Source organism: Squalius cephalus (assembly GCF_949319135.1).
Source record: "Squalius cephalus genome assembly, chromosome: 17".
Taxonomy (NCBI): Eukaryota; Metazoa; Chordata; class Actinopteri; order Cypriniformes; family Leuciscidae; genus Squalius; species Squalius cephalus.
In genome coordinates, this window is record NC_137138.1 from 25,160,228 (window position 1) to 25,304,406 (window position 144,179).

Below are 144,179 nucleotides of genomic sequence, written 5' to 3' on the forward strand. Positions count from 1 at the left end.
CCACGTCTGACTGCTGAAGTATGCTTTGGAGAAAACTCAATCCAAGATTCACCCTTAGAGGGGAATGGTGCTGCAAGCAAGACACAGAGCCAGCCTTCCCGCACATTACCTGTTTGTACCCAGTGCACAGGAAGAAACCGGCTCCACCCAAAGATTGTAGAATATGGCGAAGGTAAAAGGTGTCGCCCAGCCCGCAGCTCTGCAAATGTCTGCCAAAGAGGCCAATGCACAGGAGGAGGCAACACTCCAAGAAGAATGAGCCCTCACTCCGAGGGGGCACTGCTCGCTTTCAGATTGTTACTCCAAGGCGATGGCATCCACTATCCAGTGGGCCACCCTCTGCTTGGAGACAGCCTTTCCCTTTCTGCTGACCTCAAAAGCAGACAAAGAGCTGATCAGAGCTTCTAAAGCTCTGCATGTGGTCCATGCAAACACTCAGGGCGTGAACAGGACACAGCATTAGCTGACCGAAAATGCCCGCAGGTCCCCCACCCTCTTGATGGAAGTGAGCGCGGTCAGGAGCGCTGTCTTTAGAGACAGGATCTGAAGCTCAACCGCTGGTGGTAGACCACTTCATTCCTCCACGTCTCACCCAGAAGCCATGCGTTGAGGTTCCAGAAGTCCGGATGTGGGTCCTATATGGTGCCCCGTCCCTGAGAAAGAAGGTCCTTCTTCAGGGGAATCCACCAGGGAGGGGCTGTCGAAAGGAGCATCAGGTCTGAAAACCAGGTCCGGGTGGGCCAGTAAGGCGCAACTTCACGACCTGCTCCTCGTAGGCTCACTGGGGGAAACGCCTATTTGCGTAGGCCCAGGGCCAACTGTGTGGAAAAAAGCTTCTGTGCCGAGGGGGGCCTCAGTCAGGGAGTAAAAGAGCTGGCAGTGGAAGGCAAACAGGTCTACCTGTGCTTCCCCGAATCAACTCCAGATCAGCTGGACCACCTGGGGATGGAGTCTCCATTCTTCCGGGATCATGAGCTGTCGTGAGAGCATGTCGGCTGCACGATTGACCTCACCCGGAATGTAAATGGCGCAGAGCGACCTGATCAGCTGCTGACTCCAGAAGAGATGGCAGAGAAGTTAAGACATTTGACGTGAGTTTTCAGCACCTTGGCGGTTGATATACACAACTGTCACAGTGTTGTCCATCCGGACCAACACACACTCACCCTGATACAACAGTTGAAGCCAGCACAGGCCGAGCAGCAGTGTCATCAACTGTAGGGAATTTATATGCCACAGTTGAGGTCCCGTCCAGGAGCCCGAAGCTGCGTGCCCATTGCATACAGTGCCCCAACCTGTTCTGGAGGCATCTGTTTTCACAACAACATGCCTAGACACTTGTTCTAAGGGCACTCTGGCCCATAGAAAGGCAAGGTCTGACCAAGGGCTGAAAGTTCAATGTGCCACGGAACCATACCCATCCCGGGGCTCAGCTGTGAGGGGGAGAGGACCTTGTACTGGTACACTCGACCCTCGAAGACTAACTGAAGAAATGGTCTGTGTTGAGGCACAATCAAGACATGGAAGTACATATACTTCAGGTCGATTGCTTCAATCTTGGGGAAGAACGCACGTGAGAATGCGTTTCTGTGTTAAGATTTTAAACGAGAGTTTGTGAAGGGCCCGGTTCAAAACTTGCAGGTCCAAGATCGGCCGTAACCCACCACCTTTCTTGGGGTAACATCACAGGGGGCTCTAGCCTTCACGATGAAGTACAGTCGTGACCACAGTGTCAACATAATTATGCCCTCGCAGTAAGGGCATGAACCATACATGAACGCCGTTTTAGCATATTTTGTTTATTTACTAGTGTGTTCTAATATGTAACTATGCCATGTTTGGTCTCATCTGACAGCTTATAAACTGAAATGAATGGTGGTGAATAATGGTGGTGGTTCTGTTGCCTTAAATTATACGTTTATCTCTGTAAAGCTGCTTTGAAACAATCTACATTGTTAAAAGCGCTATATAAATGAAGATGACTTGACTTGACTTGACTTGAACTTAATAGAGATATTAAAGTATCCTAATGTGCAATCTAGGTACTATTGGTTAAACATGCATTGAAGAGAATGTTCTGTTAATGTTCTTCTCCCCCTCTTGATCACTACCCATTTGCCTCATCTTTTGATTTCCTGTCGGTCGGTTTCGGTGTTGGTATTCCACTCATGTTTAACAATGCTTTGCTCAGGGTATAAGAAGGAAAGGTAACTGTTGATTTGGGAGAAAGGCTTTAACCCCACCACTCCTGCACACCGGTGCGTAACCTCATACTACAAGAAAGGCTTTTACGGCCTCTTCTGCAATACAGTGCATTATTTGTTACAACTAATTTTTCAATACAGTATGTTGTTCCATTCTACTGTCTGTATATTTAAACATGTAACTTAATAAATATCTTTGCCTGCTTTAAAGGCTTTGAGAATCTTTATCACTGATTATGTTGAAAGCTAAAGTGATTATAACTTTCGTTATCTAAACGTTCAGGTTAAATCCTACGTTTTCCTATCATTTCTAAGAAAGACCTTTAAAGAATAAGAGGTTAAAGAATAACAACAACTTTAATGGAGTCTGATTAATTATATTGAGTCAGATAAATATTTGAATTATACACGTCATCCTTCAACTGCCTTTTGTTCCGATTATTGGTTCAAAATAGCAGTGTAAGTTTCCAGCCTTACAAAATTAATACTTTTATTCTGCAATGATGCATGTAATGGATCAGAAGTGACAGTAAAACCATTTATAATGTTACAACAGACTTATATTTCAAACAAATGTTGTTCTTTTGAACTTTCTATTCATCAAGGAAATTCATGTTGCCATCACAGGAAAAAAAATCATTTTAAAATATATATTAAATATAGAAAGCAGTTATTTCCACAGAAGACTGGCCAAACAGTCTTCTCAGTATAGGCCTCAAATTATTGGAACTGCCTCCCTACTGAACTCAGAGAGAGCACCAGCTATTTATCATTTAAATTTACACTTAAGAAATGGATTAAAAACACTCAAAACTGCAATCATTAATAGTTGGTTCATCTTATCTTAGGTACTGCCCTTCTTTGTATTGTACTTATTATTATGTATCTATTTTCTTAAATTGTTTTCTGTTTTACAAGTATTCTTTTTGTATTATGATGCTGTGTCGACCTGCCAAGGGACTACAGATGAAAATTAGCTCTCTAGCTAACTCTGGCGCATTTAAAATGTTAATTAATGTGCATTGTCCCTTTTAAATAAAAAAAATAAATAAAATTGAATTGTAGTAATATTTCTCAATATTGATTTATTTTGATCAAGCATTAAGAGACTTTAAGAGACCCGAACTTTTGCTTTTGCACAATTTGGCCACTTTTTCCATTATCACTGGTATGATATCTTTATTTAGGCCTACATACACTGAAAAAATAGATAAACCATGAAAAAAAAAATCTTTGTTTCTCAGCTTAGATGATGTCAGAAAACTGTGTCAGACATTGTCACCTTTGTAAATTATAGACCACCATAACTATGCATCTACTAATGGACAATGTTGAAGTTCTTTACAATCATTAACATTCATTAACAAAGTTTCACTCAACAAGTTAATAATGGGCTTGTTCCTAGGATAATGAAGCCACTAAAACATTTTGTCTCCCAAGAAATCAAGGTTAAGACAGCAGTCTAAATATTTACTAGTGTGAAGAAGACACTATTCCTGTAATATATTATGCTTACTTTTCATTCTGATCTCAAGACTACGCTAATGCAAAAATTCTGTGGATATTGCCAAAGCTTAGAGAGAAAAACGCAAACAGACCTCTGTGACGACAATGTTTTTGTGTATTTTGTGACAAAGTATTACTCATCGGACAATGACTCTCATTGTCTCAAGTGTTTGAGTCAATGTGTCACTGATTGTATCTGTATTGCTAGGCAGGCCAGATTGTGTCACACTCGTAGTCTGCTGGCATGTGATCCGTCATACAGAGCGTCTGTGGGTCAATTCCTGTCATTGAGGGCACACCACAGAGGCAGAAGGAGGTCAGCCAATCACAAAAAGAGTGACCTTTTGCCTCCATCGAGATCACTGTGTCATTTTTTCCTGAGTCATTTACCCCATTCAGAATGAATGACATTGCCTTTCTTCTGAGGGATAATGCAGGAAATTGGCTTGGACCTGGCTGAAAGCCTTGGTGAGTAAATAATATGTGGCAAATGGTTCCTCTCCCAAGAAGACAGTATAAAATGGTTTTCCATTAAGCTTTTTTATGTTAAAATATGTAATATGCAAATTAAGTCATTCCTGAATAGGTATGTATTCAACCATATAGAGTACAATATACGAATTAGAACCCTGTTACATGACAAGGAAAACACGAGTTTTCCGCGTACAGACGACACCATTTTCAAAACGATCCCCATTCACACGGATCCACGTAAACGACTAAAAACGTTTTCTGCTGCCAGATTAGATGGCGATGAAACACTATGTATTGAACACGTAATACGCATGTACGTGACGTCATCGTGTTTACATGGAGACTTTTTTTTAAAAGTTTGCATTTTCAGGCACCGTTGTCGTGTAAATGAATGGCCAAAACATAAAAAGTTTTCCGTTTTTAAGTTAAAGTGGTATTGTTTAAACAGACCCTTAATGTTGGGCTACGTTTACACGTGGCCGGCTATTTTCATAAACGGACATGTCACCCTCTCCGTTTTCAAAAATAACATTGTGCACATCTGTCAGTTTTCAGAAAAGTTCGTTTACACGAACCTGTGTATTTATACCGTCAAGAGCATGCCAAATCTGTAGGTGGCAGTGTAACGAGAAGCTCAAGCCCACATTAGCCAATCAGAATCCTGAAAATAGCAACAACAGCATTCATTCGTCTCTGCCAAGGGGGTAATCTTTCAGAAAAAACTGAAGCTTCCCCGGGCGCCACCATTGATTAGCAGACCATCACCTGCTGTTAGCATTCCATTGACTCCCATTCATTTTGGCGTCACTTTGACAGCGAATAACTTTACATCTGAGGCATTTAAAGACTCAATTTGTCCATTATTTTGTTTCTAAAGAAACACGAAAATGTATAAAAGGCTCCATTACCTTGTATCTTACGTTATGGCCCCGTAGAAGAAGTTTTTGTAAAAATAGGCTAACGATTGCGTCATAACCACGCGACTCTCTGTCACACAGTAGAGAGATTACCATATAGACTGGAGGAGAAGCTTGCGGGCAATCGGGGGGACATGGAGGCAAAATGACAAAATAATTAATCAGAATACTTAGCAAAAGTTGCTCCTGCTCCTAGCTCATGGACACCTCCTACTCACGCTCTCCGTCTCTGCAAGTTTCGGAAGGGAATGATTCAGATTTCTCTTGGCACAGCTACTAGAAGACAGACAGGTTTCTCACGTCACTTGTACGTCGTCAAGCTCAGTTTGAGTCTGCGCAGTACGCTCAGCCATCAGGAAGTGAGTGCTTCTAATTGACTTCACTTTTCTCTGTTGAATCCAATGCGGTCGCTGTGTCCATTTCTTTTACTGTCTATGGTCTCTGCTCCTCGACATAATAGAGTTTTTAGAAAGAATCGTTTTCAGAGGCGAATTCTCCGTTTGCGTGTAAGGGAAATGTCTCCGTTTTTCAAAATAACCATGTATGTGTAAACGGGGCCTAAGAGTGACCAGACAACAAACAAAGGAAAAGGAGTACTGACTCATAATGACGTGACCATGGTAATAAAGGAGTGGCGGGAAAATCAAACAAAGGAAGACATGTGACTAATGAAAACAAACTGAATGTCTATTAAAACTAAAACAAACTGAACATAACTATGACACTGAAGAGACGATGAAGAACCAATTTTAATTTAGTTTAAACATTACCGTTTATTGATACATAATAGTTTGTCAATACATAGAGTGCATCAAATATGGTAAATTAGACCTCAAATGTGCTTTCTTGATGCATGACAATAATCCTCATTGGTTCTCATGCATCAAACATGCATGTTTGAGCTTCCATTAACCGTATTTAATGCACTCAATTGGTATGGAATATTTTTAACTTTGAAAGTGTTTAGTGTTGCTACCTTATATAGTAAAAGAAAAATGATAGGAATTCTAGAAATCTGAAATCTAAAATATACATTTTTGGTTTGAAACTGGTGTGTTACAAGTTTTAGTTTTGGTAGATTTTTTTAGTGTAGACCAGGCAGTCTGCCAAGATCAAATACATTAACACTGTCATATTAATTTACATGGCAAAACTGCTGAGAGTTGTCATAATTGAAAAAAGGGATAATGTCTATTGCAATGTTTAATATGAAAATAAACACATTTGGTTATTTTGGATGTGTCTTTTATCTTTTATTTACTGGTAATCATGACTGTTGCACTATGACTGTCACATCTCTCATACTTTATAAGAACAACCATGTACAAACCACACCTGTGACTAATTAAACTAAAAAAAAAATGCTGGAGCCTCAAAAATCATTTTCACCAATCATTTTCAAATTTCTTGGAGTAATGGAGTGATGTGCAGTGACTTTTGTAGTAAACTTCTCAGGGCACTTACGGTTGAATGGAACACACCCAATGACTCACAGAAAATACTGCAGCTTTAACACAAGGGAAGCACCAAAGGACAGAGTAATGCTGGTAAGGTGAAGAAATGTATGGGACAGATTGTGGAGTTATGGAAATGAAGTGGAAAAATGTTCCCATGTTTCTGCTCTCAAAATGAACTGAATGGTATCATAAATAGATCAAAGTTAATATCTCTGAACTGCCTTAAACAGAATGTGTATGTGATAGATAGATAGATAGATAGATAGATAGATAGATAGATAGATAGATAGATAGATAGATAGATAGATAGATAGATAGATAGATAGATAGATAGATAGATAGATAGATAGACAGACAGACAGACAGATATGGTATTCATCAATTTCAATATAATGTGTCCATTCTTTCCTGGGAAATAAAAGGCAAAAGCAGACTCTCTGATGTGTTTTATTCATCCACAGGGCCAGCAAGGAGAAGAGAATGTTGTTCAGTATGAAAACAAAGAATACTTCAAGGTGGTTTTGCCCAGGGCTTTCAAAAATGAACACAGGCATTGATGGTGTCTATGATGAGTGTGTGGAGAGACTACGTCTAAAATGAACACAAGCATTACTGCCAATCAAATAGCATTTTTGTGCATGCTAAAAATGGCATATGCTATTGTCTGTTCTATCCTATTAACTTGTCTATGATGAAGAGTGGAAGTCCACGGCTACAATGTATGGTGAAGCACTGCATAATTATAATGGTAAGCAATATGGCAACCTCAGATATAGGCAATGACTTTATAGTCACTGTGAAGCTGCATGGCGCAGTGTTCATGCAAGTTGTCATAGCAATGCTCTTTTCCCTTATGTCCAACACTGTAGCACAGATTAAAAGAGGAGGTAGTACAAATCAGTTCCATCCTGCTATCCTGAAGAATAGCCAACACTTAATAAATACATTCCACAAGAGAGGGTCTGTCTTATGCAAAATTCTTACATTATGTTCTATAGAAAATCTGGTAACACTTTAGAATACTGTTCCTTCATTAATGAATAACTACACAGGAACAAATGAGTAATGCACTATTAACATTGTAGTAACTACTATTAACTAACAAGAAACTCTGATTAACGAATTAGTAAGTAATAGCGTTCAGTCGAATGTGGTAGTTCATTATTAGCTAATCAGTAACTACTATTTTTCATACTTCACTGAAGACTACTAAGAACTACTATATACAGGTTCATAATTAATATTAATAATGCATAATATATAATAAGGTAATGGTAACTCATTAGTAATTAATCAAGTGTTACTACATCCTTCTAAAGGAACTACTAATAATTTGGATCAGTATTCTAAAGTGAAAAACATGATAAATACCTAATATTGACTAAAGTCATTGTACGTTTTAAGGCTTTTGTAAGGTTTTGGATAGTAATGACTCAAGTGTTACTACATCTTTCTAAAGGAACTACTAATAATTTGGATCAGTATTCTAAAGTGAAAAACATGATAACAACCTAATATTGACTGAAGTCACTGTAAGCTTTTAAGGCTTTTGTAAGGTTTTGGATAGTAATGACTCAAGTGTTACTACATCTTTCTAAAGGAACTACTAATAATTTGGATCAGTATTCTAAAGTGAAGATCATGGGAACACACTAGTAATGACTAAAGTATTACCAAATCCATTGAAAGGAATTACTATACAAAATCTTACAAAAATCTCAAAAGCTTCCCATGACTTCAGTCAATATTAGGTAGTTATCATGTTTTTCACTTTAGAATACTGATCCAAATAATTAGTAGTTCCTTTAGAATGATGTAGTAATACTTGAGTCATTACTAGTGGGTTACCATTACCTTTTATTGTAAATTATGCATTATTCATGTTAATTATGAACCTGTAGATAGTAGTTCTCTGGGAGGTATGAAAAAAATAGTAGTTCTTGATTAGCTAATAATGAACTACCACATTCGACTGAACGCTATTACTTACTAATTTGTTAATCAGAGTTTCTTGTTAGTTAATAGTAGTTACTAGAATGTTAATAATGCATTATTCGTTTGTTCCTGTGTAATTATTCATTAATGAAGGAACAGTATTCTAAAGTGTTACCGAAAATCTGTTCAAGTATTCTTGACGTCTTCTATGGAAAAAAGCTCCTGAGGATGTTCTGTTAAATGCACTATGTCCTTGAAAACAGTCTTCAGTGCTAAGTGCTCTTGCGCATGTTTCCTAAAGTGCCACTGTTGGGTTCTAGAAGTAAAAATTTCATTCATTTCTCCAAAGGGCAATTGATTTTTAACTTATAAGTCTGTAAAGAGAGATATACCATAAGATGTGGTATATATCAGCTACTGTATATAGCTATACTTCTGTTGAATTGATCAGTCCAAGGTAATGTTTAAAGGTAAAGTCCCCCTGTAGTCAATAATTGTATCCCTTAAAACTCACCTTTGATCTTCAAAATGACATATTTAAAAGTTTTTTTTCCTTGACAAAAATTATTCATGCCTTAAAATAGCTTGAATGTAACTCTACACCCTTGCCTTATTTAGTATATGCGGTTCTATGAATATGCGAATGAGCCCCGCCTCCACTCACTCACACCTCTCTCCCTAGTCTCTCCCTATGGAGGATCCCTTTACCACTCTACAGATAAAGCGTCGTCGGGAAACTCAATTCGCGTGTCTACCCCGAATTGATAAAATAAAATAAAATTCTGTATCAAAAATTATAAGGAAACACCAGTACTTTGTTTAGGCTTGATTTGTAGGGAATTCCAAACCTGCGCACATATATTCAAACGCACTTAACTATAGAACCAGTTCTTAATGCGCATGTGACCGCCATCAGCGTTTCTCACAGGTTCGCGTTTAAAGTCTGTGTAGAGAGAATGGTGTCGTCTTGGCGGCCCCTAATTTAATAACAAATGATTGTTGCGACGGAAGCGAATCAATCAAAACTAACTTTAGCGGGAAAATAACTTTATTAAAGAACCGCTATAAAGCCAAAACAATCTCTGTTACCTTAAATTATACGTTTATCTCTGTAAAGCTGCTTTGAAACAATCTACATTGTTAAAAGCGCTATATAAATGAAGATGACTTGACTTGACTTGACACCAGCTCAGAGATCCACTCGTTGACGATCACACATTGATCTGATTGGTTACAAGGTAGTTTGTGACGTCAGAAACACCAGCGATTTCAAACCGAGTTTTTGAGGCTGTCTTTGGTTCACTGCAGTTTTAAGGAGAAAAAATACTCAGCAATGGTGTTGACTTACAGTATGAATTTGCACATTTGTCTTAAAGCATATTAAAAACACCACTTAGACATATAAACAACATTAAAAGCTTGATTTCCCCACAGGCGGATTTTAAAAATCATGTTACAGTGCAAAACAAAAAACAGTGCAATTCCTGGTGAAGAACTACTGTATACATCCTACAGACTCATAATCATGCCAAATGAGCTCTATACAGTGACTGCCCACTCCCATAATGCACTGTGAATGACATTATTTCTAATAAAAGTTTGTAATATTGTTATTCACCTCTGAGCTGGTTGGTTTGGTCCATGGCTTATAACTTAAAATCCCAATGTGAAAAATAGCCTTCTTATGGAACCAAGGCCACTGTTGCACTCTACACAAAATGTTCTTGAGCATGTTTTTTTTTTTAATCAAAATGTTCTCGACCATGTTCTCTCCAATACAGAATGTCCTTGAGTATGTTCTGTTATGCAATATGTTCTTAGAACATTACTTGCAGTGGATTCTTAAGCATGTTTGTTATGAAATTTATTTAACAAAGTTCAGAAGCAACATGTTCACATAATCCAACCAATCAGCACAAGAGGGAATAAGCCTATAGCCACCCCTATACTCGACACTTGGTCCGCATACATGTACATTCTTAATCGACTGATTCTTCGTGTCTTGAGTGAGTCTTCATTTTATGTGAGTGTACATCATTTTAATTGTATTTCTCAGTTTCTTTATGTGAAACTTTTTTGTATGTGTAAAATAATTGAGTGCATCTTTAATAGTCAAATCAACGGACCTTTCCATCCAGTGAGAAGCATTTGTGAAACAAACCGAAGAGATTATTCTTATCATTACTGAAGTACTGACGTTTAGATTTCATTTAACCAAACAATCACAACCACATCATAAACATGACCGATACAGACACAACAAATAATCCCATTCAGACAAAACCGTGCCACTTCAGTCACTTTGTTCTACAAACAGTTAAAAAGGAGGAGCGAGCATGTCAGATTGTTTAGAGAACCGTTATTCTCAATTTGATATAGAGAGTCCTCGTGAAAGCAGCAGCGCATCTCGCGCGGAGTGCCATTGTGGGTGTTTCATGACGCGCGCGCGTCAATTACAGGTGTCCATTAACAATCGCGCGCATCACGACCAAGGAATGAGGCGGAACACCAAACGCTTTCTGTTTATCCAGGTAAACATTAGTGAAGACACTAAAAAACACACGCATCTAACTACAAGTCTGCTATTAACATTATGTGCCGCTGACAACTACCGCAACTTTAAATGGATTGAGTCACGTCCCGACCATTGAAACGGTGTCGCGCGTCTGAAACATCGTGACTGGAAGACGCTTATCATGTAAGTAGCCTACGAGCTTAAAGCAGCATATTTGTTTCTATTTGAAAATTACGAACACACATAGGTGGTTAAAGGTAGTATAAAAATGTAGTAGGCTATACGCCTAATAAAAGCTGTCTAGTGATACAGGCGTTCACAAGTGAAGATTTTCAAGTCCTTGCATGTTGTAGTTTACTCTCTTTGTAATATAAAATGTGGTGTTCATCTGTCATTACCAATTGCGCACATTTCTCCACAAATATCACCCACCTGAGAGGCTGCATATCATCACTGCTATATTAAACGATTGTTTATTTATGGCTTTATTCATTTATTGTGATGATTGGACATGGACATATTATATCTTACCAAACACTGAAAACTGTGTTGTAATTATAGAAAAACAACACAGACCTTATTATATTTGTAAAAACGTTTCTTAGTTATGTGATAACAGATTTTTATTTTTTATTTTTATGAAACATGCAATAATATGCTTTATATCAATGGCAGTTTGTTAATAGGGGGCATCAGCAAAGTCATATTTCTTCCTCAGTTAAGTAAGAGGTGATGACAGCTTCCTTCTCATTCATATAATGAGAGCCAGTGTTCTCTGACCATTCCTATAAACTGAATGACTATCAATGTATGTTAAACAAAACCGAATGTAACCACTTGATCAGAATTGGGGGAACCATTATTTATTGACCAATATTAGAATGGAATTGTCCCCAGTGTAAAGCAGCTCTGGTAGTTCCTCAGGTAATCTATAGGTCATGTCCTCCAAAAGATGACATTGCTGAATTCGTTTTTTTAAGGCAGTGTGTATAAGCAATCAGAAATGGATGACCACATTCAGATGGGAACATCAGATTCCATCAGTGATAATGACACGCAGGACAAAGAATTATTCTGCTTCCTCAAGGTCAGCAAGATCTCGGATAGAGATGTGATTGAATGTGTGTAGGAAATAAAGCTTTTACTAGATCATCTCAGAACTGGTTACATAAGTTCTCTCAATCTCAGTTTTAAAATGGCATTTTTATTTGTCGGCAGTCGAGAGCTGTCATTAACAGCTGAAGGGGTGCCATGTTGAAAGCCATCATTAATGTTCAAAATACATTAGTGAATGAAAACTTACTCTGTTGACACCATTTCTTTACAATCTTTCTGGAAAACTATGTGTACTGCCACTCTCTCAATGTATGAAATTGATACTTACCCCCTAAAGTCATTGTGTGAGTTGTGCTTGAACAGCTGAGGTTAATTAAGAAATGGGCCATTGTGTGTGAAATATTAAGGGTCTGTGTTTTGAAAATATGACAAGTTCATAACTTATGACGGTTGCCCCCTTCTATGTTCTTTCCCTTTGTTGAGCAGCGTGACTGCTGGTGTCCTCTGGAGATCTAAAGAGCCCTGATCTGCTCAGCGGAGGATCACAACACAGGAGGAGACCCAGGCACTGTGAGACGTTAGCATTCCCTCATTGCACCAGCTGTCAGGAAAAGAGCATCTGCAGATATTCATTTCTTCTTGGGAAAGGGCCCCTGGAGGACCTTCGGAACGTGCCCCTACAGTTTCTCTTTTGCAGTATTTCGGACATCTTGCGTTTTCGTGGAATGTGCTACAAGTGAAATCAGGTCACTTTCTTTGACCTCCGGTCAGTGGGAAACCTTTCCGTCGGTTAACTTTGAAAAAAATGAGCTCAGCAAACACTTGGATAGACTCGTAATAGTTTTAAACAACAGGATTCATAGAAATATGATAGCTATGGTCTGTTCGTGTGCTTTGAGACTTGGTGCGTGAACTCTACGACTTAACCAGCAGGTCTCCTTAAGACTTTAAATCTTCCCACTGTATCCTGGAGGGCACAAACTTTATCAAGGTGATCATCATGGTGATGTCGCAGGGGACCTATACATTTTTGGCATGCTTTGCCGGCTTCTGGCTGATCTGGGCTCTCATTGTCATGCTTTGCTGCTTTTGCAGCTTCGCCCAGCGCAAGCTGAAGCAGCGGCGTGAAGAGAGACTGAGGGAACAGTGCCTGCGGGCGCTGGAGATGGAGCCTCTGGACTGCACCGGAGGAGGATACCCTCCTAGAGAACCCCCTCAGTTCTGCCTTCCACTTCAAATGATGTCTCCACAGCTGCCTGTTACACACACTCTCCCTCAAGCAAACTGGACTGTCTCTGAAGGTAGGATGTTCAAACAAGCTCAATCATCCAATGCAGTTTTGTCTGCAATCAGGCTATGGGGACTATTTTGATTGAGGAGGCATGTAGAAGCTTCTACATTCATCCACCCACCCACATTTTTGGAAGAAAATCATTTCTTTACAAAGAGCCATGACTTAAAAATCCCAATGAAATCAAAATTTGAGACTTTTAGACCAAGTCTTTTAACAACATAGCAGAATATTAGCAAAATCAAAATCAAAAGAGTACTAGACATTTGAAATGACGAAATGTTTCAAAATGTCCTTCTCCAGCTATCTGGTTAGTTGCAAATACCACTTCATATAATTTATTGTGACCTTGATCAATTTTCAAATAGTTTTTTTCACCCTTTCCTTCTAATGTTTAATATCTCTTAGTTATTAATCTGTGAGAATATATTATGCAAGTTTATTGACTTTAACATGTTTCAAGGTTACAGGTATGTTAAACACCTTTCACCTTTCTGACTCTTACTCCTCCTAGAGGTTCTAAACTACATCCACTAAACTCAGCACAGTCCTTTAGCCTGACTTAGTGCTCTGTCTCTTACTAATCAGACATTTCCTATAAAATTACTACAGACATCCACTTCAATACTAATGCTATATAAGCTAGACTTTGAAGCATTTAAAGTACACAATACCTTCACAACTTTCAAACCAAACAACTTTTTAAACTTCCCTGCTGAAAAACACAGCATTGCTGGTCACCTGCACAAGGCATGTTTTGCATGCTGAAACCAGCATGGGAAGCCAGAATGCTGGTGGCTACACCAGCTTCATTTTCCTTGAGAACAGCATGATTATACTGGTCCACCTGCTAGACCAGCACTATATCATCATAAATCAGCCTGAACAGACATGAAATGATGAAAAATATTATGCTGGATTTTTCAGCAGAGGTTGTCAAGACAGTGGCAGTAATTGTCTTGATGATCTTACCATTTCCAATTAGAAGTATCATCTTTCAAATAGCAATCTGCATAATCCAATAACCAAGCAGAGGACGCTACTCCTTTATTACCTTTTATTAATACATTAAGCATGTTGTGTTTTAACACTTTTTACCAACCTTCAAAGATTGTCCATCTCCTAAGGGCTGTACAACTGAAAACCTTGACTCCTCACACAGTGTTGGCAGCACGAGCTGCATTCTTTCATGTATGACATGGTAACAGTGAGTCTTGTGGGGGTGTTGTGTAGGCAGACGAGTACAGCACTGAGCTAGCAGCAGCTAGAGCCGGGATAATCATGTGCTTTGGCTGCCAGAGATGGTGGATCCCCAGCCATGGGCAAAGAATGTCCCTTTAAACCTGTGCCAAACACACAGGATGGATGACCACACATTGAAACAGGGCCTGAGTAATAAGTCAGCTCATAAAAGAGTAAGAGACGGAAAGAATTCTGCTCTTTAAAGGGACTTTGTATCACTTTACAACAACAGACTCATCATGTCCCCTGTGACGCATTGAGCACCAAATGAGAAAATGGTCTTTGAATTTTATTTTATTTTTAAAGATTTTAATCAAGTAAACTTTGGGGAAAGTCTTCCCCAAACACTGTATTTAATGAGAAGTATAAGTTTCAAGCTAGAGTCACCATCAAATGACTTCTCTGCCGTAACACTGTCCTTGAATAGCTTCACCAGCAGGGACAGTGTTAAGAGGGGTGGGGGTGTATAATCATTGACATGTGCCTGACCCCTTCATAACTGACCTCTTCTACAGTTCAATACTAAATTCTGCTAGATGAATTGAAGAAAAATACAGTTTTAAATGATGTTGTGAGCAGACCTGAAACTATAGGGTGTCTGGAATTGACCTACCATATGAACTATTTAATGGTGCTTGCCAAGACAAACACAACTATTTCTTTAGTAAATACATAACATAGTAGGGCTGGGCGATATATCGCATGACATTGTTAGGCGCATCTCGTCAGTAAAGTCGGTTCTTTGATTAGTAGTAAATCGCCATCACCTGCTTTCAGATGGAGCGGCATTCACTACAAAGAGCCAGTCCATGTCCATCATACTACGTGATTTTCTGCGAAATCTTTTAACTTTAACATACAAAAATATGCCGACTGGCTCTGACTTGAGACTGCAAATAGGGGCAAAAATCATGTAATGTACTCCAACTTTTAGACTTTTACAGCCACCCAGAACACCCTAGCAATCCCCTTGCAACCACTCCTTGGATGGGCATGCACCACTCACATTGTCTTGAGAAAATGAAACAAAATTGTTTTTCTCAACAATTTGGGTTAAAAGTGCAGTTTAAGAAGCACTGCCTCAATTTGCTGCAATCCTATATCAGAACACTTGATAACTAAGAAGAGCAGCCTCTATGAGCCTCTATGACTTTTTCCGGTTAGCTTTCATCTTCCATTCTAGTAAAAGCACAAATGATAGAGGGAAAACACTGCCTAGTCAAACAGCAAACAGTCTTATCTCTGACCTCAATATGCTGGTTATAACTTCTTTTCACAAAAGAAAATCTATCCTAGCTTTCATCTAAGAGTGAGAGGTGACGTTGAAGGAAATGATAAAAGCTTCAGTTCTTCTACCCTCCCCTGATAAAATATACCAAGCCCTCATTTATGTTGTTTAATATCATATGATAACTTAGTGCAAAATGTATGTTTAATGATGTCTGGGCTGACTTCAGGCCCACAATATCTTGGGGTCATGAAGCAACAGTGATTATAAGCAACTAAAACCTAGCATGTTTGGTGCAGCTTGCAGTGTTCTTTCTGTTCCCTGTTGAACCATTTGGCTTTTCTCAGCAGACACAGATGTCTTTGGAAAACCTCCATGCTACGAAGAGGCCGTATTGATGGAGGACCCACCGCCCCCTTACAGTGAAGTTCTGTCGGACCCCAGGGGAGGAACTTACACCAAACCTACAACCAGGTCCTCCAGGGAGCACCAAGAGTCTGAGACCAGCAAGATGGCCCCCGTGACCGTGTTTCCCGAACGTGGGTACTCGTCCCTCATACGCCTACCTTCGGCCAGACGCTGGGACTCGCTGGGGCACCTCCTGTCCACCATGGACCTCAACCACAACAACCTGCCAGTCGAGCCCCAGGCCTCTGCCATCACCACCATGCCTCGTGAGGGCCGGACTCACACAGACTTGGGCTTGCGGGGACTCCGCAGTCTGGATCAACACTATGGTTTGCCCACCGCCTTTCCCCTTTTGGGTCGAAGCACAGCGGTATGAGCCCACAAAAATAGACCTCGCAATGCTGAGTCATATGTGGTCTGAAGAACTGCCAGAGGCGTTTCGATTGCTGTCTTTTGGGGGCAGAATCGGTTGAATCAGCTTTGTTCAGGGGTTCATTTGCAGATCCATCACACTCGCTTCTCTCTCTCGTCCTCTTTGCTCTCCGTGGCATCTTCGGCTGATGCAGAGCAGCAGCTATTATGTGAATGCTGTTGCCATGGCTCCCAGGAGCTGTCTGTAGCCCACCAACACCTCGCCCCTCACGTCCTCTCTCATCTGCGGCTCACTGACATAATACAAATGACGTTTCAAACCCTGACTTTGTGAAACAGGGTAAAACACAGATGTGCGACATAGCGAAATAACAGCGGATGCTCCGTATTGTAGCTACACAATGCTGCTCAGCTGTACAAAATGTTGTTTCATAAACTGGAAAACAATACCTGGCATCTCTTTCTGGATTCTGTGCCAGTTCCTTTCTCGGGAAGGAGTCTGAACTTTGGGGGTGGAAAAGCTTCAAAGTATTCTCAAATTGTTCCTCCAAAGTAAGTTGTTGCCTGAGGAGTTTCAATTTTTGGAAAGATGTCTGTTGTTTCCATTGGAGAAAGTTGTCTCACAGCTTTTAATACATTACCATGCGGGTACACTGAGAAACTGCCTTTAATGTCATGTCAGCAGTAATATTCTCTTTTTTTACAGATTCTGAATCTCTGTATGAACAATGATTTAAAAAATATATATATATATATATATTAAATCCATCCTCCTGAAGTGCTCCTCAGATTGATGATAGCACCTTGTTTGTAATGACCTGCGAATGGGATCTGTCAACATTTTCAAGCATCACCATGTTGCCCACGGTACTTCCTGCTGTTGTTGCAGCCACATGTGGGATTTCCGGCATTTATTTAACAAACTGCATTCATTCTTGCTTGGCTGTTTGTACTCTTTCGTAATCAATGTGGTGATTGCTGCATTGTGAAAATTCTTGATTTCAAATATTTTTCCCTTTTACTGCCATCATTTCTCTTATGTATGTTTCCGTGCCCTTAAACGATTCTACCTCAAATTCATTTAATGGCTGTCTTTGTTAGTTTCCCAGCGTATAACACTGCTTTCATGCATGTGCTGGATGCTTTCAAATGACATTTGATTAAAATAAGCTCTATTTTGGAAATGTGAGAAAGCAATTACAGTGTAAGTGGGCACACAATGCTTTTACTACATCATAGTGATGTCTTTGCTTCATCTTTTTTTAATTGCGCAGCCATTACTAGAGCACCCGAAAATAACAAAAGCATAAAGGAAACGCACTTCCCACAACCCACATTATAAAGACTTGGTATATGAGGCATTGTTCCCTCCTTCATTATAACCTGTGCAGAAATTAAATAATGCAATTAAATAAAGAATATAATATTTATTACTTCTTATCCCTACAAAGATAAAATGATGCCCATGTCAAATGTTGGAAATCAAGCGCTGCTTCTTGTTATATAAATGACAGAATGAAGGTGGGATCACAAATGGATTCTTTTGAAAAGGTTGAGGAGGAAAAATACTTTCTCAAAAAGTACACCATATTCTCTTTTATAAATAAAAATAAGAATGTCCTGAAAAAATGACAACTAGAACTAACCTTAAATGGCCAAATATTGATCAATTCAGGGGAAATATCCATATTCTGCACAGACCAAAATACAAAATTGTACAAAGACAATCAATGAAATTTACTGCACCTTAATGTCATTTCAAAAACACCCTCTTACAGCAAGTTACGGCATTCAACGTAACTACAGCCCCCAAATTAATCAATGGGAAAGGTTTGATTATTCTTTTGGGAGAGTATTAAAATGACTGTATATGCTTTTCCCTCTCTGTTTTATATATTCAGTTACATCCCAACCGAAGCTAAAGACGGAGATGTAAACTACCTTCTCTCTGCCAGCAATGTGTTGCTATGCGACCGTAGCAGAGCCGTGTGAATCTGTTTGCATAGATGAAGTGAGCAGTACCGTCACTGCTCTGGTACACAGCCTTCTCACATCCACTATGATAAGTGGACTGCAAATTAGCATACAGTATACGAGACATATTATGTACCAAATGTACCCGTTTATGCCATTTTCAATAAAGCCGTCATCAAGAGGCTCTGGTGCATCAATCCAAAGGGTTTATGTTGAGTAAATCTCTTTTGATCTGGCAAGAGTCTCAATTTAGGCCCAATTTTGTTCCTATTTCACACTAGATTTACACTCCAGATTTTCTATAGCACATTTTCTTTCTTGTCACTTGAACTGTGAATGGCAAACTGTGAAAGTGTATCATGCAATGTTCATGTAGCATGCAAAGTGTGCTTGCGTGTGCGGACACAATAATCAGAGCTGTACTAATTCACAGCTGCTATATATTTCAATGTTCATTTGAGGATTTTCAGTTTGTTTCTGAAAATATAGACGATACACAAACAGGGCCAGTGAATGCCTAACATATTTGATTAAACCTTAAATTCATGAATGTTTCGCCAATCATTATTACATATTTGGGTCTTAAGCAATCCGGGATCTCTAACACGGATGGATCTCTAACTGCCGCAATAGTATAGAACTCTCCTGATATTAGAGTAACTATTACAGAAGAATAAAATAAGGCATATTTTGTTACCTTTTTGAGCTTGGAAAGGTTCAGTTAGAGCAGATGTTTTATACCATCATCACTGTCCTCGTCAGAGCTCTTTTCCTCAGTACATTTAGCATCTGGCTCATATTCGCGATCCCAACCATATTCTCAAAGCTATCGTTTTCACCGTCTTCAAAATCAATATTCTGATCGCTCGCAGCTTCTTCACCAGATCCACCAGTGACACTAAAATTGACACTGATTGCGTTCAGTACTTACACTGAAGTAAATCGCTAAGCCATTTCAAGAGTTGCTGATGATACTTTCTATTCTTTTGTTTTCTGCCTGCGTTACTATGAGTGAAACGTCACTTCATCATTGTGTATCAGACATTGCCACCTTGTGGAATAAAGGTTAATTGCACTTAATTCAGTCATCAAAGATTCAATTATTGTTGTGCAAAAAAATATATTTACACTGTTACACACCACGGGTTGTTAGCAACCCTATACAATTTCTTTTTTTACAAAAAATGAATTGGAAAACAGGCATTCTTTTGTAATTTTTATTTTATTTTATTATTATTATTGTTATATTGTGTGTGTATAATAAATTGATTAAGGAATACTTTGAAGGTTGATGTCTAACTTAAAAAATGAATGATGAGGAGGGTAGTGAATGACGTCCCGGGTCACTAACGACCCAAGGTATGCGTTTAAGGGAGGTACAAAGTCTTAAGTTATAGGACACTGTTTAAACATTTCTGTGTCCAGTTGGTTGCAGACAGAAATAACGTGAAAGTACACAAGTTTTCTGAAGGATTTTAAAGTCTTTTATTAACATACATAAGCACATAGCATGTCACAAAAGATCTTGTGCTTGTTTCAAAAACAGCGTGTGAGAAGCGGACGGGAAAAAAAGGAAGAGATAGAAAAAAATAATTAAAAAAAGAACTTTCAGGAGTCGCTAAGCCTTGCTTCAGGGGCAAAGAAGAAATTACTGTAGTAGAACAGCAGTAGTAATAGTAATAATAGTAGTGGTGGTAGTAGTAGTAGTCTCCTAGTAGTTTGAGGGAGAAAGAGAATAATAATCACTACTAAGGAGGTTGGAGGGTGAACAGGAATACACGGAAGTTGTTTTAAAAGGGGCTAAGTTACTGTTAAAGATGCGGGTTACTTCCTATTAGGTTTCATACTGAGAAACCATGTTTTCTCTCTCACCAAAGAAATGCAAGAAACCCAATCCAAACGTACGCCACCCCACGTTTTTCATGAGTGGTGAATCAATACATGTTAGTTATTGTAGTACATTTTACATGAGAACAAAATTAAAGCTATTTACAGAACAATACTATTGGTTTAGTCTTATTGCTCGCCTTTCCACTCAAAAAAAAAAAAAAAAAAGATTTGTAATGTAAAGCCAAGATGTTGTGATATGGCTTTTCAAAATGACTAAAAGTATGAGGAAGACAGTGGGTGGTGATAACTTGGCAGTTAAGGATGTGGGCTGGTACAACAAAGATTACAGTTTGAGTCAGTGTTGAGTTAGTGAGATAACCTCTCACCATTCTGCCCTTGAGCAAGGCCATGTGTCCCTGCACTAGTCCTTGTGTAAAAGTCAGTTACGAAATCCAAATTTGATTGGGTTGTAATCATTTTAGGTTAAAAAAAATGTCTAGACGTCCATAAGGGTAACAAGTCCTGGATAAAGCATTTTTAACAAGCAAAAAAAATAATTAATATTATATTTCAATAATGGGGGTTACCAGGGTTTGAAGTGTGTAATTATTAGGAGTTTCCTTCCCTTGGAGCGTAGAGCTAAAAGGTTCCAAATCACATCCACGATAAATTAAGGTCAAGGCCATACTCTATGCAAGTACACAAACACAAATGCTTCGGTTTCATTCGCTAAAATGTGTTAGAAGAATGCAATTCAGCCTCAAGGGGCGCTATAGCCAACATCAGCATAAATCATCCTCTGTAAGACACTGAATCCTGGTAAGAATGTTTACTTGGATAATAGCAATGTAAAGGGAATTATTTTGGCTTCTTAAAGGGATAGTTCACCCAAAAATTAAAATTCTATCATTTACGACATCTGCATGTCGTAGTTGCATGTATGACTTTATTTCTTCAGTAAAACAAACACAAAAGATAGTATTATTTACGGACACCCTACAAAGACATGGTGAAGAAAAAAAATATGAGATGGGAGAAAAAATTATTTGTCAATGCTTTTGCGTTCTCTCGCTAATGTTTCCGTTCCCCCGAGAAACTCTGTGTTTTGCGAGTGAACGCAAACATTTTGCAAAGGTTTTGCGAGTGCACGCAAAACCATTGACTTATTATTTTTCCTCCCATATCATATATTTTGTTTTCACCACCATGTCCCCTTAGGGGCTCTGTATATTTTGAAGAATGTTGGTAACCAAACAGCTTGTTCCACTGTTTGGACATAAAACACTGAGATTTCTCAAAATATCTTCTTTTATGCTCCACAGAAGAAAAAGTCACACAGATTTGAAGCGACACAAGGTCGAGTTTTTGTCTGAACTATCCTTTTAAGTACTGAGGTCTGTTAACGCCACAGTAAGGCCGCATGCTAACATCTGGGACTGCGAGCTTGCATTGGCGCCGACGGTTGCGTACTTATGTAGAATATCTTTCCGGCCTGAACCTCTCCAATAATAAGGGAGTCAAGGGACTCTCTTCTCACTTTATCTTTAAACTAGATGTACACGCATACAGTATATGTGCACACACTACCGCATATTTAACTAAAACAATTCCCAAAAGAGTTCACTACAATTGTTATTGCCTAAGGTTTCTCAACAAATCAAAGCTCTATTGCAGTTGTTCATAAAAAAACAAACGTCAGTTTCAGCCATTGTTTATACACATTGTCTCATATGTAGTCAAAATATACATATGCCACCTGGCGCTAAAGTCCTAAAAGGCCGTTACACCGACACGTCATACTCAAAATAATTGGCACAACACAAAATTGTTTCATAATCACATATAAACCCCCTTCATTTTCCGTTTGCTAAATACGACTGACTCAACTGAAGCTAAAATCGAGTTCTGACATGCCTTTGCTTGGACGAGGGGTGAGGGTTCGAGCGTCCCTGACCGACTGAGTCATAAAAGCAAAGACCCCTGTGGGCATAACACTCAAACACATGTGATTCAACTAAGCAACTAGGATTGTGGGGAATTTGATTGAAGCGCTGAGCAGACCTAAAGCTCGGCGTTGATTAAGGAGATAGAAACTAAAACGGAATCTAATCTGCTACTACACACACCTGTTAGGCACAGGGATCCATACAACACAGGTGAGCGCTAGAGACGCACTGTGCTATACTCTGCATAGCAAAAAGAAAAAAAAAAGAGATCGAAATAAATAATAAACACACTCTCACACACATACACGAACCGAAAGCGCTCATACCCACTGGCATCTTTAACAATAACCCGAGTCCTTTTCTTCTGTGGCTAACATTGTTGTTGTTTTTTTCTCTAAAACATTTTGATGCAAGACTTCAGTAACTGTTGTAAAATCAGTTTTCGTCGAGGCGTCGCCTCGGTTTCCCTCGGTCGCTCCTAATCATCATCTTCCATCACGGGGTCTGTATCCCAGCACGTAATGTCGATTTCTGCAGAAGACAATAAGACAAACACCTTATATTAGGATGTTTTTTATTTTTATGGTGGGATGTACCGTAACGACAGATAATTAAGAAATTAGTGTTGCTGTAACACAGTGCAAAATTGACAGTTTTTCTCTTTTGGAAAAACGGACCAAAAATATTAACCCTTTATCGGGCGAGGAACCATATTTGGTAACTGAATCGCGCATTCAAACTGAGTCTCCCCTGCCTGTTTGCGTTGTCATATGAGCGCATAGATTTCTCCTAGCCAATCAGCGAAGATCAGGCTACGTCACTGATAGTCACATGATGGCATCTGACCAATCAGAAGTTGCGCGGAGCATTTCAAACTTCAGTGTCGTTCCGGATATTGGAAAGTGAGGTTATGCGCTACTACCTACTCCCACATCAGCGCTAATAACTTCAAAACAAAAAATTGTGAGTTGATGAAACTCACACATTCTATGGTTGAATAGTTGTGCAACATGTTGAGATAGGTGTTGTTTGCATAGATTTCTTGAAAGTATTGACATTTGTGGCATGAAAAATGGTGAGACCATATTTGATCATACGCCCTGTTCAGGTAAGATTAGAGAATGTCCATATTTAGACATACGCCCTATGCGTATAGAAAAGCCGAACTAGGGTATTTTTTCTACAAATAATGCATTATAACCACAGTCTATGATTATAACGTAGGACAATAGTATTTACTAGTGCATTGGATGTTATCACAGGTTTGAATAACATTATAAAGTGATCCAGTGGGAAACGTAACACATTTATAGACATTTTATATTGCCATAGATATTGAAATATGTGTGGTTTTGGTCAGTTGTATGACCTTTATAACAGTTTTTAATACTTATAATGATATTTTGCACTTCTTATTATATATTTACCCTTTATGTGTAAGTTTTATGCCCTTGAAACAGTTTTTATCATAGTTAAATGCCATGTATTGGTGTTTTTTTTTTTACTGTGAGACTTATTACTGCTAAAATAAGTGGTACCACCAGTACTTGACCATACCAAAGATCAGTAGTACAGATCTTTTATAAATGTATACATTTATTTATAACATTTATAAATGCACAAATGTGCATTTATAAAATATGAATCATATTAGATGTTCTTAGGAGCACAAACCATAAATGAATACCCTATTCATTAATTTAATGAATGTTCCTAATAATAATTTAATTTAAAATGTTCCTAATAATAATTTAAAATGTTACTAAATAAATATTTTTATGTTTGTAACAAGTTTATGTGTTTTTATTATATTTTTATATATACACTTTTTAAGGGAAAAACATTACCCTAGACTGGCGAGGAACCATATATGGTAACTTCATTGCCCTTGATTTCCAACCTAAAAAAATATATTTTTTTAAAAAACTCACAAATGTTTAGAAGTCTTATAATATCCTCCAATAACACTCTATGGTTGAAATTTAGAATTTCCAAGTATTTCAATGAGTGCCCTATAAAGGGTTAATGTCCCCTCATGTACTAAGGGGTGTAGACAAACCAGGCCTTTTATACAGTAGTTAACTAAAACCATAAAAAAACTTTTGTTTAAAATAAAATGAACTTTAAATGAAACATACATACACACACACACATATATATACACACACACCGTTATGTAATTATGTTATGTGTCAATGTAATTTTTACATGCAGTGCTGAATTTTTGTTGTTACATAAAATACACATTAACTGAAATAAAATATTTAAAAAAAATTGTTTCAGCTAGTTTCTCATTTTCATTTACCGTACAGTACAATAAATAAAACAAACTGAAATAAAAACTATAGAGACTTTTTTTTTTTTAAATGACAAAAACAACAACATTGTAAAATAATGAAAACAGAAAATATAAAACTTAAGGTACTCAAGGGATACTAAAATAACACTGATACAAACATTTGTTCAAGAAATCTCTTTAAAATGATAACTGACCTCCCCATTAACTGTAAATACCATTTACATTTGATTATGAATAGAATGTAAATGTGAACTAAAGGTTATTGGCTACTTAAAAAAAACAAAGAACGAGCCCTTCATTATGTCCCACCCAAACAAGAATTGCGTTCATTAAACCATTTGATGTGCTTCAATCTGCGGCGATCTCACCTGGTGGTTTGTTATAAAAAACTGGTGTTGGGTTGACTTTTGCAGTGCAGTCTTCCGACTGGGCGAAATCCTCCTCCTGTGATTGGCTGAAGTAGCCTTCACTCGCCTGCACAAATGCAAACATATGATGGCTATATGTAAACATATAAAGCTCCATGCAAGCATAGTGTCCTGAATATGTGTCTTTGGCATTACGATAATGTCAAATATAGAAAGTATATGCTGCCACCTAGTGGCAAAATAAATATCATGCATAGGTAAATAAAACATTTAGGAGATTGATAGGCTGTTTTAACAGACCTGGGTCCCTTCTTTAAGCAGCGAGTCTCCATTGGTCAGCAGCAGCTGTCCGTCATCCAGGTCCTGGCTGTCAGAGCCGGACGCGTGCTGGAGGGCCTGCTGGTAACTCAGGGTCATCTGGTGGGGTCCCGACACGTCCACCAGGCTGGAGGGCTCGTCTTCGGGGCCGGTGCAGTAGGGGGTGTCGGGCACCTCATCGAAGCTCATGAGCGGCTGCGGGAGAGCAGGGGAGGAGCCGGGGCGATGGGGCTCCGGGGTGTCCTCCATCAGGTCCATGATGTGGGCGGGGGTCTGGGAGGGGGCCGAGGCTGGCGCTGGGCTGCTGTCCCACAGGTCTAGCAGGGTGTCATCTGTGCTGCGGGGCTGGGGGGAAACACTCGGAGAGGTCTTGCTGAAGCCGGATTCCTGCACTGGAGTTTGCTTGGGAGTGTCAAAGGCTTGAGGGAGGGAAAAGGACATTTAGGAAACACTCATGAACATATAGAACTATATTACCACTGTCGCCTCTGGCTTGCTTAGTCGGGGACACTTAATATCTGACTGTACTGACGCTGTAGTATGAGAACCGAACTGAGCTGGACGATGACAATTTTTTACTGCTTTATATATGAAAAGAACTAATTTAATAATTGATGATCTTTACAACAGGACTGAATCAACACTGAACTGACTTCAGCTGAACAACAGCCGAAATGCATCGTTTTCCTGTTATCACTGTAAAGCTGCATTGAAACAATCTGTACTGTATAAAGTGCTATATAAATAAAGGTGACTTGACTTTTATGTTCATGTTAAAAACAATTTATTTGGAAAGAACTGCAATAACACTTTCTATGAAACCTACAATGCATTACACCAGGGGCCTAACATTTCAGAGGAAAAAATGTTAGCCTTCTAAAGAAAATTTATTATTTTAATCTATTTTACAGATAATATTGTAATAACGTCTTTTGAAAATCTATTTATGGCATTTTAATAATGTCAAATCTGGTTCAAATTCACCGAAAGTCGGTCCCTATTATGTATAAATATTTGAGGTATATTTGGGGTTTCTTGGCATCAGAGAGTCGGGTAATCTAATCTAAAAAAAATGTGATAAAGTATTTGAAATTTTTTTTCTTTAAGCCAACAAAAGTCATTTTTAAGGGTCAGATCAGATATTCAGGTAACAACTGCCCATTTGCACCCTTTTACAATATATAAAGGTTTTCATAACCCCACATAATATTTAATTAATTATGCAGTTCTAATATACAATTGCCTATTTACACTTATTTATGGTTATGGTACAGTACCTAAAAAAGTAGGTAACACTTTATTTTAGTGTCAATGTTACATGCAGTTACTATAAATTGTGAACATGCAACTAAACCAAACCAAACCCTAATCCTAACCCTATAGTAAGTACATGTAGTTAATTAATATTACTCAGTACTTAAATGTATAATTACACCGTAACAAAGACACCTTAAAATAAAGTTTTATTTTAGTTTCCTGTTCTGATTATGAGCAGTAAATTGCGCCCCAGTGAAGTGCTTTTCTTGAGCATACTCAGTGCAGTCAGCGTGGACACGCAAGAGCTGAGAAAGTCAGTCAGCTGTGAAGGCAAACACAACCTGGACAAACAAAAGAGCCCCAGGCTGCATCACAGGGGCCGGTCTGCATTCGCTAGATAATTCTGTGGGAGCAATAACAGCCTCCCATCTGTCTAACTTCTTGAGCTGATGAGATTCAACATTTTACATCCCAAACAGTCTTTGCTGACTTATTAACTAGTTTTCTAGAGGACATGGTGGGAGATTATTTTTTGGGATCTAAACTATTGAAAATAGCACTGCTGCTTTATATATTAAAGTTCTGTTGATCAATTTCTCCAAAAGGCTCAACTTCTGTAGTGTACTGAAGAGCCATAAACCCACATGTAAAATACAACAAAAGGATAAAAAAAGATGATATTAAGGGCCAGATTTACTAAACAGGGTAAATAAGCATTAGTGCAGTTCCAAAAAAAAAAAAAAGGGGAGATGGGAGTGGAAAGTTCTGCATGTGATCTACTGCATTATCTACTTACTATTAGCATCTGGTTTAAGACATGCTTTTTTTGGGGTGGTAAATAATGGTGCAAATACCAGTAAATTGACTAGCGCAAACTTTAGTAAATCACCTTGCATGATTCATTTAAATACCCATAAATGTTGCGTCTGAAAGGGAAACTCATTCAAATTAATATGAAATAAGGTCAGCCGAAAAAGAAAACCTGTCCACGCCAAATTTATAACTGCGTGTCTTTAGTAAATCCTGAAAGTAGTTTTTTTATTGCCAAAAGAGGGTTTGCACTGGAGCAAGATGTTAGTAAATCTGGCCCTATATGAATATCAAAAAGAGATCCCTTACCAAACTCCTTTCGAAAGAAGTCATCTTTTTCCTCCTGAATGGCGATTTTAGGGATGGGAGTGCATCCAGTGGTCATGCTGCGCTCGAGGATTCCTTCGGTAGAGTCATCTGAGACATCAAAAAGAAGGTAAATGTTTGATGATCTCAAGCAACACATGCCAGACAAAATATCAATCACAACACAGATGACACAATTTACAAACAGTCTGAAAGGATTGCTATCAATGCCAAACAACAGCAAGCAGTGTTTTGTCTGTCAAAAAGTGAATCGTCCTCAGCGTTCTCATCAAAGACTGCGACATTAAAACACAGACATGCCGCTGTGACCATGAAGACACAACACAGTGTGCAGCACAGAAAAGGAGTTCACAAATTTACAAAATGCATGTCGTTTTCTGAACATGCACTCAAGAATGATGTTTTATTAAAAAAATGTCTTATACTCAAAACAGCTAAAGCAAGCTGTCAGGTTAAAAAATATTTTTTATAAGTGACAGGTGGTCGATATAAGACAAGATTTTAAAATTACAATGTAATAATGCAGAACAGATCTAGAATCTATTTGACTTGTTCATGCAATTTTTAGGAAATATCTAAATAATGATAACAACCCACTGGAAAGAACAATCACAGATGAGTTCTCTTTAAAATCTCAATTCTTTCTCCTGGACAGTAATGATATTTAATCGACAGCAAATGTAATTTTTTTTTACAATCTCAATATATTCAAATATCTACAGTAAAATATCACAAATTGTGCTCTGGATTGCAGAGATTTCAAACAGTAATCAAATTTATTCAAGATCAAATGATCAACAATCGTCTCATTTATTTCTGTTTTATAAATTTGAGACAAAATTACTTTTGAAAAAACATTCTGAAAAGTCATGTCTCCTGAGCTCTGAAAGAGCAACCTCTGAACTATGAACCCAGCTAACAAAAATATGTTCAAAGAACATAAAAAAATAAATAATAATAATCTGTTATGTAAAAGGTAAGGAAATCTTCCATTTGCTCATTTTGCAAACATTGTTACTTTTGAAATGTTCTTTGAACAATCTAAAACAAGTATTAGCATTAAAAAATGTTTGATGAACATCCAACTAAATTGTTTCAGGAAAAAAAAATCCATGAACAACATATAAACAATGTTTTTGTGCTAACGTCTTAAAGACCAGATAACTTTGAATGAACATTATATTAATGTTACTAGAAAGAATGCTTGTTCATAACTTTGTCAGAATGTTCTGAGAACATTCCCTGATAGCTGGGAAATGTTTCATATGGAAGTCACCAATTTGAAATGCAACAAAAACACTGAGAAGCAAATTTTGGTGATTAATACGATACAGCTTAGTGAAGACCTCACACGACATATAACAAACACAACTCGTGAAACCACAATGACCATTGTAAAAACTGCTTGCACATGCCAAGTGACACAATTCAAATTCACCCATTTCTGTAAGAGAAATCCACAGTATCACTCTACATAAACTCTAGATATTGGGTCTTAGTACAGACCCAGTGTTTAGTCCTCACGGGCGCCATTTGTCCTCGTGTTGCTATTTAACTTTATACTTGATCACACCACAAGGTCGGCTCCACAACAGTACAGTCACACAAGGTCCACGGAGCGCAAGCCCAAGGGCTCGGCGACCACAATCACATGCGGTGCAGCGTGGCGTACACTCACAGGTCAACAGGACGAAAGGGGGCGCAGGCAGGGCCACCGGTTATCCGTCAGAAAGAGCATGGGAGGAGAGGAAGGGGGACATGAGGGGAGTAACATTGGTGAGATTCAACCAGATCTCCCTAACCAAAAGAATCAGTTTGTCTCAGTCCTCCAAACGTCCATGGCATAGCTTCAAAATAACACATGCTAAATGTTTCCTGTGCAAAATACAAAGTCAAAGGACAACAAGTATAGAACACATATACTGACTATGGATCCAGAGAAGATGGCAATATGGATCAAATAGACGTCTTGAGAAAGAAATGGATCGTGACACTGAGAAGGCCGTAGTGCCGTTAGCTAGTACAGCAGGTTACTTGAGATGGGACATACAGGACGGGAGATGGTTACTTTACAGATTTGAGGACCTGACTGTTGTGGGTCTGTCATCATCAGGACGCCATTATGTTAGACGCATTTATTAAGCGCAGTTTACTCATTTAATATGAAATGATAACATTTCGCTCTGTTCTGTGTGACTTCCGCTGCAAACTTGTTTCGATGAGTTACATAATATTAAACAAGACTACACTTTAGGACCTTAAAATTAATCAAATTTCTGTAATCGTTTAACCATTATTTATCATGTAATATTTGTTTTGTTAGTCGTTGGATACAAACGTTTTTTTCATAGTATAGTCCAATGCTTTGACTGACAATAGAACCATAAAATACACCAAAAATGCAACATAAATTCACAAAAAGTAATCAATTTTATTTGTACGCTGTAATCCAATCTTCAGAGTCCATATGATTGCGAGGAACAGACCCAAATTCATGCCTTGATTCAGCGATATTAATCCCCATTCTCAGCAGCGATCATAAAAGTCAAATCCAAGCAGCTTGTTATAAGTCATAAATTCCAAAATTGTTGCCTCAAGAAGCTTTATGACATGTTTTATGGCAGTGATATCAAACGCTCACTGGCTCTTGCTGCTTCGTCACAGATCGCGACATGCCCTGTTTCAGGTGATGTGTGTTTGACGGAGTGGATCGGGATAAAATTTTCAGTTATTAACAACTTAAATTCTGCACTGTACCTCACACAAAACTAGAGAGGACTTCGACTGCAACACATCATCATTTGGCCTACTTATGCAGCATCTATCCAAACGTACAAAAATGTACAAAAATACCAAAATATTAAAGCATTAAAGGCCCTTGCACACTGAGTCCGAAATTCGCATCCGAAATTTTCGCACGTTAAAAAATAAATACGACATGATGTTTTATCAATCACGCTTGCACACTGCCTCCGAAACTTTCGTCTTGTCAAAAAAAATTTCGGATCAGGTTCGATTTTCTGCGTTTTCGCATCCGTAGCAAGCATTTTGAATGTTTTTTTTGACAATTCAGAGCCACCGAATCACGAATACGAAAAAACGCATTCGAAAGTTTGGACTCAATGTGCAAGGACCTTAAGCCTCGATTGGCTCGCTTTGGACCAAAAAAAACCCTGTCTGTTGGCCCCAAGGAGGCGCAGATGAGGCCCGATCAAGCCTTGGGAGTCCGAGTCCTGCACGCGGGTGGGTGCCCGAGGGTATCCGACAGATGAACCGCTAATATTTAATGTAACGGGTTGAGTAATATTTACGTTGTCATCTGCAGTGCAAGTGCGGGTCGGGAATCAATAGGCATGGGCGGATTGCGGGTTCGATAGCCAAGACTATTTCAACTCAATTCGGTACCCACTGATAGGCAGCTTGATTTCAAATGGTCCCGAGCTTATTTCACGAGTTCACACTTACAAATAAGTCAGATCGAATAAATGGTATGCGTATTTGGCGTGCTGTCCGAGGAGAGCGCTCCGAGCTCGGTATTTGGCCCGAAACCAGAGTAGCCTACTCCCCCCGTATTCCTGACCATGGTAGGAACAAGCCAAGAGTGAGTAGTCGGGGTGGTGGAGGGATGCTGAAAACTGTCGAGGAATGTAGGTGAGTCTACTGTGTATATATATATAAGCTTTCCTCTCATGCTGACAGGATAGACGTGGTAATTGCGATTTACGAGTTGACTGGATAGATTATTTGAACGTGCTCCTCCCGAACTTTGTTAATAAAACATTAAAATCATGATAAAATAATTTATGTTCACGCTCTGTAGTCTGAAGACCACCAATGGTTTCTAATTACAATGCAATTTGCAGTATATGGCTCATATTTGGCTATTTGTTCTTTTAATTTTAAACCTCTAAGCGTATAACCTATTGTGTGATGTATGCACATTTGTTCAAAATAGCCTGAATGGGCAGATTTTTCACATGATGTAGGCAAAAAAAATGTATTGTTTACACGACGGATGCACGTTCTCATCCTTTTTTCTTTTAATTATTACCATGTTGGGCTGCGTGTCAATTTTTCTTAAATGCATCAACTCAAAATGCCTAATGTTGGTTTGACTGCTTGTGTTACATGAGAAAATAAATATTTGTTGTCATTGTATGGAAAAGAGCGGCTTGGACATTCTGCATAATATCTCCATTCGTGTTCCACAGAAGAAACTAAGTCATAAGGGTTTGGAGCATCATGAGGGTGAGTAAATAGTGACAGTATTTAATTTTGGGGCGAACTATCCCTTTAATACTAGCACATACTAACCCTGGAAGACCTAATGCGTCCCAGTGCAGTGCAGCTACAGTGAATGTGCTTAGTGTTGCTGGGGAAGCCAAAAGAAAAAACGGTAATTCAGTAAGAAGAGTGACTACAGGCTAGACTGGTGACTTGGTGATCCTACGCTGATGCAGTGGCCCTCAGCAAGATCTGTCCAGTACCTACCAGGTGGACCTGGCTGCCGCCGCTTATGGGGCGGAGTGCGAGAAGGGGGCGGGCTGCAATCGGATGGACTGTGCTGCTGCCTCAAGAATGGACTGTCCAAGCGGCCTGGTAAACGGGAGACGGGACCATCGTGTGGGACACATGGACACCCACACACACACAAAGAGCGACGTACACAGGTGTGACAGAAGAAGACCAAACCGGATAGACATGAGGAAATAAATCCAGGGATAGAGAGGGGAGGAAATTTGTGTAAAAGTGAAAGATCAGAGAGACAGAGAAGCACGAGTTCAAAACAGAAGTGATGACGGATGTGCACCAGTTGGGTAGAGGGTAAATAAGATCCAGGATCGTCAGAAGGAGAGATGGAATGGACGGATGGTTAAAAAGGAAATGTCAACAACCAAAAGGATGGAGTGAGCAGAAGGAAAAAAAAGAAATTACCAAGAAATAGAGAGAAAGAAAGTAAGGTAGAAGGAGAGAGGTAAGAAAACAGCTGTTAGTGTGATGGTCTCACACCCTTCAACATCAGATGGCAGTGAGGAGTTTGACATTCACTCCAACACTGAAAAGTCTATGATCTTAAATAAACAATGAAATGAGACAATCACCCAGTAAATAATATTGCATTGTTCAGCAGGATCATACAGTCTGTTGGAAAATGGCACTAATAAAGCATTTTGACAGTAAATTAATCTTTGCTTTAGCATCCCTGTTGAAAAAAAAAAGCCTTAAACTAGGTTAAGGTGGTTTGCTGGTTTAAGATGGTTTCTCTAAAATAGCACTGATTCACTCAGCCTCCAAAAGGCACAATTGAAGCTATTGTGATAAAGTTGAAAATAAGTTGTAGTACGAAGCAAAACAACAATTTGGACCAAAAAAGTATTTTCTCAACTAAAAACTATCAACCAGCAAACTCCATGACTTAGCAAAGCACAATCAACCAATTCATTCCAAACGTGATTGCATAGTGTTAGCATGTGGATTAAGGATAAAAATACATACAACACCGAAATGTTGGGTATTTGTACTGATCAAAATGACCAGCATGTTTTAGCACATCCATAATCATGTTCTATAATCCAAAGACATTCTCACATTTATAACTATGGTTTACAATAACTTGTAGCCAGCCAGCATATATGAAGTTTAGATCCCTCTCTCTTTAACCTCTGTTCTCTACAGTATATAAACATATCAATATCTATCTGTCTATATAATTTAACTATATGAATAATCTGTCTATGACCCTCAGAAATCGGTCATGGTGATTCAGAGCAGAGATTTCAGACAGATGGTCTCTCCTGAGTTGTGTTGTTCAATTCTCGTTAAATGACAGATTGAGAGACAAGTGAAGAGCAAGTAGCAGGACAAACAGAGGATCAGTAGCATCTCCTCCTCCTCTTCTCCACCTTTCACTATGATCTTACCGGTCCTGTGCGTGGTGACTGGTGAGATGTCCACACTGTTGGCTATGGCTCTCTCTCTCTGCTTGAAGTATTCCCGTGGGTTATCAGGCCTCTGGGCAATGATGGCTGCTGCCTCCTATAAACATATTTAATATTTAATACATAATGCTATCGGTCAAATGTTTGAAATAATTATGATTTTTTTTTTTAAATGTAAATTATTCCTGTAATGCAAAGCTGAATTTTCAGCATCATTACTCAGTCTTTAGTGTCACATCATCCTAATAACATGATTAATAATTGAGCACCAATAATAGGCCTAATTGAGCACCTTAACAGCATATTAGAATGATTTCTGAAGGATCATGTGACACTAAAGACTGGAGTAATGATGCTGAAAAATCAAGAAATCAAAATTCCCTTGAGCTTTTAACATATCATCATATTTCAGAACTGAAAACTTCCTTGTTACTCCAAAAACAGCTTTTATTGTAACCAAGACCAGATAACAACTCGTTGTGGAATGAGCCCATCTATAGCCCTATTCGGACGGGACTAGTTTTCCAAACGACGTTTGAGTTACAATTCTTATCAACCTACGTCTGTGATTTCATGTACGGATTCGGACGGGACTAACATCTCCGTGTTTATTACCGAGGTAGGAGTGTCTGTGTTTTACATGTGGGCATTGCAGAAGATCACGTGTTCAGAATGCGTGGATTGCGTATGAAATTTGATCAAATGTATTTTGAAATTAAGTACTTTGAAATATAAAGTAAACCGTCCAAACGTATTTAGTGTTTTGTAAACATTTTATAAAAATTGTAGTATAAAAAACTAAACATACATTTATCATCATGATTTTATAGAACTGGGTTCTTATAATAAACCCACACTGGAATAAAAAGTTTTAACTTATATAATTTACACGTTATGTAATTAAGTGCAGAAATGAAAGTAATCTTACCTGAAACTGATATTACAGTTGCCAGTCTTAACAGTTTACGTGATTTGGCTCTTCTTGTTGATTTCATTTTTTTATTTATTCGCAGTGTAACGTTACCGAACACATCTACATGTCTAACGTACATCCATTATCGGTGCGCAAAAAGCAGAAACTTGAATACCCGGCGCGATAGCGAGAGATTGTACGGTAGTTCACGGTGACCAAAAACACAAGAAAAAGCGTTTTGGAAAAAAACATTTTCGGCAATCACAGACATTCGCATTCGGACGGGATTAGATTTCTCTGAGGACCGCCGAGTTTGACGAAAAACAGTAGGTAATTTGCTCTGGAATTTTTACAGAGGTCGTGTGAGAAAAAGACAGACATGGCAGATTCGGACAGGATTAAAATCTCAAAGTACGTCTGTGAAACAGAAATTTCTCTAACGACCCCCTGTGAAACTAGTCCCGTCCGAATAGGGCTTATGACAGGTAAAAGACAGACTCTGCAGAAGAAGATCAATGCCTATAATAACATTACCTTCCAAAGGATCCTAATGCTAGGAATGTGGTTATTTATTTTCAACAATGTGAATGTCTCAGTTGAGCATTATTTATTTGTATTCGGTACATTTCACTGAGGATTCTTTGGTAAATCAGTCGCAATTTCGGCGCAGGCTTTGCAAACAGACTTTTACGATATGGACTCGACAGTATTGCCACAACATGTAAGTAACTGTGTTAATTCTAATGCCTGATCTGTGACCAGTGATTTCTGATATGAAATGATTCATGTAGGTACTTGTCAGATGTTCTTTGTCTATGTGTCAGTAAATCAAACCAGTGACTAAACGGTCAACTTCACATTTCTTCTCTTAGTAGGATGAAAATAATCTGTTATTTAAACTGTGATTAAATTATATATAGAAAGCCATCAAATTATACTCCCTTCACAATTGCTGGAGCTGTCAATCAAACAGGGTATGTTTTTCAGTGACTGAGTTCTGGACTCTCGCCAAAACTCTTTTATTTACATCGTGTTTGCATTGTTAGTTATGATGAAAGCATTTGTTAGTGTGCAGAAATCGAGTTGCAATGACGAGATCACTGCATTCATGCACTCAACATGTCTGTGATTGGCTACAATGCTCATCACTGTAACCTTTCATGCCACGATCTAAATATAATTTTATACATCTAAATATAATGCTATAATCAACACTTTTCATGATTGGATAACCTTGAGAGCTGTAATAGTAAAAATGTAGTAGAAGTTTTCGAGAGAGTTCCACATGTAATACTAGCCATTTCTTATGCAAAGCTGTCAGCCAATCACAGCAGTGGGCGTTTACACTGAAGTCTCTCAGCAGACACGCCCCTTAAAACAGAGCGTTCAAATCAAAGGCTAAAATCAGGCTAGGAAATGGCATTTTTTTTCTAAATTATGACAAGTTTTGATGTAAAAATCATACTAACATTATAAGTGCACCTCAGGAAACATTATAAAATAATAAAACAATGCAGGTCATGACCCCTTTAAAAAATCTTAATTATACCAAACTTTTGACCGGTAATGTATTAAATGTAATAATAATATGCTGCGCAGGTAAGAAAGATTTGCATTAGGATTTTTTGGCCCCTTCTCATCATGAAGATCCTATCGACTGCACACACACAGAAACACACTTGTCTTTAAATAGCCCGAGGAATCCCACTGACCCACATGTAAATCCCAGCAGAATATCTGTCATCATAACACATAAAACAAATCTGCCCCACATTTCAGCTTGTTAGGGTCAGCTCTCCTTTTTAATACACTTATCTGAGAAATGAAGCGATGTTAGTGTGGCTCTAACAGATTCGTTTCAACCCACCTCAACCTCTGATTCCTTTTTCTCCAGGTTCGGGTCTTCACAGCTGGGCTCTGTCTGTAAAGAGAATCAGTGCACGTTTATTTCCAGCAGGGGGCAGCAAACAGTTAAATGTGGGTTCCTCCACATACCGATGTTTGTAACTTATTTACTTTACAAATGACTGGTGCAATAAATCTGAACAGATTTTGTGTAAATACTTCTGAAACCTGTGTACTGCCCTTGGCCATTCAGCAGCCACTTATTACAGGCACAATATTACTGAAGAAACATGGGTCATAGGTCTTACCACCCATAGGTTATCATGCATTCGTTGCATTTTTCAGGCCAGAACATCTTTTAAGACACAAATCCTGGTTTACTGTATGCAAAGCACACGCACTCTTACAATCAAGGGTTGATTCCTTGACCTCTCTTTGGCCTCTTCGTCCTCCAGCATCTTCTTCCTGTGACCGCGCATATAAACACAGATAGCATCATAATAATGTCTGGCTGGGGGTCATGGGTATTGGCGACTGTGGTGTCATTCCTACCTGTGTTCCTCGATCTGCTGCTCCCTCTCGCGGTACCGCTTCTCTCGATCCTCTTGCTCTTTTCTCTCCAGCTCCATCCTCTCTGCTTCAAAGCGCTGCCGTTCCTCCGCAATCTTCCTTCTCTCTTCCTCCTTTCTCAACTCCTCTTCCCGCTTTAAACAGACACACGTCAGAAAAATATCAGTGAAATGTATTTAAATAAGATAGATAGATCTAAACATTGTACAACACTTTACTGAACAGTAAATCAATGTTTTGGGCCTCCATTTTTTCCATTGTAATTAGTAGTTATATATATATATATATAAACAAAGAAGTCTGAAAGAAGTCTTTCAATTCTTTACATAAATGTTTCAAATGTTGATGTTCTGATATACTGTGTATATACGTATATATATATATATATATATATATATATATATATATATATATATATATATATATATATATATATATATATTACATGGCTACCTACCAAATAAATCAATAATTTGACACAAAATATTGATTTAAAAGGGAGTTTATTGTTTTAAAAACGATTGTATTGCTTCCGCTAAAGAAAATAGTCCATTCCGTCTCCACGGTTAGAATCCTGCGTTCATAGCAACGCTCTGTTTTTCATGGCAACGGTGTGTTATACTTCGCATCAGTCTGTTATCAAGAAATAACAGACCGCATTCTACATTAGAATTCAACCAAGCCATGTAATTATATATATATATATATATATATATATATATATATATATATATATATATATATATATATATATATATATATATATATATAATTACAATATATTTATATCTGAAATATAATCTGACAGAAGCACTTCCTCATTAATGTTAATACAAAGAGGCTAGTCAGATGAAGCGTCACATTGTGCTTACACTGGTTACAGTGGTTCACACTGCCATCCTCAGAATCTCAGATCAAGCATCTTAGCAGCAGAAACACAAAAGTATAACATTTCTACCTTGGCTTGTTCCCAGAACTCCTCTCGATTGATTTTCTTCATCTCGATCTCTGCATTTGTTTTCTGGTAGGTGGTGCCCTGCGGTCAGGAGGAAAGGGGAAGTGTGAGTACTGGCCATTTTAATTGGACAGTCAGCTAAGGACAAAGATGTTGATCCAAAGGAGGCACTATGGGGACAGTTTGTTTCTTCTCCAAACATAAAGTCAGCTAGAGAGCACATATGTTGGGTTTTCATGTTTTATGGGGATATTCCACAAACTATATATTCTATTCTCTAACCCATCACAGAAAACTTTCTACAGATTTAGTAAAAAAAAAAACATAATTTCCAAAAAATGTCCCCACAAGACCAAAACATTCTGGCATTACTGTCCTTGTGGAGATTGTTTGAAAGATGTACAAACTGGCTTTGTGATTAGATTATACCAACATCACTTGGTTCTTGAATTTTATTGGTTGAAACGCTATTGGTTAATACCAAATTTTAGGGGATACAATAAAGCATACAAGTTGCATATGTTATATGTTTCTGAAAGAATTACAATTTAAAAGAACTGTTTTCTATTTGAATATATTTTAAAATGTAATTTATTACTGTGATCAAAGCTGAATTTTCAGCATCATTACTCCAGTCTTCAGTGTCACATGATCCTTCAGAAATCATTCTAATTTGATGATTTACTGCTCAATTGCCACCAATTAGTGCTTAGTTATTAATAAAAGTTTTTGCTGCTTAATATTTTTTTGTGGAAACCATGATCATTTTTATTCAGAATTCTTTGATGAAGAGAAAGTTCAATGAACAGCATTTATTTGAAATAGAAAGTTTTTATAGCATTATAAATGTAATTCATTTTATGATCAATTTAATGCATCCCTGCTGAACAAATGTATTAACTTTTTTTATCTTACATACCCCAAACTTTTGAATGGTAGTGTATCACGTTTTCCACAAAAATATGAAACAGCACAACTGTTTTCAACACTGATAATAATAAGAAATGTTTCGTGAGCATCAAATCAGCATATTAGAATGATTTCTGAAGGATCATGTGACACTGAAAACTGGAGTAATGATGCTGAAAATTCAGTTTTGATCACAGGAATAAATTACATTTAAAATATATTCAAAACTGAATTAAACTGACTTAAAAATTAGATGAATCTTGTATAACTTTTAAAAAAAGTTACTTTGATGAGTTAAAGCAATGTAAAAACATTATTGTAGAACTTATTGATCATATAATTTACAGTGCAGTTCTTTCATATTGTAATAATATTTTACTTAATGTCAGTATAAAAGACTTGTAATTATTACAAACTTTTGACGCAGTGTATACTTGGCAGAGACTGTCATTCAGATAAGTGAGCAAAACGGCAGGAAGGATCTAGGTTATTTTAAAGTCTGTTTCATATGGTACATAAGCAATCATTGTTTCAGTTCCTCTGAATCAACAATGTGGCTCTAAGAGCACTTTCCTCTAAAAACAGCAACAAGGCTGTGCCCTTGTGTCAGACATCACACTATTAGAGAGCCATTCACAGACAACTTGATTCGACCCCTTTCCAGTGTGCATGCAAACAAAATCACGCACAACGTTCTCTGTGTTCTCCTCATCTTTCATTCGCAGGCGGCTCAGCACTGGGCTGGCCACTGGAGCCGTCCCATTGGTCAGCCTCTGTCCGATGGCTGAGGGGTCGATGTCGTCTATGGTGCTAGCGTTCACGACGACGTCAACACCCTGAAGAAAGAGAAGAAATTCATCAGTAGTACTGCTGCACACACACACACACACACAAACACACACGTCACTTGGCAACCAGCATCAACCGCGCATTTAAATGACGAGAACTCTTTTAACTGTCACAAGAGAGTCAGACAAAAGAAGAAAGTCTCAAAAGCATCAGGCTGCATTGACCGACTCTACTTGACAGGTTTCCTAAAGACATTTTGTGATTCTACCTCGTCATGTGACTTTGTATGAGACTGTTGTGAGGGAAATGTACAGTCCAGTAGTAAAAGTCTGATCAGTGTTGGTAAGTTTGATTCATTTCTGTGAATCAGTTCAAACTGTCTTTTTAATGGGATTGGTTCAAAAGTCTTCTTCGGTGCCACCATTAAAAAGAAGGGGTTTTGGAGATTGGAAGTCTGATTAATTTCCGCAAACCAGTAAAAAAAATGGTAATAGTTGTCCATTTAAGAGAATTTTTGATGTTCATGTGGCATTTTCTATTCAAATACACACATATATTGAAAATAAGGCTTTAAAATATCAAGATTTAATTTTCTAGCTAATGCCGTGCCATAATTTCAATTGGTGCAACTGCAACAAAATTTACACTACTGTTCAAAAGTTTGGGGTTGGTAAGATTTGTAATGTTTTTGATTTGTAATGTCAAAATACACTTGAATCAATAATATTGTGAAATATTATTACAATTTAAAATATTTGTATTTTATTTGAAAACATGGACTTGGAATTCCATTGGAATTGGAATGGAATTTGTTTCTGGAGCCATTACTGTAGTCTTCAGTGTCACACCATCCTTCAGAAATCATTAAAGTATGCTGATTTGCTGCTCAAGAAACATTTATTAATATTATCAATTTTGAAAAAAGTTGTGCTGTTTCTAATACTGTTGTGAAATTGTGCGTTTCTGCATTCTTCAATAAATAGTATAGTATTTATTTGAAATGTCTTTACTGTCACTTTTGATCAATTTAATGCATCCTTGATAAATAAAAGTATTACCTTCTTTAAAAAAAAAAAAAAATCGTACTAACCCCAAACTTTTGAACAGTGGTGTACAGTACATTATTACCACATCAATAACATAATTAATGAAAGAATTAGTCCAAAGTGAATAACTGCAGTTAATAACATATGAAGGAATAACTATGAATGAGTATGAATGATTCATTCACATGCAATTAGGCTTTTCATGCAAGACAAAACAAGTCTTCAATGTGCTTGTGCGAGCATCACAGAATATAGAGCTCTTCCACTAACTAAGCTTTTGTAAGAATATCAAACAAACCGACTATATCTAGTTCGTGTGTATTTCTCTGACATAGCTACATGAATACTGCCATCAATGTTTTCAGTAGCTCAAAAAGAGCAACCGGTGAGTTGACTGGCACTTTAGATCAATTCATTCCTGATAGCACCATCTCTCTTTCAACCCAAAAGCACAATCTCTGCGGCGGCCTTGGTTGTCTCGCTGATGTTTTATCGTGGAGTTTCTCTACCTCAATACCTCCATTCTCTCTCTCTCCCTTTCTCACCCACGCACCCACGTTGAAGAGATTGAGAGGCTTGAAAAGCAGAGCGGCCCCCCATTCAGATGCCTCACACCGACAGACACCTCCAACACAATAGCCATAAAGAGGAGCGAGTTAGTCATCTAAAAACATCTTCTGCTGCACAATACCAGCAGTTAGGTGCATACACTCAGAAGCACACACACACCCAACAAACCCAACAAGACTCTGTGGCCCACCCACATGACTAGATTTACTCTTATCTGCTGGAGCACAGGACTGAATTACAGCAGAACTAAAGAGGCATGTGGTTAAACAAAGCCATAGAGAAAGCCTAAACAACAACAGAGGTGGTATTGAAAAGCACTAAAAAACATATTAGTAAAAAATTCATGCATTATGAGTCAATGTTTGAAATGAACACTTCTGATGAACTTCTGAAAACACCAATTATGTTTCAATGTGTGAATCTCACGAAAACATGACCAAGTCTCATTTAACAAAACAAAACTTATTTAAAAGATATTTTATGCATATACTGCAAATAAATGTACTGTTTTCTAATTAAAGTCGTTTCAGTGAAAAAAAGTACAATTTTGTGTTTCTGTGCGTATACTGTAAATATAAATATACACCACTATAAAATGGGCGCTCACTCTTCCCCGATGCCCTCGTTGCTATCCCACCAAGTTCCGTGTTACGGGAAGAAGCAGTCTCCTGAGGGATTATGCCCAGTAAGTATTTAACACCTACGGTGTTTCGGGGAACAGCAATCTCCATCCAGCAATGCTGCCGGAGTGTTGTGGACACACGTAAGGTTGTTACAGCAGTTTGCCCAGACTGTCCCATCAGTCCCATAGTGTTAGGGTTTTCCACTGACAGTCCTGTCTTTGTTCAATGTGTCTTTGTTTGTGTTGTGCTTGAGCACATGGCTCTGTCTTTGTTTGTGTTGGCCATGTGCTCCTCTGTTCCTGCATCCTTGTTACCAATTTCCACACCGCCTTGTTTGGTTGTTGATGAGTCCTCGTTAGTCTGAGTGTGCTCCCCTGTTCTTTGTCGAAGTGTGCACACCTGTTCTTCCTCATGTTCTCAGCTCCCTTTATAATGTGTTCTCTTTCCCTCTTGTTTTGCCAGTTCGTTGTGTGTGTGCCTTCTTGTGCCACAGTGTACTTCTGTGTGCTACCTTGTGCATCGCTTTTCATTGTTCAAGTTGAAGATAGTGCCTGGATACCTTGTTTTGTGTCTGTTGTGTCTCCTGTTTGTTCCAGCCATGCAAGCTGAGCTTCTCTAGCTGCTTCCTCTCTCTGTCAAGCAGCAAGACCATTGCAGTGATTGATCATGCCCTGTGAGTCTATCTACGTGTGCTGTATGATCCTGTCTGGCTCTTGCTGCATCCACTGGCCTTGTGCTGCACATCAACCACAGCACACCAGCCTGCTCACCTTGGGCTGGTCTCAGCGGCCACCCTCTCAGCTTGCCTGTCATTGTGTTTCGTTCCCTGCCAACTGTTTGGACTGTTATCACCTCCTCACCCACCATCTCTCGTCTTATCAATAAAACCCTTGCCATTCTGCGCTTGAGTCCTCTCTCATAGATCCATGACACATAGTTGCAAATTTTGGCTGTTCCCTGCCAGTAAGCTGTTCAGGGAGCTGAATGGAGCAATTATCTCTTTTATCCATTATGGCTTTCAGTGGACTGAGGGCAAGTTCCCTCGGAGGTGTGTCACACCACAGTATTGGGTGCTCACTCTTCCCTCAAGAACCTGTTTCACAAACCAGTGTTTTGGGAAGCAGCCGTTTCTAGTGGGATCCCACCTGAACTCTGCTCAGAAATTCTGCCGGAGTGTGGCACCCGCCTCCCTCTTCAGAGGGCATCAGGACATTTGAGGTTGTTCATGGGCATCCGAGTACTGAATTGCATTGACTGCATTCACCTTCCTGTGGTCCTGAAAAGTTTATCAGAAGCTCAATTTGAACCCTTAGAGTCAGCCACAGAGTAGGCTCGGACTTTTTTAAGTGGCTCTTCAATTAAATTACTAAATTATTTCTTTAGAAGAGCAGATTGATCTGCAGGACCTTTTAGAATAACCTCCTCCTGCTTGGATTTTGCACCCCAGACCTGATTACATTCAAAACATGCTTGGTCAGTCCTTGAAGGGGGCTGTCCGTATTCATTGTGAGCATTTCTCCATAAGGCTTACCGCCCCTTCCTGGCTCTCTTCTCAAGGGATGGGAGTCAGGCTTCTGGTTCGGGTTCTGTGCCTGTTGAGGCAGCATGGCGGCTTAGATCATAGGGTTTGCAGGTAGACTTGGAGGAGCTTAAGACAGGTGTCCCTCTTTCTCTTGCTATATCCACTGACTCAGAGGATCCTTTGAGAATCCTGCGAATTCTTCTGATCCTAACGAGGAACCAATGCTGTCCGCATCTGGCTCAGAGGATTTAGAAATAGTCACACTTATGCGACTGCACATCTGGTCATACTTCACACCTTCTTCCGCTGCATGAATCACTGGAGCAAGAAAGGCTACACCTATTCACAATCTTAGGATTTACGTCTACCGCTCAGGCCAGTGGCATTTATGCACTTAAATGCTGGTCTACCTAGAGGTCGCAGCAAGGGGGTCTGTGTTCAAAAGCGCCTTTCGCATTGAATAATCGATGCAATTTCTCTGGCCTATGAGGCGTGTGGAATGGCTTCGCCTCTAGGTGTCAGAGCTCACTCCACCTGGGTATGTAGCATCTTACAAAGCACTATCCAAAATCCCTGAGAGTGTCCCCTCCCATGGGGAATCTGGGCATACCTCGATATTGTGTACCAGATTTTCTTTGGGGCTCTCAGGGGGTGTCTCTACTTATCCTGCCACCCCTGGTGATTCGGGAGGTGGAGGTGTCTGACGGGCCATTTGGTCCATCTTCGCTCACGAGTGAATCTTCACGTCAGTTACTTCGGGTGGTCCCTCCAGTTCGCTGCTTCAGGGCCTTGAACAAACCGATACTGTCGTAAAAATGATTCCTCGGTCAGACTTTGCGGCAGCTTGGCAACTTTGGCTTTAATGGGCAGGCATCTTTCCTCAGTGGGCTAGCGTCGCTGTTCACATTCCCACTGGGGCAATGACATGACGCAGCGTTGAGTTACATTCAAAAGGGAACGTCTCTGATGACGTATGTAACCCGGTTCCCTGAGAAGGGAACGGGACGCTGCGTTGCCACACTTCGGGCGTGCCTTTGTGGCTTCCTTCAGACAATCAAAAGATTCTGGAGATTCTGTGACACAGGTGCCCTTTTATGGTCATGCTTGCATGCTTTGCTATGTAACTTGACATCACATTAGCCAATCAAGATTGGTGTATTTACACATGTGTTTCAGACACAAGTCACGCAGTAACAATGACAATTTGCCATATTTCCTCACCAATTCTCATTGTTGTGAATTAAGATATTTTATTTTTTAATTTAAACTTCATTATTCTCAATGATTCTCATTCCCATTTGATTCTCATTACTGTAAGTAATGAAGATCATATTGTCTGGACACAATCTGCATATGTAAAGGCATTTACATTTACCTTGTAAATGTTATGACTTTAATTTAAATATTTTTTTGCATAATGATAATAAGAACTAGATTTTGTAAACATTAAGGAAATGGGAATTGAAGGGGAACATGGTTAATCACCAAAATAATGTCACATTATGATCTTTTATTTTTTCATGCAAAATATAATTTCTTATTTCTTTTATTTGATTTTGTGGTGAACTAGTCCTGCTTTGTTAGCTTCACCCCGACACTAACAAAGAAAATTATTTTGGATGAATCACATTTCCTTCGTTCCCAACAGTTTTCTCAGGAAAGTTAGAAAAGATGAAACCTAACAGCTAACACTCCTCGCATGCTCAGAGGATAGATGATGTCAAAATGAGTGGCAATGGGTTCATATGTCATTGAAATGGGTCATTACCTAATGTAAAAGGGAAGTAAAAGATGTTTGTTTTACCTTGGGGAGACCCACCTGGAAATACTCGGCTATGGTGGCTACATGGCTGGCACAGGCACACTTCCTGGCATCGGGCACATCTTCACCAACCTGAACACACATTGTCAAGTCTGTGTTTATTCAGAGAATTCAACTGCAGTTTGAATGAAAAAAAAATTAAAAAAAGTCTAGCACACTTCAGAGTACTGCCAATATATAATTGTCTCAGATTGCTCCCCTAGGTAGTTACAACCTCCCACTACATTCAGAAAACCAAAAATAATAACATATAATAACATCCTTTAACCTTAAATTGAGGTGAATATTGTGTTCCACTGCAACCATTAGGTGCATTTCCAAGGCGCCAATACATTTAAAGAGAGACTGTCGCTTTAATAATTCAACTAACAATAGAGATACTTCTCTGATCAGCACCCATTCAAAATAAAGAAGCTCACACAATTTAAAATAATTGCTGTGAGTGTGACATAAAGAGATAAGTACTAAAAATACAAAGTACAAAACATGCTTGTAATTAAACGAACATAAGAAAATAATGAAAGTATTTAAGAGTGTCTTTCATATGAGTTGTGCGCAATTGCTTTTTATGCACTATTTGTATGCACTTCAAAATACCTGTGCAAACTTCAAATTGAATGATTTACACTACTGGTCAAAAGTTTGGAATAATTATGTTTTTGTCTTTTCTCTTATGTCTCTTATGCTTGCCAATGCTGCATTTATTTAAACAAAAATACAGTAAAATAGTAATATTGTGAAATATTATTACAATTTTAAATAACCATTTTCTATTTTCTAACTAATTCCTGTGATGCAAAGCTGTATTTTCAACATCTGTCTGTCTTCAGTGTCACATGATCCTTCAGAAATTATAATGCTCAATTATATTACTGGTGCTCTATTATTAATAATGTTTCTTATTATCACTGTTGAAAACAGTCTTCATATTTTTGTGGAAACTACGCATCCTACGCATTTTAACGCATCCCTGCTGAATAAAAGTACTAATTTCTTTCTTTCTTTTTTAATATCTTATTTACCCTAAACTTTTGAATGGTAGAGTATCACATTTCCCACAACAATATTAAGCAGCACAACTGTTTTCAACATTGATAATAATAAGAAATGTTTCTTGAGCAGTAACCTTTGGGTTACAAGTCCAACTTTCTAACCCCTTAGGCCACAACTGCCCCCATAAAAGACTTAATGTTTCAAAAACATAAAACAAAAAACGTAATTATTCCAAACTTTTGACCAGTAGTGTAAATCATTTAATTGGAGAGCTAAAATAATGACTGGAAGCTTGCATTTACTTTATTCTAAGCAAGATTATACAGTGATTCATCTGTAATTTTTGCCCTCCAACTGTTCAAAAATCAAAATGCCTTCAAGTCACTGTTATCTAATCTAATCTAACCTTAGATCTTTAGCAAAATACAGTAGCAATTTCATAACTACTAATTCAGGATTGTGGGGGCTAAATATATGGATTAGACTTGGGGTCTCGCTCCCACCACCATATCAAAATTATTTCCTGCTTTTGTAAGATAAAAGAATGCATGTATAATTAAAGGGTGGCACTGATGTCGGTTGACTGTGGTTATGTTGACTGCTCTGTCTTTGTCGACCTCTAGAGCTGAAGAGTTCTTGCTAACGGCTTGCAAAATGTCAGTGTCACTGAGCGCAGGTTGTTGCGTCATCTCACCCAGTTGATGAGGACGTAGCGCGGCAGGGCTGCCGTGGGCTCCTTCAGACTGCAGAAACCGTACATGATCCGGGTGTTATCGAAGGTGACTGCGATCTCTGCCAGACCGCCATCTGTCAAACACAACAATCACAGAGTTTAGAAAGAAAAGTCCATTTTTTCCCATCAGTTAGTAGTGTAGCAATTGCAATAATAATAATAATAATAATAATACTGTTTTTTTCTTCTTGTTTTTCAGTCAACATATGGCCCATACTGGCCTGACCATACAGTAATAGAACATGCTTTCTAGTCTAATCTTCTAAATGTTGGATCTTTAGTGAAATAGCAATTTCTTAACTACTATTTAGGAAATAGGATTGTGGGGGATATGTGTGGGGTCTGGCCACCACCACCATCAGAAAATCATTTTTTGCTTTTGTTAGATAGTTAGAGACATTTTTCTATAGCAGTTAGTAGTGTACAGTACTAAACTGTGCTTAACCGCAAATAAATAAAAATAAACAAAAATTAAAAAATGCAATTAAATAAAGTCTTGTTTTCCAGTAAAAATATCAAAACAAAAATATAAAGATATAAGACATAAGATATTAAGTTTCTTTGCAGAGAATAAAATAAAGTGTTTTTCTTTTTTTAATCATAAACTTTCACTAAAAATTCCATTGGGATAAGAAAATACTTATCAATTCAATTCTCTAACTAATGTAATAGTCTTAATAGTTAAGACTAGCAGTTTTGCTTCTGAAATAAATGTAAAAGTTTTATACATATATATATATATATATATATATATATATATATATATATATATATATATATATATATACACTGTATATATTAGTAGTGGTATTTTTAGTATTTTATGAATATCTAAATGTTTTAATAAAAAAAAATTAATAATGAATGAACAAAATAATAAAAACTGTTAAAACAAAAATAATTCTTAATAATACAATTCTGTAATATTAGCTGCAAACGTTTCTTATTTAAGTGGCCCATTATGCCAACCATGACTGATCGGTTAGTTACTGCTTCTCATGAGAGGTAATGTGCCAATAGACAGAAACAAATCTCTGGAGAGGGTTTGGACAGACATGAATACACACATACACACACACACACACACCCACAGTCTGGTGGAAGTTCTTTCCTGCTCCGGAAAAAGTAAATTACACAAAGTAGCAGACACATAAGCCCACTACTTACTGCCCACATAAAAACATTTTAATTCCATGTTTTTAATTTCAATGTCCAATTTTCCCCAACTCTGTGTACACTAAACTGATCTAAATATAATACCAATCCTGGTCATTTAAACGGATCATTTGAAATTGCAATTGGATAAATTGGATCCTTTCTGCTTTGAAATCTGATTGGCTGAGTTATATATATTTTTTTTTTCCGTTATATCGTTATACAATATATCTCAAGTTTGGATGGATGGTTTGCATCATTCTCATATTGTCATATTTACAGGCATTTTTAACAATGCTTAGATATGATGTTGAAAACTGCAGCAAAATGATGGCTTTAGAAACAAGAAAATCAAACTGTTCACTGTAAATAAACATTGCGGGAAATCTCTTGCAAACAGAATTCCCACAACAAATCGAACTTCTAAATCCTCTGTGCTAATCAACACAGCCCTTAATAATAACCTTCCCTCAGTCACGGACTAAATGATTGTCATCAGAGAGAAATGACAGGTTTCCCTCCTCCAGCTATGAGGGAAAATACAGACCGTACAGTTTGATGCACCATAATAGTTTGAAAACGCAGTGAGATTTGAGTGACGGTTGCTGACGCCAGTGTTTGGGATCTGTTCTGTTCATAGCTGGCAGGATTACAGTCCATTGGGTTTTAAGATTATTTAGATAAGCTGCAAATCAATAAAGATGTTTGTCCCAGCACAACTCCAACAGTGTTAATATCACATTTAATGCGTTTGGCTTCCGTGTCACGATATAATCGCAGGGTGGCGTTCACCGGCATAATCATGGTACATCAACAATGCAAATGAATGTCATCAGTCACAGCCGACAGCGTTATTGCTAGTGCATGACTAGATTCTGGTCGGTTATTATTAGATCGTCTATATTTGCACAGGAGGTATGTTGAGATGTAGCCTACCTCCCGATGAAGACAGGATCAAATCATTACTCTCGTCTTCATATGTGTATAAGGCCCTGGAGAACAGAGAAAGAAGAGAAAATTCAGTAAATGCCTGTTCAATCAAAGAATTCAGCAACAACAATACAATGCAAAAATCATAACAGTTATGAAGGAGGTTGCACAAAAATATTGGTTTTACGTAAAGCCCGTATGCATAATGCATTATAAAAGTATTCGTAATGTATATTATAATGCATTATATCTTTTCATAAATAATTGCAACCAAAATGCTAATCTAAAATTGGTCTTTTGCCATGTGTTTTAATGCATTACACTTTCTGCTATTATAAGTATATAGTATGTACATGGGGAACAGGACTATAAAATAAAGTGCTGCCAAACTCATCTCTGAAAGACTGGAATGCGTTCTATCCAGAAGGCCAAAGCAGTGCACTCTGGGACAAGGGTGCTGTTAGCTCCGAGGAGAAAAAGGCATTATCCTCTGTCATCTGAGAGCTGTGTGTGTGTAGGAGGATAAAATATGGAGCACTAGTACTTGTTATGCTTCTAATAAAAGTGCATCTGCTGCTTTTTTCATCCTTTCTCACGCTTACCTGCAAAAGCGAGAAGGATTCTGGTACAAGCGATATCTAGAGATATTAATGAATTGCGTACGCTCAGATCAAATATATCCCGGCATTTGTAACATGCCAAGGCTTTGATGTTTCGTTCTTTAAATAATGGAGATAATCATTAACATACTGTAGTGCACAGCTAATCTCATTCCCCATCACTGCAAAAATAATGAGTGGGAGTTTGGTGCTACGCTAGTAAAGACAACAAAGAGAGGAACAGAAGTTCTACTGCCGTAAGCTACCGCACGAAGCATGGGAAATGGATTAAAATGGCGTGTCTTGCTGTTTAGATGAACTGATGTACAATGCTGTGAATATATCGTCCCAAAGTCTAATAAAAACAGAAACTGCAACTTCAGTACAAATGTGTAATTACAAATGTGTATTTAAATACATGGCATGCAAGTTTCAATAGAAATTTCAGTATATTTTAGTTTCCCATAAATCCCTGTCAGTACATTCGGCAGTATTCACTTTCACCATATTTCAAAGACAATAGAAGTAATTATGAAATTACATATAAAGATATACTTAATTCCTACTCAAGTGCGTTGAAAAAAACTCAAGTTCGACTTATTGCATTAAATATAATTTAAACTATAATACATTTTTATTTCATTTTAATTAACATACAATTAAAGTGTACAAAAACATTAGGTTTACAGTAGTTCCCACTTAAAGCGATATTTCACACACACACAAAAGAAGATATTTTGAAGAATGTTGGTAACCAAACAGTTGATGGTAGCCATTTTTTTTTCCTACTATGGAAGTCAATGAGTGCCATCAACTGTCCGCTTACCAACATTCTTCAAAATATCTTCTTTCGTGTTCAACTGAAGAAAGAAAGTCATACAGGTTTGGAACAACATGAGCGTGAGTAAATGATGACAGAATTTTTATTTTTAGGTGAACTACTGTTTCCATTTAAGCATTTTCTTTAAAAGTGTATTATTTTTAGCAAAAAGTATGCTAAAATGTGCCAGTGCCATTGTGATATGTTGTGTAAACCATGGTGTTGCTTTTTGGTTATTCTAAGTATTTTTTAGTGCATTTCAATTTATCTGCAAGGGTGTTGTGAATGGTTGTCAGGTGGTTGCTCTAATCAAAGTAAGTCTGTGGAACTTTTCTGCCAGTTTTATAATTCGCAAGGCTAAAAACGTGTCCAAAGCACAAACAGGCAGATTTAAACAGTGAGGACTTCCCTCACCTGACACTATCCTCCAGCCTTTATCAGCCTTTATACTGACAGGCTTACAAAGAGACCCCTATTATAATGCAAACAATCACATGCAAATATTCTGAAGCGCTGGCAGAGAAAAAGTTTGGCTGCAGCCAAGGGTAAAACTACTCTACAGCTCTTAAATAATAATTATGTTGTCACATGTTTATGGGGGTAGAACAGAGAAGCATGTCAGAGTGGCTGAAGGTCCACGGGGTTGATGTGGATGTGTTTGAAATATGTAGATTTCATCTGACTGTGTGTCATAATGAGAGGAATGTTGTGTGCAACGGCCATTTAATAATCATCATAAATCAAACATAATCAGCTTTGGTAAATGACATCTACCAGAAATGAGTTCATCTTGTCAAATGAACTAACAGCATTAGAACAGTATCCGTTCTTCGCAGCGTAACGGCTTCTGCCATCATTCATCTGTCAATTACAATCTAACTTGTGCATCAGCATCCGATGCTCTTTTCTAAGTTTGTCTGAAAATAATGTAATATGTCATTTAATGCATTAAACATGTATTAAAAGCAATTCATGATATGTTGATATCATATTGATTATTACAGATTTTATAAATGCATTGGCGTTGGTTGATATTGGATATTAAATTGTGCATATGCACTTAACTTATTTTTGCAATTAGATAACATTTGTTGTAATCTGACCACTTAAAGCCAAAGTAAAGCGCGCCGAGCCGAGTCGTGCCGAGCCGAGTCGTACCACGCCGTGGAAAAGCGTTAAAGTATTCCAAAAATTTTCGAGCTATTTAATCCAGAAAGTCTTATGAAGAGACACAATCTCTCAATATTTTCCTTTGCGCTTCGAAGGTGAACGACGCCATATGAGTTTGGAACATAAAGGTGAGTAAATAATGACAACATTTTTATTTTTGGGTGAACGAACTATTTAAAGTTTAAAAACACTAATAATTTAATAACACTGCTAAATGAAATCTCCAGCATCTCTAAATTCACTTCTATCATTTAAAATTCTTGAATTTTTCATTCATTCAGACAAAATGGGACATATTATGCCCTTTTTACAAAGTCTTGATTTTGTTTTTGGGCTTTACTAGAATAGGTTTTCATGCTTGAATCTTAACAAACAAAAAAACAACAACAAAAAAAAAACATTACCAGCCCAAGAGCTGTAGTTCCAACCTCTTAAGTTTGCGATGTTGTTTGTGAATGTTCGTTGGAACTATGGTTTCGGGAAACGACAAATCGATTAACTATGTTTGTAACGACGGAACTTGCGACCATAGTTGGCTAACAATGCTGAGGAACGCACCCCTGTTTTGTTCCGGTCTCTCGAAAGCCCCTCCTTTTGAAAAGCACAATGTGCTCTGATTGGTTGGCAGGACCAGTGTGTTGTGATTGGTCAACTGCTTCAAACATGCTTCGGAAACACGCCCCTTACCATAACAGAGTTTGATCTGGGGAGAAAAACCACAAAAAAAAGCATCTCTTGGACATGGCGACAACACACTTCTAACGCAACTCAACCAGGCCTTGCCCCCTTTATTTTGCATCGACCTTGGGTGGGAATTATTTAAATGAGCAATATTGTGATGTGTTCGTTCCCTGAAGAAAACTCAAGACCACGATGGAGGCGTTTCAGGGAGTTCAGAAACTGTGCTTACTGACTTTGTGCTTTGTAACTCTGCAGACCTTTTACATGCTCAAACAGCAACATCACACACACACACACACAAAAAAAGCACAATAGATCCTAATATCAGCCATAAGAGGAAAATACACTTTTAATAGTAGTGCATCCCTACTCAGCAGGCAACTCCATATTTACACTTTCCGGCAGCTGTAGGTGCTTTCCAGATCATTGCTAGGGGGTTGCTTGGAGGAGACCCTAAGCAGAAGGCTACACTAATAAAAGTGTACTAATGAGTTGAGATTCGCTCATAGGGTGAGAGAAAATGGTTCTGCTGAAACTTCAGCTGCAACCCTTAAAGTTTATTTTAGTTTGTGGTTTATCACAGGCGCCCTGGAATACGGAGGAGCCTGATAGACACAATAATGTTGAAGAAGAATAACACTGGCCCCCAGTGCAAGGCCATGCATTATGAGTATCCAGTACAGAAAGAGTTGACAGATTCCAATCCATCGCATGTGATTACTCGGAACCTGCAATTATTATGTTGATTATAGAGGAGCTGAAAATAAGTTCACTGGAAAATATATAGCCTACAGCACCGAAATAGACCTACTTGACTACGCTCTAATTGTTTTCCAACTGAGTGGTCCCACAATTAAACATCTAGGGCAGAGTTCTAAAAGCTCTCCTTCTCCCGAGTTCCTCTTTCATCACCAAAACATTTCCCCTCAACCAAATATCACCATTCCCGTCAGGGGCCTCAGCCTGAGTCATTAGGTCCCTGGCTCATTCACAGTCTGTCTCACGATCCCCCTGGCTAACATAACGGTAAACACACGCACACACACGCAGAGCTGAATATGCTACGGTAAAGAGTACAAGATGGAGGAAATATTAGTAAATAAGAAATACCGCAGACATCAGAGAAAATAATACAGGGAGGAGGTGCAGCGTTTGCTGTTGTGCGCTTCTATAAATATTCCATTTAAATCTGACTCGTTTTATTATTCATAACAGACTCTCATGACCTAGAAACGCGGCTCAGAGCGTCAACGAGCCCAGGGAGAAGCTGAGCGCGATTTGCTCAAGCCCCAGAGTGGGGGGCTCCTCTATTGTCTCGCAGGGTGGGAAACATGTGAACAAACTCTCTATAGCCATGCTAATTAAAGCGTTCCCTTAGCGTGAATGAAACGTTGAGGCATTCCTGCCTTAATAACACTACATGACCTCCTGCAGTGCTCGTTTCGTTCTGTTTGATTCATTTATTCACATTTCAATGCAAACCATATACAATAACTTGAATACAATATAATTAATAATGTTTTGGGGTGATTCGTTGTTAAAATGCCAAAAGCGGTACCAAAAGTAGTCCAAATGATGATATGTTGCAGTCGCCTCTGTGGGTATATAATAGTTTTGTATGAGGTACAGAGCAGAATTTTTACTGTAAGTTATTAATCGCTGAAAAATCTTATCCTGATCCATTCCGTGAAGGCGCACAAATCAAACACACATCGTCGGAAACACTGAACGTTGCTATCTGTGACGAAGCAGGCGAGAGCCAATGAGAGTTTGATATCACTGCTGAAAAACGTGTTGTAAAGCTTCTTGAGGTGGCCATTTTTAAATATATAATGAGTGTGGGATTTGATCTTTACAGTCGCTGCTGAGAATGAAGATTAAGATCCGAATCAAGGCAATTGATTACTTTTGTGAATTTATGTTGCAGTTTTGGTGTATTTTATGGTTCTATTGTCAGTCAAAGCATGGAACTATACTGAGAAAACCCCTTTTGTGTCCCATAAAAATATTACATAATAAATGGTTAAACGATTACAGAAATGCTATTCATTTTAAGGCTTTAAAGTGTAGTCTTATTTAACATTATGCAATCCTTTGAAACAAGTTTGCAGCAGAAGTCAAACAGTTCAGGGCGAAATGTTATCATTTCATATTAACTTAAGCAGATGAGTAAACTGCATTTAACCCTCTGGGGTCTGAGCTGTTTTCTGGGCCCTGGAGGTGTTCTGACATGCTCTGACATTTCTGGTTATTTCTGTTACTTGTGACATTTTCATGGCTAAAGTCTAATTACACTGTATTCAGCACAAACTCTGCTACAATAATATATCAGCAACATGTATGTAAAAGTTTGTAGTTTTGAGATAATGACATTTATGCGTGGTTTGTGAAAATACAAAAAAAAATTCTCACTGAAATAAGGTCATGAAACCCATACTGATTATTTCTTCACAAGACTTTTGAAAATTGTATCACGTAGCCTAGAATATTTGCTCTAAAACTATGTGAAAATCACCTTGACTGCTCATTCAGATAAGACAATATATTGGTTTCAATTTTTTACGACGTGTTTTGTGTTAGAAAGCCTTATGCGTGACCTCATTAATATGTAAGCTTTTCTCACCTGAGAAAGACAAAGAACCTCCCCAACGGCCCTATTAGGAGCTATCCTAATATAGCTCCTAATAGCCCTGTCATTCTGAGCAACCTTGCACAATACTGTAAATGAGGAGATTTAAAAAAGAATGGCTTTTAAATTGTTTGGATTTATTTACACAACATAACCCAAATAGACACAACAAATGCCAAAAAAACACTTCAAAGACAGACCTTTGTGCCATTCCTAAAAACATTGTACATACCTTTCATTTCCAAGGTGTTTGATTTTCACTTTACCATGTTCAAGAGACTCATGTGAATGTTGAAGTCGGCAGGACTCAGTGGCATCTGGGCCCTGAAAAAAAAGTGAACATACTGATATCAAGAGAAAGGCCTGCACGATTTTGCAAATAAATATTAGATTTTTCTGGTTAAAATTGCTTTTTAAAATTCACAAAACACACACACACACACACACACACGTTTCCAACAATATAGAATATAATAAACACCAGGTTTGTTGTGCCTTGTAGGCCTAAGCTATGCGCAGTGCTGGGTAAAATAATAATAACAATTGATAGCAGTATAAATCTTCCAAAATATTTCAGTAACAACCAAGCTAGAGAAAAGTATATTGATTATCATGTTACTTCAAATTTTTCCATTTGTTATGATGATATGAAATTAGATAATAGTAAAAACATGAAGCCATTTGGTGTGTTTTGCTTTTCAAATTTTCAAATGATAAACGCGATCGCGCTGCAAAATCTGATACATTCAAACGCGATCGCGCTCAAATATAAAACATATGGTTACCATACATATCTACGTTTGACCAGATATCCACAAACACAGTAGGCTTAACAGTAAACACGGGTCTAAATATTATAATATTCCCCATATATCTAGCAACAGTTCAACTGCAATGTGACATTTATGCAACAATATCAAACTAATATGTAAAAATTTCTTACCTTAAATCTTTCTTGTCTTCAAATCGCGTCCTTCTTCTTCTGAGGTAGCCTAAATCCAATGTAAGCTCTGGCGCGTCTTTCAAACACAGTAAGGAGTAAGTTACGAAGTCTCTGCTTCTTTGTTTTGAGGTAATGAGGGCGTTACAGGTCTGCGTTTCTCCGCATAGATCATTTGCATGTCAATCGCTCGTGCGCTCGTAGGCGTGTTCAAATTAAATTTAATGAGGGCGCGTTTGAGAAACTGTACATGCCGCTGCTTTCGTATGGATTACTTAAAAATAGAATATTTGTTTTTTATATAATTTACATACTTTAAAAATAGAGATTCCAAGCGTTGTATAGACATGCGTTTCAAGTCTGTGTGACAAACATTCGCTGAGTTACAGGTCATTTTCTGTCGCGTTTCAGAATGAGTTTCACATTGAGAGAGACGGCAGAACGCGCATCGTGTTTATTTTCTTTGTTTTACGAAAAACACAACATTTTGTTTTTATTATGAGTGTACACAAATAAAAGAAGACATTTAACAGTTTTGAATGATGTACAATACAAGTATGTAAAATCAAAATCAACAGAGTATTTTGCACTGATATATAAAAAAACGAGCAGATCACGCCGGCGTGATTGCCGACCTCAGGGGGTTAATAAATGCGACTGAAAACAATTACATTAATATGACAACTGAATACAATAGAATCAAAATATTAATGCCACGATTTTAATATTCATAAATAAGGATTTGTATACACATTTGTATGTCTGTGGTTCACACATAACTGTAACGAATGTCCAGTGAAGGCGAGATGAAGTGAGAACCCATGTGAAGTTTATTTAAAACAAAAAAAAACAAAGACCTGACTTGAAACATGAACTTGAATGGACTAAACAAACTCACAAACAGCAGGTTACAAAGACGAAGCTGGATGCTATATATATATATATATATCTGCTCTGGAGAAGCTGCTCTCGCGCTACTTTGATGCCATACGTCACAGTGACGTGGCGTCGGCGCAGTCTCAAGTCGGACAAAATTTCGAACCGGCATGCACTGCTTCAAGTCAGACACCGATCAGTTTGCGCAGCGCTGCATGAAGTCGAACAAGCCTAAAGACTAATGACTTAACAAGACACACGTGAGAGCAATGAGCAATGAATGAACCAATGAGAACGTGACACATGAGACTATGGAAGCACATGACAGGATCACATAAGACTGTGATTAAACTTCAAAATAAGACATGAAACAAGACACTCTTGCAGTTCACTGACCCTGATCCTACAAAGATGTGAATGGTTTAAGTAAAAGTATCGGCTAGTGAACTTCCTCATTGTTAATTACATAGCAGACATACAGAAATGGCCAAATTAAAAGGTATGCCAAAGGACGAGAAAAGAATGTGCACGGAATTTGGTCAGTTCCACACAGCTGCAATTAGTTCCATTCTGGCTTTCGGAATTCGTTCTTGACCGTGTCATTATGATTACTCCGCCGCACGCCTAAGCAGGAGCTACTAATCTGATTGTTTCTCCGAGGGTCGCCGTGTCCAATCTGCCCCATACCCATGACTGTGCTCTTTTTTCCAGGAAGCTAAAGCAATCAAACATTTCCGAAATGTTTCCTACAGCCTCATAAACTGATTCCACATGTGTTGCCTCTATGAGAAACAAGACACAGGTAGTTTTCTCTAAAGTGAATGCACATGCACAGTACTGAAAGTCTCTTTCTTGTTGTGCAGAAGAGGAAGTATTGTGACATTGGAAAGAAAAGGTCACGGGTTTTGTAGTTCATGTGTTTTGTGTGGGAAAGAATATGTTGATCAGGGAGAGAAATGGCTGTGATAACAGATTTTATTAAATATTATCAGGTGTGCTTTGGGGAAGCACAGAAACTGATATTAAAAGATTGTAGACGAACATGGTTTATTCAATGCCTTGTGTTGATATCTATCAAAGCGGTGTCCAAATAACCGATATAATATAGCATAGTAATAAAGTACATAGATGAAAAATATAGATATACACCCTATGCAAAAACGTTACCTTTAGCTTATCAATAAGGCACTACCTTATTAGTACCTTAAGCTAATAATATGAACCCTTAAGGTAGTAGTGTGGTGTGTTGGGGAAAGTTCTTTTGAAATGTAATGCCTTAATATTGCGCTACTCCCTTATAAAGTAACTAATTGTGTTACTTAGTTACTTTGTGGAACTTCTTTGATCAATGTAATGAGTCCTTGCTGAATAAAAGTAATAATATCTTTCTTTCCAAAAAATCTTACATACCCCAAATTTTTTAATGGCAGTGTATATATTTCTGTATATTAGTAGTACTCAAAATTAATTGCAAAATAAAATGCACAGGTCATCTTGCATAAAACAACACACACACACACAAACTTCACCCAGCTATTCTCTTGCGAAGAGATTGCCTCTCTGTAAATAACAAAGCTCAGCAAAACGTCCAGCCACAGAGGAGCTCATGCAATTAAATTCAGTGGATTGCAAATCAACGGTGGGAGGCAGATGCCATCTAAATATAATTGGCTACTACAGCCAGTTCTAATAAAAAAAAGAAAGGATGCAATCCTGAATCACAGTTTTCAAACCCATTAAGTCAGTGAACTAATAACACTAGGAAATCTGCATTACAGTACAGTGGAGCCCAAAATGGCCTAACGGAAAAGTGTTTTCCAGGTCCAGTAGTAGAGTATAAAATTCAATCCTGCATTCGTCCTAATATAGAACATACATTTATTTTCACACAAATTCTGTTTCTGCACCAAAAAATATTGATGCAGTAACAAAATTTGTGTGAAAATAAATGGATTAAAAATCACATAAATTCAAAATAAAAGTACTTAAAAGTTTTTTTGTTTTATAATACCACATACTTGGTATATGCACAAATATGTCTATCTTTCGGCTGTTTAACTGCAGAAAATGAGACGCACATCCAAAAGAAATAATGGGAGAAACAACATAAATGAGACTTGATGTAACTCTCACAGTCCATGGAAGGACCTGACAGCCTCTATGTGATACACAACAATCTAAGAATGTCCATTAATAGGCCAAATTGAGCGCCATCAGCCCTGTGCATATACTGTATATATGCACTACGTTTGATGTACTGAAGAACAGACGTTTTAATTGGAACACAAATGAGAGAAAAAAGGAAAAGCTCATTAAAGGGGAAAATGACACGCACTTCAAAGAGCGAAGGAGGTGCTAAAGATAAAGAAATGGCCTGAAATAGAACAGTACTTCTCGTTCTCGGCTCACGGTTGATTAGGGCTGATGCTGGATTATAGTCCAGCACTAAATCGTCACCTCTGTCCACCTCTGGGCCAGATCGGAGCAGGTTTCCAACACACGGCCCAGATGTTCATTCAAATAATCTGTGTAGCCTCAGAAAACAGAGCGATTGACAATTGTGATGAAAAAGCTTTGAGAAAAAGAAAACCGGTTTCTTAAAATAAACAAAATAAATAAATATAATTACATTTGAATAAGCAGTATATTATCATATAATAATAATAATATTAAATAGAGATACAAGCAGTAATTAATGGGATAAGCACAAAGAAGGCACGATAAGTTATGCTAGCATGGCTGGGAGCATCAGACCAACTGCAACAATGAGCAATTAAAGACATATTAAGATGATTTTGGGCGAAAAGGCTGAAAAATCATGAATACAATCACTAATGGCAGGGCTTGACATTAACACCCACCAACCCGCACATGCCGGTGGATTTCAGCAGTGGCGTGTAACGCAGTCACTCCTACTCGCCACTTTAGCGGGTTAAATCTATATAAATTTTTCAATTGTAGTCTTTTAAAAAGGCATCTGAAATAATAAACTAAGTGCAATGAAGTGTTGTCAAAAAATACACTTCATGTATATTTTCGATACATACTGAAATATCTAAAAGGCTTCCAGTACTCATTTCCCGCAGAACAGATACACAATACACTTTCTCGCTCTCTCTTCTCTCCGACAGCAAATTGACACACAAACCCGCCTCCCCTCACTCACTCGTTTCATTTGCTCTGGGTGAATATTCTTGGTGTTACATGGCTTGAATTGTGCCGTGAGATTGAGCGTATTGCGCTTAATTTGACTCATTCCTGCAGATTTTGTGCTCACGCCTGAAGTGCACGCACATAAAGCCACCTCTCAGTACTAAATTGCGTTCTTTTTCGCTGCTTATTACACTTAAACAGTCAAATACACTGAAAATAATGTCGAAATGTCGAGAGTTTACATAAACACAGTTATGTTTTAAGTGAACATAAACAGCTGAGAAAGAAAATGCATGTGTATCAGTATAATGGATCTGTGTGTCGGTTCTTAAAGTGACAGCAGCCTAATACACCTGCTGCCAAATTATTAGATAGTATTAAAAATATCTATATGGCAGTTTATCCTCTTGGTATCGATGTCAAAATTGTGGCCAGTGAAAATGCTGAGAGGCTATTAACTTTGGAAAACCACTAGCCACAGTGGCTGGTGAGCAAAAAAGTTAATGTCAAGCCCTGGTTATAGGTGGCGCTGTGACCAAATTGATGTGGTGTGGTCAAAGTAAGGTGACAATGACACATGCTAAATTTGGTGTCAATATAAAACAGCTTCATATATCGACATGAAATCAAATCCATAACTTTTTGCCGGCATTGTCTAAAGATCGTCAAATCAAATCATCTTGAGTCAAGGAATTGACCCTTCGCAGGGAGTTTGATTGACAGGCGATCTGACCAATCATAATCCGCCATTCGCCAAATTCGCCATTTTTGTCCGACAAAGCAGTCAGGAGAGTTAGTAGATTAACGTTGGAGGATTTAAACTTGAAAAACGCTATGCACTGACGTCTTTCCGCGATTAAAACAACATTCCTTCTTAAGTTCATTTATGTTTATTTGATGCTATAAATTAACTAGAAGTAAGAGATGATTGGTTCACGAGCAGCTTTAACTGAGGCTCCACCGTGATCTGTCAGACACATTAAAGAGCCACAAAACGGTATTTATTGTTTAAATTGCGTTGAAAAATGACCAAATTTGAAAGTTGAGACTTTGTTTATATCAAAAGTAACTTGGTCTGTCCTGTCTGTCAGCGCGTTGTCAGTGTCCTCTCTGCTCCGCGATGTATTTTTCACCGCGTGAGAACATCGGACATAGCAACAGTAACTAAAGGGGGCGGGTCTTTGCGAACGGTCAATTAGAGAACAAATGTTTTGTTCCTAGCCCTAACAGTTCAGAAGTTATTAACATAAACATGAGTGCAACTTTGGACAGTTGGTGGCGCTAGAGCAGTGTATTTAGACACTACATATTTGCTGTGGTTAATGTTCAGACTGTCCTTTATCTGTGTGCCAAATTTCATAATTTTCCCACAAGCGGTTCTAAGGGCTGCCCTAGACATAGAAGAAGAATAGATTCTGGTCCCCAATCCACAAAATCAGAAGATTCCGTGTAGAGTCTCCTTTTCTGTCTCACACAAGAAATAAAGCCATTTAGATTTCCAACAAGGAGAATTTAATGGCAGAATTTTTATATTTTTGGATGAACTATTCGTTTTAAGTCAATTAAATATGGCATGTACTCTTAATAAGGGTTGTGGACTGGAAGAAGAGAAGAATGAGAAGGAAAGAAAGGGCTAGAGAAAGCAGCAGATGGACGCATCTGGCAGTGTAAGCCTGCGGGCTGGAGTCGGGGGGGAAGGGTCATGAGTCGAGGGGTCAGAGCGACACGTGGCCGACACACGGACAGATGTCAGCAGGACACAGCATGACGAAGGGATTCCGAACCAAGTCTCAATATAATGTGTGAAGATTGCACATATACTAACACATAGCGTTCTGTTATTTACACTTCTCAAAATAAGAAAATGGAGATTCGTGCCAATGTTTTTTTGGCAGATTTGCTTGTTTTCACTGTAAATAGGATACACATGCTATTTTACTTCACCAGTTAATTCCAGTATACAATCGGAATGCACAATTTACACAATTTGGTATCGGCTAATATTAGAGGACTGATATTTTGGACTAATTAAGATGATATTGGATGCACAAAATCATTTATTTTTTATAGAAATTGCGTTTTGTGTTGTATACTGTGCATTGTATAGTTTGTGCATTGCAATTAAATTGTATACTTTTATACATTTTAACCTAAAATATTAATGTTTGATTTATGTCAACTGCCCGTTACATGAATATAAGCATATGTTTGAACGTGTGTGTGAGTCTGGAATCTGGAGTGGATTTTACCGTCTGTCATCACTCCCTCTTTTCCCGGACAGTTTTCCTCAGACCATCTTAAAATCCCCGAATCAATAATTTAAGCTTAACCTTGTTCACTGCTAGAAGTGAAAAGCTGCTGACTTATTCATGGCAGGAAGCCCCCTCCCTTCACCGCAAAGAAAGGAAAAAGATGGGGAAGGGGAAATGGGGGAGGGGGTTATGAGACGGTGAAAAAAAAAAGGAAAATCAATAGCAGGATTTGAAATAGAGGTGAACTACTACCGCAGACATCTGCTACCCTTAGCCGAACTGTCCCAGCTGACTGCTTAGAGAGCTTTTCAGAGGGGGACGGCACACATGACAAATTAACATCAATGTGCACACAAACCACACACACTTAAGTAGCAATAATCTTAGTCCACAGCTGATTTTGTGCACACATATATGCAGACACAAAGCAACACATATAGTCACATTCATGCTCTCTTCTCTACCTTCACTTCAGAACAAGTTCAAGCTTGCCCTCTCCACTCCCAGCAGAGCATCATTAGGACAGCCAGCAGCATCCCTGCCGTTACCATGGCAACGCTGGTCCACGGGCATCTCTCTGCTGGAGGGGTGTGTTCATGCTCTAGTCTGTGCCCACTGCATTAGGATGTTCCACAGAGGTCCACACACACACACCAGTAACGCAGTGCATTTGCAAGATAAGACTAGCCAATTCAACACACCAGAAACACCTGTTTTAAACCCATTATGTGTGTGGAACTGGACAGTCGACTTAATTTCATGCAATAGAAAGAATAATTTTAGTTTAAAAATAGTTTTAGTTCCAGGTAACATCACATGACATGACATGAATCATTTTAATAATATAATAACTTTTGCTCTCACATTTGAGTGATATAATATAATATAATATTTTTCTGACAAAAATTAGAACTAAAATTATTCTTTTGCCCCCAATTCTAGTGATTATAATATAATATAATATAACATAATATAATATAATATAATATAATATAATATAATATAATATAATATAACATAATATAATATAATATAATATAATATAATATAATATAATATAATAAATATTTCCTGACAGAAAATAGAACTAAAATTATTCTTTTGCTCTCACATTCGAGTGATTATAATATAATATATAATATAATATAATATAATATAATATAATATAATATAATATAATATAATAAATATTTCCTGACAGAAAATAGAACTAAAATTATTCTTTTGCTCTCACATTCGAGTGATTATAATATAATATATATAATATAATATAATATAATATAATATAATATAATATAATATAATATAATATAATATAATATAATATAATATAATATAATATAATATAATAATCATTTTAATTGTTGCAGTTTTATGGCACTTTATTTATTTTATGGCACTTTTTGTAATACTTTTTATAATGTTTAACTGGTAAAATCACTGCAACGCATGGCCTTGAATATCTTTGTTCTTTAATATATTATATTAGTAAAAACACATACAAAATAACATTTTATGTTTGCCGGTAACATCAAAGGGAAATAGCAATAATGTTTAGTTTAATGCTCAAATTGAGCTCAAATTATTAAATAACTAGCAGGAAGGTTAAACTGCTAATGAAGTTAAATATAAACCTTTGTGTCTTCATTTAACTTTAGAGAGTGAAATAATGTGAATGTCCCCAGAAATGACTGTCACTGTTCTAGTGGCTGACACAAGTAGGTCGTTTTCATTTGAGTATGACATTTGTGTGTATGCATGTGTATGTCAATGTCTATTTGTCAGTTTGAGTGCAAGCTGCCGTCTTGAGTTGTCTCGTCACAGCTCGGTCCAGTCAAGCAAAATCCAATCAGAGGCTCTAGCTCATTTACAGCTGTAAAGTACATCAACACTGTCTCTCAGAGTGCATAACGTACAGTATAAGTATTTGACTTTGAAATATAAATGAGACTGCTTGATGAAACATCACTTTATGATGATTCTAGAAAGCTCTGAGTTTAAGTGCAAAAATACAGAGGTGACTTTACCCTTACACAGCCATATACAGAATATCAGGATATACAGGGATATCACACTGTTGTCATGGCAACCAAAAATTCCCATAAAATGCATAGGGGAGTATGGTCCCTCTATGCAGCATCTAAAATGGCTGAGCTACCATAATTCACTGCTCTCAAGACTGAATATTTTGGAGATTTATCTGCTAATGTTCTGGAAATTACGACTGTGACAAAAGAAAAGCCCTAGTAAAAACAATAGCGTTTTCCTCAGCTAATGATCATTCCAGATCTTGATGCGCCGTGGTTTCCTGACAAACCAAGCAAACGTGTTTTGAAAACTGGAGCATATTTGCCACACATATGGAAAAAACATTGTGCACAAGTCCTCATGCGTGGAAAAGCCTCATGCTGACTAAGACAAATATTCCTTCAGGAAAGAGGATCACAAAACTTGGTTCATTTTCAGCACATAATTGCATTAAGATCCTTGTTGCAAAGGAAATGAGTTTCTGGAAAACTGTGCTGAGGGCTGCAGATTTGTTCGCCCTGTTTTGGACATGCTTATTCACACAGCATCTCTGTGAAAAGTGTTTAATAAAGGCCTTCAGACTGCAACTCAAATACTCACAAATATTTTGAATTGTGAACGTGCGTAAACCAACTTACCAGAAGTGTGAGAATGATTTGAAATGTTTGAAACATTAGTCAACTTGAAATGGCATTCACAAACCATTTTACTTCAATAACCTGACATATTTCCAAGTGAAACAGGATATTCAATGAGAAAAAAATGTGGATCTTCACCCACTGCAATGGAATGTGAGCATGAACGACCTGAATGATTAACGTACCGTTATAAGATGCTTTCGTGTAATACCATAGTCCTTTTTATAACTATTTAGTTAGCAGGTTTTTTTTTTTTTTTTTTAAGTGGCTAGTGTCAACTCTACGGCCCAACCTAAGACAGATGGACTCGGGCTCCGTTTCATTGTAGGATCCAGTGGCTCCCAAGTAAATGTTTAGGAAAAAAACCTTTTTCTGAAATTTTCTGAAGAGACACGTTCGCTTTATACATTGAACAGATTGAATTTAGGCTTTTATTCACATATAAACATTCATCAACTCACACATGAGTTGTGGTAAATGGAAGCTCAAGCATCTTCGCTTGGCATGCGAGAACCAATGAGGTTCATTCTCGTGTTACGCAGCTGCCATAATCCAAATTCAATCTGTTCATCATATAAAGTGATCACGTTTCATCAGAAAATTTGGACTAAACCGCTCAATTCATATGGATTAGTTTTACGATCTCTTTATGAACTTATGTACTTATGTACTGTAGGGTCAAAAATCACTTAGATTTCATCAAAAACATCTTCATTTGTGTCAAGATGAACGAAAGTCTTACAGGTTTGGATCAACATGAGGGTGAGTAATTACTGACAGAAATATCATTTTTGTAAGGACCACTTCAGTGATGGGGAACATTCTTTGCTCACTTTCTGTGTATAATGTATTCCCAGTTTGAATATGCAACTAAAATAGTGAAGTCTTTATTTTCTAATCTGCAATAATCGACAATAATGTTTTTATTGTCAGATAAAATTGCCATAATATTGCTGCCTTACCCTGTAATGAGTTTGGGTTTTTATAATAATAATATATATTTTTAATAATTTATAATCTTTATGTAGGCTATTTACATCATGCAATTGTTGTATGTATACATATGTATACAACATTGGAGCAGCATTAAACAATCTAATTAATAATAAATAAAGACAAGAGAGATAACTTTCATAAGTAAATTGGCCTTACAAAGGCCATGGCAATCAATTCCATAGGGCAAATATTGTAATTTCTTACCCGTGTGCTAGGTAATGGAAAATACAATAAATTGTAGCACAAACACACAAAACCGCAAAAGAGTCTAAACACAAGAGCAAAACCTCTTAAAAGTCAATCATTGATTTGTATGAGTATGAATAAACCTCCTCAACATCAAGCATGATGGAGTGAAGGAGAACGATGAGTGAAGGCTTATTCATATGGCATCCTCAAGGTTATTGAAAATCAGATAAATTCAGTAGAAGTCTCTTCTCCATAGGGGTTTTCACCACTATGATCAGCCAAGACAAAGTTTTCTCAGGATATCCAGATATCTACAGCGAAAACTCTCGAGCTCTTCCTGGATTAAAATACCTCACATGTTATGTTCCTGTTTCAGGGACATGCCAAAAAAATAAATTACTTGAATTGATGAGGCTTTAGAGACTGTCTATGAGGCATATGAATCATATGCACATCTCTGGAAAATCTATGGCCTGTAATCAGGAGCAGCCTTGTTTCGAAAGTGCGGTGAAGAAGGAATTTGAGCAACATGACTCTAGATGGTACATTGGCAAACTATCCCAGAGGCAGATCAACCGCTCTACCAGGCCTGAAAAGAACGCAGTGAACTTAATTGGCAAAGAGTTGTTTGTGACGACCAGACGTGAGGGAGGGCATCTGAGTTATGTCGCCCTTCGACCCGCAGCTTGAACATGGTGACATCATTCCCTCGGCTTGGTTAGTCATCGTTCTGTAAAACTAGAGGGGCTGAGAAGGGGTGGCGAATAACCGAAAGTATTTCTTCAGTCTGGGAATGTGTTGGGAGTATGTGGCGGTGTATTAGCATTGGGAGGAGGTCGAGAAGCTGGGAAAATACCCTTATATAGTCATTGGTACAGCAAGACCCAGGAATCCATGAGGAAATGACCATGTGCTGCTGGTGAAAATGCTATTGGTATCAATAATTTGGGCAACCTCAGAGGAAATACAAGCCACCTGCAGAGCTATCTGCTTTCATTACCACTTCAGTGCAACATTGAGGAATAATTATACGTAATTGCAGTGATTACACGGGTTCCACAAGGTTTTCCATTTTTGAGTTTCCGAGTAATAGGTTAGATTAGAAGGTAGAAATGGGGACTTGTGCAGATGGGGTGGGAGAAAAGATTTTACACAAATCTCAGCCTCTCCAGGGGATTCCTATGGAAGCTTGTTTCCGCCACAGAATTAAACATATTCATTTTAATTTACATCTTCATATACATCAGATATAAAGTCGCAATTGCGCGTTATAAAGTCAGAATTGCGAGATATAAACATGCAATTCTGAGAAAAAAAAGTCAGAATTTCAAGTTTATTTCTCACAATTCTGACTTTATAACTTGCAATTGCGAACATGAATTGTGAGGAAAAAAAGTCAGAATTGGGAGATAAAAAGTCACAATTACCTTTTTTATTTTTCATTCTGTGGCGGAAACAAGCTTCCATAGATTCCAGTGACTCTAAGCAATAATGGGTGAGCAATAATGATCAACATATGACACAATGATGATGTGGAACTTACACACCCACATACATATAACAAACATGCTGACATTGAGCCTATACTCTGAAAAATAAAGATTTGTTATTGGCATCTATGGTTACAAGAAGAACCTTTTACATCCATGGAAACTTTATTTTATTATTATATATATTATAAAATATTATGCAGCCTTAAAGGGGACATATCATGCTAAATCCACTTTTTTAGCCCTTAAATGCATTTTGTTGTATATTTGGAGTGTTTAGAAGGACAGAAAAGTTGAAATTATTCTCTTCAGGTGCTTCGTTGATATCTTTATATTCTTTTATTCTTTATTCGTTTTGGCCTTATTTTTCAACCTGTTCCGATTTTTCTGTTATCTATGACGTTTTGTGAACTATTACGTCACAGTATTTGCAGCGGAACTGCCAAATAAGGACATTGACTTCCAGCCCAACACTTCGAGCAATCCGCCATTTTTATTTCTCGCTGCAATTTTGTAGTCCAAGCTAAAAGATGCAGAAGTTACGAGAGGGTAAGTTAAAATGTTCGGTTGTTGGATGTAGTAACCCACACGCTTCATTACACCGTCTAATGAAGATGAACTGCTGCTTGTGACAGGGCGCATGTTTAACTGAAAGAACGAGCAGAGAGAGAGACCCGGTCGCGCGCACGCACTCTCTCTCTCTTCGGAGCCAGGCGAAAATGTAAACAAGACAACGTCTCCAAACTAGACCCTGTCTTGCTCTCTCTCCCTCGCACATATTAATCAAAATAAATCGACACGGTGGTAAAAGGTCGGAAGACCAAAGTTTCATGTGTAAATACAGTAACACACCATTGCGATACATCCATATGAAGACGTTCTTCTGCAGGTTCGTCGTCTTCATTTTCATCTCGCTCCGGCTCCGACTCTGGCTCGAACATGTAAGGCTGGTTGGACAAGTCTTCCGTTGTTGACATTTTGTTAATAACGTGTGAATAAAAATGTTCTGTGCCGCTAGATAATCGTATCTCTGCTATCAAACTACAAAAATGGCCGAACGGGGTGGAGTTGAACCTCTGCATCCTGGAGAGGGGGCGGGGCATGAAGTGTCTCAATTGTATTTAAAGAGACCGCACCAAAACGAGTTGCTCTCAGACGCACATCAGAAAAGGGGTAGAAAAGGGGCCTGTGGAGCTATAATAATGAGGAATTCAGACCCAAGCATTGCAGTTCCGCTTTATATAGACTACAAATGTATGATTTATATGTAAAAAGGAACGATTTAAAAGCATGATATGTCTCCTTTAACTGGCTCTATTTATGTTCCTGATCTTACTGTACATGATTCATCAGTGCATATTATTGCAAAAAAAAAAGTTGTTCTGCCTCCTACATGACTTTTGCTCTCATTGAATATCCTGAAATCCATCACAATACAGAAGTAAAATGTAAAAAATGTCAACTTTAAACACATCCACCCTAGCTCACACATATGCACACAAATAACAGCATACAGAGATGCATTAATGCAGAAACGGGGTCACAGGGTCCTCATGGAGATCAGGTCACATCCCATCCAGCACCAGCGCTGCTCTGACTCAAACTCTGTCAGACATAAATACCCTCTTCAGCACTTAATGCTTACTCAAGCTCTCCAGATTCAGAAATACTACACACATTGTGCACGCATAAACAGTGTATGTTATATTACTCTTTTTAACAGCCGAGATTTTAAGCCTGCACACACACAAACATACAGTCACATCTGTTTCATTCAGCTAAGGGATGAGTGATAACTAAAAAAAAAACTTTATTCTTCAAGAGTTTCTATAATTAGGGAACCCACGCCTCTTCAAAGGGCCTATTTAATGTAGAACCGGCAGGAAAATTGCATAGATTTGAAATAGAAAGAAACGCTTGAAATCATTCATGTCAAGGGCCTTATGTAGAGTTATCCAAAGTGAAAGATGAAAATCTATTCTTGGAGCAGTGTGGATTAATCTAGCAAAAGAAAAAAAGAAAGATAAAAAAAACAGAATGTACCATAACCACAAAAGATTTGAAAAAGAAAATGCACTTAATCTGACTTAAGACATTTGAGAAAGATGTCAGTCGCTTGATGCCAAGTCTAATTGTGAGTCCAGGATAATTTAGGCGTAACTTCCACTGCATCCAATCACAGCTGACAAACTCACATTGTCATTTAAATGAGGCTGCTTGTCTGCATAAAAGAGCATCACCACAATTCATTTAAACAAGTTGTGCTACTGCCACATGGAAGGAAACACAAAGAAAGTGATTAAAGTGCAAGTTAATTCCACCCTTGTGGGTACAGCTGCCTGTTTGTCTGCAGTCATCAAAATGCTGAAGTTAACGTCATTCAAGATCAAGGCGATTCAACAAAATTATTTCTTCTTTCATAAAAGTCTCATATCTGAGGTTGTAGAACCCTTGTAGAAAAAGTACACTTTAGAATACTTTTAAAAAGTGTACTTATTATTGTTTAATACTTAAACTTTAAAGTAGTATACTTAAGTGCAAACTGAATGTAATGTTTTCGGACACTTAATTTTATTCTATTTACAATGAAAATTATTATAATTTAAATCTGGAAACTGGAACATTTTTAAATATGGCTAGTGTACTGCTGAATGCAAGCATTTCTGGTCAACTACAATATACTTTAATGGCATTTCCATTGAAACTTAAATATATATGTAATTATTACACATTTGTAATGATGAAGTTGCTATTTAGTGCATTTCAAATATATAAACTTGTAACAGCAAATGTACAAATGTAATACCAAATAACACACATTATAATCAAGTATACATGTGCTTTACTATGTTAGTCAGCACATCAAAATAAGTGTACTTCTGTGAAGCATGACAAAATATTAAAATATAATTATTTAAAAAGTGCATTTTTAGTAGCCTAATATAAGTGCAGCACAAAAAGACATGCCACTGTTTATAATATTGTTAATACTTATCAAACAAGCAAGAAAAAAAATAATACTTTAATCATTACATAAAGGCCCTGTTTACACCTGATATTAAGATGCGTTTTGGTTGTTCTGATCACAAGCAAATGAAGGAGACACATTCCCCTTTACAACTGGTGTTTTAATCGGTCTCTTTTGTCCACTTTTTTAACCACTTCTGTCCTGATGTCTTCGAGGGGAGGGTCTATGGGTGGGTAAATTTACAGATCTTTCGATCTAATGGACCAAATAAGCTCATGCAATTTACATATGAACGTGATCGAAGGCGACAGCAAATCATTTTCATCTGGGCTTTCGTTTCTGCTCTGACAGCCGCAAGACCACACCGAACACTGTAAGTGTGTGTTAGAAATCAGGAATGATGAGAGAACATTGTGCTTTGTACAGACGTTTTTCGTCTTCAAATCAAACTTGGGTCTCCATCTGACAAAGTTTAAATCCTATATGACTTATGGACTTCCAATAATGTTTACGCATCAGGTCAGTAGCGAAGAGTAGGCGGTCTTTTGTGGCTGTTCGAACACATTCGACGACATGAGCGTTTACACTATCTAATGCGTTTTCAACTACCTCTGGAAGTGGTCGAAAGTGGACAAGCTCAAAAAGTTTTAGACCCCGTTTACACCAGTATTTAGCATCGTCCACTTGTGATCCGATTGACCAAAACGCATCTTAATACCAGGTGTAAACAGGGCCAAAGAAGTGCATGCTTCATAAAAAAATTCATAAAATTCAGAGTTTTGCTATTGTGACAACCCTACATTTCATGTCCATCGTATGTTTTACCTACTCTCAGTTTAATCTGGCAGTAATTTTCATTTTGCCTTATCACCTCGAGCGATTTCTGAGTTTCTCTCTTCTAAGTGTGTATTCCCTCTGCTTCCTGTTGCTCTGGAGACAGCATCACTGTTCTCCCTTTCAGTGTCAAAACTAAAACTGACCGCTGAAATGTCCAGGATATGTCGCAGCCTTACCAACAGCAGATGGTCAGCTGTAAACAAGATTTGGGGACTGAATCGGCAAACAAAACCAAGCTGACGTGCTTGTCTTCAGGCTGTTGCCAAGAAGGCCGTCACAGAGCTAACCTGAGGCTTCTCATTTGCTTTGGAAAAGGCCGGCTTCACTTTACAATGGCTGGGCAAGGTTTCATATGAAATTATTGTCCAATTCCCTTTGGATAATCAGGTTTCAAGACACTAAAACACGTCCTTCCACGCAAGGCCACAAAATGCAATGTCCTGTTTCCAAGAACTCATAGTCCGTTTTATCCCATTACATGAATTGACACTATGTCTTCGCTGCAGTGACGTAAGAGATTTATTAATTTATGAGATTTAATATCTGGGACGTACATCCAACTGTGTTTTTAGGATTAACAGCAGTTCTGCCAACACTTTATTTTTAGAGTAGGATACTTGTAATGGAAATGATTTATTTCTTTTGAAATATACTTAATTTTTTATATGAAATTAAAAATTAGAACTTAAGAGAGTTTTTTTTGTTGTTGACATAAGTAGGATTAAGTGCATCTTTATGTGTAAATTAATAATTATTTTTACTGTCTTTGAAATATGGTTAAGCATTTATGGTTAAACTAAAATATACTTTAACCCTTTCACGCATAGTGGTCACTACAGTGGACAGCTATTAAAAAAGCATTTTCTTGAATTTGCACGGGTTTTTATGGCAAAGTTGCACATCAGCCTCTTCATTGGACCCTGGTGCATCATCCTATAAATTGCAACCAAGTGGCAAGCCTTTGTGTTTCGATTTTTTACCCCTCCAAACCAAGATGGCCAAGGGTCAGTCAGACATGCCAAGTTGCTCCAGAATATCCACCCATTCCTTCTATCCTAGGAGACTCTTGTAGGTAAAAAAAATATTGCAGCATAAAGCAATATCTAATGAGTCATATCACAGTAAAATTTTCCAAGTTTTGATTTTAGATTGAGAGAAAACTCTGATTAATCACATGTCCACTGTAGTGGACGTCATGCATGCAATGGCTATATTTCAGCTACAATTCATAATTATAATGTGAATATTGTTTTTGAAATTTAAAACTTAAAAACTTAATATGCATTGACTTTTTCTACTGTAAATAAATGTATTTGTTTTATTAGAATGTAATTTTCATTGACATCGAAAAAAGTCATGTGATTACATAATGTATAACACTTGTAATGCATTACTTTACTTGTTAGATCAAAAAGTAATCTGATTTTATAATGCATGTTATTGTAATGCGTTTTTTTACTAATAACATCAAAAAGTAATCTGATTACGTAATGCATTTTACTTTTAATGCGTTTCTTTACTCATAACATCAAGAAGTAATCTGATTACATAATGCATGTTACTTGTAATGCGTTTCCTTTCTCATAACATCAAAAAGTAATCTGATTATGTAATGTGCGTTATTGTAATGCGTTTTTTTACTCATAACATCAAAAAGTAATCTGATTACATAATGCATGTTACTTGTAATGCGTTTCTTTACTCGTTACATCAAAAAGTAATCTGATTAGGTAATGCACATTACTTGTATTTAATTACTTGTTAGATCAAAAAGTAATCTGATTACGTAATGCATGTTACTTGTAACACATTACTTTACTTGTAACATCAAAAAAGTTATCTGAATGCGTTATGCATGTTACTTGTAATGCGTTACCCCCAACACTGATCATTTCAGATGAGATTGAAAAAACGTATCGCTAGGTTTTCTCAGAGGAGGGCTATGATAGAAATGTGCATGTCCATCTTGAACATAATCAGAATTATCAGCTAATAAGGGTAAATCTCCATACTCTGGTGCACTGGAGGGAGCATCTGAGTGGTTTCCACAGTTGTACCTTGACAGGCTGTAGAAAATTCTGATGGAATCACGTCCTCATGTTCTGATATCAAAGATACGCGAAGTGCAACTTGTATGAAGTTGTATGAAGCCATTGCAATATTTTGCATTTATATTTTTTGTATATATTTGATAGTTTTCACATTATTTGATATAATTGCATTGATTAGTTTGTTAAATTCACATACTTTATCTGTTTGATTATTGTCTTATATTTAATACAGTATATCTTCAGTTTAAACCAACCGCATGCTGTCCACTCAAGTGGACATCTGAAGATCTCTTTGAAAAATTTGTAAAAAAATAAAATAAAAATCAATTCTTGTTTTTCATGCCCTAAGAGCAATAAAAACACATAGGAAAAAAAATCCTGACTGAGGTTATCATAATTCATGCATGAAAGGGTTTCTACTGAAACTTGAATCATGTCATGTATTTAAATCTATTTGTAATTGCACATTTGTAATGATGAAGTTGCAATTTAATACATTTTAAATATATTTACTTTAAATGTAGTTGAATAACACTACTGTTAAGATTATTGTCAAGTATTTTACATGCATTAGTATGTTAGTCGCATACAATTAGGGTGCATACAATAAGTGTACTTCTTTAAAGCATGACAAAGATTATGAAAACATAATGATTTGAAAGGTATTTTAAAGAAATGGTTCACTTAAAAAAAATTTTTTTTGTAATTTACTCACCCTCAAATTGTTTCAAACCTGTATGTCAGTTGATGGACCCCATTGACTTCCATAGTAAGACAAAAATACTATGGAAATCAATGGGGAGCATCAACTGTCTGGTTACTGACATTGTTCAAAATATCTTCTTTTGTATTCAGCAGAAGAAAGAAATTACATACAGGTTTGAAACAACTTGAGTGTGAGTAAATTATGACAGAATTTCCATTTTTAAGTGAACTATTCCTTTAAAGTAAAATTTGACATTACAAAGTGCACTTTTTAAAAGTGTATAAGAATTATAGTCATGAAATTGTACTCTCTTTAAGTACACTTAATTTCATTATTATGCACCTATTATGCATTATTATACTTAAATTCAACTAAGCACGTTTTTCACAAGGGCACCTCTGTCATCTCTTTAAAATATTATTCATAAAAATCAACGGCATGCAGTCCTATACAAATTGTGCTAAAACTGTGCCCGGAAGAGTTACACACTCTTCCTGTTCCAATCCCCAACAGCAAAGCAAAGCCTGGAACAATATGCAAAACACATTTCATACTGTATTACAAACGAGGGAACGGCCAGTTGTCTCTGCATTGGAAGGTTAACTGTAATATTTCCCAAGTGAAATTCTCTAATTTCATGCTCTATCCCACATTTGGTCCGTTTCAGCCGCCCTGGTCTGTGTCATGTGGTCATGATGTCACTGCACAAGCAGGCGGTTCAGTTTTGTGGTTACTGGGGTCATAGTCACTTTCCATGTCACCCATTTTATGCCTGCTGATGATGCTTCGATACTAATGCTAACAGCAGATTAGCATTCCGTTTTGAGTTTTTTTCTCACTTGAGTCACAAGAGACAAGGACACATCTTGCTAATGGTTATTTCTGATTAGGACACTCAAATCTTTTCAGACATGCATTAAAAACCCAGCTGGTCTTTGGGGAGACAGTTAGCTCCTTGAGCTGAAGTGCTTGGCGTGAATAATACGAGTGTTATTTATCTCGAGCAGAAGAATACGAGAGCTGTCTTGCAAGGTCAGTACCCTACAATCGGGCCAGTCACATTAACCTTTTGCTTTTCCTTCAGGCAATAGTTTGCCGGTTTCTCTCAGCTAGCTTTCAACAGACAATTGATATCTTAAAGAAAGATTTCAGGCCAGTTCATCCCAAGAATGATAACTATAAAGATAACTATAACGTGATAACAATCTGTTTATTATAAGCAATTATGTCGTCTGCCACTTTAAATGCTCAAGCTTTTTAAAATCGGTGCATTCTGATTGGCTGTCAATGATTTTAGGTTTCATCAGTAACTTTCTAGCAAGTAATTCCAACAATATTGTTATAGTTATAGTTGTTCTGATAGATAGTTCAACAAAGTCCAGCTTCTCATGTTCATTTAAAGGGAAACTCCACCCAAAAATGAAAATTCTCTCATCATTCGCTCACTCTCATACTATCCCAGATGTATGTGACTTATTTTATTCAGATTCAAAAAAATAATTCATCTGCATATAATGCAAGTGGATGGGACCCTCGAAGATTACACTTCAAAAAACATGCAAAACCAACACGACAGTAATCCTTGCAACCCCACTTGATGAATCAATGTCTTTTTAAGCTAAAAAGTATAATATTTTTAACTTTATAAACAATAAATCGTCGCTTTGTGAAGTGTGATGCAAGAAGTGACATGGAAGCAGAGAAGACGCCACTCAAAAAAGTCAAAAAAGAACTCAAAAAAGTCTAGAAAGTCACATACATCTGACACGACATGAGGGTGAGTAAATGATGAGAGAATTGTAATTTTGGGGCGGAATATCCCTTTAAAAGCAACGGAACCAAATACTAATATTAATTATGGGCCATTTGCTCAAAGCCTATACCATGTACATGTTTAAAAAGAGTCCACTTAGCTTGATGGCATTAAAAAAAGCAGAATAATTCAACAGCACTCTAGCAGGAAGCTAAATATAGTGTCACATCTGCCTAAAGTCAGAAGATGGAGGCCACTATAATACGCATGACAGATTCTTCGCACCTGGACAACGGAGGCTTCACACCCACATGGGATACTGGTTCCAGTTGTCATCCATGTTGTCATTTAGTGGGTGAAGTCAAGCTACTCTGACGTTTTCCTTATTGAAGTGTAGAACGGTGCCACCTGCTCTCATGCACATGCAATTAGACCCTTCAGTGGGAGGGCACCGAACCTGTTCACATCAGTGTTGCCAAGCACCAACAGTCACGCAGGTAAAAAAACCTCAGCTGTCTGCAAATAGAGCGCTGCGGTGATGACGTATTAGTGTAGGCAACCCGGAAGTCGGCATCACACTGGTTCCCTAGACAAAAACCCCAATAGGATTCTTCCATTGGCTTTTGAGAATATTGCCGAAAATAAGCTGTGTGACCAACACGTTCTTTTGATTCTTGCACATTTTGTTGTTTATCATGACAATCTTCAATAATGAACACAACTTTTATAATTTTGTTGAAGCCTAAATCCAATCACCAGAAGTAAAAAGTAAAACGTAACTGCAACTGTACTTTTGGTATACTAAACTGATATACTTAAAGTTTGCTCAATTTTGTACTTAATGCTCATTTGTACAATAGTGCTAAAGTCCAACTAAAGAAATACTTAAAGCGATACTTCACTGATTAACATTAAGCTTTGTATCAGTAGAAACCCGGTAGTATTTTTGGTAGTATGACCGTGCTTCCCTCCCTCATGTCCCCCTGAGACGAGAGATTTCTGTATTGTGTGTCTGGAAAAAAACCTCTGGTGACCCAAAAATCGTCATTTTGCATCATCGGAGGCTTTTTTTGGCCAGAGGCTAGAGACTATAGCCAGAAGTAGGAGCTAGTTCTGCATGTTTTCAACCCGCCCATAGAGGGTGGGATCTCACGATAAAACGGCGTCTTTTGAGTTTCGAGACAACTAGTAGCCTAGTTGTATCATTTCTTCTGATACTTCCCTCTGTAACCGGTAGGCGTGGCTTGGGAGTGGCCTGGTAGGGCAGCGAAGCAAGTGCATTCTGGGAGTTGTTGTCTTTCATCCACATGAGCCAAAAATACATTTTCTGTCTTTTCTCAGTCTAGAAGGCACCAACTTCTAAAATAATTTCACATTTCTACTACACATAAATGACCCAATTTAAATACACATTCATCAAGTCGGATTACATCATATCTTTGTGTACACAATAATAATCTTATCAATTGTAATCCTTTTAATTTTAATATTTGACATGTTTGTGTGCTGCTGTGCATCCCTGTGTGTTTAATAAGCAGAATGTATGCGCGTTGTGGACCCGCCTATAGGCGCACATTACTAACGCGCTCTTTAAATAACAAAAAAATATTGTGCCATTGACTTTAGACCAGTTGGTCAATGGCGCAGTCTACAGGTGCTGGTCATAAAATTAGAATATCATCAAAAAGTTGATTTATTTCAGTAATTCCGTTAAAAAAGTGAAACTTGTATATTATATAGACTCATTACATGCAAAGTGAAATATCTCAAGCCTTTATTTGTTATAATTTTGATGATTATGGCTTACAGCTTGTGAAAACCACAAAATCTAAATCTCAGAAAATTAGAATATTACATGAAATCACACAGTAATTACACAGTGATACCATGGTCATTGAACCAGGTTTTGGTTCTTTTGGCAGTGTGGGCAGGTGCAAATCCTGCTGAGATTTTGAATTTTCTGAGATTTTGATTTTGTGGTTTTCATAAGCTGTAAGCCATAATCATCAAAATTATAACAAATAAAGGCTTGAGATATCTCACTTTGCATGTAATGAGTCTATATAATATACAAGTTTCACTTTTTTAATGGAATTACTGAAATAAATCAACTTTTTGATGATATTCTAATTTTATGACCAGCACCTGTATTTCTGTTGCCTCAAAACAGCAACGCACCAACAATGCGCCAGAACACACCTCATTTTCAGACCAGCACGCCCATGGGCGAACAAATGGGCGCAAATGCATTTGCTATTTAAACAACGTGACGCAGGACGTGAAAATGATAACTGCGTTGGGCTGAAACTAGTAAAAAACATTTGCGTCGTGCTTGCCGCTGCAATGCGCCGGGTGTATGTTAGGGCCCTGAATGTTCAAATAAGGGGAATAAGCATGCATAATTAAATATCCAATTTCAGCCAATATGTATGGAACAAAATGTGGAACAACGAAGATGAGTAAATAATATAATCATTTTTGAATGAACTATCCCTTTAAGACAGAAAACCAGAACATATGAGGACAAGAGCAACAGGTTTATAATATCTTTAGAATATGCTTGTGAAGAATTGGAGCTGTTATCCTCTTGTCTTCTCCAGCAGGGCAGTTAATGCATCGGGAGGGAGGTGGCAGCTCACAGAAACGCTGTGTTCTTCTCTTGGAGGTGACTGTAAAAAGCTCCAGGAAGAAGGCGTGAGTGAAAGCCTCCAGAACAAGCCCGGCTCCATATGGCTAGCGAGAGCTCCAAGACAAGCTCTTGCAGAGTGACATTTAGACAAGAAGTGCATGTGAAAGCATGACCACTGAACTTCTGTGCTGGATTCCAAATGCCAGTGTGTCCATTTATTGTGCAGACGCTCAGCCGATGCAAAGAGAGTAAAACTGAAATGTATCAAGTGCAAACAGCCACTGGAACCTGTGGCCAGACTATAATGGCTGGTTGACATTTAAGCATGAAAGGTTAGGGGGTGAAAAAAAACGTTATAAAATCACAGTTGTATTGCACATGCTCTTGGCTGTTTTAGAAAAGTAAATAATTATTGCGATTTGCAATTGCTGTAATTTAAACCACATATTTTGTTTTAAAACTAAATAAAAATAAGATCACATAATTTTCATTTTTGATTCAAAGTTCAAACCACTTTAACACCAGCTGGGTGCTAATCATTTCATCTCTATGCACACAATTTTTTTTTTTTTTATCAGAATGGCCAAACTGAAGCACTGCCCCTTACACAAACACAATTACAGTGTTTGCTTATTGCTACTCCAGTTCCACTTTAAAAAAAATTGTTCCCAATCACACCACCTGCAGGACTCCACCGCGTGACTCATTCGGCATCTCACTCTCAGCCGCTTTCCAAAACAATTCACTGGATAATAAACATGGGCAGCCAATCTTTCAGTAATTGTGTGTTACTGTTCATTAATCTAATGTGGACATTGTTTTGAATTGTTTGGTCTGGTTATTTCAGTGGGCATATATATGGCATGAAAGAGATACCAACCCCTGTTTATCTCATTAAAGTCACCATGAAATCAAAATCAACATTTCTTATTTTTTATGGAATTGCAGTATTTATTATAAAAACATGAATAATATTCAAATAGCGAAATAGCAAATAATAAAAAAATATCTACTTTATACTGTACATTACAATATTGTGATGCCTAAACTCACTTATAATTAAATAATTTCATTTTTCTAGACAAAATAGAATAAATATACATTTTAATATTAGCCATTTAATATTGTCACGGATGGTTGCAGGAAGGCAGACGAAGATAATGTTTCCAAACACAAAGTTTTAATAATAATAATTCAAATAACAGGCAAACAGGCAGAGGCTGTTTACACTGTTTTCAGCTAAAAACGTAAAACTTTGTATGGCCGCTCATTTACACGACAACAGCGTTTTGGGTGCCTGAAAACGGGTTTCAAAGTGCACTTTTTTGAAAACGGTCTCCGTGTAAACAACAAAAACACGAATCGCTGAAGACGATGACGTCATGCACATGCGTATTACGTGTTCAGTCTATAGTGTTTCATCGCCATCTAATGGCCTGGCACGGCTGGCAGCAGAATACAGCGTTTTTAGTTGTTTACGCGGATCCGTGTGAATGGGGATCGTTTTGACAATGGTGTAGTCTATATGTAGAGAACTCGCGTAAATGTACCCTGAAATACACAGTGATAATGAGGAGATAATGAACAGGTGTGATGATCTGATGAGTGTCCATTACAAACGATGACTGGAAGGAAACAAAGATAAAAAAACACGTGACTGATGAAAACCAACTGAAAGTTCATGAAAACAAACTAACTGAGCAAATATTTATTGGCCATAACATGAAATAATCTGTACTGTGACATAAAGTAAGAGTTAAGTGACGAGGAGAGTTCCAATTGAAAATCATTGTTTCAAATCACACAAAAAAAAGTTAGAAAAGGCTACTCATAGATATGCAAATTTAATGAGCTCATGCCATCATGAGGGGCCCCTAAAAAGTGCGGGCACCCCACCAGCTCTTTCAAGTACACCAATGCCTGAGTCATACGGATTTATACAAAAACATACAAGCCAGTGACTCTGAAACTGCAAATGGCCTGTGTGGACAGACACACACAATCGTAATATATCGTAATCACTCATATAGCATTGCTTGAAGGCATTTGTAAAGGAGATGAATGAACGAGTTTACTGACAGATTCCATGATAAACCAAATTGATTATAAGTCAAAAGCAGTCCACAGCTTTGCATTACTATGCTGATAATTTGTTTGCTGACAAAAAGTCAGAATCAATCACATAAAACTCTGTTATTTGCAGCAGAACACTAATCAAATGAGGCAGGTTTACAGTATTATAAAGCATGCAGTGTGTGACATGCATTCTACAGGACTAACCAGACCATCTGGACCTTTCACCACCAAGAATATTTAACCGCACACACTGTACAATCCAACCACGGCCAGCACTCCACAAGCCTGTCTTCAGCTTCAAGGCTTAAAGGTCCCGTTCTTTGTGATCCCATGTTTCAAACTTTAGTTAGTGTGTAATGTTGCTGTTAGAGCATAAATAATATCTGTAAAATTCTAAAGCTCAAAGTTCAATGCCAAGCGAGATATTTTATTTAACAGAAGTCGACTACAGTGAACGGCTCGTTTGGACTACATCCCTGTACTTCCTTCTTTAATGACGTCAGTAGAACCGTTTCTTGACTAACCTCCGCCCACAGGAATGCTCCCTCAACTCTACTGGCTACTTGCGCACTTCTAATAACTTACTGTGTTTACTCAGCTCTTACGGTGATTTTCTGAAGTAAAACTGACGCTTCATCTTTTGTGTGATGTACAATAAACTTTATTAAACTCATCAGTATATGTTTGATCATCATTCAGACAGCAGACTGGATACATACAAGCAGATGACAAATACGCTATAATAACCGTAATTAAACTACTAAACTATACCTGTTTCATCTCTATACAGCACTCTGACTCTGTAGGCATTATTGTCCGACTCGAAATGAACGCCGTTACTGAGAGTTTCTGATATTATCATCATTCCGTGAGATGAAATTGTCCTGAGAGACTGAGCGCGAGCTCATGAAGCTCCGCCCCCTGGGTTGTCCAGCAGCAGCTCATTTGCATTTAAAGGGCACACACTAAAACAGCGCGTTTTTCTGAGCCCCAAAAAATGACAATTTAAACATGCTGTAAAAAATGATCTGTTGGGTATTTTGAGCTGAAACTTCACATACACACTCTGGGGACATCAGAGACTTATTTTACATCTTGTGAAAAGGGGCATAATACGGGACCTTTAATAAACCAAAGCCTTGTCTACACCAAAGCAACGAAATACTGAAAAACAAACCCAGGAGCGCTCTAAATAACCAGGACTGCCCGTTGTTACCGTCTAAAGGTGAAGAGACAACAACACCTGGTTGAAGTGTGAAGAGGCAATCATGAGGTGCAATGATGTGCGTTTCCAATATAAACCTGAAAGGAAATTTATCACAGAAAAGGACTTTGTAAAAACTGTAGTCGTGCTCACCCAAGAGTAATTATAAATATACATACAAATAAATAAATTTGCCAAAATGTATTTGAAATACATTGATTTTATGCTAAGTATACTACAAATACATTTACATATTTTATTACAAATAATTAATTACTGTATAAACTAAAAAAATTCTACATGGATTTAATATCAAAATTATTTTAAAGTATGTTTTTAATCTAACCTTCTCTCTTTAAATACTTTGGTCAGTTCAAGAATAATTCATGCACTTTTATATTATTTATTTGAAAGAATTAAAAGAGCAGTTTCATGTCTATCTTTGCATTATTCAACTGGTCAACGTTGAGTGATTAGTAATTAGTTGATTAATTAAGTAAATAGTAATAAGTAATGCAATACTTTTTACATTGAGTATTTAGCACATTAATCTAATAACACTGTTGAAGGTGTAATTAGAATTACTTTTTAGAATAACTTACCCAACACTGGTTACCAGTGTGGTCCAGTTCTTTTTAAAGAATCAAACACAGCCATGACCAGTGTAGCCTGATTCCAGAAACAAATGACTCTTATAAAATGGTTCTTTTAATGAATTGTTCAAAAATAACTAATTTAATGAAGTCATTCCGAAAAACTGTCCAGTATAATTTATAGCATAGCAAGAGAGACTATTTATTTTCATACACTATAGAACAAGTAAAAAAAAATGCCTTAAATTTTTAAGTTCAATCAACTTGGATGTTTAAGTCATTTCAGCTTAAAGCTGCAGTCCGTAGTTTTCCCACTTTGTCGCCATCTCTGTTCGAAATCTGCAATTGCAGTTATTCGTGGAATTATCAACTTTACGTGGGTTGTGCCTCGGCACGGCATGAATTCAATGTTTTGAGGAGAATGTGCGGCTGTTAGTCACCGCGCCGGTGTGGATACTGTCATTCGCAATCACAGATTAAACTTTTTGGAAGTATGACCAACATAAGAATTTTCACCGGAAAATGTCGTCTGAAGAAGTAACATCCACTTTTGTTTTGACCAACTAAGGGGAGAAAAGCATTGCCGTAATTGTCACGTCAAACCGTGCAAATTATACTTTGCTCTCAAATTGTTAATGTTAACAACATCAGCATTGCGTGACTACATTTAATGCCCTTCCGATATTTGTCCTTGTTTTCGCATGGGCTGGTTGCAGTCTCTTTTTTTCTCCGAAGTCCGAAGTCTTTTGCATTTTAACATGGGTGAATCTCCAGTTGTCACTGGTAATTGTCGTTTGAACCTTTCTGGATCCGCCATCAAATTGATAAGTTTAATTATATCAAGTGCTGTGAGAAAAGGCTATAAACATCCTCACACGCAACACAGCATACTAGCCGAGACTCCTTCTTTATGTGGACTGATGTGACGTAATTACGCAAAGACATGCTCGAATTTCCCGCGGAAATCCACCAGTACCACTGGAATTAAAAACATTATTACAAGCTTACCGTTTTGAATCGAGCTAAGGCTAACAGAGAGTTTTGAACACTGGCTGGTTATGTACTTGCTACGGACTGCAGCTTTAAATTACATCAAACTGAATGTAAATCTAATAAATGTTAGTAAGGTTTACTTCAAAATATTTAATTTAGCTTCTCAAGTAAATATATTGTGTTTCAAAGATACTCGAATATTTCAACTGGAAAACAATACAAAAATACTGGTCCTAAAAATCCTTTCTGGAGTGTAAATTACGGGATCAATGGCAAGAGTTGAGCTTTCATCAGCCTCTCAAATGTCATTGCATTCGCTGGCCTGCGATCTTTTCACTAGTCGCTCTGAAAGGACCATCTGTGTGGACAGTGCAGCCGTGACTGTCCAGATGTCCACTAGTGAGTGGGCTGATACCACATCAGCAGGGGTCATTTCCACTTCATCAATGAAACACACAAAAGAAACGTCACTGGGAAACAAAGAGGTGGAACTGGCAGATGCAGCAGTGAGTAAGAGAACAGGAACAACAAAGAATGATCCAGAATAGCCTGATGCTACAGTCAACCCAGTCACCCTTCCACCATCCCGACTCGAACTACATAAATCCAGCTCTGAGCACATCTGTCTACTAACTACATTAACGTTTTACAATCACCTCAGTGAAAAAGGGAACAATACCCACAGGAGGCTTGATTAAGTCACACATCATAAAACTGTTAGATTGGCTGGCTACTACAGCCGTGTTGCTTTGGTGTTGCATGGCCAACAAATTAAGGGCCTCGTAAAATCCGACCGTGAAAATTTCAATGAATGATTGAGCAAATTGTTCAGCTTTTTGTACAACACAAATAGCTCTAGAAGTGGCAGCTCTTTGAGTGCTGGAGGTCTGTCTTTTTTACTTACAGTTATTGACTGAATCATATCTACCCCCTTGTGACCATGATAATATGATTAAAATTCAGACAGGACCACAAAAAACATGATTCATCTCTATACACAAGACCGTGGGTGGCAGGATAAGGTTTCAGTTTCTCACCAAATTTGGTCCTTCCCTTAGAAGATGTTAGGAAATAGCCAATACAAATCCTATAGGGGTTAGTTTAGGGTTAGTTTGATGAAAATTCTGTCATCATATACTCACCCTCATGTTGTTTCAATCCTTTATGAATTTCTTTCTTCTTCTGAACAGAAAGGAAGATATTTAGAAGAATGTCAGTAACCAGACAGTTTCTGGTCTCATTGACTTCCATAGTATATTTTTTTTCCTACTATGGAAGTCAATGAGACCAGAAACTGTCTGGTTACTGACATTCTTCTAAATATCTTCCTTTCTGTTCAGAAGAAGAAAGAAATTCATACAGGTTTGAAACAACATGAGGGTGAGTATATGATGACAGAATTTTCATTTTAAAGTGGAGTATCCCTTTAAGTGGGTAAACAAAATTCACCGAAATTCAGCTAATAGCATTTAATATAAATTTAAACTACGATAAATTACTTCATTACAATTAACATACAATCAAGTGACTAAAAACATTGCATTCAGATCGCACTTAAGTATATTTTTTAAAGTATATTGTTTTCACAATAAGTACTCTTTTACTTCACAAGGGATACTGTAGACATACTGTAATATCAACATTAAAAGCATATCAGAGCCTATTCAGTAAGTTGGTCATCCTGATGTGAACAGTGACAATGTGAACTTTTCAGAGGTTAGCCAATCAAAAAAGAGCTAATTTACCTTGAAAAAGTCTTAAAGGTACAGTGCCAATACAGAAAATTCTGATTGTTTCTGGTGCAAGACATCTTTATAAGATTATAAGCGGTTTTCAAGAAAAAATAAAAAGCTACAAAAGTGCAACTCAAAATGGAGGAAGATCTACTGTATGGTAGACACTGCAATAAATAATAATAGTATATCCACTGGCCCTCTATGGATTTCACCAGCGTCAGCAATTGAAACTGCACAGCTCAAATGGAAAACAAACACAATTTGTACCACCATTTCACACTGAATATTGACTAGCCATCTGTCAGAGGAAGAAAACAACATGTTGAAGCCACAGATGACTTGGCTTGTGGTTACAGCCCATGTGTACTACCCAGCTATTAGGAAAAACAGGATGCAATGCATATGGATTACATTGGTGAAAACAGTCCTTCATCTGAATATATAAGAGATCAGTCTTAGTAAAGAGCCAAGGATGGTCCTTCCTCGGGGAGGAGATGCTAGTATATGAGTCAGCAGACTGCTTCTACTAGGGCTTGACACAGATTTGTTTCTTGGTCACCAGCACACTATAAGCCTAGCAGTGGGAGTTTTGTCCCAAAAATTGCCACCGTGTGCTTCCTAAGGACCTCTTGCTAATTCTGGAAGCATGCAATGCAGAGCTTTGAAATGGATTAAGAGAGTGTTTTGTTAAGATTAGAGCACTGTAAGAATATATCATCGGGTGCACTAATAAAGTCAAGACTGAAGTTGATGCTAAACCACAGCGTCACTGAGATCTATAATACATTTTTTTGTTACACTGCTCTACCTCTTAAATGGCTGTTAAAGAAATGACAACTAAAATGACAATCCTGTCATCATTTTCTCATCTTCATGTTGTTCCGAACTTGCATGACTTCTTTTACTCTGTGGAACACACACCAAAAATTGGTTACACTTTATTATAAGGTGTCAGTGTTCAAGTGTAATTATGCATTTAAGTACTGAGTATTAATAATTAATTAACTACATGTACTTACTATAGGGTTAGGATTAGGGTTTGATTTATGGTTAGTTGCATTTAATTATGCATAATTTATAATTATTACTACAGTAACTACATGTAACGTGTAACAAGGACATTGTAAAATAAAGTGTTAACAAAATATTTTTTGTACAAACAATGAAAGTCTACGTGGCCCAAAAAGATGCTTTTTTCCCCCAAAAAATAACTTTTGAGTTCCACAGAAAAAAGAAAGTCATTAAGGTTTGGTGCTCCTTGTGAAAAAAAGGTTAAAAAAAAAAGGGTACGTAATAATATACTATAATAAGAGTGAACTGAATATGTTTTCGGACACTTAATTGCATGTTGATTGTAATTAAGTAAATGTGATCAGAAAATTATTCTGGCAATTGGATTATCATGATGAATCAAATCATGATTTGTTTGTCACAGAGCTTATTTTCAGCAAAAATCCAAAAGCCTATGGAAAAATCCTACTGAAGTACACTACAAGTGCACATTCAATACAATTAAGTGCACTTCTTTTTTCACAGGGAATGACATGAGGGGGAGTAAATGATGACAAAACCTCTTTGTTTTTATGTGTGAAGTTTCCCTTTTTATATAATATGACATTTTGATCAAACTGTACTTTCATCCCTCACATAACATAGCGTCACATAACATATAGCATCTAAATTGACTAAGGTCTGTTGCATTGCTGTGTCATGTGCTTGCATAACCCTTGGAAAACTCTCTGACCATTAACCACAAGGAAAACAAACATGACATTGAGATACACCGAGGTTAGGGTGAATTATGCAAGTAGATATAGCCTGTGACAACTGAAAGTCAGATTAGCAATGACACTGCCTTCGAGTCGAGTGGTGGTATAAGGGTAATCTGTGAGTGACATTTCTTCCCGACTCCTGTCCCGAATGACAGCACCATGTATACATGGTATACATAAACAAAAAAAGCATAGCTGTGAGCAAGTGCTGGGCCTGGAAAAGCACAGAAAAAGAGTGAAAATGAAAATAAAAGTGTCATGTGTGAATGGAAACAGTAAGAGAGACAGGCAGAGATGGTGAATAAGAGAGAGAGAAACAGGTGGGAAAACAGGACATACTCTTTGTACGTCTGCCAGCCAAGACTATTCATCAAGGCTTTGTGGAAAACCCCTTTGCTTACAGTACGTGTGCTGCCCTAAAATTGAATTCAAAATCCTCAGAGCTTCAGATCAAGATAATTTGATAATTTTGAAGATCTGATGATTTGTACTTGATATTTAATTAGATCCAAGAAGGGTGGAACTGTATCACAATGCTAGATACACATTAGTGTCTGGTGTTGGCAAGGATTTCTGTTATTGTTCAAGGGTTTCTTAGGATTCTTCTAAAAATAACTGATAGTTATTGCAAAGAAGGGAAAATCTTTTTTCCGTTTGATTTGGTTTGAGTCCAGAAGTTTTGGTTTCAATCTCAATCAAAGATGTTGATGCATCACTATGAAATGCCCCAATAAAAGCCCCTGTTGAGCACAATCATTAACCCTGGTTTTAGCTCAACTGCAGTACTATGATGTTCATGTGTTTCTGGGGCACTGAAATCTCAGAAATATGTCGCCAGTGCCGTCAGTAGAAGTTGGAGAGATTCACACTCCATTCTGTCCAACACTGCGCTGTGATCACACGCCAGCGCTGATGCCATTCTTGTGAAACTGCCTCCATCATCAGGGGCAAATCCTGTTATCCACGCAAAACACCCACAGAAGCTTCCAGACCGTTAACAAGGGGAAATGGATCTGGATGGACTTGACAACTAATCTCAGGGCCTGTAGGTCCAAAAACTGGGTTAAAATGAAACATCCTTACATTTCAGGACTGGATTATTTGTGAGGTTTCTCATCACAAGTAGGATTTGTTATGGGAACCACACATGGGTTTGAGTACGTCAATCAGCAATTTGCTTCGGTTCTTTGTTGGTTTGCTGTGTCTCTAAATGACTTTGAATTCAGAGGGGAAAAAAGCATGGACAAAAACACGCTTAGATTAAATATGGGTTTGCTTGTCGGGCTGTAAGATTCAAGGAGGCCATTAGAACCTGGACAAAACCAGTCAAGAAAAACTGTTTTAAAGTACAGGACATGTCCGGGTCAATCCTTGGTTATTTTTATCATTAGGTACACTTTAATCTCGAAGGGTGATCAGAGATTGGATCCTGATTTTAAAAAAAAGTGCAGCATCCCTCTTACGTTTTCAATTACAGTCCCAGTCGTTTCATGGCTAAATTTAGCGGGGACAGTTATCTAGACTCCTGTAGCCGCATCAATCACGGATCTTCGCTCTCGGAATGAAGGCAAGATATCCACTGTGGCGTTTTTATTCTTGGACAAGGAAAGGCATCGACATTGGCAGACCTTTTCTTGTTCAAACAATTCCTAAAAAAACAGCTGGCTTTGGTAAAGGGATTGAAAAACGTGAACAAAAGAATTAGTAATTCATCTATTGAGCTTTATGAAAAGGAACGAGGAAGTCCTGACTTACATAACCTCAAGCTGACTCAATGTGTCACCAAAAGGAAGGTTAGCACTCTAATTTATGAAAAACCTGTCTCATTCTGTTATCCCATTGAAAACTGACACAAAGTACCTATCTATTTTGTGCAGATCTAACTCTGGCTCAGTTTCTGGCTCTGCAGGACAGAGGCTCATCATCAAAAATTGTCCCTCTCAAGAAGAAAGATTTTAAAGCTTTTGATAACCAATATTCAGAAACTTTTTATGACAAGGAAATGTTAGTTCAGGTTGTAAAATGTCATGTGGTGCGACTCCCCCAAAACTTTTTTCCCAATAAATAATAAAGATGTGTCCACTCACATGTATTCATGGTGTAAAGAACCACAAGAAGTTTCTTACACCACACAACATTTCTTGAAAATGATATATATAAAAAAATTCAAAACCATATGAAACCAACTTGGTACATACAAACATTTTTAAAAGATGTTTCCTTTTCCTTATTATGGACAGAATTAATTGTCAATATTCCTTACTCTTCTGCTGAGTCAGAGAATACTACAAATTCATTTGATTTAAATGGGCATGGAGCGTCACAAGTATGTACAGAAAACCAGCAAGGGTTTGCAAAAGTGAAACCCTGTTATGTGCAAACAAAAATATTTCAAATTTGGCTACAACCTTTGTGTACATTTATGGCTGTGGTCAACATCTGATATGTTCTTGGCCATTTCTAACACAAGTCCAATTGGCATTCTTTGCCACAAACCAATTTGTAACATGACCAAGAAGGGAGACAGGAAACGGCAAACATAGGTGGAATGTACCGAGCTCCTTTCCGACTGATTGATGCCTGCAGGGTATTAAAATTCCACTGCGGCAATCCGGTTGCCCCCACCAGAGCAGAAAAGAGATCCCTTGCCAGGAATGACGTGGCCTGGTGCAGTTTCATCTCCCAGCTAAAGGCCTTTAGTATTGCCACCAAAAGTCAGTGCAAAAGGATCAGCCATTGACTGGACACTGGGTGGGTGATCCGATGGGGTTTAAGTTGTACCCGGTACAAGAGACAGAACAAACAGAGATGAATTAGGCAAGGGAGATTTGGATATACTGTCTGGGTGTAGTCGGTTTTTATATCCGGCCAGAAAGAACAGATCAGAGCGATGTCTCCATGGCCTGGCATCAAACCGGTACCCATCAATCCCCCCATGCCCCCTCGGCCCCATCCGTTTAAGCAGTGTGCTTACCTCAGCAAAACGCTAAGGTCTACAATCATTCTTATATCCACACATCATACTCTCTCAGTCTTTCTCCTCCTAAATCTTCCTCTTAGCTTCCTAATCTCTTAGCTTGACATCCATTTTTTCAAACCTCTAAATTTCTCAAATGTAAAATACCTTCATAATCAGCAGGAAGGACAACATCCACAGGAACAGAAACACAAAGACAATCAATCTCCAGCTGCAGAAACACTATTGCTTCTGAGACACTGCTTTAAAGAATCAATTGTGTGTATTTTATTGATCCAGCCTGCACCATAACTGCAGATCTGTTGTCTCACTTAGCTGTAAATAACCGAAGAATACTGGGACTATGATAATGATGATACTAAAACAATATTACTAGCAACTTTCAGCCATATATAGGCTTTTCTATGAGTTTACACTACCTTACAAAAGTTTGGGGTAAGAAGTTTTTTTTTTTTTTTGTTTGTTTTAAGAAATTAATACTTTTATTCAGCAGGGAAACATTAAATTGAACAAAAGTAACAGTAAAGACATTTATAATGTTACAAGATTTCTATTTCAAATAAATGCTGTTCTTTTGAACTTTCAACTCATCAAATTGAGCAACACAACTGTTTTCAAAATTGATAATAATAAGACATGTTTCTTGAGAATCAAATCATCATATCCAAATGATTTCTTAAGAATCATCTTACCTGGAGTAATGGTGCTGAAAATGTTAGCTTTGGCATCATAGGAAAAAATTCCATATTATAATGTATTAAATGAGGAGACAGTTGTTTAAAATTTTGATAATATTTAACAATTTCACAGTATTTTTGATTCAATAAATGAGCATAAGATACTTCTTTCAAAAACATTACCAAATCTTACCGACCACAACCTTGAAAAGTGTGTATTACGTATATTTAAATGCTATTTATTTGGTCTTTATTTGGTGTAATTAATTATATATATCACACAACGCAATAAAAACAACAACTCAATCATACCAATGTTTGGTTTTCTTTTAACATACATGTTCATTGTGTATTTTCAGTGCTATCTCGCGACCATCTACAAATTCCTCACAATCGCAAACTTTCTCGACATAAAATAAATAAACTTTTATTTGAGATTTATTATACTTTATACAACACTTAGTTCTGGTTCTCAAATCTGATAGGCTGAGAGCCTTTTCCAACCAATATCCATCCAATATTACACTAATATCACACGGAAAGCATCTATATTGCAGCATTTCGTACAAATATGCTATTTTTAGACAAGAATGTAGTTGTTTAGACCTCAAATATGCGATTTATATATATACATGGAACCTATTTGACGATTTTTTTAGACGTTTTCGGAGATGTGAGCTCCAGGCCGTCAGCGGCCGCTCAACGCTCATGTACCCGCAGAGAACAGCTTCATCTCGGCTAGTCTTTCAGGAATTTGCCACTCTTATGTAGATAGCAGTTAAAGGAACCGTATGTAAGATTGTGGCCAAAACTGGTACTGCAATCACTTTCAAATTACTGTAGAGCAGTGTATCCCCTCCCCCTCCCCCCTGACTCGAGGTTGCCAGTTAGGCTGCAGTATCCAGCAGGAACGTAGGCTGCTAAAAGGAGCTTGGAATGGCAAGTGTCGAGTCCTACACAGTAAGCTTTTTTTCTGTTAATTATGTTTATGCTTCATGAAAGATGTTTTGCATATTTCGGATTCATAACGAGGTCTTTTAGGTTTCGTAACGTTAGACATTTTTTATCCGACACGTTTGTAGCTGCAGCTGTGGTAACTAGAGCAGAGCTGGCAACCCGGATGCCGAAACACTATTGACTTTGTGATTGGTAGATAGGTGGAGGGTGGAGCATCAGGCCAAAACACAAGATGACAACATCAACATCAGTTGAGGGCTGCAACTTCACTTTTAAATGACAATATCCTGGCCGGACTACTGTTGTCAGTGATATACGTATTTGAAATGAACATGATTTCTTAATGTATAGAGACATATCAGGGCCATTTTATGATTAATTGAAATAAATGTATTACATACGGTTCCTTTAACAAGGTATAATTTATTTTGAGTATATCAAACGGTACATCTTAGGTCTTATTAATCTATTACTTGTTCAAGAGCAAATCGATTTGGTTAAGGCTAAGTTGAGTTTCATAGCTTTATTTTTTTATTTAACCTAAATCCTGTACTAACAAGAGCGCTGCTTTTGTACTTTTGATTGATTGTTTTGCTTATGTGCATTTGAATACTCATTCATGCATATTCATGTCTCTGTGACATTTAACTTCTGATCGGCTCAAGTAGGTTGCAGCTCACTTGATCAATAGCTTCAGCTGAGGCTTTCTGAATGCAATTCAGCATTTGTCCTGCCGCTCTGTGGGTGTGGGGAAATAAATCTGGCCCCAATTCCCTAATCCCCTGTCACAGAATATCTCATATTCCTCTCAAATTTAAAATCAAAAAGACCGAAACTAGTAGTACAAATCACTTGAGGTACAGCCATGTGGTTAAACGATCCTGGAATTAAAAAAATATATATTAAAAAACCCTGCCTGATCTGAACCCATTTCATTATAATTTGGGTGAAATGACATAAAAATGGTTCTCACTAGCATCTAAATGTTAATAAGGACTAGGCTAATTCCCCCGGAAGCTCCAAAGAACCTGACCTAAATGGTAAAATTACTCATATGCATTTTGTGTGTTTTTCTTTAAACTGTGTCATTCCTGCATATGTGGGGACTTGTGTAAATCTGTGTCCTTAATTCTCTGGGATTGATACAGATTACAGTGTTGAGGGATTTGGACTTCATTCAATGGCAGGTACAGAGCCTGTCGGAGCCAACAGGTAGTGTGAGTGTCCAAAACCAACCAAATGACTGCCATTGGTCTAAATATACTGATGTACTGATTCCAATGTCATGGTTGTTATCTTGTCCCTGCAGGCTGGGAGCCGGTCTGGCCGCCTGCTTGTTTGAATACCCAGCCGGCCTGCCAAAACGTGCCCTTTAGACAAATTGTGCCCTCCCGACATGGTGAGCAAGTCCAAGACCTTGATTTACTGAGTTAAATCATCAAGAGATAGAGACTGGAGCCATATGACTTTGAACAATGTTAATGGCTCCCTTGTGAAAAAGAAGTGTGCATAATTGTATGGAATGTGCACTAGTTTACTTCAAATTATAAAAGTATATTACAGTGTTTCCCACAGGATTTTGCAAATGTGTGGTGGGGGGACCTTGGTCCCACCAGGGGTTCATGGGGCATGCCCCCCGGAAGAAAATTGTGTACATTTTTAAGTTAAATTCATCAATCTGGTGCACTTTGAGAGTTCAAAATGAAGAGCTCCAACCCATGTTCAGAGTGCAAATTGAACTGTGTACAGACTTGTACCTGAAATTTAAAGGGGACTTAAAGGTATAGCGGAGAATTTTCTTTTTCCGGGTGGATCATCAAGACTATTGGTCCTCCTAAGTGTCAATCATTCTGGTGATATGTTTACGTAAGGCCGTCGTACGTGCTCGTGCACACGATTCACACGATGGCGTGCGCTCAAAACACAGGTTGGGTTTCCCACTGATGCCTCAGTCGCGAAGTTTCTACTTGACAGGTAAAGTTTGGCATGCTATTTGGAGAAATCCATTTAAAATCACTGCTAGTAAAAGTTAATGTAAGCTATGATTAGCTCGTGCATGCTCTCTCGTGCACACGTTTAATAGGCGTTCCCTCTCGGGAGCAGGTAGAGTGTTGTGCATGTGCATTTTTTCAGAAAGTGGAGAGGGGCAGTTCTTTTCTAAAATTCGGGAAAATCCTCCGCTATACCTTTAAACTTCTTTTTAGTTGTGATATAAATGTCTCAGTCTAAATTACACTACATATTGCTATTTCTACTACTACTAATAAAAAACAATAAAAAAAACAATAATATAATATTATTCCTCTGACAGTAATAACCATATATTGTAAAACAAATGCATTGAAAAATAAATTAAACTTTCATAATTAGTTTTGGCCTAATTTCTATACATGCAAGAGATAAACCCGTGACGGAAACAGCAGTCGAGCTTTTATTTTGATGGAAAACAAGTTTACAAATGCGTCTTTACAAATCCAGTGAAAATTTGTAATCATCAACTATGCAAATGTGAAAATAATGCATAACTTTGTTCCCAAATGCCTGCTAAACTCAGCACATGAACAGATAGAGTTCACTGCATTCATCCACTTTGAACTGAGACGCGAAGCTGATCACATGCTGATCGGGTGAGCAAAGAGACCAGAAATGGCGCAAAACACGACATTAAATGACTTATATGTTATTATGAGAAATTTAAATATATTTTCCAGCCACGACAGTCTATGAAATGGAAGCACTGAAATCTATTTGTGACGGTCAGTGTTGATACTGTGGAAGGCCGCCACAGATAAATCAATGTATGGGAAACGCTGATTAAACAACTTACAGATAATATGTATATTAAAGCTGATTAAAAAACGTACAGATAATATAATATAAATGAAAAAGGCCACTTAAGTGTATTTAAAGATATTATACTTTAATGACTGTGTTTCTTAACACACTTGAGTACACTTTTATATACATTTGAAATCATTATAACCTTTTGTCACACTTTAAAGTACACTTATTTTGATTCTGACTAACATACTAAACCACATGTAAAGTAGTTTGATATATAATATAATTTAATTTTACTAAATTGCAACTTCATCATAATGTGTAATTGCAAATATAATAAGCAAATATAATTTCAAAAGAAATTACTATATTACTAATAAACTATATTTTAGTTTATCATAAATGCTTGTCATTACATTCGGCAGAAGGTTTTAACCATATTTCAAAGACAGTAGAAGTAATTATGCAATTATATATAAAGATGTGCATCCTACTTAAATGGGTATAATTTCATGTAATTTAATTTAATATAAATTTTAACTATAATACATTTTCATTTAATTGTGCATAACATGCAATTAAGTGTCTGAAAACAACATTCAGTTTGCACTAAAGTATATTCATTTAAAGTATATTATTTCTATAATAAGTACCCTTTTTAAGAGTAAGCTAAAGTGTTCTTCTTTTTCACAAGGGTATCCATGTACCCAAAATGTAAGCTAAGCTAACTGCAAGGAAACCATCAAGCTAAAAATAAAAATCAGCCGTCCAACAGTTAAAGAGGAAGTGTGAATTTTTTTCATATGATAAAATATTTTCTCATAACTTAATATGCTGAGAAAACTACACATAATGCATTGGCAGGTTGATTTGAACAAAAAGTGTAAACACTGAGGCACTATCAAATCATTGCATCCTGACCGGCCAGACAAAGCAACTTTGGCTTTTGCAACAACAAGCTTTTGAAAGGATATGTTTGTCTTGGACGTGCTTGGGAAATCTGCATTAAAATAATTATTATTATAGGTTAATTGTTTTCACTTTAGCTGGCTAAAAAAAAAAAAAAAAAAAGAAATGTGCAAACAGCCATTTTGAAAGTATTTTGTGTTTTTTAGCACACATTTCTAGTGAAATTTTGGAAACTAAAAAATGTTCGCCAAAAACGAAAAGCAATTTGTCTGAAATAGTTTTGAAGGGCCAAAATCATCGACTAAAACAGTTGGTGGCTGTGCTAGTGTCAATTTCACGCACATAACATGGATAAGCTACAACAGTTTAAAATATCCGTGTTGTGGACGCACAAAAATGAGGCAAAATGTTACAAAATATCAACCATTAGTTGCAATATCTACATTTTTTATTTACCTGTGAATCTGACAATTCTGTTCTATCAATTATACTGATTGACTTCATCACTCAGTCTCCTCTCCACCAATAAGCTGGTGTGTGCTGGGCGTTATGGCGCAATATGGCTGCCGTCGCATCGTCCATTGGTGGTGGTTGAGGAGATTGAAATGAATCAAATGCTATATAAATGTAACGAATTATAATTAATTAATTAAATTATCCAAATTTAATTACTGAAACTTTATTTCTGGTTTCAGTGTTTCAGTAAAAAAAATATTTTGGTGCATCACTACACATTTCAACCATTTTCCTGGTTGATATGAAAATTCACAGTTAGTGTGTGCAGACACAAACTATCAGACTATCAACAAACTATCAATGAGGAAATCTCACTTTAGCAGACTTACAACCACTGGCCACTGTGGTTAGCTGAACTAGCTAGATCCGCTAGTTTTGTCATTCAGAGTACATCTTCCTCTTCCTTAAATCCTCCCAAATCAGCAGACAGGCAAGCAAACTTCTCTTGTTGCAGGATTCAAAATTAATCTTAGCGAATGTTATTGTGGATGAGAGCGAGGCTAAGCACACAGCCAGATGGTCTTCACAGGGGCACTCAGTGCTCACTGCGACGCCAACCTCCACTCGCGACCGCACAAAACTAACTCGACAGTGCACTGAGCTCTTCACATCAACATATCAGACTCCACTTTAAATTAGAAATCTGTGCATGTGTAAATAGCAACATGTCTCATTCACTAACTGTGCATACACATGTATTTTTGTGTGTAAAACGCGAGTACAAATATTTTCACGCAGAAATCATGATTCACCAATCACTTCTAAATTTTAGGATAAAAGACTGAGCCACTGCCAGTGACTTTAGAAACATGAAATGTATCAATACATAACGTTTATTTATAGATTAAGTGACCCTAAGTGATAATGAGTCACCATTGAAGTTTACACAGAGATGATAACGGTATCGTTTTCAAAAACTTGCACTTTGAACTCTATTTAAAAGTTTGCATTCTCAGGCCACCAAAACGCCGTTGTTATGTAAATGAACGGCCAAAAAAACGCATTAAAATTTTTCTATTTTCAGTTGAAAATGGTGTTGTGTAAGTTAATAACTAATGATTTATTCAACAGAAATGAATCAATCAAAAACTTACTTAAACTGGACAATGAATTGTCCATTACTCTCTTCCATTACTTTCCCATTATCACTGTAAAGCTGCTTTGAAACAATCTGTATTGTAAAAGTGCTATATAAATGAAGGAGATTTGACTTGACCAAATTTGTCTCTCATTTGCACTATGAACGCCATAGGAAACATATTCAAAGATAAAAGGCTCTTCACGATGACATTCAGATTCAAACCTCACCTCTTCTTCCCTGTCTCAGATAGTTCTGAGCTTTCAACTGACACCCACACTAAGCAAATCATTTCCCATAAATCCCCGAGCCTCATCCACTAGCATAAGCCTAGTCCCTGTCAGAGACATAAATATACATTTTCAAAAAGGATTAGAGCACATTTTTCAGCACATATTTCAACTGCTATCACTGTCGGCTTAAAATAAGATATTCTAGAATAGAATCCAGGGAGGAAAACTGAAAATGTCTCTGAAAATAAAATCAAAGACAATAAATACACTCAAAATAATTTTCCATATCTTCATCGCTGATGATCCGTGACAATTGAGTTTACGATTTCTGAAATAAAGAGATTCATGCTGGTGCTCTACATGGAACATGTTGTGTTTGTTCATTGCAAAGTACTAAACCTCAAATTCAAATTCAGACCACAAAAGTTCCCCCTCAATCGGAATCTAATTTCCAGAAACGTCACAGCCGTTTGACATTTTCAGTGAGGAAAGATGATCTTAAAGCTTTAACTGGTGCAGATGGTTATTGAGACTCCCCATTGAGAGCCTGTAGCGAGATAAATGACCTTGAATGAAGAATAACTCTAAAAATAGATCCAATCTCAGTAATGCAATGATGTCCACTTATAGATGCAACAAGTAAACCTATAGAACCAATGTAGTAATGTAGCATGCTTTCTTGACAATTTACAACAATTATTATAAAGCATAAGACAAGTCATACAAAAAATTATTTTTTAATGGAAAAACAGTGACGCACAAGGTCTATTTTTATCAGAGAGTGTAATTATGTAGAGTTCAAACACTAATCAACACCTTCAAGAGATTCAGTCAGTAGGTGATCATGCATATCCAGCCAGTCATTACTGCAAAATATGTGAAACAGGGGTATAAAAAATAAATAACTATATGAAAATGGAGTATAGTTCTGACTTAAAATGATAAGTTGGCGTAGAATGATACAAGACTGACATAAAACTAGCATTAGCAGCTATGTATGAAAAGTGATTCCTGACGCAATATTAAATTATACAATAGGGGCCATTATACAAACATATTTTACCTCAGAATTCTTTGATTGACCAATCAGAACAAAGTTTTCCAGAGAGCAACGCAAAAAAGAAAAATGCCCACCTTTGTTCATGTCAGCGAGGAACTGAGTACTTAGCTCAGAGCTAAGTGTGCTTTTCAATGCTATCACTGGGAGAATACTTTCATAGAGTAAAAAAAAGATTAACTTTTCAATTGACCAAACTTAGGTGACCCAAAAACAGCTAAATCGGCTCTTCAGTTATATAATCTAAGCAAATTGTGCCCATGTCCGTTTGAATGGAGACAATGTTTTTTTTTTAATACCACTTTAAAGCAGCCTAGACAATCTTATGCTATTTCACTACTCTGCTTCTAAGAAGTGTTGCCAATAAAGCACTTAAATTGTCCTGAATAGAAGGCAGTTTTAAATCTTGCAAGTTAATTCCCAACACTTGTTCATGTTTGACTGTTTAATATGAGAATGGCCTGAAAAATCTGTACATTCACTCAGACCTACTTAGGGAAGTAAACTACTTTGGAAAATTGTTTTAACAGGGCTGAGGGAAATGTTTGAACAATAAGTTACTTATTTCCACCATCCATGTCCTGTCAACTGGTTTAGTTGAATAATTAAAGATTAAACAGAGTGAACTATCACAAATATTCACAGCCATTAGTTACCACTACATTTTGGTCTTCTGTTCACAGCTAAAATTAGACCAAATAACAAAACTGAAATGAATAGACAGACCAATGCCAAACGACAAAGAGCTTTTTGATGTGGGGAAGTCAGTAGCTGTTACCAGAGGGAAACTGGGAAACTTATTTTAGCAGAAGAGTTTCCTGATGGGAAGTTCCATCAGGTCAGAACCCAGTGGGATCTCGCTATCTGAAAGCTCATTTTTGTCTAATAAAATTTTGGATGAATCTTCAAACAAATCTTTGTTAATGTCACCTCACTATGCAATGAAACAGGTCTGAAAGACTTTTTGGAGCTTGCATGTTACGTTGAACCTCTTCGGCAAATGTATCACCAGCAGATATTTAATAGTTTAGTTTATCGGTGCATCCAAAACACATTAGCAGAGCTGTTATCATCCAACTGTGATCTCATGGCTCTGTCTATCGTTCTGTCCAGATGTAAAAGTGCCATGTCATCATAATCATCCTTATCACTGTTACCAGTTTCTCAATGATGTAGTTAATCCAGTGCAAGAAGGAACTGCCAGATGTTCAGCCCCACAAGCAAATCCATCTAAAACGAATCGGTCACCTCGTCTTAGGCCTTTCATAAACACTGTCTGAACAAAATTTGGTGATCTGTCCAGGAAAAAAAAAAAGATTTTCCCCTTATGGAAATTTATGGCCATTAATGTCTTTCAGTGCAGAAGTTAAAACTCCTGAGAAACAATATGCTGGTTTCATATGACCACATGACATTTTCTTTGTTCCACATTCTTGTGTGCAAGCGAAATGTGTCCGTGCATGATTTTAATTTTGCCAAAACAATCATAAGAGTTGCCAAACGTTCTCACCTCTATAGTCACCGCTTGTCGCAGTTCTGACACAACTTGTCGACACCACAAATTAGTAAATCAACAGTTCACAACCATTAAAGAATCATTAGCTGAAAGCACAGTCAAACCACAACCAACGCAGCAAAAGCAAAAAGATTTTTCGGTCTTGTTTCATTTCCAGTAGAGTTTAAATATGGAATCACATTTGCTGTGGTTATGAAAACAATCTCCCACAAAAAAGTTCTCATTCCTTCTCAAAATCTTCTGCTGCAAATAACAGTCTGCAACTTCATAATAACTGCAGTAATCAGAGTTGCAGCTAACAACTATTTTGATAATCAATGGATCAGCAATTAATCTACAGTCTCTACTGTATATATATTGTAAATGCAAAATAAAATATGTAAATGTTATACAGTACACTGGGTGCAAAAACATTTTCTCCATCAATTAATCAATATAATTGATGGGAAAAACTTTTGAGCACCCAATGTATACATATATATGCATTTATGTATATGCATTTACATGTTTTATTTGATAACTGATTATATTGACAAAAAAAAAAGTTGTTTTCAAAATGAAAAATCAACAAACAAAAAAAAGCTGTTCTTACCAGCTATCTATGAAAATCAGAAAATGCTAAACTTTGAACTTTGAGAATGTTGTGGCCTGGATCTTATCAGAGCTGGGATGTGGACATGTTTGCACTCCTGTAATGTCAAGGGTCGAGAGCCAGGCAAGGAGCCGCCTTTGTTATTAATATATGCCACTCACAAGGCGAGTAGAAGGGAAAATACACGGCCATGATCTGAATCAGCTGCCTTTCACAGACAGCCTTGAGTCCATGAAGAGAGAAGCCAAAGTATCATCTACCCACACAGCGCACCACTATGTCTGGAAAGTGATAACACTGCATGTCCTCTCTTCAATTATACTGCAGTCGGACTGCATTTCTTTCAGTATGCATCACAACTGAACTGTTACAGAGTACCGCCACAGTTTTAGTTGGAAATACCAATTGGAAATTGTTATCACATTAATGTGCCCACAGCTTTAGACTTAATAGATGCTTAATGTAATGCTTTATTGGCTGGTTGTCCTGCATCCTTAATAAACAAGCTACAGTTAGTCCAAAATGCCGCCGCTAGAGTTCTAACTAGATCAAGAAAATATGATCATATAACACCAATTTTATCATCACTACATTGGCTACCTATAAAGTTCCGTATTAATTACAAGGTATTGCTACTGACTTATAAAGCCCTAAACGGCTTAGCTCCAGTCTATTTAACCGATCTTCTATCGCCCTATAATCCATTGCGCTCTTTAAGGTCAGTAAATTCGAGGCTTTTGGTCATACCTAGGATATCCAGATCCACCAAAGGAGGGAGAGCATTTTCACATTTAGCTCCAAAACTCTGGAATAGCCTTCCTGATACTGTTCGTTGCTCAGACTCGCTCTCCCAGTTTAAAGCTAGATTAAAGACGCATCTCTTCAGCCAGGCATTCATATAATACTTTTAATCTTACAGTTAAATCCGACCTCTAGTTCATAAACGCCAGAGGAGAACTGGCCCCCGACTGAGCCCGGGTTCTCCCAAGGTTTTTTTTTTCTCCATTAGGTCACCTGATGGAGTTTTTCGGTTCCTTGCCACTGTTGCCTTTGGCTTGCTCAGTTGGGGATATTTGGGAATATTTAATTTAATTAATCAATCAACGATACTATTGATCAGCATTACCAAACGTGGACGTTCCACTAGAAACAAACATTGATGTATTGTTTTATTACTGTGAAGCTGCTTTGATACAACCTATGTTGTGAAAAGCGCTATATAAATAAACTTGACTTGACTTGACTTGACTTAATAGACGCAAAAACCTGATAACAGATGCTTTGAAATATGCAAACTCATTTTATGCATCGTTGCATTCCAAACTTTGTCAGACTGCAATGCATAATGCAAAAATATACTGCATATTCAGCATTGCCACAAGGGGCGCTGTAGTGGTTATTAGCATAAATGTCTTATTTTGCATTTAAACTTCTGTTATGACAGAAGTTCAATTCGTTTAAGTTAATTGAGTCAAAAATTTACTTAAATAAAGATGTTTGTCACTAATGTTTCGACATTTCCAGAAATCAGTTTTTCCTAGTTTTATTGTAAAATTAAGTTCAATTTAATGTTGTCAGCCTAATTTACACGCTTTTATGCAAAACAATATAAATTTAACATTGAGATAAATGTTCTGATTTTGGAATTAAATAATAGCATCTTCACTGTTCATCTTTAATTCAACAGTGTAGTCATAAGCCGGGTGCACACTGTGCGATTTATTATCGTCCTTTACGATTGTTCTTTGTCAGACTGTACGAACATGATCATCGCTGTAAGCCATGTCACACTGTAAGATCTCAGTTGTCACTGATGTCAGACTGTACGAGAGTCAAGACGCGTTAAAAATGGACGCACGCAAGAAAACTTGTCCGGAGTTTTACACCATCAATCAATGACACGTTCGTTAACAGTGAGCTGCATTATACGCGGGATTGAAATGGTGGCTACAAAGAAATCTCTAACGTAAATTTTGGTCATTGCTTGTCTTGAAAAACGAAGACAATTTGACGGCCGTCGTAGGAGAAGTCACACTGCAGGACTGTTAGTCAAACCTTCTGACACTGCTAGAATTTCGTCGGAGGTAAAATTTGATCGCAATGGTCATTAATTGGCTGTCGGTGAACATGTCAAACTAACGATCAAGACTTCAGATTTTAGCCTAGGATCAGAGGAATCTTTTAGGATTTGCAAAATTTGTCTCGAACAGCCAAATCGTGGCCAAAATTTTGACTAGTTGAACTACCATATTTTTAGTCAAGTTTTACCAAGTTTTTTTATCATCTAAAATGTGTAGTGAATTCAAGTATTTTAGCATACCTTTTAGTTATACTTTATTTGGATGGTCCACTTTAGATATTCTACTAACTACTTTGCAACTACATGTCAACTAACTCTCATTACAGTATTAGTAGGATGTAAGGTTAGGGTTAGGAACCTTTTCATAGTTCCGATGTCGGCCCAGATTCGGGCCACATCGGGTACACATTGAATTCACTGTACATTGTACCAGATGTGGCCCGGATCTGGGCGACACTATGTTGCTATTTGGGAGAACTAATGGCAGAAGTACTTGTTTCTTGGAGTGTTCGCACCACAGGAACTAGGAACAATTTTAGTTCAAGGAACTCCTTTTGGGGGAACTAAATTAGCTCCTACTTCAGAGTAAGGTCTAAACCAGCACAATAAGTACTATATAAAGCGTACGCTGATTGGCCGAACGCACGCGAAACACCAGCACAAAAACCAGCACAAACACACAAATTATAGCCTATATATTTATGCCACAAAACTAACTCTACGAACATGGAAAACAGTGATAGACGGACCTCTCAACCTTTACGCTAAGGAGAAAATCCAACGCAACTTTGAAGGGACCAAGTGAAGCATGATTATGTATTTCTGCTCAGCTAGCAACACTGGGCATCAACCACGAGGCAAATGCTAATACCTTTGCATACTGTTTACTTTCTTTGAACAAACGTTCTATCTAATAACATATTAGACAGGACTGTTAAACAGATCGTAAACTAATAAAGACGGAGAATGGGAGCGCTGTGTGCTCAGGCTCTGGCGTTCTAAAATATATTTCCACCGTGCCGTCCAAATAAAGGTCACAACAACAAGCGCGGCTTGCATCACTTCAGAGTTCCTACAGGCGGTGTGAATGCAACCAGGAAAATGACCCTAGGGGAACATTTAGTTCAACTTATAATCATGTGCAACTTTTTTTCTGGAAAATGCAGTACTTTAAATGTTGAGTAGCTTGTAGCTTGGCAAGCTACAGTTGTAATGTAGCTTCCCCAGCACTGGTTCAGCATGATAGATGACTTGATGACTATGATAGTGACCTGATGCAGAAGGAATGCAGGCATCAGACTGTGGGAATGTGGGAGATAAACTCCCTGCAGGTGAAGTTGAGATCTGGACTTCACACCACACTTTTAGGGAAATGGTAACATTTTACAGAGTCTGGTAGACCATGCGAAATATGAATCTCCAGTCCTCTGTGTGGTTTCCCCGACATTTCTTGGCAGCCGAATGCAAACAGAAGAGTTGTCTCTGGGGCTCTCACGTGCTTTCTTTGTGCTCAGAAGGCCTAAACAAAAACCAAAAAGGCTTGAGCTTAGCTGAAAGAGCAGACTTCTTCTGGCTGAAGAGGCAGTGGTTGTGGCAAATGTTGCTGTTTGTTACATTTGAGAAGATGTACAAGTTGCAGTGCACCAGTTTGACAAAAATAAAGGTTCCAAAATAAAGGTTTTCTCAACAGTGCCATAGAAGAACCATTTTTGGTTCGCCAAAAAAAACCTTTCAATGAACAGTTCTTAAAATAACAATTTGATCTCAGTGTGAAGAACATTTTAAAAATCTAAAAGAACCACTTTTCCACTTTCAGCCGCTGGAAAGGTTCCATGGATGTTAAAGGTTCTTCGTGAAACCATTGATCCCAATAAAGAACTTTTATTTTTTAGAGTGTAGCACTTGAGTAGCTTTAACAACAATTGTAGATGCTAATAGTGTATTTCTTTGAGTCATTAATCTAGATCTGTTATGATCATAATATGTATCATGATGTATGATTATGTTTCCCACCAATTTCAAGTTGGGAATCTTTTCTTTTACATGCTCCAGTTATATTACTGGAATTATATAAGCTACTGTATAATGGATGTTTGTGAAATTTAAACTGGAGTAACTTGCTTAAAAAGCCGTTGGTGAAATCTGTAAGAACTGTGTTCTTCCTGCATTTTCCTACTGCAGTGTTACACAAGACATCCTGTGCCATGATGCCCCGCAGTGCGATTGGGTCCCCACAAATCTCCAACAGCTCTGAGGTTAAAGGAAACTGTGTATGCAGGTCCACTTCTGCTGCAATGGTTCACATGAAATATTGATTGAAACAAACTATTTATCATTTACAAAAGGTTTTCTCAAACAGGGGTTTGTGAGGGAAATGCAGGAGGTTAGTGAGTTAATGAAAAGCTATATATGAAATATCAAAACACGATGAACAAAACAAAGGCTGTGATTTAATTGATGTATACAGTCTGTTGTGCTGCGTTTTTCAGAGTGAAGAGTGGCACTGCGTTCATTTATGTGTGCAGCTTATAATGCAGTGTTTTCAAAGTGACTGAAGTTTGGGAACCCCTGATTTACAAAATCATGGACATATGAAAACTGCAATGACCCAACAGGAGCTAAAGAATGGGATGGGGGATCAACCAAGACCAAAATTGGAAAATTCCTTCCAGAAGCCTAAGAAGCACTATAGACAGCTAATATAATGTGACTGGTGACCAGAAGATACTCCACTAGCTTCCCTACCCTTGTCTTGATCCTTCATAATCAGGTCTGAGGATCACATATCCATATGCTTTCTTCAGATCAGCAGCCCGAACATTCTTTGCAACAATTCTTTGATATTCGAGAGTACTCTGATATCCAACTCTCTACCCCAAATGGCTTGGCGTCACCTATCCTTGACAAACTTCAAAAGCTTTCTTTTCTAAACCCTACGGCACCCAACACATCAAAATCCTTTTAAAATAATTACGAAAGCCCTTAGCCTATGAAAAACATCCTGGAACTCGCCCTCCAACATTACACATGCACTCAGGACAATTTGATTTCCATGTCCGATGCGCCTCAATATGTTTAGAAGCTTTATCTACTCAGTTTTGAAGCCTACCCTGAGGTTCCTTTGGCAATGAATGGTGGTTAGTAAAATGCTGCTGACCCTCTGGGCTTGATCTCATCTTTTAAACACAGAGTTCACTTTGTGTTTAAGGTTTTCCAGACACAAAGGCTCCATAACGTGGTGTTGGTTGTATTGTAATGACACATGGACGAATACCAGGAAGAGGAATGTGAGTTAGCTCAATGATAATGTCAACTATGTGGGTACAGGAAAGAGGAGAGTAGTGTTTGCGTCTGGTATTGTCATGTGGTTTTACGCACGTAGAACAGGAGCATTGTTTGGACCAAGGTTTAAGGGTGAATATAGAGGAAGGCGGCTGTTTACAGAGGCTGAAAGTCTTTGTTCCCCTCAAGTCAATGTCACATAAAGTGGCAACTGTGGGACATCAGTTTATTCATATATAATCATATAATCAAGCAAATTACAGAGTGCCGATGCAGAAAACAAACATCTCAATGAAAATGAGAGAATATGAATCCTTCAGGGAAAAAGTGATTGATTTTATGTCCAATTTCTTTTGTGTGTGCGTGTGTGTGTACTGCATAGCCAATAAAAAAAAAAAATTACATAAAAATCCTACACTATATTTACATATATATATATATGAAGAGTTCAGATGCAAAAGCCTCTAAGTGCCATCTGAAATTTTCTTCTAGAATGATCATTTTTATCATATTTGTATATTTAAGTTAAGTAATTTCACTTAAATGTCAATTAATAGGTCATCTTCATTGCTAAAATACTTAAATACACAAGCTTGATAAAAATGATCATTCTAGAAAAAAATTTCAGATGGCACTTAGAGGCTTTTGCATCTGAAATCTTCATATATATATACTGTAATAGCCAGGCTGTGGGTAGATTTTTATACTAACACTGTTAATTGGCCAAGCAGAGACTCAACTGGCCAATGCTGACTAGCCTATCTCAAAAAGCTCAAATATCAGCCAAATCAATGGGCCTGACCAATATATTGGTTTATCCCTCCCTACTCATAACACGTCATTCAGTCAGGGTCCAAATTATGCTCTGTACAACGAAAAACATTTTCTCAAAATAATCCAAACCAAACTTTTGGCTGGGGTGCTAAACCAACAACGCATTAGGCTACTCATGATTCAGAACTAACAGTTTCGTTTCAACACAAAGAGATCAGATACACTGTCCTGTACAGGGTCCACAAACACAAGGGCCATACAAAAAAAACATATACGCAGTCCAAAAAGCTGAAATAGGCGAAAGTAATTAATATAACAGAGGTAACGTTTCCGTCTGGTACAAAAGATAGAGATGAGAGCACAATAAGCGGCTGACAGGTTGACAGACAAGCCGTCGCCTCGCCCATCCCTGTCCTGCCATGCAAATGGAAAGGAGCTCCATTATTTCCACTGATATACTTCACTCAGTAGATAAATAATTAGGAAGGCTGCAAATGTTGGGGTTTTGGCATGATTATCTGGTCATGCTTTCTAACTGGCAAATCACAAACGCTGTAGTGAAGACTCCCTTGAACTGAGCAAACAGTACAAAATCCCTTGCACAACTCTCTGGAGGTCAAAGCATGAACTGCAACCTAGTGTAAAATCCGAGTACAAGCTAAAGATGCCAAAAAATTTAAAATGTGTCATTTACACTAAAATGTATCAAAGTATGCACTATTAAAATGCAACTACCCGCCCAAAAAAACACCAAAAAAATTAATTAAGGGGTTTAAAATCGATTTATCAAACAAAAGCCCTCAGATATTGGAAACAAGAGATCCAGGATCCATCCCAGACGCATTAATCCACGCACCCCATTCTGTGCGACCCATCCGCATAGAGTTAGAATGCCAGCTTAATTGTTTTAATTGCAATGCAGTAACAGCGTACTAAAAGAAAGGAGTCTTTTTAAGTCAGGTTTGATTTATCTTACCAGTCGGTTGCCGACGTCTCGTTGATAACGTCCTGGTAGGCTGTTAAGAGGGCCAGTCTGTTCTTGCTGAGATTCACAGCCATGTTTCTGCCACTGCAATCATCCAGCCCAGTGTAGCAGTGATGATGAGGAGCGCGAGAGTCACTGCGGACGGAGCGCGAGAGGAGAGGAGAGGAGGAGGAGGAGGAGGAGGAGGAGGAGAGATGTTGCACGCTGAACAAAGAGACGCTGCTGCCGCTCTGCTCCGACGCGCTGCGCGGTCCTAGTGCGTTCTTGTGTTCATAACAGCAACAATGGAACGCAACGTAGTAAAATAAGCCAAACTGTTTAACTGGTCATTTCGATGCTCATGGAAGAGACGCAGAACAAAGAGCAAGACGTCATCTCTTGCATGTGTGCATAGGCCATTGAAAACAGTGAATATATCATGGAATGTAATCATTCTCATCCTACAGGCTTCATACTGTTTAGTGTTCTTATATGGGGCGCTGAAAATAAACTGCACAAAAATGCTTTATTTTGTTAGATTTAATCATATATGCTGCAAGTTGTGATTTTTATAGGCTATAAGAGTGTAAAAAATGTTCTAAAGTGTTCTTCTAAATATAGCCTAATAATTAATAGGGATAGGCTACAATTTCAATATATATTTACTACCATTCAAAAGTATGAGGTTGGTAAGATAAAAACAATAATAATAATAATACTTTTATTCAGCAAGGACACAGTAAATTGATCAAAAGTGACAGTAAAACATTATACAAAAGAAAAGTAAAATATTTCTATTTCAATTTATGCTGAATCATGAATCCTGAAAAAATAAAGGCCATCACAGTTTCCACAATGATATAATAATGATGAGCTGATAATAGTAATAATAATAATAAATGTTTCTTGAGCACCCAATCATCATATCTGAATGATTTCTGAAGGATCGACACTGAAGACTGGAGTAATGATGCTGAAAATTCACAGGAATAAATTACATTTTAATATATATATATATATATATATATATATATATATATATATATATATATATATATATATATATATGATAGATGTGTGTGTGTGTGTGTTTCACAATAATACAGTTTTCACTGTATTTTTAATCAAATCAATTCAACCTTGGTGATCATAAGATACTGTCAAAAACATTTCAAACTGCAAAAAATCAAACATCAAAAAGGATTTGAACGATAGTGTTAATATAATATTAAGCAATATTAAGCATTTTTATTTATATAACGCCTTTCCATTGCTCAAGGATGCTTAATATAACTTAATATGATGCATATGCAATTAAATCAGACAAGCTGTAAAATCTTTATCAAAATAATTTAAAATATTAAAAAATTAGTGACAAACAGCATCAGAGCAAAGCACATATCATAAAGCTGTACAGTCAGTGTCCTTCTTATTTCTGAGGTCTCTGAGATAAGTCTCTTATAGGATTTTAGTATTAATATTTCGTTTATGATATGTGGCATTAGATGGGATGGAAGGAGCTTTCAATTTGTCTATGTGCTGGATGTGTAGACTACGGCTGTATCTCAAAACATGCTGTGCCGCCTACCTAGACAGCATTTTTCTGGGCTTTTGATCCCAAAATGTTTCCAGATGCTCAAAAACATAGTTTATTTATTTAGTTAGTTGTGATTGAATGTGTTCAACTAGACCAAGTGGACCACACACTTTCAAATGTCAGCTACATTGTAAGGGCATTTGGCATTGTCCTGTTCTTCTGTGAAGCAACAAAGTCAAACAGGAAAGATAATCTTGTGCATGGTGGGAAAATCTCCATCCCCAAAGAGTAAACAAATGCGCACCTTATCCCATAGTATCCTGTACTTAACAACCTCTTAGAGCTCCAAGGATTCTGTCCAATCCCATATAATGGCACAAGGCCAGGATCTGTCAGTCACACTGGGTCAGTGTGTGTAATGTATTCAACTACGGCACAGATTTCATCCAAGATACACACACTTCCAGTAGGGTACTGCTTTCCTGCTGAAAACAATTGCAGCACATCTAATCCCACGACCCAAAAACACACATTTGCTGTGTCGCACATTGGAAGATGGGCGCACGCACACACACACACACACACACACACACACACACACACACACACACACACACACACACACACGCATACAGAAATAAGCTATAGTGCTTAGCCCTTCACCCTCCTCACAGCCCAGCCTCCACATTAATGGCCCTCACACACACACACACACACCCACACACACACATTCACCTTCCACCGCAGTCTCATCCAATCAGGATCTGTGTTTGCCTCAGAGCTTCCCCTCCCCTTGGCTGCCCACTAAATGGGTTACCATTAATTAATTCTTCTCACTCATCTGGTCCTTGGCGTCTCCGACTGCCTACAAAGGTAGCAATTATATTCCGCGGTGATGAGGATTGTTCTTAGGGAAGACATCTGTCCGGCAGAGCCTCGGCAGGCATCCACAAGGAGGCATTCAGGAATACAACTTTGTGGGCACAATACAAGTCTCTGATTGAACTGCTATTGTGTGTTTAACAGCTCCTGTGATGTTTGCACCAGAGGTGATTTTTCACCCAAACACATTCTCTTCAACTTGCTATTAATTATCAGTTCCAAATATACCGCAAAGTAGCAATGCTGAAAATTGGTGTTAAAGGTGCCAAGCAACTTTTACATTTTTGGCACTAAAAGAAATCAATGACACTTTTGTATTTCTAAATCCTGTTAGATGTACTGTAAAAAATGCCAATTCACTATAAAATATGTAAAAAAAAAACCTACTAAAATCTACTTTAAAGTCAGCATGAAACAAGCTGCGATAGTCTTTTCTTATTGTGATGCATATCCAAGTGAAACTAATTCTCGAACAAGAAGAGAGGTAGGGCAGGGCTTCATTTTGGGAATCATCGGGAATTGATTGGATGGTTGTGGTCTGCTATTGGTCAATCTCATGTGAGTGACAGGATGTCCCGCCCTCGTGCCAGTAAACACATCATCAGAGAAAAGAAGCGATGTCGTTGCAAGAGGGAGAGGAAGTCTTTGATTAATCTAGGAAGTCTTCATGCACTCTCTTGACAATGGACCTACTTTGCACAAAAAATGTCACCGAAGTTCTGCCAATGTGAACTCTTTGCTAGCAATATATTTACCTGTTAAGCCCAAAGACAACCATAATTGGCATCTGTTTCCTGGCACTTAGAATCTCTCGGCTCCCTCCAACGATGAAAAGTCCTCTGCTTTCTTATTAGTTTTAGCCTAGGATGTTTGTCTGTGCAAGCTGTTGGTGATAGATTAGAAATAGTAAACATTTTGCACCCTCCAAATACATGAAAGTTCGTCTATCGCACTCTCAGCTGCTGGCTTCCTATTAATGAACCGTCCAGACTGAGAACGCACCTCAAAAACCTTCTGATCGGCCCAACAAAGAATCTGACTGCGACCACTTCATACTTACTTCAGGGATATATCTTTTCGATATAGTTTCATTTAAAACTATAAAATATTAATTTGTGAAAACATTTTTATAATAAAATTGTTCCATTAAATATATTATATTATATATTAATGGATTTCAATAATGTATAACATTTGTGTTTTGCTCACCAATAGGCGCAAGTACAAAGTCCACGGTAAAACACGGTCCATGCAATTGTGTGAATATGTTTGAGATGGTGTTACAAAAACTTCATTTTTTCTTTCCATTCATATGTCAAATGATCCAGTGTCACAAGATGAGTGATGAGTGATCAAATGACAGTATGTGAACAGTATGAGAACATGGTTTTAGGAAATTTGATTATACTGACAGTGGACTCCGGTCACCACCACAACACTTTACTCATTCATGCTCTACACAGGCACACACACACACACACACACACGCACACGTTAGGTTTTGGGATCTTTGTGGGGACACTCCAAAACAGTTTATTCAAGTGTGCAATTAGTATACTTCTTTTAAACTAAAAAAAGGATACTTTCAGTCTACTTTTTACATATTCTATTCTGTGGGGCCGTTGGCAGTGTGTGTACACAACCAACTTATCATGGTGAAAATCCACCCACTCCTTTTTTAAATCCCCATTAATCATAAGCAGTGTCTCAAAACAAGCCATTTGCAGTTTCTATGCAATGTGTCATCACAATACACAGGCCCCGCCCACGACTGCTAACGACTCTGCCCTATTAGCATAGACTCCGCCCTCAGTGAACTGTACACAGTCTGCCATGTTTATCTCCTAGCCAGACCATTTAAAGCAGCATTCGAGTAAGAAATGTAAAGCTATAGTTATTCAATCAAGAGCAGTGAGTTATTTTCTGTTTTTCTTTTGTTGTTTGATTCATATAAACAGCATATATAGCAGTAGATACTGTATATTACATCACTTTAATTCACAAATCTAATATACACAAACGATTTATTTGCATGCTGTTTATGTTACAGACATAACCAACTGTTTATGTGAACTGTGTGTATTTAACAGTTTAAGCGCAATAAGACGTGAAAGAGAACTTAGTTTAATTCTCACGGGATGCGTCGTCTGACATCCAGCTGTCTGTGCGCGAGTTTCGGATGTGTGCGCTCAGAAAACCATATATCAGAAGTTTAGACTGATATGGCTTTAAAACACATGCAGATAATAAACTTACATGATGATGAAGAACTGCAATGTCACGTCAGCGTGACCGCGATACAGATGATAATCAAAACCAAACAGATGTTTTAGTTTTTGACAGAGTATCTGATGGACCCGCTGTACAGGCTCCGCCCTCTTCTGGAAAGCGGGGTGGGAAGCAGCAGCTCATTTGCATTTATAGATACATGCACGAAAACTGCATCTGTGCGTCGAATTCGCATACCATCTGTCCTAAATAGTATTCGAAAATATAATTAGTTAGTCCCAAATTGTAGTGTGTTGAAATGAGTATTTCAAAGATACCCGGATGGTCTACTATTTCCGGTCAGAATCCGAAGTGCAGATCGATGCGGCTAATATTACCCACAACCAAAAGTGAAAAGTGTTAAAAAACTACAGACATGGAGTATGTGTGAGTCCGGCGGTTATGTAGAGAGGTTTAGATAAAGGGGTTTGACTGAGTGATTAATTATCAGTACCTGAAGAAAAAAAAAAATTATTCAATGTTTACCACATTATATTTCATCTGCAGCAGCATTGTGAACTTTTGTAATGATACGTTTGGCCATTAACTTTTAAATGCATCATTATATTCAAATTGCAAGCACATGAGCAGAGTCTCTGCATGAAAGACCCACGACTGGCAGATCAACGTGCATTACTCTCCGAAATGGTAGGAAATTAAATTAAATTGAATGTGGAGGATTTTGACTTAGACAAGATGATTGACAGGGTTTAAACTGTGACAGGATGCATGTAACTAAGCGACAGAGCTGTCCGGTAAAGATGACGAAGTAGTATGTCCCTTTGCTACACACTCAAAAGTATGTACTTTTTCTTTCCAAAAAGAGTATAGTAACTTGGTAACTTTGTATGGTAACTTTGTCCTCTGCATTTTAATCCATCCAAGTTAGTGCACTCACATTAGGAGCAGTGAGTAGTGAACACACACATGCAAACCGTGGACACACATCCGGAGCAGTGGGCAGCAATTTTGCTGTGGCGCCTGGGGAGCGATTGGGGGTTAGGTGTCTTGCTCAAGGGCATCTCAGTGGTTTCCTGCCGGTGTTGAGAATCTAACCCACGACCTTCGGGTTATCAGTCTGGACTCTTTAACCATTAAGCATAGTATACTTAAAATGCAAATCAAGTCCCACCCTACATCTTTCCTTGTTCGAGAAGCCGCTTACTCTTGATATACGGCACAATAAGGAAGAAAAGACTACCCTCACGTCTTTGTGCATGCAAATACTTTCATGTTTGCAGTTTAGTTTGGATTTCAAATATTTGAAAGTAAGAGTTAGTAATATGTTAGATGGTTGTAAAGGGTTAAACCAGCACAGCAGCTCTGTGAAAATACAATCCACATACCAGACATATGAAAGCGAGACCCATGGAGAGCCTTTTAAGTTAAAACAAAGAGCCTGACCAGCGGAAAGACCCGTGGGTTATGTCCAAAAAATTAAAGGAGAGGGGAGGGGAACCATGCAATTTATTCAGTCCTACAACAAAAATCCTCTCATGAAAGACTGCGTCTAGTATTTCATCTTATCTTAAGTACTTTCTAGATTGAGTCAAATTTGACTAGTTTGCATCTACAGGACTGGTCTAGGAATCTATATCAAATCCCAGAAAGACAAATCAGCTTTGTAGCAAATGTTGATTAAGCCTGAAAATGTGTTAATCTTTATGTTTGGAAGTTCAATATTGGTAAGAGGTTGTTGGATAGCCTTTAAACACGACATGATGTCGCACCCTGGTGGCCACAGGCTGCTGCAACAGAAAGTTGAGAGTGCCCTCCCCTTTCAAAAATTACCATACACTGTGTGGTTAATGCAGTTTGTTACTACCATAAATCCCGCAGTAGACCTTAAATGGGCAAGAAGCCATATTGAATCTTACGCAAATGAAAGCAAAGCTGTGAGGGAGAGATTTACCGTTTTCATGCGCTGTATAAAAGGTACTAGATCACATCCAATTTTCAAAGCTCACACCTCTATTTGAAGTTTTTTGGAAAGGCGTTTTGTCAGTTGAACAAATCGAAAATGTTTTTAACCAAAGTAGGCTACAATCCACTGAACACATTAGCCCTCACTAAATTATTTTTTACATGAATGACCATCTATTTAGCCCCCACTGTCAAATAAATAAAATGAAATGACAAAGCTTCTGCCACTTTAAAGATCACAATCATTTATTTTACAATAGCTATAGTTTCTACAGTAAAATAATAAATTATGTGATCTCTTTAAAGTGTAAGAATCTTTCAGCAATTAAAATAACAGCATGCAAGTACATATTTTTTTATTATAAATATTCAGTGTTTAAACATGTCTGCAGTGACAATCTGTCACAGAGTCCATGTTCCATTAGCATAGCATGCAAAATAAGAAAAGAATTATAATTTTTTTTAACCTGGTGGTATTACAACAGTTTATAGAACATTAAATAGGGATTAACGTTCTGTTTGGCTGCCTTTCAAGTACAGAAATTAAATGAAAGAAAAATACAACCAACAGAATAATAAAGAATGATCATACAAATGTGTTTTACACAAGTAATTAATCATTAGCAAACCGAGTGAAAATTATTAAATATAATTTGTCATCTGTAAACCTGTGAAATACATTGCATCAAGAGGTCGGTCTAGGAGGAGTGAAAAGCAAATTAAGTAACCCATTTTCTCACAACAGGCAGTTCTACATCAGTCTCTCTGTAAACACATATCAATGATGTCTGTGGTAAACCATTCGATGGTTTATCAGGAACACAAATAGTAATTAACTACAATATATGACTATATGTTATTAAAATGCATTTTTAAATGATAAAAGAAAAACAAAAAGAAAATTTGCATTGGGACCCAAAATATGCATACCATTTGCACAATACAGTACATTGTTTCTAAAATGAGTAGCTAGGGAAAATAATGATAAGATCCAGCACAGAGGTCATATGGAGCCCATTTCTTAAATAGCAAGGTTCAACAAATACACAGAGAAGAGAGAGAAAAAAAAAAGAAATAATAATAATAATAATTCACACTGCCTAAGAACAGTAAAGAAGAACCTAGATAAAGGTGTAAAACATAAATAATAACTGAGAGTATGACCTACACCCACAAAATGACACTGCTTTATCATAAAATGAAAGCAAATTACCATTTATAAACAAAGCAATTTATGCCTATTGAAAAAGTACAGTAGCTGACCAAATCTTCTGCAATGATGTCCCAATGTTTTTGATATCTGGATTCAACAGTAACCAGACCCAGATTCTGTGTCCATGTTTCTCTTAAATACCTGTATTTTTTTTTTTTTTAAGAAATCAAATGCTCCATGAGTCATATTAAATGTCCTTTATTGGCTGGCCACTTGATGATCCACTATCTACAGCATATGTTTCAACTTAAAAAGTACTAAAATATAGAATAATCAAGTTCAAGGCACCTTATCTTTGGTAAAAACCCATGGCCACCTGCATCAGTTCAAAGTTTAGTAGTGTTTTAAAAGCAGGTAATTAGCAGATAGCAGTGCATCTGCGGGACTGTCTCTTTGATCATACACAACACAAACGTGTTTGCAGGAAAGGCAGAGCAGAGAGGAGTGATAAAGTATGCAAGAGTTAGTAACGCTCCCATGCCTGCATGCTAACAGCTAGATGGCTTCGAAAGGAGGGAACTAGAGAGTACTTTGAGAGAGGAAACTGCATCCGACTCTTTGAGATCATCAGTAGGTACACGCTGCGAGTAGAGGTCACTGTTTGATTGAGGTTCTAGATTTGGATCCAGAGATGCGCTCTCTGGTTCTTTCTTAACTGTCACTGTGCTTACGCTGGTCTTGTCTTCCCCTTGATTCATGTGATAAATACAAGGTAGAGAGTCTGGGGAAGCACCAATACTGTAGGGATTTTCAAGGGGGACATCCAATTTGGGCACTAAAGAGAAACAAGTGGCTTCGGGAAGAGTCAAAGCCACATTGGTCCTGTCCTGAACTAAAGCTCTGGCCCTGCTAGGAGAGCTAAGATCAGCTGGCTCATCTTGGTTCAAAGGCACCAGAAAGGACATGCCATTCCACTTTAGAGATGCTCCGAGATCCTCAGTTTCCACCTTTGGTCTCTTGGTCATAGACTGGACATCCCGACCTTGCAGTTCTGTGAACTCCATGTCTCCAGCAGACCTCTTGGTAATGGCTCTCTTGCTCAGGTTCAGTGGAAGGGATTGATCTTGAGGTGCACTCCCGTTGGGTTGGGAGGTCTTGCCAAGATCCTGAGCCAGAACTTCGGAAAGTCTCTTGGTGAAAGTGTTCATGTGTGTCGAGCCAAGACGGGTGCGCATCAGTTGACGCAACTGTAGGCTACAGCCGATGTCAAGCGGAAGGATCCTAAGAGGGGGCAGGGGAGCTCTGGTCATGGCCAGTCCTCCGTTTTGGGAAGAGGCATCCAAACTACACCCTGAACACTGGTGCTGGAGACTCTCAGGGGTCTCGGGTGTACTGACTTTGGGCTGATGGACCATAATTGTCTGGTGGGGTGTGGAAGAATCTTGAGGAGTTACCTCATGAGCACTCACTCCATTGAGGCCGAGACGGGCTCTAAAGAGGTCCAAAGGACACAGTCCTTTAGTGGGACTGAATCCTTCAAGGGAACCACCTGCCAGCAACTTGCAAGGAATCGACAGAAAAGAGGGAGCTTGAGGTTCTACAGTCTCCGTCTTCACATCTCGTCCCAGTACGGGTTGGTGGAGCACCGTATTAGAGGGTACAAGGGACAGACCTTGGCCATGAGGATGGTTGGTGAGCTTCAGTTCTTGAAAAATAGTCAATGGCTGCACGATTTCCTGATGGGGTCTTTCTGGTTGCTCTGAGGGAGGTTTGGGATGCAAGGGCGGTCTTCCAACTCTGCCTCTGGCCAGAACTTTAGCATTGCGTTTTCCAGGTGGTCTTCCTCTTTTCCGTACAACAACAACAACACCATCTGGCGGTGAGGCCTAAAAAAGTAGTAGGGCAAAGAAAGGCAATCTTAGTTATGCTCATTTTATTAGTCGGTCTGAAAACAAAGCTTACGAAGTACCGGGAAGCGTTTCTGAGAATAAAGAAATCACTGGATTTACCAAAATTTGTGACCTCAAACCTTTTGGAGCTTTGTTTGAGGTTGCTGCACAATTATTTAAATAGTTTTTTTCTACATTAGTGTGGCATAATATATATCAGACAAATGGCATATATGAACAAAGCCTGGTTCTTAAACCATAATCAGATCCAATATGGACTAAACATTATAAACATTAGAGATCTTGCATATACCGAACAAAAAAGGGTCAGCATTTCCCTTTTCTAGTGCTACAGAAAATAAAACCCTCACCTGGTTTGTAACTGCATTCTTTTTTGGGCTGTTTGACACCCCTCTGCCCCGTACAGTCTTTTTGATGGTAGTGGGTGAGAAAGATGTAGCTCTGGGCTTGCCAAGTTCTGGGTTTTCTCCCCTTACATACAACTCATAAGGGAGCATCAGCCTAGAATTTGATTGAAAGTGGGCATTCAGTTAGATGAGAAAAGCCCTCTGAAGCAGCAGGAATTAATTGTTGCTGTAATCAGAGCTTCACGCTCACCTTTCATAATGCCTCCTTGTGCAGGTGGCAGCGCTGGTGCTGCCTGGGCTTCCACCCAACTCATTGTACACGGTCTTCCACAAACGGTGCGATGTCACCTGCAGGCGATGGGGAGGACAATGGTTCTGACTCACACTACTGAGCTCACCGCTAATGCTTTCATTCCATTATGATGGATTACAGCTTACTCAGCAGGGCCAAGTAATGAAACGACATGACAAACTTACCCTCTCATATCCCCCCAGTCTTTTTACAACTGAATACATGAGGAAAAGGTCAACTGTGGGCAAATAGGAAAACGGCTTGGTTAATTAATAAGTTAAGGTGGAAAAAAAACTACAGAGAAATTATTCTAGTGAGTGACTGGTGCTCAATTTTTTTCACATGTAAAAGCAGTCATATGCATACATACTCTTTTTGAAACCCAGGTTGGGAACTTTGCTTATAGGGGAACCCCTCCGCTCCATAAAGATAAATAGCTGATCCAGGAAGAGCTGCTCTTCTGGATGTGGGAGCCAGTTCCCATCCCAATGCATCTCCACACTGCCCATCACATTCTCCTACAGGGAAAAAAAAAAGTTACAACACATTAGAAGATCTTTCCTACAATAACAAATTGATAGCAACAGATCGAAACATTAAGGCACGTACATTCACATTAGAAGATTTTGTGAGCAAATAAAAGGTACGTTGCCTATCAATAGTGTAGCGATGTATGAATCACAGCTCGTGCATAAGTCACTCAGACCGAGCAACTTTCTCCTGGTGAACGCGGCAAATCTGCATGTCCAATTGGATTTCTATTAAAATGTCTTGATTTTGCCCCCGAAAATTCAATCAAAAGTGGTAAATGTGACCGGACCAATCAGGTTTTGGACGTTAAAATCCAATTCAAAGCTTGAGGTTGCTAAGAAATGGCACATATTTTTATAGAGGCAATTGTAATTTGAGCTTTTAAAATAATCCATACTACCCAGCAAGCAAAGCTGTTTTGAAGTTTTGCAGGCCAGCTAGCTAGCGGGATAGGTGATGTTAGCTAACATTGGCTAAACTCAGGGTTGCCAACTCTCACACATTTGGCGTGACACAAGCTTTCAGGCTCTGTCTCACGCTGCCCAAGTAAATCTCACGCCAAATTAAAAGTCAGAGTGCTGCACATACTGTTTGGCGTATGAGTCAAACACATGTATTGACAAGGTATGGGTTTTAATTAAACCAATGAAGACCTACAACCTCTTGATTGGACCAGTTTGTACCAATCACATTTTCCCCACATCATGCAGGGTCACTGTATAAAAGCTGCTGACCCCCACCTGCACGTCAATCACCGAAGATGTTTAGACTGCATTGAGAAACGTAGTATTTGTACACAAAGCAGATTTACACGGTAACTAGGGATGCCGATACCGATAACCAATAATTCTTTATATTTGAAAGCTGATAAATGATATCTTGGCCGATAAATCTAAATCCAAGTTATTATATAACTTTTGAGAGTGGATTACAAAGACAAAAGTCTCACCATTAAAACCCATGTCCCAAGCACACAATTATAATTTTCTCATTATAATTTTATATAGCCTACATGACAGTTAAGTGCAACATTTGCATCGCAAGTCAGTGTTTTCCATTTTCGAAGTGATTCCAATCATATTTCAAGCAATTCAAAAACATCATAGCGAAAAGTGTCTCAGTTGAAGGAAATAATACATTTATCGGCTTTAATAAATATAGCAGCCAATTTTTTTTTTTTCAAAAATTATTTTCAGGCCGATAAAGATTACATTAAAAAACAAACATATATCGGCCGATACCGACATGCTGACCAATTTATTGTGCATCCCTAAGGGTAACTAATATTAATAATATTAGTTCTAAGGCAACTAATATTAATTTGAGTTGTTAATTTTAACCTTTAATAATAATAATAATAATAATAATATCAGCTGACAGGGCTCCCTGTAATAATAATAATAATTTGTGACATTTATATAGTGCTTTTCTGGGTACTCAAAGCGCTTTACATAGAATGGGGAATCTCCTCAACCATCACCAATGTACCTGGATGATGTGACGGCAGCCATATTGCACCAGAACGCCCACCACACACCAGCTTACTGGTGGAGAGGAGACAGTGATGAAGCCAATTGGTTTATGTGGAGATAATTAGGAGGCCATAATGAACAGAGGCCAGTGGGCAAATTTTGGCAGTTTAAAGGAGAACTCCGGTCAATTTTAACATTGAGCTCATTATAAAAATGATGTTATTTAAGCCAGCGCAAATACCTGTTTACATCCTGTTTTTCGGTTGAAGTCCAAAGTAGTCGATTGCAGAGTTCACACGCATAGGTTTAATACCTATGATCACGCGCGTGAACTCGGCAATCGACTACTTTGGACTTCAACCGAAAAACAGAATGTAAACAAAGGTATTTGCGCTGGCTTAAATAACATCATTTTTATACATATCTTTCACATCTACTGCAGTCAGACTCACTCGTGTTCACTCAGAAGGAATCACTCACATTTTCTGTGCACTTGTAATGACACATCAAGGATGTTAAGAGGCTAAAAGCAGGTTTAGTACTTGCCCCATTGAAGTCAACAGGGTGCAAATTTTAAAAATAGAATAACTCGGTGTAGGCAACACCGATTTTTGTCATTGTTCTCTGTATTGACAGCACTCCAAATGTACAAAAAAATGAGCTCAATGTTAAAATTGACCGGAGTTCTCCTTTAACGTCTCATCCAATCTTTTTTGACAGTATAGTGTCCCCATCACTATATTGGGGCGTTAGGACCAACACAGACCCCAGGCCAGGGTGAGCAGCGCCCCCTACTGGCGCTAACACTAACACCTCTTCCAGTAGAAACAGTTTTCCCAGGAGGTCTACTATGAAGTAATATGATGCCATAAAGAATCGCATACGCAGGGTAAGATTTGTGAAAGTGTACATAAGTTTGCAAGCGTAAATTCAATTTGCATGCGCAAGAGAAGATTTGTAAAGGTGTAAATCGCCTTTTAAGTGTAAGAAAAAAATATCTGCAGGCAGTGCATGTTTGTTTAAAGCATTAGTTAAGAGATTTTTTCCTTGAGAAAAATGAACATGTAGCTACTGTACCTGATATTTATCCAATTGAATCGATATTGACTCAAGATCAGAATCGTATCGCAAGCTTATGAATTGAATTTGTGAAATTTGTTTTAAGCACTTATAAAAACAGTAGACCAGTTATTGTAACATGTAAACATGTTGTAACTAAACTTAATGAAATTCTGTTTACTTAGCGAATGTTTTGACTATACACTTATTGTATATATTTAAAAATAATAAATAAATAATAATAAAATAATAATTCTCGCTCCAAACTAAACTCAAAAGTTGCCAACCCTGGCTAACTAGCTACTCACCTTACAATATTTAACATTGGATATTAGTATAGATAGTTAGAAGCATGGAAAACCGCAGTGTTCTCAAATAAAGTGTATTTAATACAGTATTATCAGCCTTGTATATTTTTTATTTTCAATTGTTGTAATGTTGATTAATCTATGATCAGGATTGTTTATTAATTGGCTTTTAACTCTTTCATAGAATATAAAATACATTTTTACCCACAGTTTTTTTTAAAACCTAAAATTATGATACAATTGGCAAACAGTGTCACAAATGGTGTGAAAGGAAGTCAAGATCTCAAAGTTAAAACAAAACAGGAAGCACTCAGTGACATCACAGTATTCTTCACTATTTGTTCAAAATCTTAAAACATCCTGTTTGGCCATCAGATCTGTATTCATAAACAAGTCTATAGAACAAATCGAGTAGCAAACTCCACAGCATACCTTCATTCTTTCCATCCATGACTCTGATAAATTGTTATTGTTTAGCTGATCGGATCCTTGGCCATCCCTGCCCTTTCTTTTACGAGGTCTCCCCTTCAGACTGAGAGAGGAGCATCCTGGGACAGAAACATATATCATCTTTAGTCAACAGTACTTACCTTTTTTAGCTTTTTGTCATAACATGCAAAATCATTTCACAAAACAAAGTGAACAGTCCCATTTGATTATTTCCTGTAGTGTGTAGTCTGGATATTATTAAAGACCTCAGTGCCATTAGTACAATGAAATACAACTAATAAAACAGCCATTTGTTTTGAGTTCAAATACTGTAAGAGAATACAAACTACATATTAGGGTTTTCTACATGAATACCACAAGTGAAATTCCACTTTTCTCAATGTTAATAAAGTACAAACTAATACAATATTTAACTCACTCCTTTCTAGTTAAATACCATTGTAACGTTTTCTTTTTACATATTTTTACGATACAGGGAACCCTCTCATATGGTACATTACTGTAATATTAGAGGTTAAAATACTATATTCAACTGAAATGCATTTTCAGATATAACAATTACACTAAAATAACAACTGAAATGTTTGTATACAGCTCCGTTGCACATGAGGTAGTTTTCATAAACATGCGTCTTCATGACTAATTTATTCAAACACATGTATAATTAACAGTAAATAAGCTCCAGCTCACTTACACATAAGGTAGTTTACATAAACGTGTCTTCATGACTAATTTATTAAAACATACATGTATAATTAACAGTAAATAAGCGCCTCTCTAGTGCTTTTGTATAGCTCACTAATGAACTGTGAACATTAGCTAACTTTCCTGAGGTTAACAGAACATTAAGTGGCATTGTTCACAAGCCGTTTTATTGACTTCTTTCCAAGGTTGAAACACAAGAGCGATTACTAGAGCGGTAAGTTGCACTGTATCGTTCAACATGCCTTTTAATGTTCATGGTTTTTTTATTTGTTCCATTTCGCTCTATATATGTATTATAGAGGAAGACATGACGTCCTCCGCGCTGTTGCTTTAACTACGCAACAGGGATCTGTAACTTCACAACAGGGATCTGAAACTTCACATTTAAGAGCATCAAAACGCCAATCATTTTTTTATTTCATGATAAAAAGGACATCATATTAAAGCTAAACTTTTCTAATCAGAAATAAAGCACAAAGCGATTAAAAAACAGTGGACCTGGCAACCCTGGCTTGAACTACGGGTGATTCATAGGGTCAGATAGAGCCTGATTTAACGTTGCATTCTTTTAAACTGTTAATGCGTTCATTTTCTTTAACAGCTCTAAATTTGTCTGATGGATAAAATAGTTTATTTATCGGCCGATTCATTGGTGCATGCCTCATTAAAACATTAGTATGTAGCCTTCAAGTATTGTTCAGTTAAATAAACATTGCACCAAAAAAAATTAATTAAAAGTTAGTAATACATTTAAAAATGAAGAAACTTTCCAGGTAACAGAACAAGTAGCAGGTCTACTGCACTTATGCACAGATCTATTTTGACATACCAGATTTTTTTTTGTACAATCTGTTGTCAAACATCCCAATTTCAAATTCAGTCCCTCGTTTTATTATGCTTTGCGGTGTGTACTTAGCAGCATGAAAAATGATGAATGGGTTATGTATAGAAAGCGAACAAAGAGCTGTTCCTTTTTAGTCAGTGAAACTGATATCTCTTCAGTTCGGCCACGGCGCAAGCTCACGGACTGCAGTCTATATTGCACAATTAATCTGTTATTTACAGCATCTTTATACTTTGGTGGTTGGAGCTCACACTGTGCAAACTCTGGCGTATTGAGCCATACTAACTAACTTATTCTGTCTAAGCCCATTACGTCCATGCACTCAACAAACGTGTCTGTGATTGGCTAAAAAGTTCAATACTGCAAAAGCACATTGTAAATAGAAACCTTTGACGGTCTTACCAGAGCGCTTACACAAATATGCATGGAAGCGTTTGAAAGCGGCCGCCTATCGGGGGTAACGGATTGACTCGGTGCTTGGTACTACTGGTACTGCAGAAAGGCTGGTGCCGTTATGCTTTTAAAGTTTAAGTAACGACCTAATACTGAAGTACTGGTACTTTTGACAACCCTAAAACTCACAAATCAGCCTTTTGTTTTACCACCCAATTGATCTAATAGTCATTTTGGTTGTCTTTAATTTAGTTAACTGTCTACATGTTTGACAACTGAATTGGCCTGCCACATCACAGCAACGTTTATGGATAATAGGGCTGGGTATTGACACAAAATGTTATGATTCGATTAAGATTCACAAGCTTGAGATTCGATTTCATTTCATTCGATCTCAATCTTGATTAATCGGGGCACGGTTAAAAATGGGTCCGTGACAGACTCTGCTCTGTTTATCTTTACAGACACGCATTTTCGGAGGCCAAATTTCGGTGCATCCCTAATTCTTGGGGTTCATTCAAATGAGAGTTGATTAAAATCGAGAAATCAATATTTTTAACCTAGCCCTGTCACAATCCAGCAAGAGTGCATTACTCACCAAGCTGTGTCAGTATGCTAGCATTGCTGTCTAGAGTAGGGTGGTTGAAGGTATCCCGACAGTAGAGGACTCGTGTGTTTTGGAGGGCCACTTTTATTCCCCCCAGAGCCAGCAGATGGGGGTCCTGCAGACCAGGGCAGCTAGCCTGATCTGGGACGCGGCTTTGAAGGGAACGGAAGCGGCAGTACTGGGGGTAACTGAGGACCTTCACCTTCTGCTGTACTTCTAGAGACTCGTCTGAAAGAGAACACAAAACAAGAGTCAGTCCATACATTAGCCTACGTTCAAATAATGATCAGTACCAGTGTCAACAACACCCTCACAACAGCTTTAATGCTCACGTGCATAAAAACCCAGATATATTTAAATAGAAAATATACTCATTCAATATTAGCTACAATCCCTGGGCTTGACTATATTATCACACTCCAGGGTTCTGTTTGCAAAATATTATGAATAAGGCATTTTTACATTTTTGTAAGCTGAATCACAATAATCTGAATGATTCCCTTTCGGGTCCCCCCTGAAATGAAAAGCAGTTCTCTGTTTTTATTTTAAAAATAGTAAACTTTTAAAATGTCATTTCTATTCGATCACAATCTCACAAAATGCTGCCTACAAGTTCCTATTCACACATTTCACTCTTATTTATACTTAACTATAATGTGACGTGCGTTGAGTTGCCTTTAGGCTGAAAAACAGACACAATGGACAATTTCACAAGCCTTCCTCTTTATTCACTTCCTGACAAAAGCCTAACTCAAACAACACAAGTTTCATAAGAAAATAAGGCAAGATGTACTTTGCGATTTTGCAGGTATTAACCAAAACTAAAACTATTAAAAATGGTTGCTTAATTGAAATAAAGCTGAGATAAAACAAAAATTTGGATGAAAATCTCAAAAGGAAAAAAACAAAAAAAAAAAACAAATTAAAACTCCCATGATTTTAGTTCTTCAACTTAAGCTAAATAAAACTAAAACTGAAATAAAGAATTAAGGTGAGTATAAATATAAGAAATAAATAAATAAAAAAATGACAAAAGCACACAAAATTAATAAAAAAATTGAAAGCTAATTCAATTGAAAGCTAATTAAAAAAAAAAAAAAAAAAAAAAAAAAAAATTGATATATATATACAGTGCTATGCATAAGTTTAGGCAACCATGCTAAAGTTGACTAAAAAGAGGAATAAAAAAATCATATTTTGCAAATTTAACTTAATGCCTTATTTTAAAAAATTAGGAAAAATCCAACCTTTAAGGACACCAATTTTCTTTGTGAATGAATAATGTATCGTAAATAAATAAATGTTCTTCCTTAAAAAACAGGGTGCATAAGTTTGGGCACCACTATGTTAAATTCCCATAGAGGCAGGCAGATTTTTATTTTTAAGTATTTTAAAAAAAATTTTTTTAGGATACTATGCATCCTGATAAAGTTCCCTTGGCCTTTGGAATTAAAATAGCCCCACATCATCACATAGCATTCACCATACCTAGAGATTGCCATGGTTTTATTTCAGTTATAGCTGGTTTGATTTGCATTGAGAGATGATCTTATGGAAAGTACTCCATGCCAATCTCTAGGTATGGTGAAGGCTATGTGATGATGTGGGGCTATTTTAATTCCAAAGGCCAAGGGAACTTTATCAGGATGCATAGTATCCTAAAAAAAATGTTAAAAAATACTTAAAAATAAAAATCTGCCTGCCTCTATGGGAATTTAACATAGTGGTGCCCAAACTTATGCACCCTGTTTTTTAAGGAAGAACATTTATTTATTTACGATACATTATTCATTCACAAAGAAAATTGGTGTCCTTAAAGGTTGGATTTTTCCTAATTTTTTAAAATAAGGCATTAAGTTAAATTTGCAAAATATGATTTTTTATTCCTCTTTTTAGTCAACTTTAGCATGGTTGCCTAAACTTATGCATAGCACTGTATATATATATATATAAACTCAATACAACAGAAAACGATAAAAAAATGTACGTGTCAATAATTCTTCATCAAGAGTAAACAAAATACATAAAATGAAAAATTCCAGTCAACATTCATGTCAATCTGCCTCTCAACAAATAAGGTAAGACACCTGGGCCTGTTGAATATTAATTACAAGACAACACATTTAATATTCATGAGCCAAGCTGATAAAGGACCCACTTTATATTAAGTGTCTTTAACTACTATATAATAACAACATTTAAATTAATAATTTGATGCAATGCACTTAGTGTACATACATGTTTTTACATTGCACTTATATTTTAATAAACACCTGCATGTATTTACATCTATAATTACACTGTTGACCCCTTAACCCACCCTTAAACCTGTCCTAACCCATATCCCACCTCAATATCAGCAAGTGTTTTGCAATACAACATGAACACAATGAGTACATTGTATCGAACTTTCTTTTTTAAAGAAACAAAAATGCAGTTCAGGATTTTTCATTACTCACCGTCACTCTCTGTTTTTCCTTCCTGTGGAGAACTAGCATCTTGTGAGCCATCAGACCTTATCAGAGGCTCGTGAACGTTTGGACTGCTGGGCTTCCACTGTGGCGGTTCCCGACAAGTCCACTTCACCAGATCCTCCACTCTGACTACAATCTTTTTTGATACAGCGAGGACTTCATCCTGCGCAAAGAAATGCAAAGTAAACGTCTACAGGACGAAACGACGCATCTCATACCTTCACATGAGCTTACAGGCAGGATCGGGTTTGGCTTAATGGCCTGAAGTATTTGAACACCTTTAGCGAATGCTAGAGAAGCCTCTCCCTTTTTCCTATGCTATACTAGTAAACAAGAGACGCATAACCTCAGGCAAAAACAACCAACCAATCAACCGCTTTAAAAGAAAAAGAGGAGTAAAAGCCCAGTTGACATTTAGATGCTTATCTATGCGACATTCTCACATTCTATTGTATACAATGAAAACCCTGAAAAGCTTTAGTATTTCTCCTTACTCATTTATTTTGTTACAAAATGGCCTTTTGTTCTAAACACATTATGAAGAAGTAAAACATTGCAAGGGACATTGTTTAAAACTCTGTCTAGTTTAGCCATGACTGCTTCTTACAGCAAATGAATGAGTATCTTTCAACTTCAGATGAACGAATCTGAGAGGAGTCTTGCAAGTTGTGGTCCGCATATGACTGGATTCTCCTAAATAAACTAAAAAAGAACTAGTTTATGTTCATTACTAATTCAAAAACTCTTCTTCATTCTATGTTTAGAGTAATAAGAGCCCCTTCAATCATTCTGTTACTAAAAATATCGCTAGTTAATCATCATACTTTTTCAGTTGTATACCACAGAAAGAGGGATTTGATTTTACATTCTTTTGCATGTCATTCTCAGGCCACATTCAAGAGACAACACTTAATCCTAATAAGTATTATCACATAATTTCTATATATCTATTAATGTTTTAAATAATTAAGGCACCAATAATAATTTTTATAGAACCTTTTCTTAAAGTCTTGTAGAGTGCATGCGTTTATTGTCCATCATTGGATTGTAAACTACTTGGCAAAAAAAAAAAAAAAAAGCCTTTGGTAACAGTTCTTATGATATTTTATAAATCATTCTAATATGCAGATTTGGTGCTCAGTCATAATTATTGGTGCACAATTATTAAAGGTTCTTATTATCAAAGTTGAAAATAATAAAACAAAGCTGAAAATAAAAAAATGCACATATTTTTGTTAATGTTTCTTTTTTTTTTTTTTTTTACTTCAGTAAGGACTTACCCTAAAAATTCTATCAAATAAATAACATAAAATTCCATAATTAATTATTGTATTAAGTATTTAAAGGAAGAAGGTTACATTAAAAACATTTTAATGTTAAACGTTAAATACTTGATTTGAAGTTATGGAATAAATATGAAGTGTGTAAACAATGTATTTACTGCTGCTCTATTTCTTGAATCCTCAACAAATCTTGAGACTGACAGAAATAAAAAGTAAAAACTGTACTTGAAAAGAAAACAAGATTACTTTGAATAGTATCATTATATAGTTGTGATGAAGAGCTGAGCAAGTCTTGCATATGTATTTCCGGGTCAGAGCGTGACTTCCTGCTTAAAGAGGAATTAATGGATACCAAAAATATATATACATAAATAAATATGTGAAAGGAGAATGTATGTGTGTGTGCGTATAGAAATGCATGTATGTGAAAGGAGAATGTATGTGTGTGTGCGTATAGAAATGTATGTATGTGAAAGAATGTATGTGAATGTGAGAGTAGAAATTATGTATGTGAAAGGAGAATGTATGTGTGTGACAGTAGAAATGTGTGTATGTAAAAGGAGAATGATATGAATGTGAGAGTAGAAATGTGTGTATGTAAAAGGAGAATGTATGTGTGTGACAGTAGAAATGTGTGTATGTGAAAGGAGAATGATATGAATGTGAGTGTAGAAATGTGTGTATGTGAAAGGAGAATGAATGTGAGAGTAGAAATGCATGCATGTATGAAAGGAGAATGTATGAGTGTGACAGCAGAAGAATGGATTTTGGCTTGTACGGCCCCTCATAAATAAATATTGATGTTAAATCCACTGTTGTTTTAAATAGAATTGTTCTATAGTCTATACAGTATTTCATGCAATTACATCAGAAGTAACTGTAAATAAATAACAGAAAAATTAAGAGTAATCCCTTACTTTACTTTTTCAAGGGAAAAGTAATTCAATTACAGTAACTACTTAGTAATGCAATTAGGGCTGTGAAACGATTAATCACATCCAAAATAAATGTTTGTTTATATATGAAAAATGTGTTATTTATATATAAAATATTTATATTGATTATATATAAATAAAAAAATAAAAAATTATTTATATATATATATATATATATATATATATATATATATATATATATATGCAAATATTTCTTACATATATACATGCATGTGTGTATATTTATTTATACAAAATACTTATACAAAGTACACACATATAATACAAAGTACACACATATATAATGTAAACACAAACTTATATTTTGGATGCGATTAATCGTTTCACAGCCATAAATGCATAGCAACCAACACTGATACTACATGCGTGTTTGTGTGTGTGTGTGTGAGTGAGAGTGAGAGTGAGAGTGTGTGTGTGTGAGTGAGAGTGAGAGTGAGAGTGAGAGTGAGAGTGTGTGTGTGAGAGTGAGTGAGTGAGTGAGTGAGTGAGTGAGTGAGTGAGTGAGTGAGTGAGTGAGTGAGTGTGTAAGAGAGTGTGTGTGTGTGAGAGAGAGTGTGTGTGTGAGAGAGTCTGTGTATGCATGTATAAGGGCTGGAATCGATGTAATCGACTACGTCGACTGCGTAAATTAGTCGTTGCGCGGTTTACATCTGGTAACGTAAAATTGTTTACAACACACAACTGCAAAATCTGTTAAATTACTATGCATGTACAAAACGTTGTGGAAATCCACATTCAAACTGATAATACACAGTAATTAATGTGGCGCTCATGCACACTTCCCCCTTAACCACAGGTTATTTCTGTATCTTTCCCTCTTCTCTCTCACCTCTCCATGCTCCACCGCTCTGCCCTTCGGAGTGTCCTCAGGTAAGAAGTAGAGTCTAGAACTGGCCAGCAGGCGGCGCTGCGTCTGATCTTCCCACAGCAATGTGACCTCAGCTATACACACCGGCTCCTGAGGGCCACAGCGCATGAAGTAGAACTCCCCGAGCTCCCAGACCCGAGTCGCACCCCCGGATTCCTGCTTGCAACCCACTGACTTATAAAAGGCAAAGGAGCCTCGAAGGCAGCTAGGAGCACCTAACCACTGATCAACACAAGAGCGCACAAAAGAAAACAGGTTAGGGAATGAACATACGACTGAACGCACATATGAGAAAAAAAAAAAAAGATCCAGTGCAGCTGTGAGAAAACATCTTAAATACCTCCAGTTCAGCCAAAAATGAAAATTGCGTCAAGTCAAATTTCTTTCTTCTGCTGAACACAAAATAAGATATTTTGAAGAATATGGGTAACCAAACCGTTTATGGACCCCATTGACTTCCACAGTATGGAAAAAAAAAAAAAAAAAAGTCTTCTTTTGTGTTCTGAAGAAATAAACTCGTACAGGTTTGGAACGACTTGAGGCTGAGTAAATAATGACCGAATTTTTATTTTTGGGTGAACCGTCTCTTTAATGAGTCAGAGCACAAAATTCTAAGTTAGCCTACACAAGATCACAAGCTGTCTGTGGTTAAAAAACAACTCATCAATTCATTCATTTCAGTTGGAATTTGCTCCTGCGCTGATATTTTAAGCAAATAGAAGTGTCGTCGTTGCACAAACACTTCATAACAGTCAGAGCTCTGGTAGGAAACGTATGCATACGGAGCTCAAAAACACACATGCAAACACCCTTCACATGACTCACATGACAGCGTCGCTGTCTTCTCAAATCAGCTGAGCGCTAAGACAAAAATATTCGACGTCTCGACTTCTAGCAGGATTGCTTTTTGCTAAACATCGGAGACAAAAACTCCCCCAAAACATCCTATAGAGTGGGGCAAATTACACATGAACTAATCATTCACGTAACCCACTCACAATCGTTTGGAAAAGTTTCCATGGTTGAAAACACATTCCAATGTATTAATCTACTTAGGAATGGCCTGATAGCAATGGAAAAACACAAAGATGTTGCTATTATTTGAGTTGCAGAAAGTAAAACATAAAAATCCCACAGAGATGATGCCAGAACGTGGTTTTCGGCTATCAAAAATAAAAACTGTAACTAAATATGTTTTTGTTTGTGATATTCAAAGAATTTATATATATATATATATATATATATATTGGTTCATTTTATCTTCAACATAATGAAGATAATTCGGCTGATAACATATTTTTGGTCAAAAGCATGAATGTAGAATAGTGTTTAACTATATTCATTTAAATTATATTTAGAACATTAAAATGTTTTAATATACTATTGTTGTTGTAGTATCTTATTAAAAAAGTTATTGTATTAGCATACTAAAAGAGATTTACAAATAAATAAAATAGTTAAAGGTATAAATAATGCAAAAGGCTAATGAGAATTCATTTATCTGAAACAAATTTAATTAATTTGATAATAGATATTTTGATATATCAAATGGACAATAAATGTGGAGGCTATACTGAATATACAGCATGTATATACATATTAAGTTTGATTCATTTATCTTTAACATACTGAAGATAATTTAGTTGATAACATGTTTTTGGTTAAAAGCATGAATGTATAATAGTGTTTAAATGTATTATTTTATGTTATTTTAATAATGTTTTAATACTATAGTATCAATATTTTTGCTGTTTTAATAACTTACTGAAATGTGTTATTGTTGTTGTATTAGCATAGTAAAAGAGTTTTAAAAATAAATAATAAAAACAAATTAAATTGTAAAAGTTATAATGCAAAAAGGCTAATGGGAATTCATTTATCTGAAACACGATTATTTGATAATAGATATTTTACGAGGGTGGTTATGTATGGATGAAAGCCTATATTTTTAACTATGATAAAATCCATAATTTGAAGTAAATATCTTAACTTAAACTATAAAAGTTATTAATGTCAGCACTACAAACTATTTTCAAACATTGTTAACAACACAATGACAAATCATAAAGTATTAAGCTCTTTAACTATAGGCGACCTTTCTGTTTTCGTTGTCATGATTGGTATCGACATTTAAATATGAGTGAAAAATGATAAATAATTCAATATGCACATGAAAACTAATTAATTTATCCATATGCATTTTGTAAATTGACAATTCGCACATGCACAACATTGTTTGTCATCTGTTTTCCATAGTAATATTGCATTGCCTCTTGAACGTGGCCTGTGCATGACATAGCCTACTCTCAGTACTTTAACTCAACATGTCAATCACAGGACCCGTTCACGAGGGTCAATCACCCCCGCCCCACCCCCACTGGTAACCCACATTTTCACCGAAAACCGACCAATCAGAAGCCACAACACTCGGCGTCCACATGTCGAGCGCCTACTGGTAAAAAAAGAGAACTAGTCTTACAGTTAAACCACAATACACGTCTGTGACTGTCAACTTTTCACTTTATATACTCCAACGAGCACTTCTGTGAGTGTTTCATCCCAATCCAAGAAAATATTACATGGAGCTTGAGAAAGACTTCGAAAGAATAACCAAAATGACCTTGGAGTTTTTACTGAGCCCAAAAATGTTTACATTTATTAGCATGCATAATGAAAAATGACTCGTATCAGAGTTGCTGATCATGAGGATGAAAATTGATTATATTTTTTAAACAATCACTTAAATAAATAAAATAAAAAAACAGTGATAAACAACATCCTCAATCCGGGTGCTCTCTGAAGCTAATAATACTGGTATTCACTCAATATGTGAAACAACATATTTCAGCCAACTTCCTACTGCCACATACATAAAAGTCTCATATATCATGACAAAAATGTAGGCTACTGCTGTAGCCTAGCATTTCTAGCCAACACGAATGATCTTAATTGTAATTTCAAAAGCATTGAAAAAAATAAACGATGTTATTGTTGCTAAATACAACATTTAAAAAAATAATAACATCACGGCTTGTGTAACGATCAAATAACTTGAGTTTGACGGAAAAACTTAGTAATCTCAAATAAAATCAGCAGCTCCACCAAGTTTACCTCTTCCTAGAAGTTTCATTTTAAAATCAGGCTTAATATTCGCGGGATTTCATCGAAAAAATGTCTCGACAGATCGTGAATATTAACAATGCAGCTTTCCCTTTAAAATCGTGGGCTCGATTCGTATCGTTTTTAATAAAGAAATTAAAACAAAATCTGCTTGGCAAACGTGAAATGTGGGGGTGGGGGGCAAAAGAGGGAGAATCTAGGTAGTCAACACGACACAAAGAAATTAATCATTAACGAAAAAAATCGAAATATCAAACGCACGCGCTCTTGATATAACAATAAATCGTCACACAAAAACCACACAGCGTCGAGGAAATTTCAAATACATTTCGAAACAAATAAAAGTTTCTCGGCGAAATATGAAGCAATATTTTCAAGTCTTCGTTGGCTTATTGGATAGGAATCAATTCGGCATTTTAGCGAACTTCAAATATTACGACGTGTCGCGGGAACAGCGGGTTAAAAAAAATAGGATTTTAATTTTTAAAAACAAAGCGAATTTCGAGCTCGCGCGCCGAGCGCCTTGAGCTGCAACAAAGTAACAGTTTAAAGTTGTAATTCAGTTTACCTGTATCGTACTCTGCTCCATTGCAACTCAACATTCCCTTATCCCTCTCGATGCCCCCTATCAAGTTACACAGCCGGGTACTAACAGCACCGGCACACACATAAACGTAGCTGAAGAAAAGCTTGTGCCTTTTTGTGAAAATAGGGCAGGATCTAGGTGTGGCTTAACTCCATTTGCCAAAAGAACTTTAATATATGTTATGCATTGTACACAAAATTGCCTGTGGAAACATGCTCGCGGTTTAATTTAACCCAGTGACTAACAGTGATCACGAAATACAACACAATTTCAACATGGAGCCTTGAAATCAGCATTTCAAGACAAAATCCATATGTAGCCTACAGTACAGAGCATGCGTGCTGTTCTTCAATAAAATAGCCCATTTTGAATGCATAAAATAAGCAGCGAGCCCTCTAAAGATTTGCATTACTAGTCTGACGTGACATATTTAATATTTTGTGTTATTATTTTTTAAATATAATGTTTAAAAATACAATGTCTGGTCTATAATATATTGAATGAAATTTCCCTCTAAAAATGTACATTTTCCGATTGTAAACACGGGTCTTGTTGGTCAGTACAGTCGTTTGCTGAAACTATTAGATGAGACTGTTATTAAATGTATAGGCTAAAAGATATTAAAATATTTATATAATAAACAATGCAAAATAGTTATATTTTGTTCTCCAGCAGGGGGAGTGTCCACGTGATCCGCGAGACAATGGCTGTGACATTTCATTTTTCCTGCTCTTGCTGACACCAGAAAACTGAAAACATACGACAAAATATCCTCATGATAGTCTTTTTTATTAATATTATTACAAGTTATTTAACAATTTGATTTCAATTACTGGCCAGCTCTCATTTCTTAAGCGGAGGGCAACAAATACAAACTTTACAACAGTGATTAATGTTATTGAGAATCTGATTATTTCCACGTGGTCTTGTGGCAGAACAAATGTTGCTGTCCCGCATCAGTCCTGAGAGGATATGAAAGCAGGAGGTCACACCACACCACCATTATAAACAGCCTCTTGCATTTGTGTTTTTATTCTTTCAGGTCATTGTAGAATGTCTGGGTATCTGAAGCAACTCAATATAGTTTTTCTGTTGTTTCCCCCCTAATCATGTTTAAAAGATTTTAAAATATAGTCTGAAGACATGGAGCCACCATCTTCTGAATGGTCATCCTTTGGTGACGATAGAAAAGGCAATAAGTAATATTGTGATTATATAGGATTATAACTGCATACATATAAGGAATTATTTGTTATTATAATGAACTGATAAAAGATTTCTTGACGAGAAAAAAAGAAAAAGAAGTGTAGTTTTCATGTTTTCAATTTTGTAACCTGAAACCTGAAAATGAGGTAAGTTTGAAGGTTAAAATGGATTTTTAAGGAAAAAACAACAGTAGTATATCATTATATCATTAATATATCATCATTCTTCTCATTTCATCGACAAGCTTTATATTTTCTAACTCTAAACATATATTAGTGCTGTCAGATCGATTAATTGCGATTAATCACATCTAACAAAAGTTTGTTTATATAATACGTCTATAAGTGTACTATATATACTGTATGTATAACAAAAGTAGCAATACATGTAATGTAGGGCCTATATAATGAATAATTGTATATTGGATTCAAATAATAGTTTTGGAGAAATTATATGCTTTATAAATATACAGTATAATAATATTTTGAAGTAATTATGAATTGTGCCATTAAGCCACAGTCAATTGTTTCTTGTTTCACATTTGGCTCTGAATATACACACTAATGCTCAAAACACAAAGTCATCTGCTTACTTCAACAATATTCAAAATTCGCTTCTTTTAGTGGAGTTTGCAACGAAATACCTCTTTAGCACACGCACGCACGCACGCACACACACACACAGGACGCATTCTTCCTCACACTGGCTTTAAAAGACCTCATGGAGGCGCTGTTGCCTTTAACATTTTCTTGTCAGTGTCAAACTCTACAGGTTTCGTCAGTCGATTTATCCTTCAGTTTCTCTGAGATATGACAGCTGAGATGTGCTTCAACATTCTCTAAATACGCAAATAAAATAGATTTGTAAATTAGTTTCATATGATATAGCCAGAAATAAACAGTGGCTTAATATTCAGACTCTTATTCTGTGATGGAAATAAACACTCATGCACAGATTAGTTCACAGCTCATCATGGTTCCCACTGAGCCATTGTGAAAGTTAACAGATAGCCTACTTTTACATAACAAATTGAATTATCAACAAAAGTCTTATCTGTGTGAGTGACCAGTGAACACATTGTGCCATCTTGCTGTTAAAAGGCTCATTTAAAATGCTGTACTGCTCTGTGCTTAATTGTATTGAATGTGTATTTCAAATCTTAAAGGTAGGCCTATATTTTAAAAACAATGTAATTGCACATCAATAAAAGGCCATTTAAGTGTACTTAAAAAGTACACTTTCATTACTTTTTCTTCACTTAAGTACACTTTGCACTTTGCAATAATGTCAAATTTAAATGTTTACTTTAAAGTACATTTTAAATCATTGTTTTCATAATCTTTTGTCATGCTTTAAATAACTACACTCATTTTGATCTGTTTACCGAAGTAACATGTAAAGTACTTTATCATTTTAACTATTGTATTTCACAAGGCGAGAGAGAGAGAAGAAATGCTAAGTAGCCTATATTTTAGCATGTATGCTAATAGCTTGTTTTGGCGTATATACTTTTACATTTGGTGATAATAATAATGTTTTTTTTTTTTTTTTTTGATTGACCTCTATGATAAACTCAAAACTGGCTCAACCAATGGCACGATTTAGAGGCGGGGCTACTTGTTTGTCGAACCAATGGCAGGTTCTAAGAATGCTAATCAGGCAAAAGTGGAAAATGCATTATTGAGCTAAATTTAAGTAATCTTCGAAGGAAAACAATAGCAATGGGAATAATACAAGACCACCAGGGTGGGATGTTGAAGTATTTAAACTAATATAGGCGACGAAAATTATATCATACCAAAAACAAACAGAACTCTATAGGCAGCAGCTAGAGAGAGGAAACACTCCAAAGGAAGTGTATGAAATGACTAGAACACAAACTGGACAAAGAAACATAGCACTGGTACTTTTTCGAGTTATGGGACGGTTTGCCTGAATATTCTTTTAAAACTGACCTTGACCCGGTGGAAAAGCAAGCTTTCTCAGGAAGTTTGTGGCATCCTGAAATCAGATTTAGCTCAAATGTCAACATACTTATTGCAGGGGTTTTTCCTTTCTCTCTTGGCAGTGAAATCTGAAATATGACACTTCATGTTTTAGTTTGCAATCTTGCAAGAAATACTACTCAGTATTAACAACTCATGAGCTTCCTTGTTTTGCTCAACTTCTCGAGGCTGTGCGAGGCCACAAGGATTCTGGGCTTCTGCCAAATAGTAGCAGAAGTGCTGGGCCGATAATGGAACAAAACTAGACCTGTTTAACTCCTCTGAGTTTCCTTTCACGAGTCCATAAAGTCTTATTGCTGTAAAATAAAATCCTTTAAGCCAGAACTAAAATCTGTTCCAAATTTAACAACACAAAAGCCTTTGTTTCAGCTGTTTTTTTCCCCCCAGAATAAAATATGCGTCACAATATCACATTAACAAACATGAGCATGTTCAAAGAGTGTGTGAAGTGATATGTGTATGATGGAAGTGTGAATCAACTGACAAAAACTTGATAAACACACAAGTGACAAAAGCAAGAGCCTCTGCTGAAACACCACAGCTAAAACCAGGAGAACACCAGTTTGGGCAGCTAAACAAATGGCCAAAACCCCTCTAAAACCAGCCGAGACCAGCTAAAACCAGCAGAACACCAGTTTGGCAAGCTAAACAAATGGCCAAAACCCCTCTAAAACCAGCCAAGACCAGCTTAAACCAGCAGAACACCAGTTTGGGCAGCTAAACAAATGGCTAAAACCAGCCAAGACCAGCTAAAACCAGCAGAACACCAGTTTGGGCAGCTAAAAAAATGGCTAAAACCAGCCAAGACCAGCTAAAACCAGCAGAACACCAGTTTGGGCAGCTAAACAAATGGCTAAAACCAGCAGAGACCAGCTAAAACTAGCAGAACACCAGTTTGGGCTGCTAAAAAATGTCTAAAACCAGCTGAGACCAGCTAAAACCAGCAGAACACCAGTTTGGGCAGCTAAAAAAATGTCTAAAACCAGCCAAGACCAGCTAAAACCAGCAGAACACCAGTTTGGGCAGCTAAACAAATGGCCAAAACCAGCCAAGACCAGCTAAAACCAGCAGAACACCAGTTTGGGCAGCTAAAAAAAAATGGCTAAAACCAGCCGAGACCAGCTCAAACCAGCAGAACACCAGTTTGGGCAGCTAAAAAATGGCCAAAACCCCTCTAAAACCAGCCGAGACCAGCTAAAACCAGCAGAACACCAGTTTGGGCAGCTAAAAAAATGTCTAAAACCAGCCAAGACCAGCTAAAACCAGCAGAACACCAGTTTGGGCAGCTAAACAAATGGCCAAAACCAGCCAAGACCAGCTAAAACCAGCAGAACACCAGTTTGGGCAGCTAAAAAAATGGCTAAAATCAGCCGAGACCAGCTTAAACCAGCAGAACACCAGTTTGGCAAGCTAAACAAATGGCCAAAACCCCTCTAAAACCAGCCGAGACCAGCTTAAACCAGCAGAACACCAGTTTGGGCAGCTAAACAAATGGCTAAAACCAGCCAAGACCAGCTAAAACCAGCAGAACACCAGTTTGGGCAGCTAAAAAAAATGTCTAAAACCAGCCGAGACCAGCTAAAACCAGCAGAACACCAGTTTGGGCAGCTAAAAAAATGGCTAAAACCAGCAGAGACCAGCTAAAACGAGCAGAACACCAGTTTGGGCAGCTAAAAAATTTCTAAAACCAGCCGAGACCAGCTAAAACCAGCAGAACACCAGTTTGGGCAGCTAAAAAAATGGCTAAAATCAGCCGAGACCAGCTTAAACCAGCAGAACACCAGTTTGGCAAGCTAAACAAATGGCCAAAACCCCTCTAAAACCAGCCGAGACCAGCTTAAACCAGCAGAACACCAGTTTGGGCAGCTAAACAAATGGCTAAAACCAGCCAAGACCAGCTAAAACCAGCAGAACACCAGTTTGGGCAGCTAAAAAAAATGTCTAAAACCAGCCGAGACCAGCTAAAACCAGCAGAACACCAGTTTGGGCAGCTAAAAAAATGGCTAAAACCAGCAGAGACCAGCTAAAACGAGCAGAACACCAGTTTGGGCAGCTAAAAAATTTCTAAAACCAGCCGAGACCAGCTAAAACCAGCAGAACACCAGTTTGGGCAGCTAAAAAAATTTCTAAAACCAGCCAAGACCAGCTAAAACCAGCAGAACACCAGTTTGGGCAGCTAAAAAAATGTCTAAAACCAGCCAAGACCAGCTAAAACCAGTAGAACACCAGTTTGGGCAGCTAAAAAAAAAAGGCTAAAACCAGCCGAGACCAGCTCAAACCAGCAGAACACCAGTTTGGGCAGCTAAAAAAAAAAGGCTAAAACCAGCCGAGACCAGCTCAAACCAGCAGAACACCAGTTTGGGCAGCTAAAAAAAAAAGGCTAAAACCAGCCGAGACCAGGGGCCTCATTTATAAACGTTGCGTACGCACAAAAGAAGGCGTACGCTGCTCTCTACGCAATAATTGGTATTTATTAAAAGCAAACTTGACGGGAAAATGTGCGGTCCTTCACGCAAACTCTGACCCAGGCGTACGCACAAAAACGGGTGAAATGAGAAATGGCGACACCGTCGGCAGATGGAAGAAACACGTGAAAGTGAGTGAAACTGTAGACCGTTGTGTAAAAGAAATGGCAATACTGCCTCTCATAAATAATATGAAGACTTCACAAAGCAAGTCTTACAATTAACAGCCTACAAGAACACCCGTTTGATCGATCTGTAGTGTAAAACAAACAAAATCAAACGAAGATTAGGCTACAACAGAAATGCAAATTAACACATTTTCACAAAAGTGAAATATGTTCTGCAATAATATTGGCATGTTATGCAATTCATCCTCATAACACATCTTGTCAGATGCAATCAAATGGATGGTAATAAAATGCCATGATGCCATCACAATGCGTAATGACGTGAGTGAAGTTACGTTTCTTGGTTTTCTTCTCTGTGTTTGCCATGATTTCGCAATCAATGAATATTAACTTGTGGGAGTTTCACGGACTATTTATGGGCAACTATGGGCGTGACATGAAGCCCCAAAAGCTGCGCTACATTTAGAATTGATTGTGATTTATTAAGGGAAAACTGCGTAGGATGTGCGTGCGCACGGTTTTATAAATCCGAATATTTCTGTGCGTACGCACGTCCTATGTTTCATCCGTACGCCACTTCTGACGCAAATCCTACGCAAAGTTTTATAAATGAGGCTCCTGCTTAAACCAGCAGAACACCAGTTTGGGCAGCTAAAAAAATGGCCAAAACCAGCCAAGACCAGCTAAAACCAGGAGAACACCAGTTTGGGCAGCTAAAAAAAAAAGGCTAAAACCAGCCGAGACCAGCTTAAACCAGCAGAACACCAGTTTGGGCAGCGAAACAAATGGCCAAAACCCCTCTAAAACCAGCCGAGACCAGCTTAAACCAGCAGAACACCAGTTTGGCAAGCTAAACAAATGGCCAAAACCCCTCTAAAACCAGCCGAGACCAGCTAAAACCAGCAGAACACCAGTTTGGGCAGCTAAACAAATGGCCAAAACCCCTCTAAAACCAGCCGAGACCAGCTTAAACCAGCAGAACACCAGTTTGGGCAGCGAAACAAATGGCCAAAACCCCTCTAAAACCAGCCGAGACCAGCTTAAACCAGCAGAACACCAGTTTGGGCAGCTAAACAAATGGCCAAAACCCCTCTAAAACCAGCCGAGACCAGCTTAAACCAGCAGAACACCAGTTTGGGCAGCTAAACAAATGGCCAAAACCCCTCTAAAACCAGCCGAGACCAGCTTAAACCAGCAGAACACCAGTTTGGGCAGCGAAACAAATGGCCAAAACCCCTCTAAAACCAGCCGAGACCAGCTAAAACCAGCAGAACACCAGTTTGGGCAGCGAAACAAATGGCCAAAACCCCTCTAAAACCAGCCGAGACCAGCTTAAACCAGCAGAACACCAGTTTGGGCAGCTAAACAAATGGCCAAAACCCCTCTAAAACCAGCCGAGACCAGCTTAAACCAGCAGAACACCAGTTTGGGCAGCTAAACAAATGGCTAAAACCCCTCTAAAACCAGCCGAGACCAGCTTAAACCAGCAGAACACCAGTTTGGGCAGCTAAACAAATGGCTAAAACCAGCCGAGACCAGCTTAAACCAGCAGAACACCAGTTTGGGCAGCTAAACAAATGGCTAAAACCAGCCGAGACCAGCTTAAACCAGCTACTTGCAGCTTAAACCAGCTAAGACCAGCTAACTAGCCTAGCTTGGTTTAGCTGTTTGTTTGTTTTAGCAGGGATGGTTTATAATCTTAGATTTTTTGAACATAAAATGTGTGAAGTGCAGGCTTCTTTCAAAGATTAATATTTCTGTATGTGTATCACACTCTAAACCCAAACGTTCTTTGTTTTGTAAGATGAAATGAGGGTGGAGCATTTCCAAGAATTTCTACATAATCATACACATACAGATCCTCTCCGACACAATATTCACATATATTTCAGTGTCAAATTACATGGGAACTGGTTTTGAGGCTTTGCAAATAATGCCTGCAAGCATCATAACCGTTATTATTTTACACATAATGGCTCTTTATGTCAGTTGTGTTTATTTAATAAATTTGATTCAATATTTTCTTTATTTAAACATAAAATAATCATAAAACTTTAATATTTAATATTTAAAAATTCAATAAACTTCAATTTGTTAACATGAATTAATGAAAAAGTTTTTTTTTTTTTTTTTTTTTTTACAGCGTTTACTAATGCATTTTTGACATTTCAAGTTGTGTCAATTATTATTAGTTCATGTTTTATGGATGAACATGAATTAACAATGAACAATGTTGCATTTATTATTAACCTAACCTATCTATAAAGTAGATTCATTATGTTGTTACATTACATCAGGAATACTAATTAAATGTCATTAAAAAAATGACGTGTTAAAAACTTAAATGTATTGGACCTTCAAAGTTTTCACGTTTTATTTTCCACTGCAGATATGGAGTGCAGAAAACTTGCTCTGTCCATACTTTAGGACATTCTCATGAATCCCACATAACTGGGTCACAATTTCAATACAAAGTGTCCCACAGAGACACGTCACCCCCTCCCTCACTCTGTGACATACATTCCTCCTGTTTCCCTCCATTTCTCTCTTTTCTTTGAGGACATTTGCACATGTGCAGGGGGAAAGCATGAAAACACAGACCAATTCTTCAATCATCATCTGAATTTTCACCTTCATTACTCCAGTCTTCAGTGTCACATGATCCAATATGCTTCTATATGCTGATTTGATCCTCAGTTATCAATAATGTTGGAAAAAGTGTGACGGAAATCTAAAAGAAATTACAATGAAGTGCTGTATCATACAAACTCCACAAGATGGCGCTGCCATTCCACAAATCAAATGACACAATACAAAAAAATCACTGCTTATTCCAAACCTCTGCTCCTGAGAGTGAGTGAGTGAGTGAGAGTGTGAGTGTGAGTGTTTGTGTGTGTGTCCAACTAAAAAGAAACCAGAATGGCATATTAATGTTGCATTACTTCATTCCATGTGGCTTAAATATTTCTAGTCAACCTGTAGTTCATCTGGTCGGAGACTGACTAGCATATTTAGAGAAAGACAACATTTCTGTAAGCCCTTAAAGTCCGCGTGAACCGGAAGTTGCAAACGACTTCTCTCCAGTGTTGTGACGTATTTCCCAGTGAAAGGGAATATTGAACAGAGGGCAGGGTTTTACTCTAGCGCTCCTCCTCTCCATCTCTGCTCATTACAGACTAACGGTTTGAGGGGAGTGGTTAAGCGTTTCCCAACCCAAGCCGTCAAACCTACATCATCAGAGAAGGAACGCCATTCCAGACCGGAAGTAACTTTTCAGACTTTGATTAAAGATTACGACGGCAAACAATTTTTTTCTGTGTATTAACTTGCACGGATTAATTGTTTACCACAAGACTAGTAATATGCGTTAACAAAGTAAATAGGGTCAATTTTGATTTGTTATACCCAGCACTTAACATTCAGAAAACGACATGGTAAATATTTGCAAGCTTCTCAATGAAAATGTAAAGAAAAGATTGCTGTAAAGGTGCGCTCACAAAAACTTCGATGAAGCGCGACTTTCTTTCATATGCGTGGGGAACTTTTTCTCCCTCATGTGAAACTCCGATCGTGAAATTTCCATGAAGGGCGCAGGCCGAAGTATGTTTGATAGGTTTAAAACAGTCACTTAATACAAAGGTCATGAGCTGTCAATATCATTTAATACACATTTATAACACAACAAAGGCTTTAAATATATAAATTTGTGCATTTTTCATTATAAAAAGCCATAGAAACGGAGAGGCATTGAAAAGCACAGACACCAGTGTTAATAAAAGCACGTCGACACTATTTTTTGAATTTTCTTTTTCTTGAGAGTCTTAGGCTGTTCTTACAGGAGTCAATAGAGTCGGTGTTCTCTGATCGAGGACTGAAGGTGTTACTGGGACAAGAAGCCATCGACGAGGAGTCTACACTTTCAGACGTCCCCGTCACCGCAGGATCGGCAAGACCGCTGGGGAAGCATTCATGAAATGATCAGTGCTGATTTTATGGGGAAAAAAAATGAAAGGCATATGCACATACAATGTTTAGCAAACAATATTGAAATTGTACCAGCTGCTCTTTGTAGAAACATCAGATGGTCCAGGTTCATCACCGCCTGAAAGTGAAGAATTAAATATAATAAAAAGCCTCATCGCTCAAGCTTTATTGGCATAAACAGCAGAAATTCAATCAATATGCAAATGTATTCAATAAATGTAAATGTAAATCAATATTACACACCTGTGGGTCTCCGTTCTGTCCGTTCCAGAGCAGAAAGTAGGCCGTTTTCCTGCAAAAACACTACAATAATGAAACTCCATACAAACACGACATTAGCGCTTGTCTGGGACGAGTGGATTTTTGGGAGGGGCAAGTGAAAGAGAGTTATAATTGCCCGACTGGACAAGTAGCCTGATTAAAACGGCAATAACAAAATAACTAGGGAATCACCAAATTGCGAGAACGATTCTGCATTCATTTAGCATAAGTGCCGATTGATAGTGGATAATAATATAACATTTATAATGTACTGACGGTAACCAGGTTGCGCTATCGAGGCGAGGAGAAATGGAAACAAATGAGCGCAGCACAAACAAAGAAACTCAAAATGTGGAGTTTAGATTTATAACATATGATACAGTTAAGCAACATCACACGACCAAGAGTGTGAATAACATCACAATTGAAAATGTGACACTGATTTAATATGACAGTTCAATAAACAAGTAATTCATATTAAGTCACTTGAGTCAAAGATTCAATGACTCATTGAACGAATCGTTTGAATGAATGACTCACTCATTAAGACGGTCACCTGCCGCCACCTACTGGCGGTTTAGTGTTTAAAAGTATCATTCTTTCCAACATTTCTTATTTGTATATTCAAAAAATGTTTAAAAACAAATCTCATAACACTATTTAAAGCAGTTTTAATTTTTTAGTGTAAATTATTTAATTTGATTGGTAACAGTCCTATAGTTTCTTTTTATTCTAAGTTAATTTATTGATCAAATTTAAGAATTTAAAATGAAAGATAAAGCATATATTTATAATATTAGAGGGGAAAAATGCCCTTTATACAGGTGAAAATATCATAAATATGCAGATTTAAATATGTCAATGCTGATTGAACAGTGATGAGAATATTGCTTCACAAAAAATTATATTTACAACACAAAAAAATTCAAATAAATTCCGGA

General features: G+C 37.4%; 4 protein-coding genes across 20 annotated transcripts in view; 1 reads left to right on the top strand and 3 right to left on the bottom strand.

The window, feature by feature from the left end:
* Positions 1-10,823: 10,823 nt before the first annotated feature.
* Positions 10,824-19,651, top strand: prr7 (proline rich 7 (synaptic)). 2 transcript variants are annotated; one of them, XM_079898352.1, is made up of 3 exons: positions 10,824-11,191; positions 12,551-13,365; positions 16,176-19,651. In XM_079898352.1, the coding sequence occupies exons 2-3, from the start codon at positions 13,065-13,067 to the stop codon at positions 16,607-16,609; spliced, it is 735 nt and encodes a 244-aa protein (XP_079754478.1). In that variant the 5' UTR covers positions 10,824-11,191; positions 12,551-13,064; the 3' UTR covers positions 16,610-19,651. The 2 variants fall into 2 exon arrangements, with proteins under 2 accessions (XP_079754478.1, XP_079754477.1); XM_079898351.1 differs by having other exon boundaries at positions 16,173-17,273.
* Positions 19,652-20,428: 777 nt separating this feature from the next.
* On the bottom strand, positions 20,429-107,482 carry dbn1 (drebrin 1). 11 transcript variants are annotated; one of them, XM_079898317.1, is made up of 15 exons: positions 107,233-107,482; positions 49,055-49,110; positions 46,925-47,037; positions 45,220-45,309; positions 39,555-39,701; positions 37,960-38,037; positions 36,984-37,135; positions 36,839-36,896; positions 36,454-36,507; positions 33,656-33,770; positions 32,226-32,330; positions 27,717-27,824; positions 25,323-25,759; positions 25,023-25,128; positions 20,429-22,886 (listed from the first exon to the last, which is right to left on the bottom strand). In XM_079898317.1, exons 1-15 carry the CDS (start codon positions 107,313-107,315, stop codon positions 22,834-22,836), a joined length of 1,755 nt encoding a protein of 584 aa, XP_079754443.1. In that variant the 5' UTR covers positions 107,316-107,482; the 3' UTR covers positions 20,429-22,833. The 11 variants fall into 11 exon arrangements, with proteins under 11 accessions (XP_079754443.1, XP_079754445.1, XP_079754440.1 ...); XM_079898319.1 differs by having other exon boundaries at positions 36,833-36,896; positions 45,235-45,309; positions 107,233-107,458; XM_079898314.1 differs by having other exon boundaries at positions 36,833-36,896; positions 107,233-107,458.
* A 6,693-nt stretch (positions 107,483-114,175) lies between these two features.
* On the bottom strand, positions 114,176-133,320 carry LOC307174469 (uncharacterized protein). Its single transcript, XM_079898307.1, has 10 exons — positions 133,171-133,320; positions 129,444-129,704; positions 126,361-126,538; positions 123,893-124,129; positions 121,335-121,450; positions 117,903-118,050; positions 117,718-117,770; positions 117,491-117,588; positions 117,244-117,394; positions 114,176-116,869 (listed from the first exon to the last, which is right to left on the bottom strand). The coding sequence occupies exons 1-10, from the start codon at positions 133,189-133,191 to the stop codon at positions 115,532-115,534; spliced, it is 2,601 nt and encodes an 866-aa protein (XP_079754433.1). The 5' UTR covers positions 133,192-133,320; the 3' UTR covers positions 114,176-115,531.
* A 7,812-nt stretch (positions 133,321-141,132) lies between these two features.
* Positions 141,133-144,179, bottom strand: part of uimc1 (ubiquitin interaction motif containing 1) — a 13,374-nt gene continuing 10,327 nt past the window's right edge. For all 6 annotated transcript variants that reach the window (XM_079898293.1, XM_079898295.1, XM_079898294.1 and 3 more), the window contains exons 16-18: positions 143,221-143,269; positions 143,050-143,095; positions 141,133-142,948 (exon numbers count right to left, since the gene is read on the bottom strand). In XM_079898293.1, the coding sequence (XP_079754419.1) occupies positions 142,783-142,948; positions 143,050-143,095; positions 143,221-143,269 (261 nt within the window). In that variant the 3' untranslated portion in view covers positions 141,133-142,782. The remainder of the gene's footprint in view (positions 142,949-143,049; positions 143,096-143,220; positions 143,270-144,179) is intronic.

Coding starts and splice junctions, on each gene's coding strand:
- prr7 (XM_079898351.1), top strand. CDS start 13,065: ATGGTGATGTCGCAGGGGACCTATACATTTTTGGCATGCTTTGCCGGC. Junction 13,366..16,172: donor AAACTGGACTGTCTCTGAAG/GTAGGATGTTCA, acceptor GGCTTTTCTCAG/CAGACACAGATGTCTTTGGA.
- LOC307174469 (XM_079898307.1), bottom strand. CDS start 133,191: ATGGAGCAGAGTACGATACAG. Junction 117,395..117,490: donor ACAAGGAGGCATTATGAAAG/GTGAGCGTGAAG, acceptor ATCAAATTCTAG/GCTGATGCTCCCTTATGAGT. Junction 116,870..117,243: donor AGAATGCAGTTACAAACCAG/GTGAGGGTTTTA, acceptor CTACTTTTTTAG/GCCTCACCGCCAGATGGTGT.
- dbn1 (XM_079898314.1), bottom strand. CDS start 107,315: ATGGCTGTGAATCTCAGCAAGAACAGACTGGCCCTCTTAACAGCCTAC. Junction 49,111..107,232: donor GAGACGTCGGCAACCGACTG/GTAAGATAAATC, acceptor TCTGTTCTCCAG/GGCCTTATACACATATGAAG. Junction 25,129..25,322: donor TGCTTAAAGAAGGGACCCAG/GTCTGTTAAAAC, acceptor GCATTTGTGCAG/GCGAGTGAAGGCTACTTCAG.